Here is a 142687-nt window from a genome sequence, read left to right as displayed (position 1 = left end):
TGTACCAATGCAGGTCGTATTCTCCTTTCCTTATATGTTGATGATATGATCATTACTGGTGATGATTTAGATGGAATTGCAGTGTTAAAGTCTCAATTAGCTTCTCAGTTTGAGATGAAGGATTTGGGGCCTCTTCGGTATTTTCTTTTTTGAAAAGAGACAAGGTCAATCAATGATTGACCCCCAAATTCATTAGAAACCCTCACTTAAGGCGGAGGAAAACCATGGATCATTACATAGAAAAACCAATACCTAAAACATAAGTACAAGTTATACATCAGATACGATTCTAATCATGGTCACTATCGTAGGATAAAATACAACCCCAGTCTCTATTGAGATCTTGAAATGAAAGGTTTTTAAAGTATTTTGTCCTATAGACCCATGTTGCAACCCAAAATTTAACTTTATCCCACACCTCTACACTCTTCTTTTCTATATTGTCAAAAATTCTGCCATTCCTTTCTAACCATATTGCCCAAAGGATAGCCAATACAGTAGCTGTCCATAATCTAGCAGACCTCTTCCCCCCATCTATCTTGCAAGACAAGAGATCAACACATTTCTTTGGCATGCACCAGCTTAATCCAAATTCTCTCAGTAATCTATTCCATAGACCTTGGCTAAAAGGACACTGAAGAAATAGGTGTGACAAAGATTCATCAGCATTCTTGCAGCAGACACACCAGCCCGGAGACAACACCTGGAAAGGTCTTCTCTTTTGCATTATCTCCTGAACGTTTACTTTTTCCAAAGCCAACAGCCAACCAAAAACTTTGATTCTAGATGGAGCGCAACCTTTCCACACCAACTTAGCCCAATTTCCTTGTGAATTATACTCGTATGAGACTAAACTTTGAAAGGCACTTTTACAAGAGAAAATACCATTAATCCCAAGAGACCAAATTCTTGAGTCATCCACTACATCAAGAATTGGTTTCTGTTCAAGAAGCTGAAGCAGATCTACTAAATGGGGGGCCTCCCACTCTCTCAATTGTCTTCTGAACTGAAAATCCCATCCAGAGTTAGATCTTGAGAGGCCATCTCCCCCACCCGCCATTTCTTTTACACTCTTTTGTCTCCCATTAGAAATCTGCATTAGATCAGGAAATAGTCTCATAAAGGCTTCATCACCCACCCAAACATCCTCCCAGAATCTGATTCTATTCCCCTTACCAACCTTGAAGCGGACCCTAGTCAGGAATGCATCATACAATGCCGCAATACTCTTCCATGGTCCTCTAAACGACAGAGACTCCCCTCTTTTCGAATCCCAGAAGTTATCAGCTCTCCCATATCTACTTTTAATCACCTTATACCAAAGGGTCTTGTCTTCCAGCGGGAATCGCCACAGCCACTTCATCAAAAAATCCTTATTTCTTGCTTCCAACTGCCCAATACCTAGCCCTCCTAGAAAAAGAGGTTTACACACCTTTTCCCAAGCCACTAGATGCTCACCCCCACCCAGATCACCCCCTTCCCAAAGGAAATCCCTCATCATCTTTTCAAGGGCGATGATCACAGTTTTGGGTGCTCTAAACAATGAAAGGAAATAAGTTGGTAGGGATGATAACACAGATTGAATGATAGTTAGTCGACCCCCTCTAGACAAGTATGCACCCCTCCACCCATCTAATCTTTTCGCAAATTTTGCTACAACCGGTTCCCAGAACGCTTGTTTTTTAGGATTCCCCCCCAAAGGCAACCCTAAGTACTTCAAGGGCCACTGACCCACTTCACACCCTACCGACCTTGCCAAGGAATCAACCACCTCCTCCACCATGTTCAGCCCCAAGATTTGACTTTTACTCATGTTGATTTTCATCCCGGATGCAGAGCAAAACGTCTTTAGAATATCAAGTAACTTTTGGACTGAACCTTTATCTTTAATGAAGAATATCGTATCATCTGCAAATTGTAAATGACTTACCGAAACCTTTTCCCTCCCCACAAGAAAACCATTATACAAAGAGGAGTCAATAGCTTTGTCTACCATCCTACCAAGTACATCCACTAGCAAAATGAATAGAAGAGGTGATAACGGGTCCCTTTGCCTTAGCCCCCTTTCCCCACAGATCTTACCTCTCGGTCTTCCATTTATAAAAATAGAGTAGGATGCTGAGGATACACAGCCTTTTATCCACTTCCTCCATTTATGGCCAAATCCTTTCTTTGCTAGTACCATGTCTAGAAATTCCCAATCAACATAGTCATAAGCTTTCTCAAAGTCTATTTTGAAAACTATACCACTTAGTCCTTTGCTTCTATATTCCTCCACCGCCTCGTTTGCCACCAAGACCGAATCTAATATCTGTCTATTTTCCACAAAAGCAGACTGAGTTTCAGAAATAGTGTCATCCAATACCCCTCGAAGCCTGATAGCCAATACTTTGGAAATTATCTTGTACAAGCTTGTAGTTAGACTTATCGACCTATAATCCTTAATCTTACAACTATTCAGTTTTTTGGGAATAAGGCAAATGTATGTCTCGTTCAAATTCCTTTGGATAATACCATCTTCTGAAAAACTTGTAAACGCCCTCATCAGATCCCCTTTTAAAATATCCCAATTCCTCTGGTATACTGCCATTGAGAAGCCATCTGGACCTGGTGCTTTGTCCCCATCACATTCGAACACTGCCTTTTTCACTTCCTCTTCTTCAAACGGTCTTTCCAGATGTGCAACGAGGAAGTCCGGGACTGCCTTCCACTCAATACCCTCGATTCCGATCACTTCTCGGTGTCCTGATCTATACAGCTTTTTATAAAACGAAGTGATTTCATCTACTATCTCGTTCTCTTTTTCCAATAATACCCCATCCTCCCTTTCAATTCTGGATATGAAATTTTTTGCCTTTCTGGCATTAAGCAGCCGATGGAAAAACTTGGAGTTTGCATCCCCTTCTTTTGCCCACTTGCATTTAGCTTTCAGCCAATTTCCTCTCTCTTCTTCAAAAAGCAATTGTTGCCATTCTTTCTTAAGAGATCTCCTTTCTTCCATATATAGTAAGCTCCAGCAATCACTTCCTTCCATCCTATCCAACTCAGAGATTCTCCTTTCTATTGTTTGTTTTAAAATCTTTTTGCTTCCAAATTCCTTCATGCTCCACTCCTTCACCTTCTCTTTGATTATTTTGAGTCTTTCCATAAAGTTGTATTCTGTCCCAAACTTTTCTGTAGCATCCTTCCACCAAGTTGCAAATTCCTTCTTAAAAGAACTGTGTTCCAGCCACATATTGTCAAACCGGAAGGGACTTGGCCCCCACTTGGGTGGGTTGGAGTCCAAGACAACTGGATTATGATCTGAAACAATTCTAACATGTACATCTTGCCTAACAAAAGGGAATATCTCATTCCATTTGCTAGAAAACAGGAATCTGTCCAATCTACAACAAATTGGGAGCTGTCTAAAATTTGACCATGTAAATTGACCATTATTCAGCTTGGGATCAACGAGTCTCAGCTGTCTTATTAGATCATCAAACAACTTCATACTTTTGGTTACTGTCTTACTGTTTAACTTCTCTTCCAGCCTTCTAACTACATTAAAATCACCCCCTACACACCATTTATCCCCACATATGGCACTTAAGCCTGCTATCTCATCCCAAAACGCAGCTCTCTCGCCATATCTACTAGGTCCATAGACTCCTGAAAACCACCAAGGCTCCTTTCCCTCCGCTTCAATAAGTACCGATATAGAAAGCTCTCCTACTAAAGAGTCCAAAACTTTAATTTTCCTCGAATCCCAAACAATTAGAGTACCTCCTGATCTCCCCATGGCTGGAAGTAGAGACCATGCTTTAAATCTAGACCTCCAAATGCTTCCAACGAATTTTCTATTCACCAACTCCCTTTTGACTTCTTGTAACACAATAAAATCCGGATTAATCTTGCAAATCGTAGCCTTAATGTTCTTTCGTTTCTCAGCTGCCCCACTTCCCCTCACATTCCATGTCAAAATCTTCATTTATCTGTAGTCCCCTTCCCCCCTTTCTTCCTAGAGTTGTTATCATAATTTATGTTACATGCCAATTTTCTCAGTTCCCTACTCCTCCTTGAATTCTGAAATATCACCTTCATCCCCAACTCATGCAAAGATTCAGCTACCTTATTCCAATCATTCTCGGGACTCTGACTTGGCTCCATTCTTCCTTTCTCCGTACTTTCTTTCCTTGATTCCTCCCTCGTGAAACCGTTAGAGGATCTGTGCTCCAAGGATATATTATCCCCCATCTCTTCCATTACTCCATTACTCCATAGCTTTCTCATATCTGGTAAAATCTCTTCTACTCTCTCTGTAGAAATTACAGAGTAATCATCTTCCTCTTCTGAACTACCCCCCTCCGAGCTGTCATCATTCATAACAACCTCTTGAAAGTCTTCAATCCTTTCCATTTCTTCTATATTGCATTCCATATTATTTTTCATTATGTCTGGGTACATCCTATCCCCCTTAGGAGTACTTTTCTTTTTCCTTCTATAAACAATCAGCTGTCCTTCTACCTTTTCCTCCTCTTTTTCTAGCATTGTTCCATCTTTTATCAGGATTGAATTCCTTTTTTTCTTTGCTGTGTTGACAAACTCAGACCAATAACTTGTTGCTGCCTTTGAAAAAGCAAGCCTAACCTTCGGGCTCATTTTCCTGAAGCTGTTAATAAAAAAACCCCTCACTAAATCCATCTGCTCCCTTTCTTTTTGAGCCTTTCTTAACTGGGGAAAATTGGACCACTCTACATTTGACACCTCAGCAGTATGGAGCTGCCTTTCCTTGCTGCCACGTTGGCACCCCCATATCTCCCACCTTGGTTCTCTATTTATTTTATCTGAGTTCATTCCCGTAATGGTCCGATCCTCTATACTCCAACTCTCCTTTCTAGAGTCCAGAAAAGTGAATAAAGGCCCACCAAGCCCATAGTCCTTTTGGCCCCAATCTCTCTGGTTTATATTTAAATTTAAATAAAACCAAGGCTCCGGTTCCTTTAAACAGAGTGAGCAATAAATGCGATTGAAAACCCTTTGGAGACTAATCAGCTTCTCCCCCCTGAATTTCTCTGAAGTCGTGCAAAGCTGCAGCTCTTTGTTTGAAACCTCCTCGATTCCCCCACTCGCTTCTGCAGGGAATGGCCGCCGCCCCTTTATGCTTGATGATTGCATCTCAACATCCTGGGTCTCTCCTAGCCCACCCTCGACAGCTACGCCTACACCTACGATTTCTGCATTCCGAAGGCCTTCGGTCTTCTCCTCACCAGACTCATTGCCGCCGACAACAGCCGCTCCACCTACCAGTGGTACTGGAAGCTGTTTTCCGTCGACCGTTTCCCCTCCATAGTCGCCAGTCAAACCAGCTCCTAAAAAATCACCCTCTTCCTGCCATCTTGTGTTGAGAAATCCATGAAATCTATAACCCCAATCATTTAGTCTGAATAATTTTAAAGAAAATTTAGAACCCTCATACTGGAGTCGAATGTTTTTAGGTACAAAGCCCTCTTTATCCCCTTCCATCTTGAGTCTCAAATGATTCAAGTACGTTTTTTCTGCTGTATCCTTCTCCACATCTAGCAATCCTCCACACATGTCACCAATTTTCCTCATGATCTTAATATTCCATAAATTCAGAGACAGTCCTTCAACCCCAATCCAAGACCTCCTGCATTCTATTTTGATATTTCTGTTTTGCTCTTCAAATGACCATCTCCTAAAAGAGACCTCCGTGCCCCCTGTACCCGGTATTACAGTCTTGTGCAATTTCATCAAACTCTCCATCTCTTCTTCGTTCTTGCACCAGATTATGATTCGATCATCATACATTTGAAGTTGCCTTCTCCCCAAAAGGCTATCTTCTTTCTCAGTCAAAATACACTTCTGACATTATTGACCGTGCTCGTCTTACAGATACAAAAGTAGTTGCCACTCCTTTTGAGCTCAATGTTCAGTATTCTCCTTCTGATGGCACTCCCTTGCATGATCCTACTTTATATCGCACTATTGTTGGCAGTTTGGTTTATCTCACTATCACTCGCCCCGACATTGCATATGCTGTTCACATTGTTAGTCAATTTGTTGCCTCTCCTACTACTGTTCACTGGGCAGCTGTTCTTCGCATTTTGAGGTATCTTCGGGGTACTATCTTTCAAAGCCTTTTGTTTCCCTCCACTTCTTCCTTGGAGCTGCGTGCATACTCTGATGATGATCATGGTCGTGATCCCACGGATCGGAAGTCTGTTACTAGTTTCTGTATCTTTTTGGGTGATTATCTTATTTCTTGGAAAAGTAAGAAACAAACTGTTGTCTCCCAATCTTCCACTGAAGCAGAGTACCGCGCTATGTCATCTACTACCAAAGAAATTGTTTGGTTAAGATGGCTGCTTGTAGATATGGGTGTATGTCATTCTCAACCCACTCCTATGTATTGTGACAATCAGAGTGCCATCCAGATTGCTCACAACTCAGTTTTTCATGAACGCACCAAGCACATTGAGATTGATTGTCACTTCACTCGTCACCACCTGAAGCTTGGCACTATCACTTTGCCTTTTGTTCCTTCTTCTTTATAGATTGCTGACTTTTTTACTAAGTCTCATTCTATTTCTCGTTTTCAATTTCTAGTTGGCAAACTCTCGATGCTTATTGTTGCTGCATCGTGAGTTTGAGGGGGGGTGTTAGAGTTATTATTTGAGGGTATTTTAGTCTTTTCTTAATCATTGTTATTTTATATCTTTTGCCTTATATAAAAGGCTTGGCTTATAAGTTTTGTAACCTAGAATACATTCTCTCTATTTTTTTTGCAATACACTCTAGCCTCCTTTTTCTCTCTTCATCTTTTTGCTATCTCTCATTTGGGTTTTATGGATTGTATTTTTGCATAATTATCAGGTATATCATCGTGTTTGGTTACAAGTTAGTTTGGGTTGTTCATAGGTTAGCAGTCTACCTAATAAAGCAATTAGACAAAACCAACATCTTTAGTATTGCTGAAGTGAATTAGCTCTTAAATTGTATATGCTCTATACATGTTATTATAACATGATCCTTTGTATTATATTTCTTGTGTAATACTATTACTAATTTTATTTATATATGTTTTCTCATACGAAGCAGAAGTAGTTTATGGTCAACTTTCCTGTAAATTCAGTGTGGTGTGGACAATCAATTAAGTTGTTTTCAGAGCTAGATGTGGGCTTTGAATGCATATTTTGGTTTGGAAAACTACCATTTTGACATGCCGATCTCAGAACTCATTTCTCTCTGGCGACTAGGCTCCTTTGTTTTATAAGCCAAGAACAATGCTTTCTGTTGTAAATCCACAACACTGAACTCAACACAAAACAGAACACCATAAAGATAAGACAAAATCAAGAGAACTAAACTTATGAATCAAAACAGAAAGTAAAAACAAAAGGCGAGAAATTTTATCCTGGTTCGGCCTCAACAGTAATGGCCTACTTCCAGCTGCTCCCCTCAAGAGCTTTGTTTCATTAATCAGTAGAGAAGTACAAACACCAATGTTCAGATCACACAAGAGAACTCCACACAAATACCAACTCAAAATGAGTTCTCCAAGAACAAAAATCTTGGTCTCCAACTTGAGTATTACAGTCCCTTGCTTTCTCTCTCTCTCTCTCGCTCTACTCTGCTCTCTATTACATTCCTTAGATTTTGATTACTTTTATCCAAAGTGATACACGGCTATATATAGCCACTTGACAAAGCTAGGTGTACAACAAAATAACTGAAAACAGAAAAAACTAACTAATTTAACAGCTGTGATAAAAACACTGTTGTAACAGAGCGTGTTAGTTAATTGCTATTCTAGGTGTCTTGTCTCGTGACCAAGTTGGTTAGTGTTAGTTGCCCCTAGGGACGGTCAGCTAGACTGACCGTTTATTCTGCTATTCCAACAGAAGCACCAAGCCTATAAATAGGCATTGATCACTTTGTATATCCCTGGTTGTAACTATTACATTCATTACAATAAAGAGAGACATTATTCATTTTATTCAACTAAGTGTTTCTGAGTTTGAGTTATAGTCTTGTGTTCAGTGTTTATGTCAAAGTGTGATTAGTGTTCTGGCAAGTTCAGTGAAGAAGATTGAAGCCTTGAGACTCTACAGAGTGTTTTTCTCTTGAAGCTGATATCTCCTCAGCTATGTCTTTAGTATGTGAGCAGTCTATGAAATCCAAATCCAAAGACATATTGCATTCTATGATTCGTAAATAAAGTTGGCCTGTGTTTTAACATTATGATTTATGTTCTGTTTTTCTCTTTGGCCTAAGTCATTGTTTATTGAATTTTTACTAGTTTAGCATGTCCATGTTTAGTAGACTTGACTTTAAACTATTTAAATTAGATAGCACTTGATATAGAAAGCAGCAAACAGATATGAAAATCAATTTGAGTTGGAGTTAGAACACAGCTGAAAATTCTACGCTACTAACACTAAAGTAGTATACTATGTCATTTCAAATGGTTGAGCTAGTGATGTTTTGTGTTGCCTCAAAAAATTGGGATCAGATGAGTAAGTGTGTGATTACACAGATGAATTAGTTATTGGGAGTTGTCTTAATCAGTGTATGAAACAAGTAAAAGAGACTGTAAAAAATGAATGGTTTGTCATTAGAAAGTCCAAAGACATTTTCCATTCTATAATTTGTAAATTAAGTTGGCGTGTGTCTGAAATTCTAACTTCTGTTCCTTTTTTCTCTTTGGTTTTAGTCACTGAAATATATTTTATTTATTTATTTTCATTATTATTATAATCATTTCTCGTCAAAAACTTATTTAGTGATTTATGGTAACCATCTATAGGTAATAATCATCGAAAATGAGAAGTCTTCCGTATATATAATTATATGGTTTAGTATGATATGAACCATAGCATTAATATCCTTTGACTTTTGAGTTAAAATTGTTAGATTTCAGTCCAGCAAGCAATGTAGCACCATAATGAAAATTTATCAAAGCCAAATTCTTCTTCACTCTCATTTTACATTAATTATAAAAGTATGTCATGTATATTTGAAGCACACATCGATCCATTTGGGCTTTGAATGCATATTTTTTTGGTTTCTATCTTGGAACGACACAAAGTAACCTTCTTCAATCAAAGAGCTTGAGCGATGTCGTTTTATGTCTTGGAACTGATCATGAGCTGTGTTGGCATTTGGGACTACTTATTTATTAAGACAACAATGGAGATACACTCATTACAAGTCTTTAGTTTCAAATTAGGAAACTCGAAGATACAAAATACAACAACAAAACTCTCTTTCTAATACAATCGAATACAAAACAAAAACTTGACTTTAGTGAGTTGTTTAGACTGCAATATATAGCTGGGCCAGTATCACAAGTGTCAGCCAACTAACTTTTTTTTTTTTTGAAAAAAAAATGAGAAAGAGGTCGAAGAAACCTCCTCTCAATAACAATCTAAACCCTCACTTATGGCGGAGGAAAACCTTGGTAACAAGGGAAAAAAGAACACAAAGATTACAACCATAAATACACCCATTCCCTACGAAAGTCCAAAAAGAAAACATCCTCAAAATCTTTCGTTCTATACACCCATGTGGCTACCCAGAATCTTATCTTATCCCAAAGAGTATCTACTGAAGACGAGGACGCGTCAAAGATCCTACTATTCCTCTCCAACCAGATAGCCCAAAATGCAGCTAGAACGGTACACTGCCACAAGCGCAGCTGCCTCTTACCGCCCTCCATATGAGAGAGGAATAAGTGGGCGCAAGATGAGGGCATACACCAAGAGACTCCGAACTCATGTATAACTTTACTCCAAAGAGCACTGGCAAACGAGCAACGAAGAAACAAATGACCCACTGACTCGCTATTCTTTTTACAGTTAACACACCAATCAGGTGATAAATAATGGAAGGGTCTTCTCCTCTGCAAATTAACATGGACACTTAACTTGTCCAAGAATAATAACCATCCGAACACTTTAATTTTGGGAGGAACACCACATTTCCATAACCTCTTTGCCCACGGCCACTCTGGACCCAACTGATCATAAGCCAAACTATGAAAAGCCGACTGGCAACTAAAAACCCCGCTGCTATCTGGTTTCCAGATCCTTTTATCTTCCAAAATATCCGGCAATTGCACATCTTTAATCAAATCTAACAATTCAATCAAGTTAGGGACCTCCCTCAGGAATAAGTTTCTTCTGAATTTGAAGTCCCAACCTCCTCCTCCTAAACTACTACCATCTTCTACAACTCTCATGTCTCTGATCGAAGCATTCAATGCCTCGGACACTCTGAATAAATCAGTGAAGCGCGACCTCAAGGAACAGTCACCAATCCACGTATCCTCCCAGAATCGAAGCTTGTCACCCCTCCCCACTTTGAAGAAAACCCAGCGCCTGTACTCCTCATACAACGAAGATATGTCTTTCCACGGACCACGAACTGAAAATCTACCTCCACTATTTGTATCCCAGAAGCCTCCATCTTCACCATACCTACTTTTGACCACCCTATGCCATAGAGACAATTTCTCCAAGGGGAATCGCCACAACCACTTCATGAGGAAAGCCTTATTTCTCAAAACCAAATTTCCAATCCCCAAGCCCCCGTGATTACGAGACTTACAAACCTCGTTCCAAGAGACCAAATGATCGGCACAAGACTTGTCTGCACCTTCCCATAAAAAATCTCGCATCATCTTCTCCAATACCAAAGCCACATTCTTAGGAATACAAAAAGGCGACAAGTAGTAAACGGGAAGGGAAGACAAAACAGATTGAATCAGGGTCAACCTCCCACCTCTAGACAGAAAGGAGCTCTTCCAGGAGTCCAACCGGCTTGCACATTTAGAAATGTACATGGTTGGTGAGGACTTAACTAATTGAAGCTTTTTAATACAACAATACGCTGAGTTGGTGAGGACTTAACTAACTGAAACATTCTCCACAGACAATATACATGGTTGACCTGATAAATACAAGTCAAGATTCATAATAGCAGAAAGACTCAAATTTTGGTGGCACTGTCTGGTTCTGTGTTCTCAGAATCACCGTGCAAAAACTTAATGTTATTATTATTATTATTATTATTATTATTATTATACAGAGTCCTACATATTATTTTTAATTCAGCTTTCTGTACATATCACTCTTGAGAACAATGTACATAAGTATCTCTCTTCTTATATCTTGAACTCTGCTATTCTCTAATAATACTGTGCCTTTTTTTTCTGAAAAAATAATTTTAACAAATTCCATGCTTGTAGAGAAATATTGCTCTTTACTAGTCTTTGATATTGAGGTATGTTAAAATCAAACCACTTAAACTAGTGAGAATACATTCTAAGAATCAACCATGACTATGAATACTATAAGTTCGTTCAGATGTGAACATTTGAATACTTTCTATCACAATTCAATTTTTATCAATAAAAAGACTTCGTCTGCATGCATTCCTTTTTTAAGTCTCTCAAGGGCATCAGTATTTATGTTAGAAGGGCATAAATATTTTGCATAGATTAAAATTTGCAGGGCAAGGGCAAGCTAATCTGAGGGAGCTTGAAGAAGAATTTGAAGATAGCACTTTACCAAAGTAATGAAAAATCTGTTTACTTGAAATATCAATATATATTATATATGAAAAAAAAACAAAAAAAAAAGACTAGAATTGCATGTAACATAAGTAAGGTCAAATAATTTACCTTAACACAAACCAAAGAAAGAAAAAGCAGCACAAGAAAGAAATCAAGAAAGTCAGCAATCAATTAAAATGAAACAACTGAAAAATCCATCTGGGTATTGTCAAGCAACTTCCAAAACAAAACCAAAGCATAACACTCCAAGAAATATGAGAACTCAAAAGAGTTCATTACAACAAATGTCTACACATGATATTTGACATTACAGAATCTCAACATCAACTGTTCCTCTTCTGCATCTTCAGATTTTGCAAAAGTGTTCCAATCTTATCCACTTCCTTCTTGTATTCCTCAACACCATTCCAAACAACTTTTAGCACATCCTGTAAGGTGAGTCTCAAGAAAGACAGATTTGGATATCTCAAAATCGACCCCAAACACAGAACTTCCCTCAACAACATGTCAAACTCTTAATCAATTTCTTCTTTCTCATCATCATCATCATCAAAGGACTTGTGCCTCCGAATCATTATAAGTTCAATCAACAACTTGATTATGCCCCAACTGAGGTTGCTCGATGGCACACAAGCAATTTATGAGAAATATCTTGGAAGCTGCCTCACTATACTGTAACAAATTATGAGAATCAGACAATAAAAGTTAGATTTGGAACATAAGTACAACTTTTGAAACTGAAACTATATTTTTGTAGGTAATTATCTCCATTTACTTTTTTATTTTTTTTTAAAAAAGAATGAATTTATAATTGACACTAATATTATGAAAATTGATACTTCTTTAGTCTTAGAAAGAGGCACTAGTAGCCAACACAATGACACCACACGATGAACAGAAAATGATGAATGAATATTCATACTAAGTTGAGAACAAGAGCTACAAAGGCTCAAAAGAACATGAATCCAATTAATCAAATAAAAAGATAACTAGTTTTGTCAAATAGAATGTCATCTTTGTTCTTAGCACAATAGAATTGGAAAGTCCTTGAAAAACAAGATAACAGCCAAAATATAATGAAACCAACCTTGAAATTATATCATATTTTGGTCTATGAAGAAATTCACCTTCCACTTTTTTCACATCAAACCTAACTTCTACAAAAACATTTAGTAAGTACTCAACAATTATAGAGAGGTAAAAGTCCACTTCTCATTATGAACTCACATCTTTAATACCTATGTAAAATTAAAATAGTATCAATTATTTATTTTGATCAGCTCAATGCCTCTTTTAGCTCAAATTCAAGAATATCTATGTTATAGGAGGTGATATTAAATTTCAAAGGTTGAATATAAAAATCATAATAAATTTTTTTTTGAAAAAAGAGTAAGAGGTCGAAATGACCTCCTCTCAATAATATTGAAAACCCTCACTTATGGCGGAGGAATACCGTAGTAACATAGTGAAAAATAAAAAAACAAAAGTTAAGACCACAAATGCACCCACTCCCTACGAAGATCCAGAAAGAACACACCCTCAAACTCTTTCGTTCTATACACCCAAGTGGCAACACAGAACCTGATTTTATCCCAAAGGTTGTCCACGGAAAAAGATGAATCGTCAAAAGTCCTCGAATTTCTCTCCAACCAAATAGCCCAAAATGTAGCGAGGACGGTACACTGCCATAAACGCGTCACCCTCTTTCCTCCCTCCAAATGAGAGAGAAACAATTGCGCACAGGAGGAAGGCATACACCAACCGACCCCAAATTCTTGTAATACTTTATTCCAAACGATGCTGGCGAAAGAGCACCGAAGAAACAAATGTCCCACTGACTCGCTGTTGTTATTACAGTTAGCACACCGATTGGGCGACAAGGAATGGAAAGGTCTCCTCCTCTGCAAATTCTCATGGACACTCAATTTGTCAAGGAATAATAACCATCCAAACACTTTAATTTTGTATGGGACACCACTTTTCCATAACCTCCTTGCCCACGGCCACTCTGGCCCTAAATGATCATAGGCTAAGCTGCGAAAGGCCGAATGGCAACTGAAAACCCCGCTACTGTCTGGTTTCCAGATCCTTTTGTCTTCTAAAATTTCCGGCAGATGCACATCCTTAATCAAATCTAACATCTCAATCAAGCTAGGAATCTCCCTGTCGAATAAATTCCTTCTAAAACGGAAATCCCAGCCGAGACCTTCCGAGCTAATACCACCATCAGCCACCACCAAGTCTCTGATCGAAACAATCACTGCCTCGGACACCCTGACTAGATCAATGAACCGTGAGCTCAGGGAACAATCACCAATCCACTTATCCTCCCAGAAACGAATCCTGTCACCCCTCTCCACCTTGAAAAAGACCCTACGCTTGAACTCCTCGTACAACATAGAAATATCTCTCCACGGACCACGAACTGAAAATCTACTCCCCACGTTTGTATCCCAGAAGCCAGCATCTTCACCATACCTACTACTGATCACCCTATGCCATAAAGAATTCTTTTCCAATGGAAACCGCCACAACCACTTCATAAGAAAAGCCTTATTCCTCAAAACCAAACTCCCAACCCCCAAGCCTCCGTGACTACGAGAATTGCAAACATCGGCCCAGGAAACCAAATGATCGGCACCTGAATTGTCCGCACCTTCCCAAAAAAAGTCGCGCATCAGTTTCTCAATTGTCATCGCCACATTCTTAGGGATACAAAAAAGCGACAGGTAGTACACGGGAATGGAAGACAGAACAGATTGAATAAGAGTCAGCCTCCCTCCTCTAGACAGAAATGCACTCTTCCAGGAATCCAATCGAGTAGCACATTTAGATAACACCGGGTCCCAAAACCCTTTGGAGCGAGGAGAAGCCCCCAAAGGAAGCCCTAAATACTGAATAGGCCAATCACCCACTTCACACCCAATCTCACTAGCTTTCTGATCCACCATCTCTTTCTGCAAATTAATCCCCAGCAGCTGACATTTCTGCAAATTGATAGATAACCCCGAAACTCCACCGAAGACCTTTAGAATGTCCAAAAGATCTTCCAGCGACTCCTCATCATTTGCAAAGAAAATCGTGTCGTCTGCAAACTGAAGGTGGCTCACATCCACTTTATCCTTGCCCACCGAGAAACCTCTTAGAGCCGAGGCACTTTTAGCTTTATCTACCATTCTGCCTAAAACATCCGCTATCAAAGTGAACAAGAATGGAGACAAAGAGTCCCCCTGGCGAATACCCCTGTAACCCTTAAACTTTCCTCTCGGCCGCCCATTCACAAAGACGGAGTAAGAAGTGGAGGATAAACACCCACGCATCCACGTCCTCCAAACTTCACCAAAACCCTTCCTTTCCAAAACTAACTCCAAGAAATCCCAGTCCACACAATCATAAGCTTTGGTGAAGTCTATTTTGAACACCCAACCTTTTTTTCCTTTGCTTCTATATTCCTCCACTGCCTCATTTGCAATCAGAATTGTGTCCAAGATCTTCCTCCCCTCGACAAAAGCACCTTGATTTTCAGCAATTGTGTCTGAGAGAACTCATCGAAGCCTATAAGCCAACACCTTTGAAATAATTTTGTACAAACTAGTGACTAGACTGATAGGCCTGTAGTCCCTTACCCGACAGCTGTTCAATTTCTTCGGAATCAGGCAAATGAAAGTTTCATTGATCCTTTCGTGGATAACACCGTCCTTGAAAAAATCATGAAATACATCCATCAAATCCTTTTTCATTACCTCCCAATTGTTCTGATAAACAACCATGGAAAACCCATCTGGCCCCGGGGCTTTAGTGCCATCACACGAAAAAACCGCTTGTCTGATCTCGTCTTTAGCAAAAGGACGCTCAAGGAAAGAAGCCATAACCGACGAAATTGGAGACCAGGAAATCCCGTCCACACCCACCCAAACTCTTGGCATCGCCGAATACAAAGTTGAATAAAAGCCCACAATAGCCCTCTCAATATCGGGGTCTTTATCCCAAATAGTACCATCATCTTCCTCAATCCTAGAAATGAAATTCCTTGCTTTTCCGAGCACTAAGAATGCTATGGAAAAGTTTGGAGTTAGCATCCCCTTCCTTTGCCCATCGACACTTAACCTTAAACCACACACTTATTTCTTCTTCAAAAACAATTTGCTGCCAATCCTCCTTCACCTTTGATCGTTCCAAAAGGAGATTCTCATTCCAAGATCCCCCTTCCTCCAATCTATCCAACTCAAACAGTCTCTGTTCCAAGAAATGTTTCCGCATTTTCCTCTCCCCAAAGACATGACGACTCCACTTCCTAATATGACCACAAATAGAGTCTAGTTTTGACATAAATATCATGCCCGATTCCCTTTGCCCCTTAGCTGGGCCCCACCACTTCTGGAAAAGATGAGAGAAATCCTTGTGCTCCAACCAAGCATTATCAAATCTGAAAGGAGAAGGGCCCCAAGACGAAGGACTAGAGTCCAACACTACCGGACTATGATCAGAAACTACCCAAACCAAAACCTCCTGCCGAATGAAGGGATAATAATCCGACCACGAAGGAGAGTGAAAAAACCTGTCCAGCCTACAACAAATTGGCTTGTGTCTGAAATTTGACCATGTATAACGACCATTTTGAAGCTTTGGATCCACCAATTTTAATTCTCTAATCAAAGCGTCGAACATCTTCATGCTCCTAGTGTTAGAACTGCTATTCAACTTCTCCTCAATTCTTCTAACCACATTGAAATCTCCCCCAACACACCAGTAATCTCCACAAATAGCACTCAACCCAGCCAATTCATCCCAAAAACTGTCTCTCCTACCATAGACTACAGGACCATAAACACCTGAGAACCACCAGGGACCCTTCCCCTCAGCCTCCAAGCAAATTGAGACTGAGAAATCCCCAACTAAAGAATCAAGTACAAAAACACACCTCGTATCCCAAACTACCAATGTGCCTCCCGAACGGCCTAATGGATGCTGATAAATCCAAGCTTTAAACCTAGATCTCCAAATGCTTCCAATAAAACTCCTGTCAACGGAACTCCTTTTTACCTCTTGAAGAACAATAATGTCTGGGTTTACTTTACAGATCAATTCCTTAATTGCTTTCCATTTGCTCTTGTTGCCACAACCTCTAACATTCCAAGTAAGCATCCTCATAAATTGTAACTGTGCCCCAAGCCCCTTTTTTCCTGTTTCCATAGTTAACATCAAAGCTCAGCCTGCGTAATTCCCGGTAACTTTTCTCAGATAGGCTGACAGAGTCTCCTAAACTTTCCCCTCCCAAAGCAGAATGGATCACCGATATACCCAGAGAATCCATAGACTTAAGAAGTCTAGCGGACTCACTCAACTTCTCCTCTTCCTTGCTCCTAATATTGTCGATAGAGGCAGGCCTTCCCTGCGAAACACCTCCCTCTGACGACCCTTCTACGCACGCAGTCCCCTAATCTTCCTCAACCTGAGTGCATTCTTCATTCCTTCCTCCATCCCACAGGTATCTCACCTGCTCAACACAGTCCTCTTTGTCAATTATTTCGCCGTCTCCAATCTCATCCACAAATTCATCTTCTGAGCTGCCTGAATCAAGCTCCTCATCGATTGGGAAAACAAGATCCTCCTCTTCTCCTACAGTTTCCAAAGAAGGCTACCCCCTATCAAGATCTTCCATAAAATACTTACTGTCTATGCCACCGTAATTTTGCCGGCGAGAATACACTTCCAAACCACCCTTGTTATATTTAAACTCTGACTCCTCCTCAAACTTCTCCAGCAATACACTTTTCTTTGTATTGGGTTTCCTTCGCACTGAATCATCCCAAAAAAAGATAATCCCTTGTGAAAAACTGCCACGCTCCTTAGGAGAAATTCTTTTTGAGTTGGCCAGCTTATTTATTGATTCTGTATAACCCAAACCGTGGCCCAAAATATTTAAAAGATTTATTGGATTGAAGAGAGCCCATGGCATGATAATCATAAATAATTTTTCTCGTGATTGAATTTCAAAAATATAATTTACAAACCAGAGAATAAAATAATAAAACAAAAAAGCTCATTAGTTTTCAGAAGAAGAAGAATGAAACTTACATCTCTAAAGCCAATACCCATCATGTCCCGTTTCAATATTCCATTGGCCGATGAAAACATGTGGAATGTGCATTACTTTTGAGTAGTTATCATGTTGACTTCCATGATATACAGTTGTTGTCAATTCTGCAGCCATATTTATCAATTGAAGTTCTTGGAGGTTTCTTGGGCGTTCAATTCCTGATGGTATTTCCTTCAGTAATTTGCAATTCATCAAAAACATATCTTCGAGATGAGACAATGCTTTGTCTTCCACTGCCACCCTTCTTAAGTTCTCCAATCTTGAAATACGGAGATCTCTGAGCATTAAGAAACTCCCAGCTTTAAAACATAGTGACTCCCCATCATAAGCTCTTTCATCAAAACAGAGTGATACTAGATTGGGCAAATCTTGTAATGACTCTAGCGGATCTACCTGCAACCTACAACCACTCAGATATAATGTAGACAAGTTTGTAAGGTTTTGTATTCCTTCTAGTGACTTCTCCACAGGACCTCTCATGTCTAATCTCTGGAGCAAACGAAGAGATGAGAAGGATTCAAATTGGAAACTAAGGGCTTCATCCTCTGTTCTTGAAGCCAACCTTAATGAACGAAGGAGCTTTAATTCACGAATTGAAGAGAATAGTGCATCTCCGTGCTCAGTTCCAAGCTTTAGGATGCCTAACCTCGTCAGTTGTGTTAGCCTTCCTACAGATACCATAGGCTCAGTTTCACCCTGTTTTGCCTCGACATAGGAGAGTTTCCTCAAGGAAGAAAGGGATTCCATTCCTTTTAAAGCCTTAAAGCCATGCAATATCCAATCACTTCTAATATAATAAACTATTACATGTCGCAAACATTGTAATCGTAAAACCTCATTAGGTTGCTCTCGGACAAGAGTCCTTTTGAGGTCTAACGTTTCAAGGTGTCGAAGATTCGCAATAGAGGGTGGAATTGAACTTACAGCGGTATCTCTTAGACATAGGTATCGCAAATGGTATAGCTTTGTGATACTCTGTGGAAATGTAGTCGTAGGTGCACATGTAGAAGCCAACACCTTGACAAGTCTTGACCCCTGGTCAGAAAATGAAGACATGAATTTATTCCAGACATCTTTTTCTTCGGTGAATAAGAGCAAAGAGCGCAGTTGAGATAGTTGGTTGTCCCCAAACGCATCTATATTTGTTCCTGCATGCACAGATAGTCGTCGAACTCTTTCTGGAAGCCTTTTATTGTTCTCTTTATTAGTAATTGCTGCAAAGCCTTGATCTTTCGATTTTAGAAGCATAGTTTCCCTTAAAATATCGTGCACTCGACAACTTTGAACTCTTCCATCACTATATCTATCATTCACTTGGACCAAGCTTCTGTTAAGAAGTTCGTTGAAACAACCATTTGCCACTTCTTCTAATGTTCTTCCTTCAATTTCTTCTATGAAACCTTCAGCAATCCACAATCGAATCAGGACATGGCGTTTAATCGAGTAATCCTCAGGGAATAAACTTAGATACATGAAGCAATGCTTCAAGTGGCAAGGCAAATCATTGAAACTAAGTGAAAGTATGGCTTGCATGCTTTTCAGTTTTTTATTGCCTTATAATTTATCCCCCAGAGAACGGTGAACAGTCTCCCATTCATCTACTCTGTTGATGTCCTTTGTGGCCAACATGCTTCCTATTGCAACAATGGCAAGAGGCAATCCCTCACATCTTTTCAGGAAATCTCTTGAAATTTCCTCCAAATGAGCTGGACATGCCTTACCTTGAAAGGCTTTTGCACAAAATAGAGTCCAAGAATCTTCATAAGATAAAGGATCTAAGGTTATGATCTCACCTCCAACGTCTTTGGTAGAGGAAGAGGCCACATCTGCAATACGAGTAGTGATCATTACTCGGCTACCATTGTTGTTGTTCCGAAATGCAACTTTTACTGCTTCCCACGCGTGCACTTCCCATATGTCATCCTATACAACCAAATATCTTTTGTCACTAAGAATATCAATAGTGGCAGTCTTTAGGAAGTGGGTGTCTGTGGACTTCTCAACTTCATCAGGAAGTGGCAGATTCATAGCTTTGAAAAATTGCTGGATAATTTGTCTCAGAACTTCAACTGGCTTGAACGATTGTGAAACAGTGACCCAAGCTTGGATTTGATGAAAATGATTCTTTACTCGTGAATCATTATAAACTGTACTCACCAGAGTGGTTTTGCCCAGCCCTCCCATTCCATGCACTACAACCACTTGTAGTTGAGAGGTGTCCTCCATAAGAAAACTCAAAAGACCTTGCTTCATTGGTTCAATGCCCACTAGTTGAGCTTCTTCCAGCAACCGTGCGTCGCTTCTAACCTCAAAATAGTAGCAAGGTTTAGTTCCTGAACTCGACCCGATCTCCGTGCTACTCAGTTTGTATCTCTGGCGCCCCTCAGAAATATCAGTAACTCTGCGTTTGATACTCTGCAATTGGGAGGCAATTCGACGACGAGCTTTCAAGTTCTTGATCCCGCGAGCCATCTTCAACAAATAACCATAGAATCCATGTCGCTTGGTATGCTCAAATCTATACAAGAAATCATCGATGATGTCTTCTGCATCGTAAGCGACCTCTCTAACTTGCTTAACCCACTCTTTGATTTCTTCATCTTGATCTTCCTTAGCATCAGCAGATCGCAAGAATGCTCTTATGAGATCCAACTCATTTTTCACGAAAACAACTTCATCTCGAACCCCGCTCAAGAGCTTGGCCTCATCTTCCAACACGGACGAAAACTTCGGCAGTATAAATCTCACCACACTTTCTGCCATGACTAGCTTCGATCTCCTTCGCCTGTTCTGTGATCTCTCTCTATATTCTCTAGTAAAAAAGAAACCAAGACTTGGAGTCGTTGTTGAAAAGTTCCTTACCAACACCATACACGTTATATCGCAGCCATTGGATTAACTTATTTATTTATTTATTGAATCTAACGGATATGAAGTGGGTGTAAACATTGGATTCCTTTTTTCTTTTCTTTTCTTTTCTTTTCTTTTATAAAAAAAAAACATAAATCTTGGCAACCTATTATTTATTATTACTACTTTTTGCATAATTGTTTATTTTAATTATAAAGAAACTTTACCTTTTTTGCTTTATGAATATTAATTGTCTAATGTGTTGTTATAGGAAGCTGAGTCAAAAGTGGAGGGGAGATACATCAAGTTCACGTGGAATTTTGATGAAATTGCTTTTGAAATTTTGGTTTTATTATGAAAGTAAGTATATGCCTTATTAATTAAGGTTTATACATTTTTGTACATGTATTTTTTTCCATTATCTGTTTGGATTTTGTGTTTTGATAAATTATTTTTTGGACCTTGTATTTTGTAAAATTATTAAAATAGAACCCTAAACCCGATTTTGGTCAATGTTTTCTCAACTAAAATCACAAATAATTTATCAAACTAACAATTCAGAACAAAAATAAAATTATTCTGCTTAAAACTGTGTTGTTATATTCAATTTTTTCTTCATCAAAATTGAGTTTAGGGTTCTATTTTAACCATTTTACAAAACATAGAGTCCAAAAAGTAATTTATCAAAACATAAAATCCAAATAAATAATGGGAAAAAACACATGTCCAAAAAAGTATAAGCCCTATTAAATATATTTTTACATTGGAAATGAATGAGTAGATTTTAATTTTTGTGAATGTTGAATAGCTGTGAGGTGCTATTAGTGCAAGAGCACTGAGTAGAAAAATTGAAGAAAACCGAGGAAAAGAACTAAAGAAATCTCTTTATTAATCTGTGGAAATCTATCTACAAAAAGGGGCTGCCCATATATATATATATATATATATATATGCAGCTGGAATGGTACAAACAAATGAACCACTTAGGCTAAAACAGAAATTAGTTAACACTAACTAATCAATAACCTAATACAGTTATGCTAACTGACTTAATATTAGCCAGGTTGTCTTTAGTGTTAACATGTACTAATTTGAACGTGCCTTTGGTGATCTTTTCCCTAACGATATGGCAGTCGATATCAACGTGTTTTGTCCGCTCATGAAAGATTAGATTTTTCGAGATATAGATCACAGCGCTATTGTCACAATATAAAACGGCCGGTTGTGAGCGACAAAGGCCAAAATCCTTAAGTAATGCTAATATTCATGTTACTTCACATGTTGCATTGGTCGTTTCTCGGTATTCAGCTTCAGCAGAGGATCTGGAAACAGTTTTTTGCTTTTTGGACTTCCAAGAGACAAGGGAATCACCAATGAACACGCAAAAACCAGATATGGAACGACGAATGTCAAGACAAACACCCCAATCAGAGTCAGCGAATAGTTTGACTTGAATGTTTTGCGGACTGGAGCTGGTCTCGGCATATGCAGACACCTGAGAAGAAGAATTAGCAGAAAAGAAAAGGCCTTGGCCTGGGGTAGTTTTTAAGTATTGTAATATTCAGTTGGCAACTTGTTGATGAGGAATTCTAGAGGAACTAAGGAATTGACTTAGCCTATTGACATCAAAAGATATGTCAGGCCGAGTAATAGTGAGGTAAATGAGCTTCCCAATCAAGCTACGATAAGAAGTGAGATTTTCTAAGAGATCACCACCATCTGTGCTTAATTTCAGATTAGGTTCCATAGGAGTAGAAGCAAGTTTGGCTCCTAGGACTCCAGTATCCGAAAATAGTTGAAGAGTGAAAGGACGTTGAGATACTAAAATGCCCTTTGTAGTGCGGGCAATCTCAAGACCAAGGAAGAAACAAAGTGGTCCAATCCAAGGTCTTTGAGTTTAAATTTACTATCAAGGGCTGTTATGAATTGAGAAATGGCATTGGAATCATTACTAGCAACTAAGATGTCATCAACATAAACTAAACTAGTATTGCTAAAAAATTGCCATTTTCATTTTTGGTAAAAAAAGAATGATGACAGGGTGATTGTTGTTACGGATTTTTTGAAAGAAGGAATACCTCATCAAAACCAATCATATCTTATCTTCTTTTAATATTTTAGGTTTATTATATATATATATATATATATATATATTAGATTTACCAAAAAAGAAAGTGTCGTATATGTAAATAACAGAAATACCGAACGGTTATTTCTGTCCATATATATACACTTTCACTTTGTTATCAAACTAATGAAACATGCATGCATACAAATTAGATCAGATTTTTTTTTTAATAAAATATATATATATATATGATATAAAGTATTGTATACCAAATAACCACTAAATATCTTACATTTTAAAGTATTTTATACCTATATAGGTATATGTGTATCAGCCCTTCAGGTCTCAAAGCCAACTTTCTTGCTCTGCCAAGTTTTGACATATTCAATTCATGATATCGAGTTGAAAGATATCATTTCAGGTGAGAAAACTAGAAGGAAAAGAGGACTGCAGTAAGGTAAGTTACCGCCTGTGCACACTTGTCTTTTAATTAGAGCAAAATTGTATTGAAATGTCTGATTTTTTGTTTTTAGTATATATATAAGAATTTTTTTTATTGGGGCTTCACTTTAAGCCCTATCGGTAGGGTTCAGTGTTTACAACACGTAAATAGTTTTTGGCGCGATTTTTTTTTATGACCGTGTATATTGTAGCTATTTAGAGCATCTGCAAATTTTCAGAAAATTATGAATAGTTTACAGTACCGAAAACTAGGTTCAAACATGTTGTTGCACGCGTGACTAATTTTTTTTTATGCGCGTGGAAAATAACATGTTTGCACCTAGTTTTCGGTACTGTAAATTATTCGGAATTTTCTGAAAATTTGCAGGATACTCTAAATAGCTACAATATACACAATCATAAAAAAAAAATCGCTCCGAAAACTGTTCACAGGTCGAGAACACTGAGAGCCCCACCGGTAGGGCTTAAAGTGAAGCCCCTATAAGAGAATTCTTCTATAGGGACTTCACTTTAAGTCCTACCGGTAGGGCTTTCAGCGTTTCTCGACTCGTGAACAGTTTTCGGCGCGACTTTTTTTTATGACCGTGTATATTGTAGCTATTTAGGGCATCCTACAAATTTTCAGAAAATTCCGAATAGTTTACAATACTGAAAACTAGGTTCAAACATGTTGGTGCACGCGTAACTAATTTTTTTTATGCGCGTGGAAAACAACATATTTGAACCCATTTTTCGGTACTGTAAACTATTCAGAATTTTCTGAAAATTTGCATGATGCTCTAAATAGCTACAATATACATGGTTATAAAAAAAAAAGTCACGCCGAAAACTGTTCACGGATCGAGAAACACTGAGAGCCCTACCGGTAGGACTTAAAGTGAAGTCCCTGTAGGAGAATTCTCCTATATATATAGGGGAATTCTCCTACGGGAGCTTCACTTTAAGCCCTAACGGTGGGACTCTCAGTGTTCTCGACCTGTGAACAGTTTTCGGCGCGAATTTTTTTATGACCGTGTATATTGTAGCTATTTAGAGCATTCTGCAAATTTTCAGAAAATTCTGAATAATTTACAGTACCGAAAACTAAGTTCAAACATGTTGCACTCGTGACTAATTTTTTTCATGCACGTGGAAAACAACATGTTTAAACCTAGTTTTCGGTACTGTAAACTATTCGGAATTTTCTGAAAATTTGCAGGATGCTCTAAATAGCTACAATATACACGGTCATAAAAAAATCACGCCAAAAACTGTTCACGGGTCGAGAAATACTGAGAACCCCATCGATAAGGCTTAAAGTGAAGTCCCTGTAGGAGAATTGTCGTGTGTGTATATATATATATAATTGTGTACATAATTGTATTTCAAACATGTTTGAAAATAACTAAGATGTTCTTCATATATATAAAGTACAAGTTAATTTGGGTTGTTGATATAGCAGCCTATATTAAGATGCTCTTCTATGTTTTTTTCATTGTCCAGTGGTTTATAAGATCATTGGGTTTAGGTAACGTATCACAACATTATATTTATATGTATTATATTAATTAAAATAAATGGAGGAATTAATTAATGGTGTGTATTATTGTGTAACACAACTGTAAAGTGCATGACCATTACCATCTCCTTTTTATAAATAAAAATATTCTCGTCCTAGTGGAGTTGGAGTATTATATTTGAAGATATAATTTATTTAACTAGAGAAAGAACTATATAGCTTTATTATAAATTAAGATCACTTTATTATAGTGATGGTTGATTGGTGATTCAATCATGTTAGAAAAGTTTCTTGATCTTACTCTTTGATCCAAAGTCACTACTTATTTGGTTCTGTCTATTTATGGAGATTATTGCTTTAATTTATGTTCTCCAATAATGTTTTATGTAGGCAAATCTGCATGTAAGTGTGTATAAACAAGAAGAAGAAAGCAGAAAGAGAGATGATATATATATATATTGTAAATTACAAAAAAAAAAAATTCTTTACAAAAAAGGTAACCAAATTTTAAAAAAGAAAATTAATATTTTATATATAAGAATTAAAATAAAAGTCATATTTTGTATATGACCTAAAAATGGATTATCAACAAGCAGGACCCTATATTGTGGGTGTGAAAATTGATATCTACTCTAACACAAACAATAAAACATTGGGGGTTCTCTAGTAAAAGAGATGATTTTTTGGCGCAATTTTTTTTATTAATCTATATATTGTAGTCTTGTAAATTTTTAATAAATTCTGAATAATTTACAATATCGAAAATCAAGTTTAAATAAATTATTATCCAAGAGTATAAAATAAATTATCATGAGTGCAACAATTTTTTTTCTATTGCTTTTAATACTATAAATTATTCATATTCTTAAAAATATGCAGAATGCTCTAAATAACTACAATATACACAGCCACTATAAAAATTAATTTGAAAAACAAAATAAAGTAGAGGGGTGTACCTTGTATGCATAATTTCCCTCAAACATTTATCTTTGGACAGTTACTTTTTTTTTTCAAATGTTATATTTGTTTTTGTATGAACATTTTGAAATTTGTCCTCACACTCCATGTTATTTATGATTTTCATTTACATAGCAGAGAGGCTTATCTTTTTTGAAGATTTGCTTAAGTGTTTGAAGAGATGTGTGGATCTTAGAATTTGTTTGACCCAAAATGTGATAAATCATATGTCAGTGTTCTTCCATTTTAAGCGTCAAACATTGGAAAGATATGCAAATTATGTCAATAGAAGTGTCTACCACTTTTAATCTATAGTATTACAGCAACTATATATATACAAATATATATATATATATCCGAGTACTCATATTTTTCAATACATAATATATGTATAAAATAAATATGTTATGGTCAATGTATAATTTTCCTGAGCCAAGAACTGGGTGTACTCATGACCTTTGGCCTAATACTATTGCTGTTCATTTGTTGACGAATCAAGAAAAGTGGATTAGGACTCTTGACTATTTTAATGTTACTAGTAATTTAAAGCCTTCTAAACTTTATCATGTAACATAAGTAGCGTAATTTTTTTATTATTGATATATATTATATCTTATTTGATTAATATTTATGTACAAAATTTATTTTGGTGATTCATTGTTTTGCCAATTTGATGTTTTTTCTTTTTTTGTAATCTGTTGAGTTAAGAAAAAATGTGCGTGCTTGAGTTTATCTATTATCTCCATCTTCATCACTTGTGTCTTACTCTGTTAATAAATGAACAATTTTTCATTTAATTTATTACATTTTAAGGGAAATCTCTTGTGATTTTGTTTAGATAAAACACAGTTATTAATACTACCAATAACATTAGAAAAATATTTTTAAACTTGGAAAGCATAACAATTAGGTAGTATGTATAAAATGCCATGCAACAGGTTAGGAGGGATTTGTCTCAAATAACCATTCTAAGTTCACAACGCAAGAGAATAATAAGCTAGGAGTACAACTAAAGCTAATGGAAACTTGTCTGAAAAAAAGAAGAAAAAGGATGGAATTAGTTCATAATTGCAATTCTTCTTCCAGTTTTGGGTCTTTCTTAAGCCGAAATGAAGGCAGTTCTTAACTAAATAAATGCTTCTTCATCAATATCATCAGCCGAGAGAAACCGAATTAGGCTGCCCTGGTATCCAGTTAGTCATCTCAGCCACATCTGAACAATACAGTTTAAGAATTTATACTACAACTGACCAGATTTAGCCATTGAAAATGGTCATCATTTAGTACCCAACTCAAGATATCATATGCACCATTCCATCGGCAGCTATCATCACTCGGTTAGAATCTTGTAGTTTCTGCAATCACCAAATTTTACATTATAGGCAAGCTCAGGAAGAAATTGAAGATGCTAAAAAAATGTATGTATACTATACATGTACCTCTAATAGGACATTTATCTCTGCCCTTGTGTAGCGGACATCGGCCCTGGAGTTGACAGCCTCCTCTATTCCGTCAATGGATAATGTATCCAAGTGATTGGCCCGCATATGCTGGTCAAATAAAGAATTGAATGCTTCTATTCTGCAAGACGAAACAGAGAAAGACGTATTAGAATTCAGAATAAATAGAAAAACCTTTGCATAGGGGAAAAGAAGCAAATTCTTCCTCTACAGATACAGACCTCTCTGGAGAAAGTTCACCAGCAGATTGGGTTGGAGGGTCATCTACATCCATGGCATCGATTGTAGGGCTGTGAAAAGAAAAATATAGTCAGAACATTGTTATATAGCCATGAAGGAGGGTAATGAAAGATCTCCTGGTGTTGTGCAAATACTTCTATGTTGCTAATCCTATCAAAGGCAAATTAAAAAAGTAGTAGTAGTACTTCCTCACAGTTTGGCCAGGTAATTTCTCAATCAATAACTAGATGAGATTTAGCTATGAAGCAAGAGGATCAGCTCTGCGTTTGCTCTCTGTTTCTTTCTCCTTTTCATGCTCACGCTCCTCCATTTCAGTCAATTCTTTATGATATATGGCAAAATTTAAAACTTTCAGTGCAGCTTCGACATCTGACTGTAAAACCTGTTAAAGGCAGATTAATTATTCACTAGCAAGTAAGATGAACCAAGCTAAACTGGTGAAGATACAAAACTCAAATTTTTGGGAAAATTGAACAATCTTGTCAGATCCTTGCAAGTAAAAAAGCACTCATTACCTTTCTGCTCAACTTCAATTTGGCATGAGCAGTAGACAGACGAATTATGGTTTCTAAGGTTCTGGCAGTAATTGGAAGTGTCCCTCCAGTCTGTAGAATTGAAAAATCATATTGGCATAAAGGAAGAAATAACTATTGTATACTTCGGTTTTTAAAAAATTCAGACAGTAATCACCTTAGCATTTGAACCAGCATTTCTAAGTTCTGCATATGCAGTTGCAATTTGCTCAGATGCCTGCAAAATAGATGTTGTAGAAGCAATCACATACAAGCCAAAAGCACAGTAATTAGATTATTAAACAAAAGAAAGAATATTAAAGCATCAGGACCTCATCAGTAAGTTCTGGCTGAATCCTATGCTTTGCATAGTGAATGTACTTCTTCAGAAATTTGATAGTGAGTGTATCACGCTTACGACCTCTATCTGTTTTCTTTCCATGCAGCATTCGATTATACATCACAAACACAGATGAATCATTATCTGTTTCCTCTTCTCTACCATATCTTGAACCCCCACCAAGGGCTGCTTCACCTGAGGTTTCATGCTCATTTACTCAGAATTATGTAAGGAACACAACACTTGAGCAAATAAGTACTGATGAAATTACTTACCCCCATCAGTTGCAGAACGAAACCGATGCATACGCAACACATGCTCTGAGATGTACCGGTCAATATCAGCATCCATTTGATCAAGTACAATAAATAGTAAATCGAAACGAGAAAGTAAAGAGTCTGGAAGTCCAATATTTTTGGTTGGAGTAATTGAGCGGTCATACTGTGATAAATTTAATTCACATGATGAGTAAGATAAAAAACATGCCCTCAAAAAATCAAATCTCAAGCATGTAATTTCAAGTTTAAATACACTGGTGGCCATTATCTTGATACTTACAGTTCCGTATATGGGATTTGCAGCAGCAACCACACTGCAACGAGCATTGAGCGATGCATGGATACCAGCTTTAGCAATAGTTACAGTCTGCTGCTCCATAACCTCATGAATAGCAACACGATCTTGATCATTCATCTTGTCAAATTCATCAATGCAGACGACTCCATGATCAGCAAGCACCATTGCACCAGCTTCAAGCCTTCTCTCTCCTGATTGCAGACAAATAATATTTTCAGACAACTATCATTACATAAAGCAAACTTGACTTTAGTGAGCTGTTTAGACTGCAATATATAGCTGGGCCAGTATCACAAGATTCAGCCAACTAACTGAACTAATTGAAGCCTTTTAATATAACAATATGCTGAGTTGGTGAGGACTTAAGTAACTGAAACAATCTCCACAGACAATATACATGATTGACCTGATAAATACAAGTCAAGATTCATAATAGCAGAAAGACTCAAATTTTGGTGGCACTGTTTGGTTCTGTGTTCTCAGAATCAAGAACAAAAACTTAATGTTATTATTATTATTATACAGAGTCCTATATTTTATTTTTAATTCAGCTTTCTGTATATATCACTCTTGAGAACAATGTACATAAGTATCTCTCTTCTTATATCTTGAACTCTGTTATTTTCTAATACTACTGTGCCTTTTTTTTCTGCAAAAATAATTTTAACAAATTCCATGCTTGTTGAGAAATATTTGCTCTTTAATAGTCTTTGATATTGTGGGATGTTAAAATCAAACCACTTAAACTAGTGAGAATACATTCTAAGAAACAACCATAACTATGAATACTATAAGTTAGATCAGATGTGAACATTTGAATATGAAAAATACTTTCTGTGAAGTGTAATCCATATGAAAATCAGAAATAGAACTACTGTTACTATGTTTTGATAGTTAGTTAAAAAGGTTGTTATATGTTAGTTGTTAGTTGAAGTCATAAGTCGGTTGGCTAAGTTTTGTAAAGCTATATAAGCTGTGCTATTAAGACATTATATATAGAATGTGAGATAGAGAAATATCTGAGACTAGAGATTGATAGAAAGACAGAGAGAGAAGCAGACCAAGATTCAAGAAGAAAGGTGCTACTTAACCATGGCATTCATGGTGTATTGACAAGCTTGAAGAAAGTCAGATTAGTGGTGTTCAGTTGTAACATTGCATAGCTTGAATTGGTGTTTGTAATCAACCTTTTGACAGTGGAGAAACTTCTTGAGGGAGAGCTGGATTAGGACTCACATTGAGATCCGAACCAGGATAAATTTCTTTGTCTTGTCTCTTTAATTTTTTCTCTGTTTTATAATTGATTTCATTTCTCATTTAATCATATTGACTGTTTGAATTGCTGTGATATTGCTGTAGCATAATTGTGTCTGTGTTGTAAGAAATCACAACAGTGGTACCAGAGCCAGGTTCGAAGGATCCGAGACTCAAGTTGCAACACAACCAAGAATCAAGAAAGAGTTGATCAATGGCCTCATCATCAACCAGATTCGATTTAGAGAGGTTTGATGGATCGGGGGATTTCAGTCTTTGGAGAGAAAAGATGATGGCAATCCTAATCTACCAAAAGTTAGATTGTGCATTAGAGGAAAAGATTGAAAAGACAGAAAAGGAACTTGATGCAACAAAGAAAAGTGAAACAGAAACAATCATGAAGCAAGCAAGATCGGCCATAATAATGAATCTTGCAGATAATGTATTGAGGCAAGTCATTGGAGAGAAAACAGCTTTGGGGATATGGAACAAGTTGCAGCAATTGTACATGGCTAAGTCGACAGCCACCAAAATATTCCTAAAAGGAAAATTCTATGGTTTCAAGATGAATGCCACCATCTCATTAGAGAAGAATTTGGATGACCTCAACAAGATTGTTTTGTCGCTAACCAACATGGGAGAAACAATCAAAGAAGAAGACCAAGCTGTGATCATACTGAATGCACTACCAGATCAGTTCAAATAAATGAGAACTGTGATAATGTACAGCAGAGACACCCTCACCCTCGAAGATATCATGAGCACACTGAGATCAAGGGATGCAGAATTGAATTGGCAAAAGGCAGCAAGACAAGAAGCCAGAACTGAGGAGGCACTAACAATTCGAGGAAGACAACCAAGAAGAGGAAATTCAAGATTCAGAGACAACTCAAAACCAAGATACAATTCAAGAACAAGAGGGAACAGCAGATCAAAGTCTAGGCCAAGAGAAACTCGAAAATACCATCACTGTGGCAAAACAGGTCACCTAATTCGATACTGCTGGGAACTTAGAGACAAAAGAAAGCAGAATAAAGATGAGGAAAAAAAAGGAAGTGATTCTAATGCTGCAGTTGATGACAACTACAGCTCAGATGGTGATGTCTTTGTAGCCATAAAAGATCAGAAAGAACCGTCAGATCTTGGAGAGGCATGTACCAGTTCAGATTACAAAGACAATGAGGAATGGATTCTGGATAGTGGTTGTACTTACCACATGAGTCCAAACAAAGACTGGTTTAGTGATTATACCAAGATTAATGGTGGAAAGGTCATGATGGGAAATGACCATAAATGTCAGGTCATTGGTATTGGTTCGATGTCCATCAGAAGCTATGATGGCACCATTAAAACTCTTAGCAATGTTAGACACATTCCAGAGTTGAAAAGAAACTTAATATCACTTGGTACATTAGATGATGAAGGCTTAGAATACAGAACAGGAAAAGGCACAATGAGAATCACTAAGGGATCACTTCTGGTAATGAGGGGCATCAAAAGAAATGGTTTATATTTTCTAGATGGAAAAACCATAACTCCAGCACAAGCTGCAGCTGTTACTAAATGCAAAACAGACTCGAAAATGTGGCATGCAAGATTAGGCCACATAAGTGAGCAAGGACTGGTAGAGCTATCAAAACAAGGTTTGTTTCTAAACTATACACATGCTAACTTACCTTTTTGTGAGATCTGTGTGCAGGGCAAGCAACACAAGATTAAATTTTCCAGGAGCAACTATAGAGCTAAGCAAATTCTGGAATACCTACATGCTGACCTTTGGGGAGCTAGCAGGGTCAAAACTCCAGGTGGAAATCAATATTTTTTATTTGTTATAGATGACTATAGCAGAAAGGTATGGGTTTTCTTATTGAGACACAAAAATGAATGCCTTGAAAATTTTAGAAACTGGAAAATATTTGTTGAAAACCAAACTGACAGAAAAGTTAAAACTTTAAGAACTGATAATGGGCTTGAGTTTGTTAATGAAGAATTCGATAAGCTGTGTATAGAAACAGGTATCAGGAGACATAGAACTGTTGCAAAGAATCCACAACAGAATGGAGTTGCAGAAAGAATGAATCGAACACTGCTTAACAAGGTTAGATGCATTTTACTAAATTCTGGTTTGCCAAAAAGATATTGGGGTGAAGCTTTGTATACTTCCTGTTATTTAATAAACAGAAGCCCAAGTAGAGTAATTGATCTTAAAACACCAGAAGAATTATGGAATAATAAACCTCCTTCATTAATGCATCTAAGGACATTTGGTTGTGCTGCATATGCTCATGTTGTAGGAGATAAATTAGACAAAAGATCTGTTAAGTGTGTCTTACTAGGATACCAAATTGGTGTCAAGGGATATAGACTGTTATCAACTGAAAATTACAAAGTAATAGTCAGTAGAGATGTTGTGTTTAATGAAAATGATTTCCCTTTTAAAAGAAATGAGAAAGGTATCTTGTCTGATGTTTCAGGTACAAATTCTCAAAGTGGAGTTCAGATTGAGGTGGAACCACTGCAGCATGCAAATTTAGATTCAAATGATCACACTGATGTAGATCAAGAAATTGAAGAAGAAGGTCAATCTGAGGACTTAGAAGGCTACCAGTTAGCAAGAGACAGAACAAGAAGGGAAATAAGACCTCCTGCCAGATATGGTGAAGCTGACATTATTGCTTATGCTTTTGCTATAGCAAAGGAATCAAAAGAAGCTGTGCCAAACAACTATCAGGAAGCTTTAAAATGCAGACACTCAATGAAGTGGAAATCAGCTATGAATGAAGAAATTGCCTCATTAAAGAAGAATGAAACATGGTCATTAGTCTTGAAACCAGAAAGGCAAAAGATTATTGGATGCAGATGGCTTTTCAGAGTTAAAGATTGTATAACAGAAGCTGAACCAAAAATTTACAAGGCCAGACTAGTTGCAAAGGGATTTAACCAAGTTGAAGGGGTGGACTACCAAGAAATATTCTCACCAGTTGTTAAAATGAAGACCATCAGAATGATGATTGCACTAGTTGTTCAACTCGACTGGGATATACAACAAATGGATGTAAAAATAGCATTTCTAAATGGGAAACTTGAAGAAACAGTGTACATGGATCAGCCTGAAGGATTCAAGGTGGAATCAAAAGAAGGGGAACTTGTTTGCCTATTAAAGAGATCTCTATATGGTCTTATACAATCTCCTAGGCAATGGTACAAGAAAATCGATTCAGTGATCACCAAGTTTGGATATATTAGATCTGTTTTTGACACATGTTTATATTTCACAAATTTGAAGTCTCAAGCTGCTACTTTTCTGTTAATCTACGTTGATGATCTACTAATCATGGGGAAAGATCAAAATCAGATAAGGAAGCTCAAGTATGTTCTAAACAGTGAGTTCGAAATGAAAGATATGGGGGCAGCAAGGAAAATACTTGGTATTGAAATTCTGAGAAACAGGAAAGAAAAGAAACTGATGCTTACACAGAAAGCATACATCGAGAAAGTCATAAAGAAATTTAATATGGAAGGTGGAAAGGAGACCAAGATTCCTCTAGTTGGCCATTTTATTTTATCCTCTGAACAATCTCCAAAAGATGACATGTCAAAGAGAAAAATGGAAGAGATCCCTTATGCTAAAGCAATTGGCAGTGTGATGTATGCAATGATAAGCACAAGGCCGGACATTGCATATGCTGTTAGCACATTGAGCAGGTTTATGTCAAACCCTGGTGAAGATCATTGGAAAGGTTTGAAGTGGCTATTGAGATATCTGAAAACAACTTCAGATTATGGTTTGAAATTCGAAAAAGGAGGAGATGACTTGAAGTTAGAAGGATATGTAGATGCTGACTATGCCTCCAATAGAGATACCAGAAAATCAATGACCAGTTACTGTTTTATGCTGAATACATGCTGTATCAACTGGAAATCCCAGCAGCAACATGTTGTTGCATTATCCACCACTGAAGCAGAGTTCATGGCTGTTACAGAAGCCTTCAAAGAAGCAACATGGATCAAGGGTATTTTACAAGACATCAGTATGCTAAAAGGTAGAGTTTATGTATTCTCGGACAGTCAATCAGCAATTCACTTGAGCAAGAATCCAGTTTACCATGAAAGATCAAAACACATTGACATAAGGATGTTTTGGATCAGAGACAAGATAGAAGCTGGTGAAATCAATTTGGAAAAGGTGCCTACTGAAGAGAACCCTGCTGATGCAGGAACCAAAGTGCTGCCTGTGAGCAAGTTCAATCACTGTTTGGACTTGCTCAACCTTGGACCTGTTTGAGCAATCAGGTTCACTCCCTCAAGGACGAAGATACTTCTAATTTTCATGGATTAAGGTGGAATTTGTGAAGTGTAATCCATATGAAAATCAGAAATAGAACTACTGTTACTATGTTTTGATAGTTAGTTAAAAAGGTTGTTATATGTTAGTTGTTAGTTGAAGTCATAAGTCGGTTGGCTAAGTTTTGTAAAGCTATATAAGCTGTGCTATTAAGACATTATATATAGAATGTGAGATAGAGAAATATCTGAGACTAGAGATTGATAGAAAGACAGAGAGAGAAGCAGACCAAGATTCAAGAAGAAAGGTGCTACTTAACCATGGCATTCATGGTGTATTGACAAGCTTGAAGAAAGCCAGATTAGTGGTGTTCAGTTGTAACATTGCATAGCTTGAATTGGTGTTTGTAATCAACCTTTTGATAGTGGAGAAACTCCTTGAGGGAGAGCTGGATTAGGACTCACATTGAGATCCGAACCAGGATAAATTTCTTTGTCTTGTCTCTTTAATTTTTTCTCTGTTTTATAATTGATTTCATTTCTCATTTAATCATATTGACTGTTAGAATTGCTGTGATATTGCTGTAGCATAATTGTGTCTGTGTTGTAAGAAATCACAACACTTTCTATCACAATTCAATTTTTATCAATAAAAAAGAGACTTCGTCTGCATGCATTCCTTTTTTAAGTCTCTCAGGGGCATTAGAATCTCTTGAATATGTAATGTTATGTTAAAAGAGCATAAATATTTTGCATAGATTAAAATTTGCAGGGCAAGGGCAAGCTAATCTGAGGGAGCTTGAAGAAGAATTTGAAGATAGCACTTTACCAAAGTAATGAAAAATCTGTTTACTTGAAATATCAATATATATTATATATGAAAAAAACAAATAAAAAGACTAGAATTGCATGTAACATAAGTAAGGTCAAATAATTTACCTTAACACAAACCAAAGAAAGAAAAAGCAGAACAAGAAAGAAATCAAGAAACTCAGCAATCAATTAAAATGAAACAACTGAAAAATCCATCTGGGTATTGTCAAGCAACTTCCAAAACAAAACCAAAGCATAACACTCAAAGAAATACGAGAGCTCAAAAGAGTTCATTACAACAAAAGTCTACACATGATATTTGACATTGCAGAATCTCATCATCAATTGTTCCTCTTCTGCATCTTCAGATTGCAAAAGTGTTCCAATCTTATCTGCTTCCTTCTTGTACTCCTCAACACCATTCCAAACAACTTTGAGCACATCCTGTAAGGTGAGTCTCAAGAAAGACAGATTCGGATATCTCAAAATCGACCCCAAACACAGAACTTCGCTCAACAACATGTCAAACTCTTAATCAATTTATTCTTCCTCATCATCATCATCATCATCATCATCAAAGGACTTGTGCCTCCCAATCATTATAAGCTCAATCAACAACTTGATTATGCCCCAACAGTGGTTGCTGGATGGCACACAAACAATTTATGAGAAATATCTTGGAAGTTGCCTCACTATACTGTAACAAATTATGAGAATCAGACAATAAAAGTTAGATTTGGAACATAAGTACACAACTTTTGAAAATGAAACGATATTTTTGTTGCTAATATCTTCATTTACTTTTTTGTAATTTAAAAAAAAAAGAATGAATTTATAATTGACACTAATATTACTTTAGTCTTAGAAAGAGGCACTAGTAGCCAACGCAATGACACCACACGATGAACAAAAAATGATGAAAGAATATTCACATCTTTAAGAACTAAAGATGTGAATATAGAGAGGTAAAAGTCCACTTCTCATTAAGAACTCACATCTTTAATACCTATGTAAAATTAAAATAGTCTCAATTATTTATTTTGACCAGCTCAATGTCTCTTTTAGCTCAAATTCAATAATATCTATGTTATAGGAGGTGATATTAAATTTCAAAGGTTGAATATAAAAATCATAATAATCCAATATAAATATTTTTTCTCGTGATTGAATTTCAAAAATATAATTTACAAAACAAAGAATAAAATAATTTAATAAAAAAGCTCAATAGTTTTCAGAAAAAGAAGAATGAAACTTACATCTCTAAAGCCAATCACCAACAGCTCCGCTTTTAAGACTCCACTGGCCGATGTAAACACGTGGAATGTGCATTACTTTTGAGCAGTTATCATGTTGACTTCCACGATATACAGTTGTTGTCAATTCTGCAGCCATATTTACCAATTGAAGTAGTTGGAGGTTTCTTAGGTGTTCAATTCCTGATGGTATTTCCTTCAGTAATTTGCAATCGTTCAAAACCATAAGTTCGAGATGAGACAATGCTTTGTCTTCCACTGTCACCCTTCTTAAGTTCTCCAATTTTGAAATGTGGAGATCTCTGAGCATTAAGAAACTCCCAGCTTTAAAACATAGTGAATCCCCATCATAAGCTCTTTCATCAAACCAGAGTGATACTAGATTGGGCAAATCTTGTAATGACTCTAGCGGATCTACCTGCAACCTACAACGAGTCAGACATAATCTAGACAAGTTTGTAAGGTTTTGTAGTCCTTCTAGTGACTTCTCCACAGGACCTATTACATATATTCTCTGGAGCAATCGAAGAGATGAGAAGGATTTAAATTGGAAACTAAGGGCTTCATCCTCTGTTCGTGAAACCAAACTTAATGAACGAAGGAGCTTTAATTCATGAATTGAAGAGAATAGCGCATCTCCGTGCTCAGCTCCAAGCTGTAGGATGCCTAACCTCGTCAGTTGTGTTAGCCTTCCTACGGATACCATAGGCTCAGTTTCACCCAATTTTGCCTCAACATGACAGAGTTTTCTCAAAGATGAAAGGGATTCCATTCCTTTTAAAGCCTTAAAGCCATGCAATGTCGGAAAACTTCTAAAATCATAAACTAGTACATGTCGCAAACACTGTAATCGTAAAATCTCACTGGGTAGCTCTCGCACAAGAGTGCTTTTGAGGTCTAATGTTTCAAGATGTCGAAGATTCGCAATAGAGGGTGGAATTGAACTTACAGCGGTATCTCTTAAACGTAGGTATCGCAAATGGTATAGTTTTGTGATACTCTGTGGAAATATAGTCGTAGGTGCACAAGTACAATCCAACACCTTGACTAGTCTTGACCCCTGGTCAGAAAATGAAGACATGAATTTATTCCAGACATCTTTTTCTTCGGTGAGATAGTTGTTTTTCCCCAGATGCATCTATATTTGTTCCTTCATGCACAGATAGTCGTCGAACTCTCTCTGGAAGCCTTTTATTGCTCTCTTTATTAGTAATTGCTGCAAAGCCTTGATCTTTCAATTTTAGAAGCATAGTTTCCCTTAAAATATCGTGCACTCGAAAACTTTTGATTCTTCTATCATTATATCTTTCATTCACTTGGACCAAGCTTCTGTTAAGAAGTTCGTTGAAACAACCATTTGCCACTTCTTCTGAAGTTCTTCCTTCAATTTCTTCTATGAAACATTCAGCAATCCACAATCGAATCAGGACATTGAGTTTAATCGAATAATCCTCGGGGAATAAACTTAGATACATGAAGCAATGCTTCAAGTGGTAAGGCAAATCATTGAAACTAAGTGAAAGTATAGCTTGCATGCTTTTCAGTCTTGTATTGCCTTGTAATTCAACCCGCAGAGAACGGTGAACAATCTCCCATTCATCTACCCTATTGATGTCCTTTGTGGCCAACATGCTTCCTATTGCAACAATGGCAAGAGGCAATCCCTCACATCTTTTCAGGATGTTTCTTGAAATTTCCTCCAAATGAGCTGGACATGCCTTACCTTGAAAGGCTTTTGCACAAAATAGAGTCCAAGAATCTTCAGAAGATAAAGGATCTAAGGTTATGATCTCACCTCCAACATCTTTGGTTGAGGAAGAGGCCACATCTGCAAAACGAGTTGTGATCATTACTCGGCTACCATTGTTGTTGTTCCGAAATGCAACTTTTACTGCTTCCCATGCATCCTCATCCCATATGTCATCCAATACGACCAAATATCTTTTGTCACTAAGAAAATCAACAATGGTTGTCTTTAAGAAGTGTGTGTCTGTGGACTTGTCAACTTCAACAGGAAGTGGCAGCTTCATAGCTTTGAAAAATTGCTGGATAATTTGTCTCAGAACTTCATCTAGCTTGAACGATTGGGAAATATTGACCCAAGCTTGGAGTTGATGAAAATGATTCTTTACTCGTGAATCATTATAAACTGAACTCACCAGAGTGGTTTTGCCCAGCCCTCCCATTCCGTGCACTGCACCCACTTGTAGTTGAGAGGTACCCTCCACAAGAAAACTCAAAAGATCTTCCTTGTCTGACTCAATGCCCACTAGTTGAGCTTCTTCCAGCAACCGTGCGTCGCTTCTAACCTCATAATAGTAGCAAGGTGTAGTTCCCGAACTCGACCCGATCTCCGTACTACTCAGTTTGTAACCATGTCTCAGGCGCCCCTCAGAAGTATCAGTAACTCTGCGTTTGATACTCTGCAATTGGGAGGCAATTCGACGGCGAGCTTTCAAGTTCTTGATCCCGCGAGCCATCTTACACAGACAACCATAGAATCCATGTCGCTTGGTATGCTCAAATCTATACAAGAAATCATCGATGATGTCTTCTGCATCGTAAGCGACCTCTCTAACTTGCTTAACCCACACTTTGATTTCTTCATCTTGATCTTCCTTAGCATCAGCAGATCGCAAGAATGCTCTTATGCGATCCAACTCATTTTTCAGGAAAACAACTTCATCTCGAACCCCGCTCAAGAGGTTGGCCTCATCTTCCAACAAGGACGAAAACTTCTCCAGTAGAAAACTCACCACACTCTCTGCCATGACTAAACCTTCGCCTGCTCTGTGATCTCTCCTGTATTCTATATTTCTATAGGCAGAATGAAAGGAAGACTTTGAGTCAACAGAGAGACTTTGAGTCAACCAGATTTTTTTTTCTGAAAGAAACAAATACTTCATCAACACCAATCATATCTTATCTTCTTTTAATATTTTAGATTTATTACATATATATATATATAGTAACCAAAAAAGCGAGTGCCGTATATGTAAATAACAGAAATACTGAACTACTACTCCTGTCCATATATATACATTTTCTTATCAAGCTATTGAAACTTGCATGCATACAAATTAGATCAGATTTTTTTTAAGTAATATATATATATATATATATATGAAATGAAGTACTGTATTTTATACCTATATAGGTATATGTGTGTCAGCCCTTCATGTCTCAAAGCCAACTTTCTTACTCTGCCAAGTTTTTACATGTCTCAAAGGAAAAGAGGACTGCAGTAAGGTAAGTTTCTGATAAAAAAAAAAAAAATTGATCTATATTTGTTTTGTGATAATTGACCATGACTGTTACACTTGCATATTCTGTGTTTTAATTAGAGCAAAACTGTATTGAAATGTGTGATCTTCTGTCTTTAGTATATATATATACAATTGTGTACATAATTGTATATCAACATGTTTGGAAATAATTAAGGTGCTCTTCATATATATAAAGTACAAGTTAGTTTGGGTTGTTCATAGCCTATCTAATTAGCTCAGCTTCAGCCGATGCTTATTTGTTATACATATATATGTTTGTTATAAGTTATTACAAGATCCTCATTAGTATTAAAATATCTTTGTTATTATATACAACTTGAGAAAAAAAAAATACCATTCTTTTTTTTTTATATATATATATATATATATATAAGTTTTGTTTTTAACCGAATCTTTTTGCAAGAGTTTCTATAAGTATAGCTCTTTACTAAAAGGCTTTAACTTTAATTATAATATGCAAATTAACGTAAATCTAATTATTTGATACTTAGACCCAAACACTGCCTTTCATTTTAATAATTTACTTAATCAATGTAATTTCATAACAATTTGTAATTTATTATACAATCTTAGAACTCTCTACTCACAAACTTGCCATGAACAATGCTTTCTATAGTAATATGCAGCTACCATGCATGGTCTTGGTCATGAATCAGAAACCTTTTCTAAACAGTTGTATAGGATGTCTCAAATTTTTAATGCTCAGAGTTATATGTATAGAAAGAGAAGTGAGTTAAGTTGGGTATTTCTGTTGGTATACTTAGTTAGGTGTATTTGTTTCTCACTCTGATTCCTGGGATTTGTTTGCTCTTGCCATTTCAGGGTTACAGAATTGTTGTATTGTTTGAAAGGATGGCAAGTTGACTATGGAGAACAAAACACAGCAAGGTTTTTCTGATTTTGCTTTCTTACTATTTTAACTTTTACTTTGTCTCATTACTTTTTACTCTTACTTGAAATATTTACTTTGTTGGCTGAATAAATGTATCAACTCTCATCAACTCAGTCTGCTGTATTCACTTTATTCACCATGACTGTTACTGCCTTGATACACTATTATGTTGTATATGTTTGATTTTCTTGATCTTTTCAGAAGTCAATTATTCATCTACTAAAGATACAGGAGTATATAATTGTGTATCAACATGTTTGGAAATAATATGCTCTTCATAATCCGGTTGTCTTGGACTCCAACCCACCCAAGTGGGGGCCAAGTCCCTTCCGGTTTGACAATATGTGGCTGGAACACAGTTCTTTTAAGAAGGAATTTGCAATTTGGTGGAAGGATGCTGGAGAAAAGTTTGGGACAGAATACAACTTTATGGAAAGACTCAAAATAATCAAAGAGAAGGTGAAGGAGTGGAGCATGAAGGAATTTGGAAGCAAAAAGATTTTAAAACAAACAATAGAAAGGAGAATCTCTGAGTTGGATAGGATGGAAGGAAGTGATTGCTGGAGCTTACTATATATGGAAGAAAGGAGATCTCTTAAGAAAGAATGGCAACAATTGCTTTTTGAAGAAGAGAGAGGAAATTGGCTGAAAGCTAAATGCAAGTGGGCAAAAGAAGGGGATGCAAACTCCAAGTTTTTCCATCGGCTGCTTAATGCCAGAAAGGCAAGAAATTTCATATCCAGAATTGAAAGGGAGGATGGGGTATTATTGGAAAAAGAGAACGAGATAGTAGATGAAATCACTTCGTTTTATAAAAAGCTATATAGATCAGGACACCGAGAAGTGATCGGAATCGAGGGTATTGAGTGGAAGGCAGTCCCGGACTTCCTCGTTGCACATCTGGAAAGACCGTTTGAAGAAGAGGAAGTGAAAAAGGCAGTGTTTGAATGTGATGGGGACAAAGCACCAGGTCCAGATGGCTTCTCAATGGCAGTATACCAGAGGAATTGGGATATTTTAAAATGGGATCTGATGAGGGCGTTTACAAGTTTTTCAGAAGATGGTATTATCCAAAGGAATTTGAACGAGACATACATTTGCCTTATTCCCAAAAAACTGAATAGCTGTAAGATAAAGGATTATAGGCCGATAAGCCTAACTACAAGCTTGTACAAGATAATTTCCAAAGTATTGGCTATCAGACTTCGAGGGGTATTGGATGACACTATTTCTGAAACTCAGTCTGCTTTTGTGGAAAATAGACAGATATTAGACTCGGTCTTGGTGGCAAACGAGGCGGTGGAGGAATATAGAAGCAAAGGACTAAGTGGTATACTTTTCAAAATAGACTTTGAGAAAGCTTATGACTATGTTGATTGGGAATTTCTAGACATGGTACTAGCAAAGAAAGGATTTGGCCATAAATGGAGGAAGTGGATAAAAGGCTGTGTATCCTCAGCATCCTACTCTATATTTATAAATGGAAGACCGAGAGGAAAGATCTGTGGGGAAAGGGGGCTAAGGCAAGGGGACCCGTTATCACCTCTTCTATTCATTTTGCTAGTGGATGTACTTGGTAGGATGGTAGACAAAGCTATTGACTCCTCTTTGTATAATGGTTTTCTTGTGGGGAGGGAAAAGGTTTCGGTAAGTCATTTACAATTTGCAGATGATACGATATTCTTCATTAAAGATAAAGGTTCAGTCCAAAAGTTACTTGATATTCTAAAGACGTTTTGCTCTGCATCCGGGATGAAAATCAACATGAGTAAAAGTCAAATTTTGGGGCTGAACATGGTGGAGGAGGTGGTTGATTCTTTGGCAAGGTCGGTAGGGTGTGAAGTGGGTCAGTGGCCCTTGAAGTACTTAGGGTTGCCTTTGGGGGGGAATCCTAAAAAACAAGCGTTCTGGGAACCGGTTGTAGCAAAATTTGCGAAAAGATTACATGGGTGGAGGGGTGCTGTAACGACCTCCTTTCTTAACATACATATATAGTGTAAAAACAAATTTTAACCTAAATACGACAATACTGAAATTCTGAATTTACAAAAACTTTATTAAACAATACATAAATAATGTTCATAACCTCAAACCACACAATACTCACAACTAAATAAAAACTTTATCTTACATACAAATCTTAATACTTTTATAAATCATTTTCGTGGCGTTACTACACCTTAACGTAGAAATGAAAATGTATCCAACTGATAAATTGAAAAGCTTTATGTAAATTACAAAGTTCATGAAATACTTTTAAAGCTTTAAGTAAATGATAAAGTTCACAAAATACTTTTAATGAAATATAATAAAACCAAGTTTCTTGTTTATTTATAAATAGCATAGCAGAACTCCACTCCCTTCAAGTCAGCCCCATATGTACAGTCATGTTGGCTCCACGTATACTCATCAACGATTTATATTTGGGGCCTCTTACCTACAATACAAAACATTAACTGATGAGCTAAAGCTCAGTAAGCAGAATAACTACCTCATATGCATTAAAATAAACGTGCAACATGCTATGTATTCTCTTTCTTTCTTTCACTTTCCTTTCTTTTGGGCCCTAGAGGATGCTGCTGTCGGCATTACATAGGGAATCACATTCCCACCTGAACATAAACATGATAATAGGGAATTTCCCTCATAAACATTCATCATATAGGGACGTACATCTCCCTCCTTACATTTTTGGGACTTAGGTCTCCCAAGCAGCACCTCTACTTTAACGTTGTGAACATTATGCGTGCTTATGCATAATATAACATTCTTGAAAATAACTTATGCATAAGAACAATATGACAGATTAACATATAAAGCATATAAATGCACATAAGACACATAAAATACTTGTATTGTAGATGAGGATTCTACTTACCTTGCGTCTTGATAAAACAACCGAAATTGTTAGCTTTCTGATAAAAACACAAACTATTAACTTACATAAAATCTACATGATGTAATTTTAGTTTATAATTGTTGTTATTCTATTTTTCTTTTCTTCTTATTGTTTATTTTATGTCCAGGCGTATGGTCATACTATATTTGTCCATGGGATGGTCCTGGTCTAAAAGTCGTGGTCATGGTCATACGGAAATGTCCAGGTCATAGCATCAGTCCATAATAATAGGGAATAAGGTCATATAATAAAAGTCCAAATAGTCCAAAGTGTGACCATAGCCTATATAAATTTAGTATTATAAAGATACATAAAAAAAATAGTTTATATTTCAATTTTGGCATTTGTAAAATATGACGACATGGTAAAATAATCCATATATAAATTTTAGCATTTTAATGGCATAGTAAAGTAATCTATATAAATTTTGGCATTATAATGGCATGGTAACATAATCCATATATAAATTTGGCATTATAGTAAAATAATCTATATATAAAATTTTGGTATTATAACGGCATAGTAAAATAATCTATATATAACTTTTGGCATTATAACGTCATAGTAAAATAATCTATATATAACTTTTGGCATTATAACGGCATAGTAAAATAATCTATATATAAATTTTGGCATTATAATGGCATAGTAAATTAATCTATATATAAATTTTTGCATTATAACGGCATAGTAAAATAATCTATATATAACTTTTGGCATTATAACGGCATAGTAAAATAATCTATACATATATAATAACTAAATAACTGAAAAGAAAGGCTCGGGAAGAGCTTACCTAAAAGGTTTTCGTAGGTTAGCGTTACGGACAGAATTTCGCCTAGATCTCCGAGGTTTAGAACTTTAGAAGGATGTTAAGAAGATTTTTGGGTATAGTAAGAGAAAAAAAAATGAGGATTTTGTGATTTCAAGATGAGTTTTGGAAGGGCTATTTATAGGAAAAACTTGGGATACTATTCTAATAAAATATTAAAAATAATAAGCATAGTGGAATAATAACATATTCAAAATATCAAGCATAGTAATTTGCTTAAGTCATCAATGTGTCACTACTGCATCAACATGTGGAACCCATGGGGTGGACCCCGCTGTGGGACCCATGTGGACCCTACTGTGGGACCCTTGCGGACCCCACTGTGGGACCCACTATGAATAGTACCCGGTGAATAGTAAAAAAAATGAAAATTTCCCAATCTTCTTATATTACTTAGTCCAGCATTTTTGACTCACAAACTTTTCTGAAAAAGTTTCTCTAACACCCATAAATTAATTATTCCCACCTGTTGGTTACTTCAACAACTTAGAACTGTTAAAATCCCATAATAGAAAACAACTATACCCCCAACGGTCATGATCACTATTCACCAACGGTCATAAACGGCTAGTTTTTGTCCTATAAATACTTGTTCCTTCAACCATTTATTTGCACAACTTCTTCACCTCTTAACCTTCTATAAAAATTCATCATCAAATCATGAATTTCTCTTTATTTTTCATAACTTTAATGATTGTTTGCTTGTATTTAGCATCATTCTATGGGTATTATACTAATGAAATGCCCATGAATGTTATAGTTGCATATTCATTAGTTATTCTTCCACTTTACTTAATAGCTCTAACATTCGGTTAGCATTGTAATGCACTCAAAAATGAATAAAAATATCTTCTCTTATTTTTCATAATTGTTATAATGTATTTGTAAAAAGAAATGGGAGTTACAGGTGCATACTTGTCTAGAGGGGGTCGACTAACTATCATTCAATCTGTGTTATCATCCCTACCAACTTACTTCCTTTCATTGTTTAGAGCACCCAAAACTGTGATCATCGCCCTTGAAAAGATGATGAGGGATTTCCTTTGGGAAGGGGGTGATCTGGGTGGGGGTGAGCATCTAGTGGCTTGGGAAAAGGTGTGTAAACCTCTTTTTCTAGGAGGGCTAGGTATTGGGCAGTTGGAAGCAAGAAATAAGGCTTTTTTGATGAAGTGGCTGTGGCGATTCCCGCTGGAAGACAAGACCCTTTGGTATAAGGTGATTAAAAGTAGATATGGGAGAGCTGATAACTTCTGGGATTCGAAAAGAGGGGATTCTCTGTCGTTTAGAGGACCATGGAAGAGTATTGCGGCATTGTATGATGCATTCCTGACTAGGGTCCGCTTCAAGGTTGGCAAGGGGAATAGAATCAGATTCTGGGAGGATGTTTGGGTGGGTGATGAAGCCTTTATGAGACTATTTCCTGATCTAATGCAGATTTCTAATGCGAGACAAAAGAGTGTAAAAGAAATGGCGGGTGGGGGAGAAGGCCTCTCAAGACCTAACTCTGGATGGGATTTTCAGTTCAGAAGACAATTGAGAGAGTGGGAGGCCCCCCATTTAGTAGATCTGCTTCAGCTTCTTGAACAGAAACCAATTCTTGATGTAGTGGATGACTCAAGAATTTGGTCTCCTGGGATTAATGGTATTTTCTCTTGTAAAAGTGCCTTTCAAAGTTTAGTCTCATACGAGTATAATTCACAAGGAAATTGGGCTAAGTTGGTGTGGAAAGGTTGCGCTCCATCTAGAATCAAAGTTTTTGGTTGGCTGTTAGCTTTGGAAAAAGTAAACGTTCAGGAGATAATGCAAAAGAGAAGACCTTTCCAGGTGTTGTCTCCGGGCTGGTGTGTCTGCTGCAAGAATGCTGATGAATCTTTGTCACACCTATTTCTTCAGTGTCCTTTTAGCCAAGGCCTATGGAATAGATTACTGAGAGAATTTGGATTAAGCTGGTGCATGCCAAAGAAATGTGTTGATCTCTTGTCTTGCAAGATAGATGGGGGGAAGAGGTCTGCTAGATTATGGACAGCTACTGTATTGGCTATCCTTTGGGCAATATGGTTAGAAAGGAATGGCAGAATTTTTGACAATATAGCAAAGAAGAGTGTAGAGGTGTGGGATAAAGTTAAATTTTGGGTTGCAACATGGGTCTATAGGACAAAATACTTTAAAAACCTTTCATTTCAAGATCTCAATAGAGACTGGGGCTGTATTTTATCCTATGATAGTGACCATGATTAGAATCGTAGCTGATGTATAACTTGTACTTATGTTCTAGGTATTGGTTTTTCTATGTAATGATCCATGGTTTTCCTCCGCCTTAAGTGAGGGTTTCTAATGAAATTGGGGGTCAATCATTGATTGACCTTGTCTCAGAAATGATATTTTGCACACCTTATTTACTCTGCCATTATCCTATTATTTCTCACAGTTTCTAGAAGTTTGTCCTGCTGTCATTGTGGTCCCAATGTAACAAGTTTCTGTGTATGATTTTGTAATCATAATGATTCTGTTAGAATCTCTGTACCAATGAGGTTAAATAGAAGAGCAGCCAGCCTCATTCTTTGAGCTGAGCATTTTATCAATATTGTGCAATCTTTCAAATTTCTTTCTCAAGTTAGTTTGGTTGTTCATACTTCATAGCATAGCAGCACACCTAATAAAGCTTTCATAGCAGCTTATATATATATATATATATATATATATATATAAAACGAAATTAGACAAAGCAAACATCTTTCCATGCGCAAGATGGCAGAAAAAATCTCTATGCTTTAGTTCAATTTAAAATGATTAAGCTCTATAATAAGCTACAGAAATTAGCTTCAGCTGGTGTTATTCGTTATGTGTTGCTAAAGTGAATGAGCTCTTGACTGTAATATATGCTACTGGTTCATGTAGTTTAATTTGCTTAAAAGTGCATAAATATTTTGCAGGGCAAGTGAATTTTAGAGAGCTTGAGGAAGAATTTGAGAAAAAATGAAAATCCTATTCACTTGAAACATCTTTGAACGACTTGAGGCAAAGTCAAAGACACGATGATAGCCAGCAATGAAAAAGCTGAAATAGAAGCCTTGAAGTAAACTGTGCATGGAAGGATTCTAAAGTTTTGGATATGACAGAACATTTTGATGGTGGCCACTCAAACTAGAATTGATGCTGAGAATAGTAAGGTCAAAAGCAGAACAGAAAAGGATACAAGAAACTTAGTAGTCCATTTTGAATTCATTAGAATGAAACAACTAAAAGACTCATCTGGGTATAGTCAAAGTCAACTTTCATAAAGTAACAAAATCAAAGGAATAATATCAGAACTGAAAAGAGTTTATTACATCAGATGTCTACACATGATATTTGCCAACAAAACAGAACTACCTCCTTCTTGCACTCCTCAAAATCACTCCAAAGACAGATCTTCCTTCAAGAACATGTCAAACTCTTGTACAATTTCTTCTTCCTCCTCAGCATCAAAAGGTTTGTGCCTCCCAATTGTTATAAGCTCAATCAACAACTTCCCTATGCCTCAACAGTAGTTGCTGAAAAGAGTTTCTGAATGCATATTATTTGTTTCTATCTTGGAACGACACAGAGTAATCTAGAGTTTTGAGCTCTAGTCTTTATTTATCAAATTCAATGCTTTACAACTTCCCTATGCCTCAAATATTTGCTTGCAGTCTTTATTTATCAAATTCAATGCTTTACAACTTCCCTATGCCTCAAATATTTGCTTGCAGTCTTTATTTATCAAAGTCAATGCTTTACAACAATGGAGATACACTCATTACAAGTTTTTAGTTTCAAATTAGGAAACTCGAAGATACAAAATACAACAACAAAACTCTCTTTCTGATACAACCGAATACAAAACAAAAACTTGACTTTAGTGAGCTGTTTAGACTGCAATATATAGCTGGGCCAGTATCACAAGTGTCAGCCAACTAACTTAACTAATTGAAGCTTTTTAATATAACAATATGCTGAGTTGGTGAGGACTTAACTAACTGAAGCATTCTCCACAGACAATATACATGGTTGACTTGATAAATACAAGTCAAGATTCACAATTCAGAAAGACTCAAATTTTGGTGGCACTGTCTGGTTCTGTGTTCTCAGAATCAAGAACAAAAACTTAATGTTATTATTATTATTATACAGAGTCCTACATATTATTTTTAATTCAGCTTTCTGTAGATATCACTCTTGAGAACAATGTACATAAATATCTCTCTACTTATATCTTGAACTCTGTTATTCTCTAATACTACTGTGCCTTTTTTTTCTGAAAAAATAATTTTAACAAATTCCATGCTTGTAGAGAAATATATGCTCTTTAAGTCTTTGATATTGAGGTATGTTAAAATCAAACCACTTAAACTACTGAGAATACATTCTAAGAATCAACCATGACTATGAATACTATAAGTTAGATCAGATGTGAACATTTGAATATGAAAAATACTTTCTATCACAATTCAAAATTTATCAATAAAAAAGAGACTTCGTCTGCATGCATTCCTTTTTTAAGTCTCTCAAGGGCATCAGTATCTCTTGAATATGTAATGTTATGTTAAAAGAGCATAAATATTTTGCATAGATTAAAATTTGCATGGGCAAGGGCTAGCTAATCTGAGAGAGCTTGAAGAAGAATTTGAAGATAGCACTTTACCAAAGTAATGAAAAATCTGTTTACTTAGAATAGCAATATATATTATATATGAAAAAAAACAAAAGAGACTAGAATTGCATGTAACATAAGTAAGGTAAAATATTTTACCTTAACACAAACCAAAAAAAGAAAAAGCAGAACAGAAACGAAAACAAGAAACTCAGTAATCAATTAAAATGAAACAACTGAAAAATTCATCTGGGTATTGTCAAGCAACTTCCAAAACTAAACCAAAGCATAACACTAAAAGAAATATGAGAACTCAAAAGAGTTCATTACAACAAATATCTACACATGATATTTGACATTACAGAATCTCTCTCATCTAAGCAGAATCTCAACATCAACTGTTCCTCTTCTGCATCTTCAGAATGCAAAAGTGTTCCAATCTTATCCACTTCCTTCTTGTACTCCTCAACACCATTCCAAACAACTTTTAGCACATCCTGTAAGGTGAGTCTCAAGAAAGACAGATTCGGATATCTCAAAATCGACCCCAAACACAGAACTTCCCTCAACAACACGTCAAACTCTTAATCAATTCCTTTCTCATCATCATCAAAAGACTTGTGCCTCCCAATCATTATAAGCTCAATCAACAACTTGATTATGCCCCAACAGAGGTTGCTGGATGGCACACAAGCAATTTATGAGAAATATCTTGGAAGCTGCCTCACTATACTGTAACAAATTATGAGAATCAGACAATAAAAGTTAGATTTGGAACATAAGTACAACTTTTGAAACTGAAACTATATTTTTGTTGGTAATATCTCCATTTACTTTTTTATTTTAAAAAAGAAGAATGAATTTATAATTGACACTAATATTATGAAAATTGATACTTCTTTAGTCTTAGAAAGAGGCACTAGTAGCCAACACAATGACACCACGATGAACAGAAAATGATGAAAGAATATTCATACTCAGTTGAGAACAAGAGCTACAAAGGCTCAAAAGAACATGAATCCAATTAATCAAATAAAAAGATAACTAGTCTTGTCAAATAGAATGTCATCTTTGTTCTTAGCACAATAGAATTGGAAAGTCCTTGAAAAACAAGATAACAGCCAAAATATAATGAAACCCAACCATGATATTATATCATATTTTGGTCTATGAAGAAATTCACCTTCCACTTTTTTCACATCAAACCTAATTTCTTCAAAAACATTTAGTAAGTACTCAACAATTATAGAGAGGTAAAAGTTCACTTCTCATTACGAACTCACATCTTTAATACCAATGTAAAATTAAAATAGTCTCAATTATTTATTTTGAACAGCTCAATGTCTCTTTTAGCTCAAATTCAAGAATATCTATGTTATAGGAGGTGATATTAAATTTCAAAGGTTGAATATAAAAATCATAATAATCCAATATAAATAATTTTTCTCGTGATTGAATTTCAAAAATATAATTTACAAACCAGAGAATAAAATAATTAAATAAAAAAGCTCATTAGTTTTCAGAAGAAGAAGAATGAAACTTACATCTCTAAAGCCAATCACCAACAGTTCCGCTTTCAGGACTCCACCGGCCGATGAAAACATGTGGAATGTGCATTACTTTTGAGTAGTTATCATGTTGACTTCCACGATATACAGTTGTTGTCAATTCTGCAGCCATATTTACCAACTGAAGTTTTTGGAGGTTTCTTAGGCGTTCAATTCCTGATGGTATTTCCTCCAGTAATTTGCAATCGGCCAAATTCATAAATTTGAGATGAGACAATGCTTTGTCTTCCACTGTCACCCTTCTTAAGTTCTCCAATTCTGAAATACGGAGTTCTCTGAGCATTAAGAAACTCCCAGCTTTAAAACATAGTGACTCCCCATCATAAACTCTTTCATCAAACCAGAGTAATACTAGATTGGGCAAATCTTGTAATGACTCTAGCGGATCTACCTGCAACCTACTACCACTCAGATATAATGTAGACAAGTTTGTAAGGTTTTGTAGTCCTTCTAGTGACTTCTCCACAGGACCTCTTATATATAATCTCTGGAGCAATTGAAGAGATGAGAAGGATTTAAATTGGAAACTAAGGGCTTCATCCTCTGTTCTTGAAACCAAAGTTAATGAACGAAGGAGCTTTAATTCACGAATTGAAGAGAATAGTGCATCTCCGTGCTCAGCTCCAAGCTGTAGGATGCCTAACCTCGTCAGTTGTGTTAGCCTTCCTACGGTTACCATAGGCTCAGTTTCATCCTGTTTTGCCTCAACACAACTGAGTTTTCTCAAGGAAGAAAGGGATTCCATTCCTTTTAAAGCCTTACAGCCATGCAATATTCTAAAATCATAAACTATTACATGTCGCAAACACTGTAATCGTAAAATCTCACTGGGTAGCTCTCGTACAAGAGTCCTTTTGAGGTCTAACGTTTCAAGATGTCGAAGATTCGCAATAGACGGTGGAATTGAACTTACAGCGGTATCTCTTAAACATAGGTATCGCAAATGGTATAGCTTTGTGATACTTTGTGGAAATGTAGTCGCAGGTGCACGTGTACAATCCAACACCTTGACAAGTCTTGACCCCTGCTCAGAAAAAGAAGACATGAAATTATTCCAGACATCTTTTTCTTTGGTAAATAAGAGCAAAGAGCGCAGTTGAGATAGTTGTTTGTCCCCAGATGCATCTATATTTGTTCCTTCATGCACAGATAGTCGTCGAACTCTTTCGGGAAGCCTTTTACTGCTCTCTTTATTAGTTATTGCTGCAAAGCCTTGATCTTTCGATTTTAGAAGCATAGTTTCCCTTAAAATATCGTGCACTCGACAACTTTTGATTCTTCTATCAGTATATCTTTCATTCACTTGGACCAAGCTTCTGTTAAGAAGTTCGTTGAAACAACCATTTGCCACTTCTTCTAATGTTCTTCCTTCAATTCCTTCTATGAAACCTTCAGCAATCCACAATCGAATCAGGACATTGAGTTTAATCGAGTAATCCTCAGGGAATAAACTTAGATACATGAAGCAATGCTTCAAGTGGTAAGGCAAATCATTGAAACTAAGTGAAAGTATGGTTTGCATGCCTTTCAGTTTTGTATTGCCTTGTAATTCAACCCGCAGAGAACGGTGAACAATCTCCCATTCATCTACCCTATTGATGTCCTTTGTGGCCAACATGCTTCCTATTGCAACAATGGCAAGAGGCAATCCCTCACATCTTTTCAGGATGTCTCTTGAAATTTCCTCCAAATGAGTAGGACAAGCATTACCTTGAAAGGCTTTTGCATAAAATAGAGTCCAAGAATCTTCAGAAGATAAAGGATTTAAGGTTAAGATGTGACCTCCAACATCTTTGGTAGAGGTAGAGGCCACATCTGCAGTACGAGTAGTGATCATTACTCGGCTACCATTGTTGTTGTTCCGAAATGCAACTTTGACTGCTTCCCATGCATCCACATCCCATATGTCATCCAATACAACCAAATATCTTTTGTCACTAAGAAAATCAACAATGGTTGTCTTTAAGAAGTGTGTGTCTGTGGACTTCTCAACTTCATCAGGAAGTGGCAGATTGGTGGCTTTGAAAAATTGTTGGATAATTTGTCTCAAAACTTCATCTAGCTTGAACGATTGTGAAACAGTGACCCAAGCTTGGATTTGATGAAAATGATTCTTTACTCGTGAATCATTATAAACTGAACTCACCAGAGTGGTTTTGCCCAGCCCTCCCATTCCACGCACTGCAGCCACTCGTAGTTGAGAGGTATCCTTAACAAGAAAACTCAAAAGAGCTTGCTTCTTTGGTTCAATGCCCACTAGTTGAGCTTCTTCCAGCAACCGTGCGTCGCTTCTAACCTCAGAATAGTAGCAAGGTTTAGTTCCCGAACTCGACCCGATCTCCGTACTACTCAGTTTGTAACCATATCTCTGGCGCCCCTCAGAAATATCAGTAACTCTGAGTTTGATACTCTGCAATTGGGAGGCAATTCGACGGCGAGCTTTCAAGTTCTTGATTCCGCGAGCCATCTTACACAAATAACCATAGAATCCATGTCGCTTGGTATGCTCAAATCTATACAAGAAATCATCGATGGTGTCTTCTGCATCGTAAGCGACCTCTCTAACTTGCTTAACCCACACTTTGATTTCTTCATCTTGATCTTCCTTGGCATCAGCAGATCGCAAGAATGCTCTTATGCGATCCAACTCATTTTTCACGAAAACAACTTCATCTCGGACCCCGCTCAAGAGCTTCACCTCATCTTCCAACAAGGACGAAAACTTCTCCAGTAGAAAACTCACCACACTCTCTGCCATGACTAGTTTCGATCTCCTTCGTCTGCTCTGTGATCTCTCTCTATTTATTATTTTTTTTTTTTTTGTTGAGATAACCTCTGTATTTTTATAGGTAGAATGAAACGAAGACTTTGAGTCAACCAGAGTGACTTCGACTCAACCATATTTTTTTTCTGTCCATCAAAACCAATCATATCTTATCTTCTTATAATATATTAACCAAAAAAGCAAGTGCCGTATATGTAAATAACAGAATTACCGAACTGCTACTTCTGTCCATATATATATATATATATATACACTTTCACTTTGTTATCAAACTAATGAAACATGCATGCATACAAATTAGATCAGATTTTTTTTAAGTAATATATATATATATATGAAATGAAGTACTGTATGCCGAGTTCATGATATGCGGAGTTCAAAGATGTCCTTTCAGGTGAGAAAACTAGAAGGAAAAGAGGACTGCAGTAAGGTAAGTTTCTGATACAAAAAAAATTTGATCTTAATTTGTTTTGTGATAATTGACCATGACTGTTACTGCCTGTGATACACTTGCATATTCTGTGTGTCTTTAGTATATATATATACAATTGTGTACATAATTGTATATCAACATGTTTGGAAATAATTAAGATGCTCTTCATATATATAAAGTACAAGTTAGTTTGGGTTGTTCATAGCATAGCAGCATATCTAATTAGCTCAGCTTCAGCCGATGCTTATTTGTTATACACATATATCTTTGTTATAAGTTATTACAAGATCCTCATTAGTATTACAATACCTTTGTTATTATATATAACTTAAGAAAAAAATACCATTCTTTTTTTTTTTTATATATATATATATAATTTCATAACAATTTGTAATTTATTATACAATCTTTGAACTCTCTAGTCACAAACTTGCCATGAACAATGCTTTCTATAGTAATATGCAGCTACCATGCATGTTCTTGGTCATGAATCAAAAGCCTTTTCTAAACAGTGGTATAGCATGTCTCAAATTTTTAAAGCTCAGAGTTATATGTATTTGTTTCTCATACTGATTCCTGGGATTTGAATGCTCTTGTCATTTCAGGGTTACAGAATTGTTGTATTGTTTGAAAGGATGGCAAGTTGATTATGGAGAACAAAACACAGCACGGTTTTTCTGATTTTGCTTTCTTACTATTTTTACTTTTACTTTGTCTCATTACTTTTTACTCTTACTTGAAATATTCACTTTGTTGGTTGAATAAATGTATCAACTCTCATCAACTCAGTCTGCTGTATACCAATACATTACAGTACAGTACAGTACAGTGGTTCTCAATGCTAGCATGTTCAATTCATGACTTGCCCAGTTCAAATGTGTCATTTCGGGTGAGAAACTAGAAGGAAAATAGGAGTGCAATGAGGTAAGTTTATGATGCAAAATTTTATCTTTGTTTGTTTATTGACCATGACTGTTACTGCCTTGAAATGTTTGATTTTCTTGGTCTTTTCAGAAGTCAATTATTCATCTACTAAAGATACTATTAACAGGAGTATATAATAGTATACTCAGCATCAAAAGGTTTGTGCCTCCCAATTGTTATAAGCTCAATCAACAACCTCCCTATGCCTCAACAGTAGTTGCTGAAAAGAGTTTTTGAACCACTACTTTTCTCCCTGAAGAGTCTCTCTCTATTATGAAGGGATCGCAGCCATTGGATTCAATTATTTATTTATTTATTTATTGAATCTAACGGATATGAAGTGCGTGTAAACATTGGATTCCTTTTTTCTTTTCTTTTCTTTTCTTTTCTTTTTATAAAAAAAAAAAGATAAGTCTTGGCAACCTATTATTTTATTTTATTTTTTGATCAAGAAGGAAAAAAAAACTTCATTGAACAAACAAACATATACAAACAAGGCCAAAGCCCAAACCGAAACCAACTAACAGTCAAGAACCCACCCTCACATTACATACAATTGGAGCTTCTTCAAGAAAAGCTTGAAAAGAGGGGCATCTTTCCTAGTATGAACCATATACAATCTATTCTTCACTAAGGTAATAATTTCTTTAGCTTGAAAAACCATCATATAAGCACCTATTCCTATTCCTCCAAATACTATATACCACAGCAGCAAGAATCATGTTCAAAGTGAGACTAAAACTGTTATTAATCCCAGCACCTAAACTGACTGTCCAGGCCGAATACAAAGAAGACCAGGCAGCAACCTATTATTTATTATCACTACTTTTTGCATAATTTTTTTTTTTATATTATTTTAATTATAAAGAAACTTTACCTTTTTTGCTTTATGAATATTGGTCGTCTAAAAGTGGAGGGGAGACACATCACGTGGAATTTTGATGAAATTGCTTTTGAAATTTTGGTTTTATTATGAAAGTAAGTATAGGCCTTATTAAATATGTTTTTACATTGGAAATGAATGAGTAGATTTCAATTTATGTGAATGTTGAATAGCTGTGAGGTGACATTATACATTGATTTTTTTTTTTAAAAAAATAATAATATCAGAGCTCAAGAGACATAAAATTGACCGAGTGTTTTCTAAATCAATTTAGGATGAAAAAGTGACTGTTCATTTAGTATATTAAATTTCTCAGTTGTTACATGCTATTAGTTATACTTATACTGAACCACTAAGCAATATAAATCTGAATACATGTTACTGAGACACAAGTTTCTGAGCTGATCAGATAAATAATGAGTTCATGATCATAAGGATTTTAGACAAGAGTTCTGAGAGAGTTGATCATCATGGAAATAATGGAGACGATGATGAAACATAATTCAATAGAATTTTGGGCTTGTTTTTAAGGGAAGTATTTTTGTGTTTGGAGTCCATTTTGACTTGCCCAACTATTTCTCGTGCATGATTACTCTCAGAAGAATTAGTTGTTGGGAGGAGTCTTAATCAGTGTATGGAACAAGTGAGTGAGATTGTATCAAAAATGAATATTGGTTTGTCGTTATAAAATTGTTGGAATTATACCAAAACCAAACTTATATACTGGTTTGGCAAAAAGTTGTCTACATTCAGTTTGAGCTAGTCCATTACAATGGAAATCAGATTACAAGCCTTCTCATTCATACACCTCAACTTTCTCAACACATACATAAACAAGAACTCTCTACACTTGGATGTTATGCATCCAAGCGTCGATTGTCATGGATTTGGCATGAGCATTGCTCAACCTATCCAATCCGCTGCATCATTTGGTATATCAACGTGTTTGGTTACAAGTTAGTTTGGGTTGTTCATGGGTTAGCAGCATACCTAATAAAGCAATTAGACAAAACCAACATCTTTAGTATTGCTGAAGTGAATTAGCTCTTAAACTGTTATGCTCTATACATGTTATTATAACATGATCCTTTGTATTATATATCTTGTGTAATACTATCACTAATTTTATTTATATATGTTTTCTCATACGAAGCAGAAGTAGTTTATGGTCAACTTTCCTGTAAATTCAGTGTGGTGTGGACAATCAATTAAGCTGTTTTCAAAGCTAGATGTGGGCTTTGAATGCATATTTGGTTTGGAAAACTACCATTTTGACATGCCGATCTCAGAACTCATTTCTCTCTGGTGACTAGGCTCCTTTGTTTTATAAGCCAAGAACAATGCTTTCTGTTGTAAATCCACAACACTAAACTCAACACAAAACAGAACACCATAAAGATAAGACAAAATCAAGAGAACTAAACTTATGAATCAAAACAGAAAGTAAAAACAAAAGGCAAGAAATTTTATCCTGGTTTGGCCTCAACAGTAATGGCCTACTTCCAGCTCAAGAGCTTTGTTTCATTAATCAGTAGAGAAGTACAAACACCAATGTTCAGATCACACAAGAGAACTCCACAAAAATACCAACTCAAAATGAGTTCTCCAAGAACAAAAATCACTGAAAACAGAAAAGACTAACTAATTTAACAGCTGTGATAAAAACACTGTTGTAACAGTGTGTTTTTCCTGTTGTAACAGAGTGTTTTTCTCTTGAAGCTGATATCTCCTCAGCTATGTCTTTAGTATGTGAGCAGTCTATGAAATCCAAATCCAAAGACATTTTGTCATTATGATTTATGTTCTGCTTTTCTCTTTGGCCTAAGTCATTGTTTATTGAATTTTTACTAGTTTACCATGTCCATGTTTAGTAGACTTGACTTTAAACTATTTATATTAGATAGCACTTGATATAGAAAGCAGCAAACAGATATGAAAATCAATTTGAGTTGGAGTTAGAACACAGCTGCAAATTCTACGTTACTAACACTAAAGTAGTATATTATGTCATTTCGAAAAATATTAGTAACGTTGCTAACCTGATTATGAATATAAGTCAAGATTCATAATGGCACAAAGACTCAAAATGTTGTGTGTTCTCAGAATCTAGGACAAAAAGTTTAAAGGTTATTATTATACAAATAAGATTTATTTGGATTCATGCAGCTGTCACTATGATTTTTAAATGGTTGAGCTCGTGATGTTTTGTGTTGCCTCAAAACATTGGGATCAGATGAGTAATTGTATGATTACACAGATGAATTAGTTATTGGGAGTTGTCTTAATCAGTGTATGAAACAAGTAAAGGAGACTGTAAAAAATGAATGGTTTGTCATTATAAAGTGCAAAGACATTTTCCATTCTATGATTTGTAAATTAAGTTGGCCTGTGTCTGAAATTCTAACTTCTGTTCCCTTTTTCTCTTTGGTTTTAGTCACTGCTTAATAAACTTTTACTAATATAGCATGACATTGTTTGGTGGAGTTGACTAATCTGTGGACAGAAAATTAAACATGAAGAAATATAAGAATAATAGTTGTTAAGTTTAATATAATCTTAGATTGTATTATTTTTTATGGAAAGGCTCACCTAAATTTTGAAATTTTCATTTGTCAGATTCAATTGTTTTCTTCCTAAAATATTCCACCATCAGATCAAGTCATTAATTTCACCCTTTTCACCATTCTTGCCAAGTAAAGTCCTTCTCTTTATTAGCCATTTTGAGCTCCTTCTCTCCCATTTCATCACACCTTTTTTACCCTTATTTTTCTTTGGGTTGTTCTGCTAGATTCAAATTTGAGAATTGCAAAAGTCCAATCTGTGGTAAAATTTTGGTTAGACATGGCAGATCAAATATCAGTGGCTTGGGGACACCACAAGAGTAAAAAAAAGATCAAATATTATCATAACACAGAAACCACAACGAAGGAAAGCAATGAATAGAATCTCCAAACACCAATGTTACAAATCTTGACATGGAAATTAAAGGCATAACCGAAAAAAAAAAGGTTTAAAAAAGAAAGTTTACTACATGAAATGTTCTAATTACTATTCTAACTTAAAGACAACATTAAAGAGACAACATTCCTACGTTGAAAACTTAAAGAGACAATGTGGTGATTGTGAAGATTTGATGTTCTCTGCTGAGTCCTAGTCAACCGCTGGAGTATTCATCCACTATCCATGTCACACGTTTATAGCAAAGTGGTTGTTAGAAATGGTTTTTATTATATTAGTCTATTATTATTATTATTATTATTATTATTCCTATTGTTATGCCTTACGTGTATAGAGCATGCTTGCTCTAGAATTCTCTGTAACCAACTTATTTTAATTATAAATAGAACTGAATTTCTCAGCTTCAGACTTGAGCTGAGTTTTTACCAAATACTCTTATATTATACTGCTTTTCTTTCTGTGATTAGCCACAACAAACAAGAATACCAAATTAGGTAGATCACTGAACAAGAATAGAAAACAATGTACAGAAAAGTAAACGAACAATTAGAACTTACGTGGTTCAATCTAGAGTTTTGAGCTCTAGTCTACTCCACGGGGAACACCCAAATATTTGCTTGCAGTCTTTATTTATCAAAGTCAATGCTTTACAACAATGGAGATACAGTCATTAAAAGTCTTTAGTTTCAAATTAGGAAACTCGAAGATACAAAATACAACAACAAAACTCTCTTCTGATACAACCGAATACAAAACAAAAACTTGACTTTAGTGAGCTGTTTAGACTGCAATATATAGCTGGGCCAGTATCACAAGTGTCAGCCAACTAACTTAACTAATTGAAGCCTTTTAATATTACAATATGCTGAGTTGGTGAGGACTTAATGTTAGGTTCATTTTAGGTTTGTTTTAGAGATCGTTTTAGGTTGTGTTTTTAGTTATTTAGGATTGTTTAGTGCAGATTTACGCTTGTTTTCTTTTTGTTTCAGGTTTTAATGGTCAAATACATAATATGGAGTGAAATAAGAAGAAACATGTTAAATATGATGAATAAGATAGATTTAGTGTTGATTGTGGAGTTTCAAGACATTATGTGTGGAAGATACTACATTAAAGATGCTCAACACACGTTGTTTATGCTCTATAACGCAAGTCTGAGACTTTAAGCCATATTTTGACTATGATTTATTCACTTTCTGGAAACACTTCTAGAAATAGAAGTTGTATATATTTGTCTTAGCTTTCCATAGCTTTTTGAATCATTCAATTTGGAGTTATATTGAAGGGGTTATGATTAAAATACGATGAGATGACGTTGTAGGTTGTTTGAAATGAGTTCAGTGTTTTACTGTGCAAAGTAGCGCCCCAGCGCTAAAAACCAGCGCCCCAGCACTACCGAGAAACAGAGAGCATATTTTGATGCGGGTTATTGCACCTAGGCGCTATATTTCAGCGCCCTAGCGCCATCAATTTTCCAGAAACATGATTTGAGACTTATTTTCAGCGCCTCAGCGCTATCCCGTGGCGCCCCAGCGCTAGGGTCCGTACGGAAACACAATTTAAGGGAATTTTAAGGGATAATCTTTTCTTTTCATGCAAAAATGAATTAGGGTCTATAAAAGCTTCTTTAATGACGTTTTTAGGGGGGGATCATATTAAGCAAGGAGGCTAGAGAAGAAACAAAAACCTAGAGTTCTTTTCTTTATCTTTTGATTTAGATTATGTTAAATTCTATGTTTATGTTTGATTTAGTTATGTTCGTGTCATGATTATGTTTATGTTAAATTCTATGAACTAAATTTTATGTTTATTGTGTATGTAATTGACTGTGCACCTTTTACATATGATTTATGAATTTGAATCAAAATCTGAAAATTAAGATTTGAATATGCTAAAATTGAATAGACATAGATTTCAATTTAGAACGAGAGTATCAAATTGGTTTATGTGATTTAGGGCTGTATTCATTGCTTCCTATTGTTTGAATTGACCATAGAAATATAGGGAATTCATATTAGGTCGAGTTTGCTATTTCTTAACTCGAATAGTTAACACTTTTGCATGCCTATCATTTCAGTGAGAAGAGTTTTAGTAGTAATTGAATTAAAGATTAATAGAGTGGATAGTAGAGAAGATTAGGATTCCTAATTGCTTTACGGTGAATTTAATCCTTGTGTTCTTGTTATTATTTGATTTCTGCAATTTTTATTTATTTCTGTTTTCTTGTTTTCAAAATTCACAAATCCAATTTTCATTAGTCAAATAGAAACTAAAAATTAATTATTTGGTAATTGATAAATTAGTCTCCGTGGGAACGATATCGGTCTTACCGAAATAAACTACAAAAGCGATTACGTATACTTGCTTAGCTTTAATTATCGCAACAAGTTTTTGGCGCCGTTGCGGGGGACTGTTTTTATTAATATCAATAAAGTTAATTTTTGTTCTAATTTGATTTGATTTGTTATTTTATTTTATTTAATTTCTGTTTAACATTTATTTGGATCAAGGTTCTATTGTGTTTCAGGACTTGTTGGTATATGCAAAGCAATAGACAAAAGGATATTATACCAATAGATCTGGAAATTGAAAGAACGTGCAGACAGAACCGGAAAACAAAGAGGAGATTGGAGTTTACCATGGCTGATAATTTGGGAAACAGTGCTAATAATGGTTAAGGGGCTGCAGAGGTTCCAAGGGAGCAAGGACCAAGAACTTTGAGAGATTATGTACTTCTTACTATTACAGGAGTGCATTCATGCATCAGACCTCCAACCATTGCTGCAAACAATTTTGAGATCAAGCCTGCTATCTTACAGATGGTCCAAACTGCAGTTCAATTTGGTGGCCTCCCCACCGAAGACCCTAATATGCACATAGCAAATTTCCTAGAGTTGTGTGCCATTTTCAAGATGAATGGGGTGAGTGATGATGTTGTTGGAAATGTGCCCTGAAAGCATATGTAGTAGACATTGTCTTTATGAAATAAATAAATAAATTGAATTTGTTATGCATATATTTTATGGACTTTATTATTCTATGATAATATTATGTAAATATCAGAAAAATTCCTAAGTTCATGTATGTGATCTCAAACACGTATTAGTACGGGAGGATTGTGTTTGAAATAAATGAACTTGAATAGTTCGCAGTAAAATAAAGTTATGAAATCTTTAGATTAATTACTGCAAGTACAGTCCACTAGTATTATGAATACATGTGATCTAGATCTGGATCACTAGTGTGGTAAGACACTTTAGTGGAGGTGCTTTATATATTAGAGAATATATAGAACTGGACCAGATATGTTTATTAATACTTAGTTAAATACCGTTTCGAAGTATTAATTAAATATATCAACTGATGATCATATACAAATTGATCTTAATCCTGAAGTTACTATGAACTCCTGTTTATATTATATGAGTTCTTTGATTCACTTGTTAGGTTCTGTCAGAATGATCAGGCTAGAAACTTTTGTTTTGGGAACTCATTAATGTAGATGGCTGGGGACATAGTGTAATGCCCTAAATTTCCTAATAAGGTTTAGGACCTTGATTAGGAGGCCGGGAGGGCCATAATTGATTTATTATGGTATTTAATGATTATATGCATGTTTATGTGAATTATATTATTATATGATGGTGAATGCATGCATATGGGCTCATATTTTAATTGCAAGGGCATTTTGGTAATTTGGTCGTTGGGGGCGTGATTGTGTAATTTCATGCATATGGGTGAATTATAATTTTACCACATTATATGTGGATTGGTTCGAGCCATTCGACATGAGACAATCACGGGAATGCAAGTTTTCGGTCTAGTCATAACGGGATTAAGTTCGGGGCTCGGGGTGAGTCTCGGGATGTTTAAATGATTAGAATGTTGCCGGGAATTAAAAGGGTAACGGGATAAGAATTAATGGCATTTGAGAATATTAGGAATAACGGGAAATGGAGGGTGTTAATTATAATTAACGAGATAGGCGGGAAATGACGTTTTTACCCTTGGGATGACTTTAGAAACCTTAAGTGACCTAGGGGCATTTAGGTCATTTGGCAAAGGATATGTATCATTTAGGTGGCTGTAGAAAACAGAAAAAATAGAGCATCTTCATCCTCATCCTTATCCTTCTCTCTCTGTCGTACACCATTTCTCCTTCAACTTCCTTTCAATTTTTGAGAGCCATCTTGAGGTATCAAACTAGGAGATCAAAGGTGGGGGGCTTAGGACTTTGGTTCAATCATTGAAGGGGATTTAAATCAAGCTTGAGGTAAGGAAATTCAATCATGAAAATCTTATATACCCTGTTTTTCTATTAAGTTTTCAGTTGAGGATTTTGATGTGTTAATTGAGAATTAATGGAAGTTCTTGAGTTTGGTAACTTGGGTTTTGATAGGATGATTTGTTGATGATGTTTAGGGGTTAAATTGGGTGTTAGGTTGGTGTTTTGGGTTGGTTTGAAGGCTTGGTTTCGAGGGAAACGCAGGGGAAGAAAATCTGACTGTTGCTGGTTTGCGTAATGTGTCGCGGCCTGAGTGTGCTTCTGGGCAAGTTTTTGCCTCTGTCTGAGGGTGAGCCGCAGCATGGCTATGGTGAGTCGCGACCCATTAGGGCGTTTTTGGCCAGAAATGGGTTTTGACTTGGGGATGCTAGCTTAAGGCCTCGGGGTCGATCCTACTACTCGGTTAAGTGTGGATGGATGTCCCAGAGGCTAGATATTGGTTTGAAAACCTTTGCTTTCATTTTCATTGATGGTATCCTATATTTTTGGTTATGACTAGGTGACTATTAAAGGACCAAAGGACTGATCGTTCTCAAAGGTCGTTTCTTTTGTTAATTCTTGCTCGAACCCAAGGTAAGAAAACTGCACCCCATATGTGACATGCATGGCTGTGATTGATGCATGTTGGATATTGAATGTAAACATTGATAGCATAATGAATGCTTGGCAATCTTGCCCATTTGCATATGGTTATTATTGAGGCATGCTGGATGATTAAGTGTGATGCATGTGATGCACGAGAAACATGTGATTAAGGCATGCCATGAACGATGAATATGAGATTGGTCAGAGCTTGAGTCTCTGTGTTTGTGCATGATCATAATTATGCTAGCAATTGTTTAGTAAGCATGCTAAATTCCCTATTCTTGGATAATTGGCATATGATATACATTGATAGCATTGCTTACCTGTGCATGGTACTGACTAATTAGTCAGATTTGGCAAAGGTGCTAGTATCAATTGTGAAGCTGTGACTCATTATTCAGGTTCGGCAGTGGTATTGGGCACTGGTCACGTTGCACTGACTCATCAGTCAGAATTGGCAAAGGTGTTGGTATCAACTGTGAAGCTGTGACTCATTAGTCAGGTTCGGCAGTGGTACTGGACACTGGTCACATAGTGCTGACTCATTAGTCAGAACGGCCTTAGCGTGTATCACGCAAGCCAACAGAGATTAGATCTGATCGACTATCAGCATTGAATGACTCAAAGAGCATTAATGCCAAACCGACCTCAAGGTCGATGAACATTATAAGCGCTTGAAGGCTAGAGGCTTACCCAACAGCCACCCTTCCATTTGAATTAGTGACTTGCTTGTCAGTCACTCAGTATGGTTTACCAGAACCTATTGAAGGCTAGAGGCTTACACAACAGCCACCCTTCCATTTGGATTAGTGACTCGCTTGTCGATCACTCAGCATGGTTTATCGGAACCTCAAGTGCTGCGACACCCATCTGATTAGGATTGACATGATGGTCCTCCAATCAGAAGGCCAGGATTTCTTATCCTAGATACCCCAGCATCTGTTGAATTCATTTGCACGCTGAATAGAGCTATGAATGCTAGGCATGCCAGATATGACTTGATATCATGATATGACTGTTTATGAGCATATGAGTTTTCTTGCTGGGCTTCGGCTCACGGGTGCTTTGTGGTGCAGGGTAAAGGAAAAACGAAGCTGGACCATCCTTGAGTTGGAGAGCTTAGGTGATGACGTGTACATATGCAGCTGCTCGACCAATACTTGGGCGAGGTTTGAAAGTGGAACTAGGGCTGAATCCTGTTTTGCCGCTTAGAACGGCCTGTTGTAAACACTTTCTTGTAATAAACTCTGAAACTATATTTTGGGATCCCAATGTATACAGTAAACGTTCTAGTGAAACGTTATATCTTAACCAAAGTTTTTAACCGCTAATCATGCTTAGTTACGCGTTTATGGCCAAACGACTCGATTAGCGAGTTTAGAATTGTTTGCAATGTGCACTGTAGCGGTCCCTGGAGTTGGGGCGTTACACATAGTATACAGATATGGAATCTATGTCTTCTTGCAAGAGATTGAATGATGGTTCTCTTAAGGGTTGACTTTTGGGACTGAAAGGTTATTGAGCTCAAATTCATAATTTATTATGAATTAACCTTCACTAGTAGAGTCAATGGTACTTAAGGAAACAAGAGATAATTAAAAGGGTAAAATGGTAATTTTATTCCCGATTAATTATGAGCCATTATTAGAGGGTCAAGTTGTATGCAATGATTATATCAATGGATGCTTTATGATTATAAAGTATTTAGTAAATGAAATGTCTATAATTACAAGAGTGCAGTCTCATATTTATAGTGGAATAATCATGAGATTAATAAATTAAGATTATTTAATTAAAGAGTTTAATTAATAATCTCAAATTTATTGGAGCTTGGAATTATAGGTCCATAGGTCCCCATAGCGGCTTTATCAACACTGTTCAAGGTAAGAGTTGATATGAAGGGAAAATAGTTTAAAGACATATTTAAGAAGAAACTTGTTCTGCAGGCCAAATATGCAATTATATGATAATAGTGATTAATTAATTAATTACAAATTAGTTGTAGTTAACAAAATTAATTAATATTTAATTATTGCATAATTTTTGAAATTATATTAAATAATTAAATAAATTTCGAAATTTATTTAAATAATTAATTAATTGTAATTTTTGAAATTATGATAAATTAAATATTTATTTTCAAAAATTTTGGATTTAATTAATTGGTAGAATTAATTAAATATCTTTATTTGAGTGGGAGAAAATATTCTGATAAGTTCAAATTGGATTTGAATTTAAAAGATTGATATTTATTCAAATAATTAATTATATTTGATAATTAATTAAAAAGATAATTAATTTGAATTCAAATTTGAATTAGTTATCAAGTTGTTAGATCTTATCTGACAAAGTAATTTGAATAAATAATTAAATAAAATTTGAAAAACCAATGTCCCTAGAAATTAGGAAGCTACACGTTCACACACAGTCCATGGACTGTGTGTGGCGTGTAGGGGCAGCATTTTCAGGGTTGGGATTTTCAATTTTATTTATTTAATTAATTAATTAATGGATAATTCAAAAATTAGTTTTTGGATTTTTTCATTAATAGAATAATTAATTAATTAAAAAGTAAATTGTAAAATGATTACAGGTTTATTTTTAAATTTTGAATATTTTCTTTTGACAACTCTGTACATTCACTCTGTGAAAAATAGAACGATAGTTTTCTCTCCCTGAAAATAAAGAACCAATTCTCAGGCCTATTCTCTTGATCTCATGAGTTGAGTACATCAAGTAGAATCACAAATAAACTATCCTTCATTCTCTAAGTGCCCACACATTTCTTGAGGTGTAGAGAACGCTTTGGAAGATCTTGGTGTGAGTATGTGGGAGCGGCTTGGATAGGAAGATCGTTCTAAATACGAAAAGATAGCAAGGACACTTGATAGGCTTCAAGAGGTATGAATTCTATCCTTATCTTGTTTATGATTAATGTATGTATATTAATGTATCCGCATATTTAAAGGTAGTTTAAATATGTTACAAAAATTTTGTTGTACACTGGGCCAACCACACCACCATTCCGATGCGTATTAGGAAACTCGTTCCTAACAGATGCCATTAGATTGCGCTTGTTCCCAGTCTCACTAAGGGAGGGAGCGAAAAGTTGGCTGAATTCACTTGAGGCCAATACTATCACCAATTGGGATGCTCTAGCTCAGAAGTTCTTAGCGAAGTTCTTTCCACCTGCTAAGGTTGCTAAACTGAGAGGGGAGATCAATAACTTCTCTCAACTTGAGGGAGAATCTTTGTATGATGTTTGGGAGAGATTCAAGGACTTGATCAGAAAATGTCCCCACCACGGTATTGAGAAGTGGATGTTGGTCCACAACTTTTACAATGGTTTGTGTGGTACCACTCGCACAATCATTGATGCAGCAGCGGGATGAGCGTTTATGAGCAAAAGTGCTAATGAAGCTTATGAACTCTTAGAGGAAATGGCCACTAATAATTACCAATGGCCAAGTGAACGAGTGGGCAATAATAAAAAGGTTGCAGGGGTTCATGAACTAGATGCAATCACAGCCCTAACTGCTCAAGCTGCGTCTCTACCTAAGCAGCTGCAACAAAATACCATGTCTGCCCAGGTTGTGCAAGCCCAAGTAATGTGTGAATTGTGTGGGGGCCTCATCCTTTTGACCAGTGCCAAGCTGCTTTAGATCCCAACAATGTCCCATTAGATCAAGCTCAAGTCCAGGCAGTGGGTAATTTTCAGAGGCCCTACAACAACCCCTACTCCAACTCGTATAATCCAGGGTGGAGAAACCATCCTAACTTTTCTTGGAGAAATAATCAGGACCAACAACAACTGTTTCAACCACAGTATCAGCGGCCTATGACTCAAACTCCACCACAAGCATCAACCTCTCAGCAACCTAGGCCATCAGCTCCTACAGAACAACCTAGTGAATTGTAGGCTGCCCTATTGACCTTCACCAACACTCAAACTCAGTTTATGACTGAGACTAGATCCGCCATCAGAAATTTGGAGATGCAAGTGGGGCAGCTGGCCAATATGTTGAATACTAGGCCTCAAGGGAATTTTCCTAGCAATATTGTGGTAAATCCTAAGGAGCAATGCCAAGCTATCACTCTGAGGAACGGGAAAGAAATTGAGGGTCCTTCTTTAAAAGGGACTCAAGAAAAAAATGCAGAAGAAGAGGAGAGTTATGAAAAAGTTGAGTCCCAAGTGGAGGAAAAGGTTACTGAAGATCTTGCAACCCAAGAGAAGATTCAACCGGTAGTTGTTAATTCTAATGTCAAAATCCCATATCCACAACGACTCTGGAAGAATTCTCTTGACAAACAATTCTCAAAGTTTCTTGAGGTGTTTAAAAAGCTTCACATTAACATCCCATTTGCTGAGGCTTTGGAGAAAATGCCGAGTTATGTGAAATTCATGAAGGAGATTCTGTCCAAGAAGAGGAAGATGGAGGATTATGAGACGGTGGCGCTCACTGAAGAGTGTAGCGCCATTCTGCAAAGGAAGCTTCCTCAGAAACTGAGAGATCCTGGGAGTTTCACAATACCCTGCACTATTGGGAATTTTGAGAGCATGAATGCTCTATGTGATTTGGGGGCGAGCATTAATCTAATGCTACTTTCTGTGTTCAGAAGATTGAAGCTTGGGGAAGCAAGACCTACAACAGTGACTCTTCAGTTGGCAGACAGATCAATAGCACATCCTCGGGGTATTATTGAAGATGTTCTGGTAAAAGTGGACAAGTTCATCTTCCCAGCAGACTTTATTGTACTGGATATGGAGGAGGATGCCAACGTCCCAATCATTCTTGGAAGGCCATTCTTTGCCACAGGACAAGCTTTAATTGACGTACAAAAGGGGGAGTTAAGGTTGCGAGTCCAAAATGAGGAAATAAGCTTTAATGTCTTTGCAGCAACTGAAATTCCTACTTGTTATAGAGTTGATGTGGTGAATGATTGTCAAGAATCAATTGGTAAAAAGAATAAGAAGACCAAAGAACGATTTCGAACAGTTCGACGTCGTATGAAAAGATTATTGTGTGGCAAGTTTGAAGGTTTCGATGACATTGGGGATAATTTCAATATTCTCAACAGTAGACGGGAATTCTCCTCGTATGACAAGATGGATCTCAAGGATGCAAGGGGTGAACTTGACCCAAGTTGAAGGTGTAGAGAGTTCAGCGTCCAGCTAAATGATGTTAACGACAGCGCTTTTGGGATGCATCCCATTCTTTTAGTTGTTTTGCTTTAGTTTTGAACAATTTTAAGTGTTGTTTTGGTTTTTTTTTTATTTTGGACAATTTTTGTAAGTTAAACCGTGAAAAGCATGAAAAAAAAAGAAGAGAAAAGAAAAGAAAAGAAGGAAACAAATAAAATAAATAAATAAATAAAAAAGAGGTTTTGATTCAGGGAACAGCGCCTAGGCGCCACAAACCAGCGCCCCAACGCTGCTCAAGTCAGAGAGTGCCCAGGAACAGATTCCCAGACAGCGCCTAGGCGCCCAAAGGCAGTGCCCCAGTGCTGAGATGAACCCAAGAGCCCAGATAAAAATTTCCAGACAGCGCCTAGGCGCCATAACCCAGCGCCCTAGCGCTACCTCGGCCCCAAATTTTAAAAACCCCCAATTTTTTGAATTTTACCCCAAATTCCTTTCTTCTTCTTCTTCTTCTTCTTCTTCACCTCCGATTCTTTCTCTTTCTCTACCTCCATAACCACCCACTCTACCTTAGATCTCACTCAAATCCTTCCCTAAACACCTCTTTATTCCACAAATTCAACATACCCAACCACTCAATCATCCTCTTTTTCTCTAAAAATCTACACCATTTATTCTACATTCAAGCCCTAATTTCAAATTTGAAAATTCCTGCTATTCTCATGGGGTTTTGGTTTGTGGACTCATCATCACAGCTTTTTGCTTATGGATTATCATCAAGTAAGGTCCCTTCCTTTATTTTTCAATTTTAATCTCTATTAAGCAAAATTTGGGGTGAATTTGAAAATTGTGGAAGGGAACTTTATGATTTTGGTGTATCATTGTGATTATATTTTCTAGTGGAGTATATTCTGCATTACTATTGTTTTGGGAAAGGAAGTAAAATAAGGGGAGGTGCTGCTGAAATTTGGGTAGAATTGTTGTGAAATTTTTTTTGTGGGTTGCTGGTGTGTTGGATGGTTGTTGTTTGACTGAAAAGGCTATGATTAGTGTGCAATGGGACCTAAAACAAGGAATACTGGAGCTTCATCATCTAGGCGTCGTAGGGACCCTTCGCCTCCACCGAAATATGATAATGATCGTTTTGTTAGTAAAGATGCGGCAGACTGATATGAAAAATTGTGTCGTAAGATAGTGATTCCTGAAAGAGGTTTGGAGTTTCAACGTGAGCCATATGAGGATCCGATTTATGAGCCTATACGGGCTAACATAACGCGTAGAGGATGTGCTACTTTTGTGAAGGGGAATTTGACTGATGTTAACAAGTCCCTGGTCTATGAGTTTGATGCTAATTTTCCGCAAGATTCGCAAAATGAAGTCTTTGTTAGAGGAGTTACAGTAAAAGTAAATTGTTGTTCGGTTAATGCTATTTTTGGAACTACTCCTTTACAAGATGCTGACGATCAATATTATAATTTTCTGAAAAATGACATTGATTATGATGAGGTGGCTGCTACAGTGTGTTTCCCAAGGGCTCAATGGACTATGAAGAATGGGGTGCCTCAAACTATGCCATTGTGTCAAATGACTCGGGAGGCTCGTGGTTGGACATATTTTGTTTGTTGTCGTCTCCTTTCGGTGAGTCATTTTTCCACCATTCCTGTGCAGTGTGCTCTTATGGTTTATGCGATAATGAAAGGGTTTTCTTTGGATCTTGGGCGTGCTATTCCTACAAGTATAAAACATATATCTCGGGGCACTACAACGGGAGGTCTTGGGCATGGCTCTTTTAATACTGATTTATGTCGAGCTCATAATGTGCCTAAGTATACCACTGATATTCCAGAGGAGCCTACTGCTCCTATTACTCGTGCTATTGTGGCAGAATATCCTCTTCCCACTGTTGCACCAGCTCCACGGCCTCGGGTAGCAAGGCAACATCGACCAGACATCCCAGCCCAAGATGAGCATAGGAGCCTCCACCAGCTGATCCTATGCATGTTGATCCGCTATTGGTTGCTATCGGGAATCCCATCGACTCTGGACCGCAAGGAACTTCTAATCGGTTGGACTACATTATGCAACTAAATCAATATCTCATCCAGTCTCACTAGAACATGCACATGCACATGAATCAGCGACATGCTTATGAGCTTACTCATGTGGATCATTTGAATGGCTTAGTTTAGCGTTGGTCAATGAATGAGGCAGACATCCATTATTTTTCTTATCCTCCACCATATCCTCCATCTCCGACTCATCCACCGCCTCCTCCCTTTTGATGCTCGTGCTGTCATCCTGGTAAGTTTCTTCTCTTTTACTATATTTGTACATTGGGGACAATGTATTACATAAGTTTGGGGGAAGAGTTTTGTTGCGTTTATATTGCGTATGTTTTCTGTAATAGTCTTTGTGTTTCTTTATTATGTAGTTTTTTTTTTAGGTTATGTTGTGTCTAGGGTGTTTAGAATGTTTGATTAGTCAAGTTGATAATTATTAGCTGATGATAATGAATGAATGAATGAATTGCTCATATAGTTTGATGAAATGAAAGCCATAAAAATTGAACCAAATCTGTGTGCTTGGTTGAATATTTCCTTGAGTTGCTTTGGTCCATGTAAATATGTGAGAGCTTGGTCATGATTTTTAGATAAATTTTGTGCATTTGATGATATTTATGCTTGCTAAATTTGGGTTTAAGGAAAGATTGATGATTATGCTTAGAACTTGCTTGCTTGCTACTTGAGACGAAATCCTAGATAATGCATGTTTAGGAAGGTGATTTAGGCCATTTTTGGAACGATTGAGCCTTTCAAGCCAGCCTTGATTAATTTAATCCCTAGTTTCCTTCTTTTTGAGCCTTACGTTAAATTCTTTGTTGTGACACCTATTTTGAGCCTACTTGAAAGATGTTATAATGTTTCTTTCCCATGAATAAGTACCATGAGCATATAAGTGAATGATGATTGGGGAGTGGTTTTGTAATGGTATGTATTTTGGATTGGGTGTTATCAATAGAAGAAAAAAAAATAGATTGAGAAATATTCTGAAAATAAATAAATAAATATATACATTGAAAGTAGATTACACTCTTTTTGAACTTTCAGTGAAAAAAAAAAAGTTTGGGGGAGTGTAATTTTGAAAGAAAATGAAATGGAAGTGTGAATTTTCTCAATCTAAGAAGAAAAAAAATATATTGGGATTGTCTTTGTGCTGTAATGTGGATATCAAGTTTGGCTCGTATGGTTTGTATGCTTAAGGTAATTTTGAGCTTATATGACATTTCATCTACCCATGCCTAAGCCTATCGTTATAAGCTATAAAAGTCTTATTGATTCTTGGGCATGTGTTATCTATATTAGTGGAAAGTAGTAAGTGAAGCAAGCATATGTGATAATAAGATTTGATGGTTTGTGGTGAGAAATTTGGTAAGTTTAAATGGATTCAAATGCATGTTATTTATTTATCATGATTAGGAGAGCATATATTTGTTTTTATTTGAGTGAGTTGAAGAAATATTTTGATCAACATTCTAGATTATCATTATGGTCGTATTCTTTTTCTGAAAACTATAAGAGCAAGACAGACATAGTTTGGAGGCTTAATTTGTTGTTGTCAACTTGATTTGTTTTTGTTTGGTTCTTTTTAGTTTTTTAGGATTGTTTGGAGTTCTTTACTCGAGGGTGAGTAAATGTTAAGTTTGGGGGAATTTTGTTAGGGTCATTTTAGGTTTGTTTTAGAGATCGTTTTAGGTTAAGTTTTTAGTTATTTAGGATTGTTTAGTGCAGATTTACGCTTGTTTTCTTTTTGTTTCAGGTTTTAATGGTCAAATACATAATATGGAGTGAAATGAGAAGAAACATGTTAAATATGATGAATAAGATAGATTTAGTGTTGATTGTGGAGTTTCAAAACATTATGTGTGGAAGATACTACATTAAAGATGCTCAACACACGTTGTTTATGCTCTATAACGCAAGTCTGAGACTTTAAGCCATATTTTGACTATGATTTATTCACTTTCTGGAAACACTTCTAGAAATAGAAGTTGTAGATATTTGTCTTATCTTTCCATATCTTTTTAAATCATTCAATTTGGAGTTATATTGAAGGAGTTATGATCAAAATACTATGAGATGACGTTGTAGGTTGTTTGAAATGAGTTCAGTGTTTTTCTGTGCAAAGTAGCGCCCCAGCGCTAAAAACCAGTGCCCCAGTGCTGCCGAGAAACAGAGAGCATATTTTGATGCGGGTTATAGCGCCTAGGCGCTACATTTCAGCACCCCAGCGCCATCAATTTTCCAGATACGTGATATGAGACTTATTTTCAGCGCCTCAGCGCTATCCCGTGGCGCCCCAGCACTAGGGTCCGTACATAAATGCAATTTAAGGGAATTTTAAGGGATAATCTTGTCTTTTCATGCAAAAATGAATTAGGGTCTATACAAGCTTCTTTAATGACGTTTTTAGGGGGGGAGATCAGATTAAGCAAGGAGGCTAGAGAAGAAACAAAAATCTAGAGTTCTTTTCTTTATCTTTTGATTTAGATTATGTTAAATTCTATGTTTATGTTTGATTTAGTCATGTTTATGAACTAAATTTCTGTTTAGGTTTTCTAATTGACTCTCTTGAAACTCTATTATGATTTAGTGCATTTATCTATTTCTTGTTCAACTGAAATCTATTCAATTTGTGTTTATTGTGTATGTAATTGACTGTGCACCTTTTACATATGATTTATGAACTTGAATCAAAATCTGAATAGTGAGATTTGAATATGCTAAAATTGAATAGACATAGATTTCAATTTAGAACGAGAGTACCAAATTGGTTTATGTGATATAGGGCTGTATTCATTGCTTCCAATTGTTTGAATTGACCATAGAAATATAGGGAATTCACATTAGGTCGAGTTTGCTATTTCTTAATTCGAATAGTTAACACTTTTGCATGCCTATCATTTTAGTGAGAAGAGTTTCAATAGTAATTGAATTAAAGATTAATAGAGTGGATAGTAGAGAAGATTAGGATTCCTAATTGTTTTACGGTGAATTTAATCCTTGTGTTCTTGTTATTATTTGATTTCTGCAATTTTTATTTACTTCTGTTTTCTTGTTTTCAAAATTCACAAATCCAGTTTTCATTAGTCAAATAGAAACTAAAAGTTAATTATTTGGTAATTGATAAATTAGTCTCCGTGGGAACGATATCGGTCTTACCGAAATAAACTACAAAAGCGATTACGTATACTTGCGTAGCTTTAATTCTCGCAACACTTAACTAACTTAAACAATCTCCACGGACAATATACATGATAGACCTGATAAATACAAGTCAAGATTCATAATAGCAGAAAGACTCAAATTTTGGTGGCACTGTCTGGTTCTGTGTTCTCAGAATCAAGAACAAAAACTTAATGTTATTATTATTATTATACAGAGTCCTATATATTATTTCCAATTCAGCTTTCTGTATATATTACTCTTGAGAACAATGTACATAAGTATCTCTCTTCTTATATCTTGAACTCTGTTATTTTCTAATACTACTGTGCTTTTTTTTTCTGAAACAATAATTTTAACAAATTCCATGCTTGTAGAGAAATATATGCTCTTTAATAGTCTTTGATATTGAGGGATGTTAAAATCAAACCACTTAAACTAGTGAGAATACATTCTAAGAATCAACCATGACTATGAATACTATAAGTTAGATCAGATGTGAACATTTGAATATGAAAAATACTTTCTATCACAATTCAATTTTTATCAATAAAAAAACTTGGTATGCATGCATTCCTTTTTTAAGTCTCTCAAGGGCATCGGTATCTCTTGAATATGTAATGTTATGTTAAAAGAGCATAAATATTTTGCATAGATTAAAATTTGCAGGGCAAGGGCAAGCTAATCTGAGAGAGCTTGAAGAAGAATTTGAAGATAGCACTTTACCAATGTAATGAAAAATATGTTTACTTAAAATATCAATATATATTATATATGAAAAAAAAAAAAGACCAGAATTGCATGTAACATAAGTAAGGTCAAATAATTTACCATAACACAAACCAAAGAAAGAAAAAGCAGAACAAGAAAGAAGTCAAGAAACTCAGCAATCAATTAAAATGAAACAACTGAAAAATCCATTTGGGTATTGTCAAGCAACTTCCAAAACTAAACCAAAGCATAACACTCAAAGAAATATCAGAACTCAAAAGAGTTCATTACAACAAATGTCTACACATGATATTTGACATTACAGAATCTCTCTCAACTAAGCAGAATTATCTCTTGAAACTTCAGATACCAAAAGTGTCTTCCAATCTTATCCACTTCCTTCTTGTACTCCTCAACACCATTCCAAACAACTTTTAGCACATCCTGTAAGGTGAGTCTCAAAAAAGACAGATTCGGATATCTCAAAATCGACCCCAAAAATAGAACTTCCCTCAACAACATGTCAAACTCTTAATCAATTCCTTTATCATCATCATCATCATCAAAAGACTTGTGCCTCCCAATCATTATAAGCTCAATCAACAACTTGATTATGCCCCAACAGAGGTTGCTGGATGGCACACAAGCAATTTATGAGAAATATCTTGAAAGCTGCCTCACTATACTGTAACAAATTATGAGAATCAGACAATAAAAGTTAGATTTGGAACATAAGTACAACTTTTGAAACTGAAACTATATTTTTAGGTAATATCTCCATTTACTTTTTTTTTTTTTTTTTTTAAAAAGAATGAATTTATAACTGACACTAATATTATGAAAATTGATACTTCTTTAGTCTTAGAAAGAGGCACTAGTATTAGTATAAAATAGCAAACATAGTAATAGACACAAACTGAAGCACACCAGTAGCCAACATAATGACACCACACGATTAATAATATTGAAAAGTAAAAGTAGAAAATTGTTGTGTAAATTCGATACGCAAGTGCACGTAATCATAACAAGTAGTAATGAGTAAGTAAGATCGTTCCCACGAGGACTGTATACTAAGTACCAAAACTTAGTTCCTATTTCTATTTGGCTTACGATAAATAAGTCTCAATAATTAACTAAAATTGTAAAACAAAATTCTAAAATTAACTTCAATAACTGAAAATAAATAACGTTAAGAAAATTCAATGGATTAAGAACTAGGGCAATTAATTTCATCAACCATCCTCTTTAATTCTCCTTAACACAAATCTTACTATTCAATTCCTCTCTTGTGATAGTAGGTCAACAATAATAACTTATATTCGTATTAGGATATATAAGTCTCAATCTTATGCAAATTTTCTACATCTCTGTGATAAATAAACATAAGATAGGCATTAAGATTAACAACCCTAAAACTACACAGACCACACAGGTACTCTCGTCCTAATATGAAATCTATGTTTATCCAATTACAGCATATTCAATTCTCACTTCTCAGATTTCGAATCAAAATCATATATTTCATGTTAATGGTGATCAATCATTCACAAGCATTAGGTTCGAATTGAATAAATCACAAGATAAAATTGAAATCATAAAACTTGCATTAATTTAAAATAAAGGTTCAGGAGAATCCATTAACACCCTAGAAAAATAGTTTAGTTCATGATCAAATCCATAATAACCATAGAAGAAATAAAAGGCATCCAAAATATAGAAATTCAAAGTAGAAAAGAAGAAAACTGTGATGAATTCTTCGATTCCGCTTGCAATCCTCTACAATGTGCCTTCAGCCGTCTCCTCGGGTTAATCTATTTTTAAAAACGTCATTAAGAAAGCTTTTATAATCCCTAATTAATTATGTGCGAAATGACAAAGTTGCCCTTGAAAAATGCCCTAACTTCAGGTACCGTACGGACTGGCGCCGCGGCTCTGTTGATTAGAACCGCGGCTCTAATGCAATTCACGATCCAGGATTCCTCTCTGACTCTTTGTAGTGCCGCGGCCCCACTTGATAGAGCCGCAGCTCTAATGACAACTTTATTTTTGCCTTCTCTGTAACTCTTAGGGCCACGGCTCTACACCATAGAGCAGCGGCTCTAATTCCATTTTTTTGCCAAGTCTTCAATTTGACCCCCGGTTCACCTAGCTTCCATTCCTTAGCCCGTTTAACATCGTTTCTTCAAGAATTAAGCGCTTTTCCTTCAATTTCAAACTATTTCCTTCATAACCCCACTTAATCCTGAAAACACAATAAACACCGGCATAATATCGCACAAAACCAAATAAAAGATTAAAATTGCATCTTAAAACACGCCATAAAACATACCAAAACTAGTCCTAACAAATTCCCCCAAACTTATCCTTTACTCGCCCTCGAGTAAAGAACACAACTAAGACACTATAAACCTAAACAAACCAAATTGACAACCATTAAAACAGCCTCAAAAATCATGAATACCATATGCATATAATTCTAAAGAAAAGTAACGTGCCACTTCAAAAATTAATCCAGAATTTCAATTAAAATACTTCACTTATTCACTGTAATTCATCGATACTCATGCTCATTCACCCATAACCAATAAATGTAAAGAATTGAACCAATCTATGCATGCCAAATTCTCACATTCAATCCACTCAACATGATTATTCCATATGCTTGCTATACTTACTATTCTCCACTAATGTAAACAAATACACACTAAAAAATCAATAGGACTTTACAAAGCTTGTAATAGATGGCTTAGGTCAAGGTAGATAAGAAGACATTTTAAGCTCAAATATACCATAAGCATTCAAACCAAACAACTTATCCCTTTAACTCAACTTCACATCCCATTGTTACTCTTTTTTTTTTTCAAGATTGAGAAGAGTTGACTGTTTATTCATCACTTTTTTTTTTCAAACTACATTCCCCCAAACTTAGATTTTTCAGTAATTAACTTAAGGAATGTAGTTTATTCTGAATTCGTAAATTTTTTTCTCCTTTTGTTTCTCTCTTCTTCAATCTTTTATTTACTTTTTTTTTCTTCTTTTGAATTGCACTGAGTAACCACATATTCTACATATGTCCCTTAAACATTCACTCCCCCTTCAAACAACAGATATGTTTTATGCTCATGGTATAGGACAAAGGGAATAATGAATATACGGATACAAGTATAGGCTCAACACATGTGTTAAACAATGAAAAAGGTCAATTTTTAAAGCTCAAATATGGTAACTAGGGATAAAAATATATAAGGGTTAGCTTGAAAGGCTCAAACGTTCCAAAGATGGCCTATATCCTCTTCTTAAGTGTGTATTGTTTAGGATTTCGTCTCAAATAGCAAGCAAGCAAGTTCTAGAAAAATTTCAACTTGTACAATCCACAATCCAAATTCAACATGCATATACAAAGTTCAATTCCCACATTTACAACTATGAGCAATAGTTCAAACAAGTATCCAATTAACCACAATGAAGTGACAAAGTATTTCAATCAAGCACACAGATTTTTTTTTATATGCACAACTCTTCCTTCAGATTATACAACATAGCAATCATTCAATCTCATCGGCAAACAATTATCAACTTGGTTTACACTCTAACAACACCGTGAAAACTAGACTCAAACAACTAATACTGAACTAAAAAAAAACTAACAACAAAACTAAAAATAAATCCCTTCCCCCAAACTTAAGACTAACATTGTACCCAATGTTAAACTCAAATAGAAAGAAAAAACTTACCTGAGACTCCACAGCAAAATATTTAAAAAGGAGGAGGTGGTGGAGGTGGATACCATGGTGGATAAGGCGGGTACAAAGGTGGAGGTGGAAAGTAGTCTTGCCCCGCATCATTCAAAGACCATCGATTGACCAGAGTATTCAAACGATCCACATGAGCTACATCATAATCATATCGCTGACCCATGTATTGATGTGGCATAAAAAGATAACTAGTTTTGTCAAATAGAATGTCATCTTTGTTCTTAGCACAATAGAATTGGAAAGTCCTTGAAAAACAAGATAACAACCAAAATATAATGAAACCAACCTTGAAATTATATCATATTTTGGTCTATGAAGAAATTCACCTTCCACTTTTTTTCACATCAAACCTATTTTCTTCAAAAACATTTAGTAAGTACTCAACAATTATAGAGAGGTAAAAGTCCACTTCTCATTACGAGCTCACATCTTTAATACCTATGTAAAATTAAAATAGTCTCAATTATTTATTTTGACCAGCTCAATGTCTATTTTAGCTCAAATTCAAGAATATCTATGTTATAGGAGGTGATATTAAATTTCAAAGGTTGAATATAAAAATCATAATAATCCAATATAAATAATTTTTCTCGTGATTGAATATCAAAAATATAATTTACAAACCAGAGAATAAAATAATTAAATAAAAAAGCTCATTAGTTTTCAGAAGAAGAAGAGTGAAACTTACATCTTTAAAGCCAATAACCATCATGTCCCATTTCAATATTCCATTGGCCGATGAAAACACGTGGAATGTGCATTATTTTTTAGTAGTTATCATGTTGACTTCCACGATATACAGTTGTTGTCAATTCTGCAGCCATATTTACCAATTCAAGTTGTTGGAGGTTTCTTAGGCGTTCAATTCCTGATGGTATTTCCTTCAGTAATTTGCAATTGTCCAAATGCATAAGTTCGAGATGAGACAATGCTTTGTCTTCCACTGTCACCCTTCTTAAGTTCTCCAATCTTGAAATACGGAGATCTTTGAGCATTAAGAAACTCCCAGCTTTAAAACATAGTGACTCCCCGAAGGCTTTGAGGACAAGGAGAGACCAGATTTTGTATGCAAGTTAAACAAGTCTTTGTATGGTTTGAAGTAAGCGCTGAGGGCTTCGTTTGAGAAGCTCATGTGGGGGTTCAAAAACTCCAAAGCAGATTCATCCTTGTTTTTCTACAAAACAAACGATTGTGTAATGTTGGTACTTATATATGTTGACGACATTATTGTTACTGGGAATAATAGAGAAAAGTTATATGGTTTTATAGCTAAGTTGAACAATAAGTTCACATTGAAGGATCTCGGGCCACTAAACTTTTTCTTGGGAATAGAAGTGCATAGAGATGATACTAGTTTGTTTTTTACTCAAGGCAAGTATATTGGGGAGATCTTAGAAAGATATAACATGAAGAATGTGAAACCAGTCCCTAGACCAATGATCACTGGAAAGCATATGTCACTGCATGATGGAGAGTTAATGCATAATCCTACAATCTATAGAAGTCTTAGGGGCTCTCCAATACCTCTACCATACTCGCCCATATATATCTTTCGCAGTGAATAAGTTGAGCCAATTCCTTCAAGCACCTAGAACAGTTCACGGGAGTGGAGCTAAAAGAGTTCTGAGGTACCTACAAGAAACACAACAAACCGACTTGCATATAGGTAGTTATGATCAGCTAAACAGTATTGGGTACTCAGATGCAGATTGGGCTTGCTGCCCGGATGATCGACGATGAGTAGCTAGGTATTGTGTATATCTAGGTGATACCTTGGTTTCATGGTCATCTAGAAACATGCAGTAGTGTCTCGGTCAAGTACGGAGTCAGAATATAGGGCCCTAGCAAACTTGGCTACTGAGATATCATGGGTTGAAACCTTACTGAAGGAGCTGTAATTTCCTCAATCTTGAAAGGCAATTGCTTGGTGCCACAACCTAAGTGCAGGAGCACTTGCTTCAAACCCGGTCTATCACGTGAGGACAAAACACATCGAGATATACATCCATTTTATTCGTGACAAGGTGTTGAAGAAAGAACTTGAGGTCAGATATATACCATCGGCAGATCAAATAGCAGACTGCCTCACTAAAAGCCTTTCTCATTCTCAGTTTCAAATGCTTGTCGACAAACTCGGAGTGAAGATGACACCCTCTCATTTGAGGGGAAGAGTGAAGATTTGATGTTCTCTGCTGAGTCCTAGTCAACCGCTGGAGTATTCATCCACTGTCCATGTCACACGATTATAGCAAAGTGGTTGTTAGAAATGTTTTTTTATTATATTAGTCTATTACTACTATTCCTATTGTTATGCCTTACGTGTATAGAGCATGCTTGCTCTAGAATTCTCTGAAACCAACTTATTTTAATTATAAATAAAACTAAATTTCTCAGCTTCAGACTTGAGCTGAGTTTTTACCAAATACTCTTATATATTATACTGCTTTTCTTTCTGTGATTAGCCACAACAAATAAGAACACCAAATTAGGAAGATCACTGAACAAGAATAGAAAACAATGTACAGAAAAGTAAATGAACAATTAGAACTTACATGGTTCAATCTAGAGTTTTGAGCTCTAGTCTACTCCACGGGGAACAGCCAAGTATTTGCTTGCAGTCTTTATTTATCAAAGTCAATGCTTTACAACAATGGAGATACACTCATTACAAGTCTTTAGTTTCAAATTAGGAAACTCGAAGATACAAAATACAACAACAAAACTCTCTTTCTGATACAACCGAATACAAAACAAAAACTTGACTTTAGTGAGCTGTTTAGACTGCAATATATAGCTGGGCCAGTATCACAAGTATCAGCCAACTAACTTAACTAATTGAAGCCTTTTAATATTACAATATGCTGAGTTGGTGAGGACTTAACTAACTGAAACAATCTCCACAGACAATATACATGATTGACCTGATAAATACAAGTCAAGATTCATAATAGCAGAAAGACTCAAATTTTGGTGGCACTGTTTGGTTTTGTGTTCTCAGAATCAAGAAAAAAACTTAATGTTATTATTATTATTATTATACAGAGTCCTATATATTATTTCCAATTCAGCTTTCTGTATATATCACTCTTGAGAATAATGTACATAAATCCCTCTTCTTATATCTTGAACTCTGTTATTTTCTAATACTACTGTGCCTTTTTTTCTGAAAAAATAATTTTAACAAATTCCATGCTTGTAGAGAAATATATGCTCTTTACTAGTCTTTGATATTGAGGTATGTTAAAATCAAACCACTTAAACTAGTGAGAATACATTCTAAGAATCAACCATGACTATGAATACTATAAGTTAGATCAGAAGTGAACATTTGTCATTTATTTCGTTTTTCTTTCATTTAGTGCGGGTTTCTGCTTTGTTTGTCTATCTTTGTAAATATCAGGAAGAATTGAGCACTTGGAAGAAAATGTCAAAGAAAGGGAAGAAATAACCAAGTTTTTCAACATATTTTGAGAAATAATGGATCTCAGCATAATTTGGAAGTGTTGGTGAATTTTTGGGATGCAAACTTGAAAATTTGAGAAATCCCTTAAGAGCCACGCCATGAGCAAAGTAGAGCCGCGGCTAGGTGGTGAAACAGAACCACTGTTTTGAAGGAGATCCTCGGGACGCGGCATGGCTGACTAATGCCGCGGCATGGAAAGAGCATTTCGCCCAGAAATTTTGACACGGGCCGCGGCATGGTGCATGTAGAGCCGCGGCCTGCCTCTTTTAAAAATTCAATCCTAGGTTTTAATATGGCGAAAAACACAAAAGAGGGGACGTACAGACTGTGGAGGAGTTCTGGTTTTGAAGGCTGAAGGCTTGGAGTATTTTTACATGTTTTTCTTCTTCTTCCTGATGTTATTTTAATTTTTGTTGTGATTAGCATTATGATTATGAACTAATTTTCTGTTTAGGATGTTTAATTGAATCACTTGAACCCCTATTATGAACTAATGCAATTTCAATTCTCTTTTTCTTCAATCTTATTCAATTCCATATAACCTGTTCTTATAGACTGATTATTGATTGGCCATCTATAGTCAGATACATGTTTTTAAGTCAAAATCTGAGAAGTGAGATTTAAATCTGCTGTGGATACATTGGATATAATTCTAATTTAGAACGAAAGTATCTGAATTAATTGTGTAACTGTTTATTAAGTTGTCAAGATTAATGCTACCTTTGTGGTTCAATTTACCATAGAAATATAGGAAATTGTCACCTAGGTTGAGTTTATAATTCATAATATGATTATAGGCTGCTGTGTCAACTTGTTAATTGAATTAGGTAAAAAGAAGAAGAACTCATACTTTGCATTAGGGAATAATAGGGAGGATAGTTGATGAGATTAAATATCCTAATTGTTTCTTCAGTGGTTAAATTAAAAGTTTTACTATTAGTTGTTATTCCATTTAATTTTCAATTATTGTTTCTGCACTTTATAGTTTCTTTTGCTGTGTTTACAAAAATCAAGAATTTTAATTTATCAAATAGAACAAGAAATTAATTGACTGGTAATTGATAAATCAGTCCTTGAGGACGATACTTGGTTTCTACCATTTTATTACAAATTGCGACTGTGTGCACTTGCATAGCAAAAATATCGCAACAAGAATTATGAGAATCAGACAATAACAGCCAAAATATAATGAAACCAACCATGAAATTATATTCACCTTCCACTTTTTTCACATCAAACCTAACTTCTTCAAAAATATTTAGTAAGTATCGTTGAATTAAACATTCATCAATTAAAAGTCAACTTACTCTGTTTTGATCCTTGTCCACTTCTCATCACGAACTCACATCTTTAATACCTATGTAAAATTAAAATGGTCTCAGTTATTTATTTTGATTAGCTCAATGTTTCTTTGAGCTCAAATTCAAGAATATCTATGTTATAGGAGGTGATATTCAATTTCAAAGGTTGAATATAAAAATCATAATAATCCAATATAAATAATTTTTCTCATGATTGAATTTCAAAAATATAATTTACAAACTAGAGAATAAAATAATTAAATAAAAAAGCTCATTAGTTTTCAGATGATGAAGAATGAAACTTACATCTCTAAAGCCAATCACCAACTTTTCCGATTCCAGGACTCCACTTGCCGATGAAAACACGTGGAATGTGCATTACTTTTGAGTAGTTATCATGTTCACTTCCACGATATACAGTTGTTGTCAATTCTGCAGCCATATTTACCAATTGAAGTTGTTGGAGGTTTCTTAGGCGTTCAATTCCTGATGGTATTTCCTTCAGTAATTTGCAATCGATCAAAAACATATCTTCGAGAAGAGACAATGCTTTGTCTTCCACTGTCACCCTTCTTAAGTTCTCCAATTCTGAAATACGAAGATCTCTGAGCATTAAGAAACTCCCAGCTTTAAAACATAGTGACTCCCCATCATAAGCTCTTTCATCAAAAAAGAGTGATACTAGATTGGGCAAATCTTGTAATGACTCCAGTGGATCTACCTGCAACCTACTACCAACCAAACGTAATCTAGACAAGTTTGTAAAGTTTTGTAGTCCTTCTAGTGACTTCTCCACAGGACCTGTTATATATAATCTCTGGAGCAATCGAAGAGATGAGAAGGATTTAAATTGGAAACTAAGGGCTTCATCCTCTGTTCTTGAATCCAAACTTAATGAACGAAGGAGCTTTAATTCACGAATTGAAGAGAATAGTGCATCTTCGTGCTCAGCTCCAAGTTGTAGGATGCCTAACCTCGTCAGTTGTGTTAGCCTTCCTACGGATACCATAGGCTCAGTTTCACCTTTTTTTGCCTCAACACACATGAGTTTTCTCATGGAAGAGAGGGATTCCATTCCTTTTAAAGCCTTAAAGCCATGCAATGTCCGATCATAAACTATTACATGTCGCAAACACTGTAATCGTAAAATCTCACTGGGTAGCTCTCGCACAAGAGTCCTTTTGAGGTCTAATGTTTCAAGATGTCGAAGATTCGCAATAGACGGTGGAATTGAACTTACAGCGGTATCTCTTAAACATAGGTATCGCAAATGGTATAGCTTTGTGATACTTTGTGGAAATGTAGTCGCAGGTGCACGTGTACAATCCAACACCTTGACAAGTCTTGACCCCTGCTCAGAAAATGAAGACATGAATTTATTCCAGACATCTTTTTCTTCGGTGAATAAGAGCAAAGAGCGCAGTTGAGATAGTTGTTTTTCCCCAGATGCATCTATATTTGTTCCTTCATGCATAGATAGTCGTCGAACTCTTTCTGGAAGCCTTTTACTGCTCTCTTTATTAGTTATTGCTGCAAAGCCTTGATCTTTCGATTTTAGAAGCATAGTTTCCCTTAAAATATCGTGCACTCGACAACTTCTGATTCTTCTATCATTATATCTTTCATTCACTTGGACCAAGCTTCTGTTAAGAAGTTCGTTGAAACAACCATTTACCACTTCTTCTAATGTTCTTCCTTCAATTTCTTCTATGAAACCTTCAGCAATCCACAATTGAATCAGGACATTGAGTTTAATCGAATAATCCTCGGGGAATAAACTTAGATACATGAAGCAATGCTTCAAGTAGTAAGGCAAATCATTGAAACTAAGTGAAAGTATGGCTTGCATGCTTTTCAGTCTTGTATTGCCTTGTAATTCAACCCGCAGAGAACGGCGAACAATCTCCCATTCATCTACCCTATTGATGTCCTTCGTGGCCAACATGCTTCCTATTGCAACAATGGCAAGAGGCAATCCCTCACATCTTTTCAGGATTTCTCTTGAAATTTTCTTCAAATTTGAAGGACATGCCTTACCTTGAAAGGCTTTCGCACAAAATAGAGTCCAAGAATCTTCAGAAGATAAAGGATCTAAGGTTATGATCTCACCTCCAACATCTTTGGTAGAGGAAGAGGCCGCATCTGCAATACGAGTTGTGATCATTACTCGGCTACCATTGTTGTTGTTCCGAAATGCAACTTTCACTGCTTCCCATGCATTCACATCCCATATGTCATCAAATACAACCAAATATCTTTTGTCACTAAGAAAATCAGCCATGGTTGTCTTTAAGAAGTGTGTGTCTGTGGACTTCTCAGCTTCAACAGGAAGTGGCAGATTGGTGGCTTTGAAAAATTGCTAGATAATTTGTCTCAGAACTTCATCTAGCTTGAACGATTGTGAAACAGTGACCCAAGCTTGGATTTGATGAAAATGATTCTTTACTCGTGAATCATTATAAACTGAACTCACCAGAGTGGTTTTGCCCAGCCCTCCCATTCCATGCACTGCAGCCACTTGTAGTTGAGAGGTATCCTTAACAAGAAAACTCAAAAGACCTTCCTTCTTTGGTTCAATGCCCACTAGTTGAGCTTCTTCCAGCAACCGTGCGTCGCTTCTAACCTCAGAATAGTAGCAAGGTGTAGTTCCCGAACTCGAGCCGATCTCCGTACTACTCAGTTTGTAATCATATCTCTGGCGCCCCTCAGAGATATCAGTAACTCTGCGTTTGATAAGCTTCAATTGGGAGGCAATTCGAAGGCGAGCTTTCAAGTTCTTGATCCCGCGAGCCATCTTACACAAATAACCATAGAATCCATGTCGCTTGGTATGCTCAAATCTATACAAGAAATCATCGATGATGTCTTCTGCATCGTAAGCGACCTCTCTAACTTGCTTAACCCACACTTTGATTTCTTCATCTTGATCTTCCTTAGCATCAGCAGATCGCAAGAATGCTCTTATGCGATCCAACTCATTTTTCACGAAAACAACTTCATCTCGGACCCCGCTCAAGAGCTTCACCTCATCTTCCAACAAGGACGAAAACTTCTGCAGTAGAAATCTCACCACACTCTCTGACATGACTAGTTTCGATCTATTAATCGGTTTTTTTGCCTTTTACTTTGGAACCTCAATCTCCTTGCCTGTTCTCTGATCTTTCTATAGGCATAAACAAACAAAGACTTTTGAGTCTACGAGAGACGACGTTGGTTCTTCTTGTTTTTTTCATTGTCCAGTGGTTTGTATGAGATAATATATATATATATATATATATATATATATAATATAAGATCATTGGGTTTAGGTAACGTATCACAACATTATATTTTTATATAAATATGTATATATATATAAATATATTAATGGTGTGTATTATTGGGTAAGACAACTGTAAATTGCATGACCATTGCCAACTCCATTTTATAAATAAAAATATTCTCGTCCTAGTGGAGTTGGAGTATTATATTTGAAGATATAATTTATTTAACTAGAGAAAGAAAATTAAGCAAGTGCCATATATAGCTTTATTATAAATTAAGATCACTTTATTATAGTGATGGTTGGTTGGTGATTCAATCATGTTAGACAAGTTTCTTGATCTTACTCTCTGATTGAAAGTCACTATTTATTTGGTTCTGTCTATATATGGAGATTATTGCTTTAATTTATGTTCTCCAATAATGTTTTCTGTAGGCAAATCTGCATATAAATGTGTATAAACAAGAAGAAGAAAGCAGAAAGAGAGAGAGAGAGAAAGAAACGTTTATAAAGCTATGAGATATATATATATATATATTGTAAGAGAAGGAAGTTAAGTTAGGTAATTCTGTTATGCCAAGCAAGGTTAACTTTGTTTAAGTAAAATATGACAAATTTTTTTGATATGAGACTCTTGTATCAATATATACTATGTATGCAACTCAAACATTAATTGTATGCGCAACTCAAATATTTTACCTTACAAAAACCAAAGAAAGAATTGGTCTATATTGCATCAGTTAGAATGAAACAGCAACAAGATTCATCAAAAGAGTCTATAAAACTCAAAGGGATATCAGAACTCAAAAGAGTTTACTTCATCAAAAGAGTCTATACTCAGTAGCACCAATTGTCCTATTAAATCTTTCTGACACTGGTTGGTTCCTGGGACTTGCATGCTCTTGCCACTTGGCTCAATGGTCTGAGCCAAAGCTTCTGTTTGGCTTGGAAGAAGAAATGAAGTAGCGAGAGAGAGACTTGTTTACAAAGTTGTTTAAGCTCAGAGTTATATGTATTGTAAGAGAAGTTTGTTAAGTTGGGTTTTTCTGTTGGTATACTTAGTTAGGTGTATTTGTTTCTAATGCTGATTCCTGGGATTTCAATGCTCTTGCCATTTTGACAAAGATGTTTGATTTGGAAGACTACAATCTTGACAGCCCATCTTTTGCTTGTTCTGCTTTTGAAGTTGAGATCTCAGCTTTGTCTTTAGTATGTGAAAACCACATGTCTTTCTTTCTTCTTTACTGACCAAATACTGAAAATATTCCATGCATGGATTCTCTTCTTTCCATAATATGCAGTATGCACTTGCTTGCTACCTAAGCAATCAGACAAAGCCAACATCTTGCCAATCGGGTCCTGTCCTTTACATATAAGTTAAGCTATCATACAAAATAGCGCTATTAGATTTCAGGGTTACAGAATTGTTGTATTATTTCAAAGGAGGGCAAGTTGAGGCAAGTTGATTATGGAGAACAAAACACAGCAAGATTTTTCTGATTTTGCTGTCTTACCATTTTTACTTTTACTTTGTCCCATTACTTTTTCCTCTTACTTGAAATATTCACTTTGTTGGTTGAATAAATGTATCAACTCTCATTAACTCTGCTGTATACCAATACATTACATTACAGTACAGTGGTTCTCAATGCTTGCTTTAGTGCTCTGCCAAGTTTTTAACATGTTCAATTCATAACTTGCCCAGTTCAAATGTGTCATTTCGGGTGAGAAACTAGAAGGAAAATAGGACTGCAATGACGTAAGTTTATGATGCAAAATTTTATCTGAATTTGTTTTTTCACCATGACTGTTACTGCCTTGAAATGTTTGATTTTCTTGGTCTTTTCAGAAGTCAATTATTCATCTACTAAAGATACCATTAACAGGATTATATAATTCTCAATTAAAAAAAAAAAGCAGGATTATATAATTGTGTATCAACATGTTTGGAAATAATATGCTCTTCATACAAAGTACAAATTAGTTTGGTTTTTCATACTTCACGGCATAGCAGCACACCTAATAAAGCTTTCATAGCAAACATCTTTCCATGCACAAGATGGCAAAAAAATCTCTATGCTTTAGTTCAATTTAAAATGATTAAGCTCTATAATAAGCTACAGAAATTAGCTTCAGCTGGTGTTATCTGTTATGTGTTGCTGAAGTGAATGAGCTCTTAACTGTAATATATGCTACTGGTTCATGTAGTTTAATTTGCTTAAAAGTACATAAATATTTTGCAGGGCAAGTGAATTTTAGAGAGCTTGAGGAAGAATTTGAACGACTTGAGGCCAGCAATGAAAAAGATGAAATAGATGCCTTGAAGTAAAAATGAAAATCCTATTCACTTGAAACATCTTTGAACGACTTGAGGCAAAGTCCAAGACACGATGATAGCCAGCAATGAAAAAGCTGAAATAGAAGCCTTGAAGTAAACTGTGCATGGAAGGATTCTAAAGTTTTGGATATGACAGAACATTTTGATGGTGGCCCTTGTATCATTATATGTGCCAATCAAACTAGAGTTGATGCTGAGAATAGTAAGGTCAAAAGCAGAACAGAAAAGGATACAAGAAACTTAGTAGTTGCTGAAACAACTAAAAAACTCATCTGGGTATAAAGTAGTTGCTGAAAAGAGTTTTTGAATGAAACAGAGTAACCTTCTTCATTATGAACTTGAGTTGAACTTGTTTATTGAACTTGTACTAATATATATAGCATGTCATTATGAAGAACTATGAGAATCAATTTGAGTTGGAGTTAGAACAGCAGGATGTTAAGACAACATTCCTACATTGAAAACTTAGAGAGACAATGTGGTGATTGTGAAGATTTGATGTTCTCTGCTGAGTCCTAGTCAACCGCTGGAGTATTCATCCACTATCCATGTCACACGTTTATAGCAAAGTGGTTGTTAGAAATGGTTTTTATTATATTAGTCTATTATTATTATTATTATTATTCCTATTGTTATGCCTTACGTGTATAGAGCATGCTTGCTCTAGACTTGAGCTGAGTTTTTACCAAATACTCTTACATATTATACTGCTTTTCTTTCTTGGTACCAGAGCCAACACTCCTCCACCTGCTACAACAACAGCACAGGCCACCAACACCTCAGCTCCAGCCAATACTCCAGTAGCTTCCCTGTCTTTTGTCCTCTTGAATACTTTATTATTTTGCTGCAAATTTCCACTTTTAGATACATTTTCTTTTCTAAGGTACTAAACTCTTAACTGATCTAGATTTTGGCATCTAAGGTCAAAAGATATTGCAACCGAAGCCAAAGAAGTTCTAACAGTGACAAGGAACCTGGATTTGAAAGTGAGAAAGCTGGAAAACTACTGAAATATGTGGCTGCATATGATATGATGGTATGTTTCTATGAAAACATGAGTTCATACTTCAACATATAAAAAAATTGTTATGTGTTCCCTACCTTAAAAAGCATGGTCATTTCATGTTGTATTTTGTATTGAACAGTAGGTATGAGTAGATTCTAGTATTACGTTTACTCTATTCTTGTACAATTATGGAATATTACTTTTATCATTTGTTAAAATGCAAGGATAAATGGTAACTTACTTTTCAAGTTACCATTTAAGCCATTTCAAGTTAACTTGATTCTGCCCTTGGTGAAGCCATTGCAGCTTCTTTTGCTATTGATGCCTTATTGTTATAGCATCTTTGAAATATTTCATCTTGTATTATGAAAGCTTGCTCTGCCCTTGGCAAGGCCATAGCAACTTTTATTTCTTGGGCTAAGAATTATTTTCTTTCAAGACCCAGGATTATGCAAAAATCTGTTGTGTATTATACTGTTTGACAAATTCTAATTCGAGGTTGCAATTGTATTTCTGGAATCAAATTATTATGATATATAAATCATATTCAATTGTCGTCTATACTCCTTCCAGGCTTTATTAGTTTAAATGGTTCATACTAAACTTGATCTAACAAGCCAGCAGTAATTGGAACAAGTGTGGCGACTTGTGTTATTTTGTAGTACCATATGGAACAAGCGAAAGATAATATTGTATCAAAAATGAATATTGGTTTGTCATTATAAAGTTGGCCTTTTCTCAAATTCTTATTTCTGTTCAATTTTTTCTCTTTGGTTTCCCGTCATTGTTTATTGAACTTGTACTAATATATATCGCATGTCGTTATGAATATGTAATGTTGTGTTAAAAGAGCATAAATATTTTGCATGGGCAAGGGCAAGCTAATCTGACAGAGCTTGTAGAAGAATTTGAAGATAGCACTTTACCAAAGTAATGAAAAATCTGTTCACTTAGAATATCAATTTATATATTATATATGAAAAAAAAAACAAAAAAAGACTAGAATTGCATGTAACATAAGTAAGGTCAAATATTTTACCGTAACACAAACCAAAGAAAGAAAAAGCAGAACAAGAAAGAAATCAAGAAAGTCAGCAATCAATTAAAATAAAACAACTGAAAAATCCATCTGGGTATTGTCAAGCAACTTCCAAAACTAAACCAAAGCATAACACTCAAAGAAATATCAGAACTCAAAAGAGTTCATTACAACAAATGTCTACACATGATATTTGACATTACAGAATCTCTCTCAACTAAGCAGAATCTCAACATCAACTGTTCCTCTTCTGCATCTTCAGATTGCAAAAGTGTCTTCCAATCTTGTCCACTTTCTTCTTGTACTCCTCAACACCATTCCAAACAACTTTTAGCACATCCTGTAAGGTGAGTCTCCCAATCAACAACTTGATTATGCTCCAACAATAGAACATGAATCCAATTAGTTAAATAAAAAGATAACTTGTTTTGTCAAATAGAATGTCATATTTGTTCTTAGCACAATAGAATTGGAAAGTCCTTGAAAAACAAGATAACAGCCAAAATATAATGAAACGAACCATGAAATTATATCATATTTTGGTCCATGAAGAAATTCACCTTCCACTTTTTTCACATCAAAATATAAATAATTTTTCTCGTGATTGAATTTCAAAATATAATTTACAAACCAGAGAATAAAATAAATAAATAAAAAAGCTCATTAGTTTTTGAAAGAAGAAGAATGAAACTTACATCTCTAAAGCCAATCACCAACAGTTCCGCTTTCAGGACTCCACTGGCCGATGAAAACACGTGGAATGTGCATTACTTTTGAGTAGTTATCATGTTGACTTCCACGATATACAGTTGTTGTCAATTCTGCAGTCATATTAAACAATTGAAGTTCTTGGAGGTTTCTTAGGCGTTCAATTCCTGATGGTATTTCCTTCAGTAATTTGCAATTGTCCAAAAGCATAAATTCGAGATGAGACAATGCTTTGTCTTCCACTGTCACCCTTCTTAAGTTCTCCAATTTTAACATACGGAGATGTCTGAGCATTAAGAAACTCCCAGCTTTAAAACATAGTGACTCCCCATCATAAGCTCCTTTATAAAAGGAGAGTGATACTAGATTGGGCAAATCTTGTAATGACTCTAGCGGATCTACCTGCAACCTACTACCAATCAGAAATAATTTAGACAAGTTTGTAAGGTTTTGTAGTCCTTCTAGTGACTTCTCCACGCGACCACATATAGATAATCTCTGGAGCAATCGAAGAGACGAGAAGGATTTAAATTGGAAACTAAGGGCTTCACCCTCTGTTCTTGAAATCAACCTTAATGAACGAAGGAGCTTTAATTCATGAATTGAAGAGAATAGTGCATCTCCGTGCTCAGCTCCAAGCTGTAGGATGCCTAACCTCGTCAGTTGTGTTAGCCTTCCTATGGATACCATAGGCTCAGTTTCACCCTGTTTTGCCTCAACAAAATTGAGTTTTCTCAAGGAAGAAAGGGATTCCATTCCTTTTAAAGCCTTAAAGCCATGCCATGTCCAATAACTTCTAAAATCATAAACTATTACATGTCGCAAACACTGTAATCGTAAAATCTCACTAGGCAGCTCTCGCACAAGAGTCCTTTTGAGGTCTAACGTTTCAAGATGTCGAAGATTCGCAATTGAGGGTGGAATTGAACTTACATCAGTATCTCTTAAACATAGGTATCGCAAATGGTATAGCTTTGTGATACTCTGTGGAAATGTAGTCGCAGGTGCACATGTACAATCCCACACCTTGACAAGTCTTGACCCCTGGTCAGAAAATGTAGACATGAATTTGTTCCAGACATCTTTTTCTTTCGTGAATAAGAGCAAAGAGCGCAATTGGGATAGTTGGTTGTCCCCAGATGTATCTATATTTGTTCCTTCATGCACAAATAGTCGTCGAACTCTTTCTGGAAGCCTTTTATTGCTCTCTTTATTAGTTATTGCTGCAAAGCCTTGATCTTTCGATTTTAGAAGCATAGTCTCCCTTAAAATATCGTGCACTCGACAACTTTTAACTCTTCCATCACTATATCTATCATTTACTTGGGCCAAGTTTCTGTTAAGAAGTTCGTTGAAACAACCATTTGCCACTTCTTCTAATGTTCTTCCTTCAATCTCTTCTATGAAACCTTCAGCAATCCACAATCGAATCAGGACATTGGGTTTAATTGAGTAATCCTCGGGGAATAAACTTAGATACATGAAGCAATGCTTCAAGTGGTAAGGCAAATCATTGAAACTAAGTGAAAGTATGGCTTGGATGCCTTTCAGTTTTGTATTGCCTTGTAATTCAGCCCGCAGAGAATGGTGAACAATCTCCCAATCATCCACCCTATTGATGTCCTTTGTGGCCAACATGCTTCCTATAGCCACAATGGCAAGAGGCAACCCCTCACATCTTCTTAGGATGTCTCTTGAAATTTCCTTCAAATGAGAAGGACATGCCTTACCTTGAAAGGCTTTCGCACAAAATAGAATCCAAGAATTTTCAGAAGATAAAGGATCTAAGGTTAAGATCTCACCCCCAAGATCACTGGTAGAGGAAGAGGCGACATCTGCGCTACGAGTTGTGATCATTACTCGGCTACCATTGTTGTTGTTCCGAAATGCAACTTTGACTGCTTCCCATGCTTCCACATCCCATATGTCATCCAATACAACCAAATATCTTTTGTCACTAAGAAAATCAACAATGGCAGTCTTTAGGAAGTGGGTGTCTGTGGACTTCTCAACTTCATCAGGAAGTGGCAGATTCATAGCTTTGAAAAATTGCTGGATAATTTGTCTCAGAACTTCATCTAGCCTGAACCATTGTGAAACAGTGACCCAAGCTTGGATTTGATGAAAATGTTTCTTTACTCGTGAATCATTATAAACTGAACTCACCAGAGTGGTTTTGCCCAGCCCTCCCATTCCGACCACTGCAGCCACTCGTAGTTGAGAGGTATCCTCCATAAGAAAACTCAAAAGATGTTGCTTGTCTGACTCAATGCCCACTAGTTGAGCTTCTTCCAGCAACCGTGCGTCGCTTCTAACCTCAGAATAATAGCAAGGCTTAGTTCCCGAACTCGACCCGACCTCTCTGCTACTCAGTTTGTAACCATATCTCTGGCGCCCCTCAGAAATATCAGTAACTCTGCGTTTGATACTCTGCAATTGAGAGGCAATTCGACGGCGAGCTTTCAAGTTCTTGATCCCGCGAGCCATCTTACACAAATAACCATAGAATCCATGTCGCTTGGTATGCTCAAATCTGTACAAGAAATCATCGATGATGTCTTCTGCATCGTAAGCGACCTCTCTAACTTGCTTAACCCACACTTTGATTTCTTCATCTTGATCTTCCATAGCATCAGCAGATCGCAAGAAGGCTCTTATGCGATCCAACTCATTTTTCACGAAAACAACTTCATCTCGAACCCCGCTTAAGAGCTTGGCCTCATCTTCCAACAAGGACGAAAACTTCTCCAGTAGAAAACTCACCACACTCTCTGCCATGACTAGCTTCGATCTCCTTCGCCTGTTCTGTGTGATCTCTCTCTAAATTCTCTAGTAAGAAAGAAAGCAAGACTTGGAGTCGTTGTTGAAAAGTTCCTTACCAACACCAACGATATATCTCTCTCTATATTCTCTCGTGAATACCCTTTTATATTTATATATATATATAAATATATATATATATAAATATATATATATAATATACTTAAGTGCCATGCACGTGAGAGAAATACCCTTTTGAAATTCTCATATCTTTTTTAATTTAATTATTTTAAATTAACAAATTATGAAGGGATTGCAGCCATTTGATTCAATTATTTATTTATTGAATCCAACGGATACGAAGTGGGTGTAAGTAAACATTGGATTCCTTTTTTCTTTTCTTTTCTTTTTTTTTTAAAAAAAAAAGATAAATCTTGGCAACCTATTATTATTATTATTACTTTATGCATAATTTTTTATTTTATATTATTTTAATTATAAAGAAACTTTACCTTTTTTGCTTTATGAATATTAATTGTCTAAGGTGTTGTTATAGGAAGCTGAGTCAAAAAAAAGTGGAGGGGAGTCACTTCAAGTTCACGTGGTTGTACTCAAGAACTTGATTCTGAGCATCTATTATCGCTCTCCCCATTGTTTTCGGTGCAATTTTGAACTGTAATTGTTAGCATATTTATTGATGAGTTAAGTGTAATCAATGCTGTGCCAAACTTAATATGAGTCTCCACTGCTGATCTACACTAAGATTCTCAAACCAGCTGCTATGCCAAATTTGTATGCCTTGTTCATTTGGAGTTCTTGCTCTTTTGGAATTCCTTCAACTCGGTGGATGGCTGGTTTAGTCTTTATCTTTTGTGTAAAGGAATTAAAGAAACAAGAGCTATTTAGAAAGAATTTGAGTAAAATTCCTCGTAAGGTTGTTTCGGAATACAACCATAAAAATGGGGACTGCCTTTATTTAAAGCTGAGTACTTACAAGAATTGATTAAACGAAGACAATTAACTAATCTTCAGCTGTAATAACAACTTTACAACTAATCAACCACTTCTGTTATGGTTATCACTGTGCAGGCTTCACCTGACAATGGTTGTGACAGCACAGCAGTAGTGTGCTGCTGAATGATGTAAGTTATTGCATTTTTCTTTGTTTATTTGAGTTTCTTTTTATCTTTTTTGCAAACTTCATTAATTTGAGTGTGCATTAGCTGCTACCACTTGGTTGTTTAACAATGACACCAAGCTCAGACTTCAGGGTAATGAAGTCAAAAATTCAATTTCTATACATGTATTCGACAAGCATTTCGTGCATTATTGTTGATTATGATTCAGCCACTTAAGAGAGCTGGCTTATGTGACATAACTAGCGGCCATGACAGTTAAGTTAGTTGTAAGCCTTTGCAAGGGATTCGGAAGCTGAGAGTTTTAGACACTTTTGAGAGAGAGTTTTGTAACAGAGAGATTGTGAGGAGTGATTTGGTGTAATCAAAGTTTGTATTGAGACTAGTCTCATTGTTGTAAGATCTCTATTGATCAATAAAGTAAGCCATCATTGTGGCAGTTCGGACCCTTGGATGTAGGCTCTTAGTTGAGCTGAACCAAGTAAATTCCTGTGCATTGTTTTACTGTTTTATCTAGTTCGATTGTTTGTTGTTTCACAACAATTATGCATACCATCTAACTGTGAGTGATAATTTTTTATCCTTGCTTTACCAGCACGGCGATGATACTGTACATTAAATCCCCTAATAGAAAAAGAAAAGGTAAAAAAATTTGCTAAGGTGGTGTGTAATAAAGTTATTTCATATTTTTCATTGCCAGGTAAATTTTATACTTCTTATTGCAAATGTTTCTGGATCGACCCTATTTTAGTCGAAAGCATTAGATTTATTGTAAATCTCTGGATGCTGTGTATTAACTCATTGGTTCTCTCATTTCCTCACGCATTCTTTTCCCAAACTAGATTTTTACCAAGTAATTTTTGCTTTTTCATATCACTGTTAGGTGGGCAAATTGTTTACCTCCCACAGATGAAACCAGTGAAGGAGAGTAAGTTGAATAATGAAGTGTAGACAAATCTCAAGATTATGTATGATCAAGATGAAACTACTGGTCTGATCAGATCAGATCAGATCAAAGCTTTATTGTTTAGGAGCAAAAGAGAGAATGAAATCCCATCATTCTCATTGAGTACAATTTTGCAAGGAACTGATCTGAAAACAGCCTTCTTGTTTATGACTTTTTACATTTTCGTTATACTAATGTAGACTAAAATTTAGACCATCTATAGCCCTCTTTTTATATTATGTTCTCTTTTTTTTTTCGAAAGCACAACCCCAAAACACTTCTCGGAACCTTAAGAATAATAACATTGACAAAGTTCAACAAACAAAATCATGTTTAACATGACAGCATATGTCTAGGTTAACAAATATCCCATAATTCTATTTCAAGATCCATAAAAACAAAAATGACATAGTAACACAAATTTAAAAGAGAGAAGTTCCCTTTCCCTTTTTGTCTCCTCCTATCTCGAAATGCTTGCATCGCTTGATTGCGTGCTGAGAGACATGCTTGCAACCTTGGCACTGCAGCCTAAGAACAATCTTCTTGGTGGTTTTGGCCTTCTTGTGAAAGACTGGCTTAGTCTGACCTCCATAACCAGACTGTTTCCTGTCATACCGACGCTTTCCCTGAGCAGCAAGACTATCCTTGCCCTTCTTGTATTGAGTCACCTTGTGAAGGGTGTGCTTCTTGCACTCCTTATTCTTGCAGTAAGTTTTTTTGGTCTTAGGAACGTTCACCATGTCTGCTAGTAGAGCTGCCCGCCGAGTTGAGATGTACAAGCCTGAGGGAAACCTCGGTGAGCAGTGGGGCCAAATGAAAAATAAGAGAGAAATGTTTTCTTTGTTTGAGTTTAAGAATGGCATTTCTTATAGGAAAAAAACAAAAAAAAATATCAAGTAAAAATACTTCACACTATCAAATTTTGGATGTTTTCAAAGAAAAAGGAGAACATTTGCTGAAGCGAGAGAGAATATCAAGTAGTCACAAACATATAATAATATCAATAAATAAATTCAAAACTTCAACAAGATCCAGAATCCTAGTGATGGGAGAAAAAAAAATCAACACAGCCAGCCACCCTGCAACAGATGTATGGTTCTATAAATTACTTAGTTTAGCCTCTTCAGTTCAGGTCTCCAATATTTTTCCGCATGAGATATCTCGGAAGAACGAAAGTTATTAGTTTGATCATCCTCAGAGGCAATACAAAAAATTTGCAAAACGTATGAAAGCAGTAAAAGTAAATGGAGACTATTCAACCTAGTAATGGAAACACCTTCAGGACTAAGTGCCCAAAATATATAATGTAGATTTGCTTCAATATCATTTCAGAATAAAAAATAGCAGCACAACCACGCCTTAGAAGTCCAGTCGCCAACACCCTAATTTTCTAACTGTAGTTCTACAAATATCCTAGCTTAGCCTCTTCAGTTCAGGTCTCCAATTATTTTCCGCATGGGGTATCTCGGAAGAACGAAAGTTATTAGTTTGATCATCCTCAGAGGCAATACAAAAAATTAAAGAACATCTGAAAACATCAACATTTTTCAAAATTTCAGTAACTTCCATGCAGTAAAGCAAGCACCTTCCCAAAAAAACAAAATAGTTTGCTTCAATATTACTTAAGAGAGCATGAAACATATAAATAAACATGGACATCTTAGCTCCATCGTCAAATCCACATAACTCAAAATCTACAGTATAAAACAGAACCCCACTGTATAAAGTACTCTGAATATTCCTAGCTCAATCGTCCTTCTCAAATTCATGTTACTTCCTAATCCTAGAAGAGAGGTTGTACATTATTAAACTCGACTTCTTCAGTTCAGGTCTCCAATTTTTTTCCGCATAGAATATCTCAGAAGAACGAAAGTTTAGAGTTTCATCATCATCAGAGGCACTACTACCGTAAAAACCCTACCACAACTGACTCCCAAATAAAATTTAAATTTGAAAGGCGTTTAATTCGAGCTCAAGAATCCAATTGCAAACAAAATCAGGTGACTAACGAAAAACACTTCAAATCAAAAGAAGGCACAGATTTCAAGTTGTTTCTTTTATCTTTTTTCCTGGAATCCAAACATTACAGTGAAATTCTTAAAAGAACTGCAATGAAAATCGAAGAAACATTCAGCAACGAATTAAAATGTCTCTTCTCTTCAGTTCAGGTCTACATAACATTCCTCACAAATTTTATCAGAAAAACGAAAGTTACTTAACTTAGATCATCACTAAAGACCACACAACTCAAACAAACAAAATAAACCCTAAATCATGATAGCATACATGAATAAATCGAAATACAACACAGATTTGCATACCTTTCAGCACTTCCTAGAGTCCGAGTGAGCCTATCTACTATTGGAAATTAATCGAGAAGGAAGACTACTTGGTTTTATAGTGTTAGAACGACAAAACCCTAACCTTGCGAGAATCGGCCGACCGATAAGATTTTGGGCCGAAAACCTGGAAAAAGTTGGATCTATTCTCTTCAATTTAAATGGGCCTTTTATTGGGCCTACAATATGGACTTTCACACATTTTAACGAATTTTACATTGTTATTTTTTCTAAAATACACTCTCTTTTTTTTTTTACCGTTTCTACTTTTTTCTTTAAAAAAATATGCTATCATGTTTTCAAAAATACTATTTTCAAAATTTCATAAATACAAAAATACGACATAGTTACATAGGACAATTCTCCTATAGGGGCTTCACTTTAAACCTTACTGATGGGGCTCTTCAGTGTTCTTGACTTGTGAACAATTTTCGGCGCGATTTTTTTTATGACCATGTATATTATAGTTGTTTAGAGCATCCGCAAATTTCCAGAAAATTCTGAATAGTTTACAGTACCGAAAACTAGGTTCAAACATGTTGCTTTCCACGCGCATAAAAAAAAAATTAATCACGATGCAACAACATGTTTGAGCCTAGTTTTCGGTACTGTAAGCTATTCAGAATTTTTTAAAAATCACGTCGATTCTCTAAATAGCTACAATATACACGATCATAAAAAAAAATCGCGCCGAAAATTGTTCAAATATCAAGAACACTGAGAGTCCTACCAATAGAGTTTAAAGTGAAATCATTTTTTTTTTGTATTATATTTTAAAAGGAATAAATATATAAATAATAGAAATATATAAATAAAGTGAAGTATTATTATAATTATTATAATTCTAATAAAAAAAAATTCTAATGTATTTCGGAGTTTTCGAGTTGTAAATTCAAAATTAGACTGATTTTTTTTTTCGAGTCAGAACAATAAAGATGATTCCAATTTTGGATTATTTATTTGGCGTATAAAAAAAACTTTTTGAATTTCTTGTAGAAAGAGATTTACCTAAAGAAAAAGCTTTTAATGCTGCCCAATATCCGATCTTTTTCCAAATATTTTTAGGAATCCGTTTTTTTGATATATGAGAAATTATCAATTTATATATATATATATATATATAATTTAGCCCAATTAAGTCCCCTATTTAACTAGCCTTTACTATTAGATGAAACTAATCACAGAACACCCCATAGTGAACATAGAATAAGTGTTATTATAATCAAATACTAAAATTAGTGAACATAATGAGTAACAGAAACAAAGCCCCCTTTTACATCCCTCAAATTAGTTGACATTATTTACATGTTATATTTATTTATTTTTGAAATAGCAAGGGAGAAGTCTTTTTGACATAACAGAAAAACTTTTTGATGAATCTGATTGATTGATGAGCAAGACTTTCGGTGTTGGTTTAGATTTTTGAAAAATCATAGTGCCACCAACTTAAATTCCATGTATTATACAACTAACAAGTACTCAGCTAAACTATCAAGCTAAGTAACATATAAATTGGTTTGTTCTCATAGAATATGTAAAAGAAACCAAGACATTTCTAAGGTTTGAAATAGAATATTCAACTATAACAACTTCACCTACTACTGCAGAGGAAAATGACCAAACAATCTCTTCATTTCTTATTAAATGACTGCAAACCAGAAATAACTTAGCCAGTTATAATTCAAAAGATCTAAAGTATTGATAAATTTATCACTGTTTGTCAATTTTAGAAAAAAAAAACAGATATAAGAATTTATGGCATGTAAGAATCTTCTCAACTCTTTCTCTAGTCTTCCAACTGCAGCCTTGAAAATCTTTAGATCTTCTCTGACTAATATATTCTTATCCAGGTTCTTGACAATATTGATGTAGTTCAACGTCTTCAACTTCAACTTTATTTGAAGAAGACTACTAGTGTTTTGACCGTTTTGGACCGCCATTGATTCAGTTCTTGGAAGCTCTAGCTTTTCCCACATCTCCTCGATTTCAGAATTTGCATTGACTTCATTGATCTTTTGAAGTATTTCATCAAGTGCTATGATTTGTAAAAACATCATTGGATATAGACTTGGATTACAGTAAATAACATTTAAGACTCAAAATTTCATTCAAGATCAGACCAAGTAATTGACCAGTTTCTGTATTCTGATATGATATCATCTTCTTATCTCTTACTGCATCTGAATCCACATTCTCCACTCCTTTAACAGATTCCTACCTATAAAGAACTTAGCAAAATATAGTATTCATTCTTAAGTTATAATTAGGCATTTGAAAATTGACTGCTTAAGTATGTCCAAATTACAATTAGTATATGAAATTGTAATTTGGTCATGATCCAATTTTGAGGTGTTTGACCAGGAAGTTCAAATTGATCAATCGATACTACATTGTGAATTAACTGTGTGTGGACAAAACTAGTAACTGAGCCATGCATAGCAGAATATATGTATAGTTTCTCTGCTTCTACTTCTGTTTAATTGCCATGTACTAGCTTTGATTTTGTCATGTTTATTTCTAGACAGACACTAATTATGATGATGTACTTACTAGTCAATAATAGTAATTAGTGTGTCATTATTTTAGACTAATCTTTCAAACCATATATAGAAATAGAATTGTCTTACTTAGATATATGTAAGTTCTTCATAGTAGAGACCAACATGAATTAAGTTGATCTACTAGTGCGAACAGTGTAAACACTGACAATCCGAACTAAAAAAAATTAAGTTTTAAGACAGCTAACTAGAATCAATTCTAAACATAAACCACAAATCTTTGGAACCCTTTTGAGAAAGGAGATAGATATTGTTTTATTCTAGACTCAAAAGAAGTCATTTGGTTCCTCGAAACAAGGCTCTGGAAACTTCACTTAACAGTATTTATCACACTACATATTCTAAAAACAGCAAAGGTAACACACAAAGCTAGAAACAATACAAATACTTCGATCCAACCAGGTTTACCACGTAAGTGAATCTGAAATACTAAGGCACCTTAATTAAAAAACTATTTTTTGTTTTTAAAAGCTAAAAACTATTTTTTGAAAACAAGTTCGGAGTGTTTGGCGTTGTTTTCAGAAAACAATTTTTAAAAACAAAGTTACAAAAAACATAAAATTTTGAGAACAACAAAAAATTATTTTTTGTTGTTCTTAAAAAAAATTTATCTATTTTTTTTTCTCACATTATTTATTTATTTATTATTATCTAATCACATAATTTCCTCTCTCATTAGTTTCTCTTTCTTCACTTTCTCTCTCATCACTTAATATATCATCACTTTCTCTCTCATCATTTTTTCTCTCTCGTCATTTCCTCTCTCATCACTTTCTCTCTTTTCACTTTCTTTCTCATCAATTTCTCTCTACTCACTTCTCTCTCTTCTCTCTCATTTTTTCTTGGATCAATTTCTCTCTTCTCAATTTCTATTTTTTCAAAATTTCTCTCCTTACTTTCTCACTTCTTATTTTTCATCATTTTTTTCAAATTATTTTATCTCATTATTTATTACAAACTTTTAAAATATTTTTCTCTTTGTAAATATATTTGTTAATATTTTATTTAAGATTTTAAAAAAATAAAACTAGAAAATTGTTTTTAGAAAATATTAACCAAACAGCTCTTGTTTTTTGAAAACTACAAAAATAGTTTTCTATTCTCAATTTTTAGAACAAAAAACAAAAAACAATGCCAAACAGACCCTAAGTTTTACACCTGCAAAAAACAAATCCCATCTCGAATAGATAGATCCCAAGTACCCCTCAAAAGAAAATTCGAAAACGACTACACAATGTTAGGAAAAAGGTCCAAAACTCTAGAGAGAAAAAAAAGCCAATTATATTCAAAACCCAAACCAATCTGTTCGAATACAAGAAAATGGCAGAATATATAGACCCAACAGAAACCAGGAGGTTACAACCAACTCAAGACTAAAAAATAACAATAATAAAGAAAACATTCAACTTTGTAATTGATAATTAATAAAAAAAACAAATTAATAATTTTCTCGCACTAACTGAAACAAATGAAGAACCGAAAAAGATGTTTTAGTTGATTATAGATCTCTCACTATAAACAAAAAAATTAATTGGGGTAACAAGCAAAATAGCCCCAAAACAACTAAATGGCCCAGTTTTAAAATAAATCAACAAACGGTAGTGTAATTCCACAATTACTCTTACTCTCTTTAACTTTTTTAGTTTAATATTTACTTGAAGCTTGGTGCAAAATGATAACTTAGGTAATCAATAATATAAAATTGTTATTTTTCTACGATTTAAAAAATGAAGAAATTATTATTATAATAAATTGTGTTTTATAACATATTTTTTATATAGTAATATATTTGGTATTGAATTTTACTGAAATAATATATATTTATATGTAAATACTACCCTACATAGATTTTATGACTACCTGGTTTTAAAAGATGAAAATGTTTGAGGAAATATATGGATTATAACTCATTTTGATGCTGAAAGAAATAATGAAATTACTGTCTCATACAATATACTCTAAAATAAACTGAAAATTAAAAAAAAATATATAAAATGTAAACAAAGAGAATCAATCTAACAAACCCTGAACACGCTCATCTCTAGCCTAGCCTAACAAATCCAAAAGATGAGATAATGAATAAAATCAATTTCAGTAACAGAACTAAAAGAAGTAAAAACCCCAAAGCCCCACTAGATAGAAAATATCATTCAAAAGCCCACTGGCTCTCCTTGCGAATCTGTTCCTCTTCTTGGGGAGTGAAATCACTCTTGATGTTGAAAGTGCTCCTGATCTCCTCTGGGGTCTTTCCTTCGATCATATCAGCCACAGTCTGGCATGTCAAGTCAACCAAATCCTTGATGTTGAGGTAGTTTGCAGACTGATCAAAACACCACAAAACATATATATAGTAAACAACCATAAAAATCATCACTACTTGTTAATTTCACTCTCAAAAAACACCAAACCAAAGTAGGTAATTATGTTTCATTTCGAGAAAGAAAAGCAAGCGTACCAGCATAAGGCCAAAGAGCGTGGCCTGGTCGACATTGACAAACTCAGCATCCCAAGACTTGAGATCCTCGGCGGCGACGCCCTCATCAACGTGCTTCCTACAGTAATCGATGACCATAGCAAGATTTTTGCTGCTCACGTTAGGCAGAGGGATGCTAGTGCCTGCGCAACCGTCCTCGATCATATCCTTGATCGTCTGGGAGTGCTGCGCAACCACCTCTTCCACCTCAAACGACTCACCGTCTGAGCTCGTGAGGATGATCTTCTTCGAGGATGACGACGACGACGACGACATGGCTAAGAGAAGAAGACAACGACCAAGGTCAAGGGAAGCCAAGCCAAGCCGAGAGAGGGTTTCAACCAAATCAGAAGATACTGATGACTCTGAAGTAACAAGCCTATGCCTAAGCCTTATTTATAGGAGTGTTCGTCTCCTAGTTTCTTTGGGAATAAGATTCTCCCTATGTACACGTGGCGTTTTTTATTTTTCTAAATTTAAATTAAAATTTCAAAAAAGATATTTTTTTTAAAAAAAAAGATAGATATATTTTACATTCCCATCAATTGTATTTTACAAATACAATCTTGTTGGTGCTGCTTTTAATTATTTAAATTGATAATAAATTTCGTTTATGTATAAATACTATAAATTTTTCTAGTATTTATGTTAATATTGTGTGTAAATTTTTCTAGTATTTATGTAAATATTGTGTGTAATTTTAATAAAGACTGATTTATTATTATTATTTTTTTAAATATATATATATATATAATAAAATAAATTATAATTTTATAGTATATATAAATATTTATATCAATAACCTTTGTATATATATATATTACATCTAAACATAATATTAATATATATATATTTATATGGTTGTATAATATATATATATAAATTATAATAATATTTAAAAATAAATTAATAATTAAATGAAATAAGAATAGAAAAAGTCATAGTGTAGAGTAGTATACATGCATCAACTATATTTTTAGTTTCTAATATAACTCGCAATGTCATTTGGTAAATTTGATAAAGAAAAAGAGTTTCAATCACTTGATAAAAAATAAACTATCACACAAATTTATAAGATAAAAAATTATATGTATGGATTTATTGTTTTTAAATAAATATGATTTAATTATTTAAATTATCATAAAATATCTTAAAAATATATTGTTTTTTAATTAATTAATTCTTTTCTATTTAAGTTTATGTTTGTTTTAGATTTTGAATTTGACACTGACAACAAAAAAATATATATTATATGTTTTAATATAATATTAATATTATACATTGAATTTAAATTTAAGTTTGTTGCTAGTTTTTTTTTTAAAGAAGTTTGTTTCTAGTTGATAGTAGATTATATTATTATATATATGTTTAATATGATTATTCTATTACGTAAAGATTAAGTTTAAGTTTAATTAAAAAAAATTTAGGTTATAAAACATATGTTTTTATTATTTTTAAATAATTGTCATTGTAAAATATCTTATTTTAATTTATTTAATTGTTTATTTATTTAATTTGATTTAAGTTTAAATCATGTTTACCATTAAACATAATAATATTATGTTATATATAAGAATATTCCGTTAAAGTTAACGAAAAAAATAAAAATCGTTAAGACCAATAATTTCCGTTAAAGATGTGAATTTCCAGATTTATTCCCCGCAGACTTGCCAAGGTTGCCACCACATCGAGAGATCGAGTTTGTTATAGAGTTGGCGCCAAGGGTGGAGCCGGTATCTGGGACACCTTATAGAATGGTTCCGGCAGAGTTGAAGGAACTGAAGATTCATTTGCAAGAGTTATTGGATTTGAGGTTCTCAGACCGAGTTTTTCACCATTGGGTGCTCTAGTATTGTTTGTCAAGAAGAAGGATGAATCGTTAAGGATGTGTATTGACTACAGAGAGTTGAACAAGCTAACCATTAAGAACAGGTACCCACTACCTAGGATTGACAACTTGTTTGACCAGCTACAGGGGAAGACAGTGTTTTCTAAGATTGACCTTTGGTCAAGCTACCACCAGTTAAAGATTAAAAAGAAGGACATACCAAAGACCACTTTCGAAATGAGGTATGGACACTATGAATTCCTGGTTATGTACTTTGGATTAACCAACGCCCCAGCAGCCTTTATGGACATGATGAATAGGGTCTTCAAGGATTATTTGGACAAGTTTGTGATCGTATTCATTGATGACATACTGGTATACTCCCAGTCAGAGACAGAGCACGAGCAACATCTACGATTGGTATTACAGCGGTTGAGGGAACATAGGTTATATGCTAAGTTCAGCAAGTGTGAGTTTTGGCTACCGCAAGTAACATTTCTGGGTCACATTGTCAGTAAAGAGGGGATTCTGTTTGACCCAAGCAAGATTGAGGCAGTGAGAGATTGCCTAGGCCGGGCAGTGTACCAAAAGTTAGGAGCTTCTTGGGATTGGCAAGGTACTACTGGCGATTCATCAAGGGGTTCTTCAGGATAGCCACGCGAGGAACTTTGTTGGATCAATGTAACCACTTTGAAGGCTACTTCTTCTTCAGGTCCTTAGTGGATGGTTCTTGTTGATAACCTATTGGGCATGTTATCCAATTGTAATAGGAATAACACCCACAGATTTGGCTCTAGGTTATGAGGAGGACTAAACGACATGATTCATTAAGATACCTCATTTCCTATCTCCTCCATGTCCCACCAATTAGTTTAAGACACCTCATTTATTTATTTAATATATATTTAAATTATTTACAATTTTCTCTCTTTCCAATTATATTAAGACTATAAATATATGATGTGTCTTCAAATAATTGGTGAGACATAGAGGGGATAGGAAATTGGGGACAATATATTTTTTTTCCTAAGTATTAGTAGTAAAATTTAAAAACAATGACATGGATTTAAAAAGAAAAAAAAAACATTTATATCATTATCATAATTATGATAACTTGAAAATAATCAAAATCTTGTTCAACTATTAAATGACACAATCTAAGATTTTAATATTAACTTACTGATAACTTTGGAAATAATTAAAATTTAATTCAACGATTAATTGATGATTCAATTCGAGCTAGTGCATCTCACATTTTCAAAAGGGAAATCTGGGGATCGAACGGTAGAGCATAAGAGGCACGTGCCACATGGTGTTTGATAAGGACGCTAATCTCGATCAACTTCTTCTTCTTCTTTTACAAGTATTTGCGAACTGTGCGGTTCTTAATTATATAAAGGTAGATAACATTTTGCAGAAAACGACACTCCACGCTAACTCTCTTTCTCTCTCCTCTGTCTTCTTCTCTACTCTTTGGGTCTCTCACTCTCATAAAGAAATGGCACTCAATGTCACTATGCTCACTCGTCCTCTTACTTTGCAGATCTTACGCTGTAAGTTCGGTCTCTCTTCTTACTCTTCATTTACACATATTTATTGGGTATTTTCTTTTTCATATTTTGCTTTTATTAATTCATCTCTCAATTTTGTATGATTCAGTTTTATTACAGCGAGTCTCTTTTTCGTTTGCCGTTGAAGCATTTGAATTTGCTAAATTTTAAGCATTATGCATATGAGATCAAGTATTGATTTTGGCAAAAACCGAGTATTGATTTTTCTTGTTTGGTTAATTCATTATCAATTTTCCAATAATGTCAGTAATCATATTGATTTTTGGGATTAGTACATTGTGTCTTCTTTGTCACTTCAGTACCACTTTGCAATCATATTTTGACATAGAGCATCTCTGCTGCATTATTCTATTATAGGAAGTTTTTGCTCTAATTTTTATTTACTTTATGATTAATAGAACATTTTAATTTTATCAAGTATCAAAATTTGGTAAATATGACAATTATTTATTTATTGTTTTTCTTTTGGAAACAGACACTCTTTGAGCTACAAGGGTCTTGTTCTGAAACCAGTTTAAGATTATCTGCTTTTGTCACAGCTCAAAGAATGAAGTTGAAGAACTAGATAAGGTATCATCTTATCTCTTCAGGGCAGAAATTGGTGCGATGGTGAAAGTTCTTGTCAAAAAGAAAGGTGTTAATTGTGCTGTGCAGATTGAAGTTTCGTCCTTACAATTGTCTAATAGTGATGATAGCCTGATTCTATATTGGGGCATATATAGAGGTGATTCATCAAATTTCATGCCTATAGAATTTAGTACTTCGCCCCTGATAACAGAACTATTGAAACTCCATTTTTCAAGACTTATTTTGGCAGGTTTGTGATAGAGATGGAATTTGAGGTTGAAAATACCCCCTGCTATCTCTCATTTCTTTTGAGATCTCCAATTGGTAATGATTCAAGTGACTTAGAAATAAGAAGTCATAGGAAGACAAATTTTTGTGTTCCCCTTGGTTTTGATTCAGGCTACCCAACTCCTTTGGGTCTCTCCTTTTTACGCGACGGTTCCATGAATTTTTCCATTTTTTCCAGAAATGCAGAAAGTGTGGTTTTATGCTTCTATGATCACACCAAGGCTGATGATCCTTCGTTGGAGCTTGATATAGACCCATATGTAAATCGATCAGGTGATGTTTGGCATGCTTCCTTCAATAGTGTTTGGAATTTTGTGAGCTATGGTTATCGATTGAAGGGGACAAATATAGAGGGAAGGAAAGATATATTGGAATCTTCACGTGTAATTTTGGATCCATATGCCAAGATCATTAGGAGTTCTACTTCTGATGATCATGGAACTGGGCCAAAGTATCTTGGACAGTTGTCCAAGGAACCTGGTTTTGACTGGACTGATATATTCATCCTAACTTACCATTGGAGAAACTAATGGTGTATCGATTAAATGTGAAACGATTTACTGATCACAAGTCTAGTCAGCTACTTCACGACGTAGCAGGTACCTTCTCTGGTTTGACTAAAAAGTTGGGGCATTTTAAAGATCTGGGTGTTAATGCAATTTTGTTAGAGCCTGTTTTCCCATTTGACAAGCAAAGGGGGCCATATTTTCCCTATCATTTCTTCTCACCTATGAATATTTATGGACCTTCTGGTGGCACTATATCTGCTATAAATTCTATGAAGGAGATGGTTAAGAAATTGCACGCTGATCGGATTGTGGTCCTACTGGAAGTGGTTTTCACTCATACTACTGAAAATGGAGCACTTCAAGGAATTGATGATTCATCCTATTATTTGAATGGGGTTGAGGATCGGGAACCATTAACTGCTTTGAATTGTAATTTTCCCATTGTGCAACAAATTATATTGGACAGTCTTCGGCATTGGTGACAGAGTTTCATATTGATGGTTTTTGTTTCATAAATGCATCTTCTCTGGTGCAAGGGTCTCGTGGAGAGCACTTATCCCGCCCTCCTTTGGTTGAAGCAATTGCTTTTGATCCTCTACTCTCAAAGACAAAGATCATAGCAGACTGCTGGGAACCCCATGATATGGTGCCAAGAGAAACAGCACCTTTTCCCCATTGGACGAGGTGGGCAGAAATGAATATGAAATTCTGTTTTGATGTTAGGAACTTTCTGCGAGGTGAGGAACTTCTTAGCAGCCTTGCTACACGACTTTGTTCAGAAGGGCGGGGTCCAGCATTCTCTTTCAATTTTGTTACCAGAAATTCTGGACTTCATCTTGTGGACCTTGTCAGCTTCAGTGGTGATGAGTTAGCTTATGAATTAAGTTGGAATTGTGGGGAAGAAGGTCCTACAACCAATACCCTTGTCCTTGAAAAACGGCTTAAACAAATCTGTAATTTCCTATTTGTCTTGTATGTTTCCTTAGGTGTTCCTGTTCTGAATATGGGAGATGAGTATGGACAAACCACTGGTGGTTCTATTGCCTGTAGTGATAGAAAATCATTTGATTGGAATGCATTGAAAACAGATTTTGGCTGTCAAGTTACGCAGTTTATCTCATTTCTGTGCTCTTTGAGGCAACGGAGAAGTGACCTTCTTTAGAAGAGGAAGTTCTTAAAAGAAGAAAACATTGAATGGCACGGATGTGATCAGTCTCCGCCAAAATGGGAAGAACCAACCTGCAAATTCCTTGCCATGCGTTTAAAAGCTGATGAAGAAAAAGTGGAGAACCAAACAACAGCTGAACCTGAATCTGAATCTGAATCTGAATCTTCAAAGGGTGATTTGTTCATAGCCTTCAATGCAGATGACCATTCAGAGAGTGTTTTTCTACCTACGCCAGCAGAAGGAACAGTATGGCACAGATTGGTTGACACAGCTCTTCCATTCCCGGGGTTTTTCTCAGCAGATGGTGAGCCTGTCATTACGCAGAAGGCAGGATTATTTGCTTATGAAATGAAGTCCCTCAGTTGTACTCTTTTTGAAGCCATAAGTGAGTAGTGGAAGTGGAGTACGCTTGGCTCTGGCGCATTAGTTTGTTATTTCTTTGATGCCATCCAAATTTGATCATTTTCATATAGATTATACTTAAGAATGCTGAAATAAGCATGCAAGTGTAGTAGAGTATTTGAGTTAATAGCACATTGTTCAAATCTCAGTTTGTAAATCTTATATAAAGTTCATTTTTTTAGTAAAGATTATTGTTTATTTTATCAATAAACAATGAATTTAAAGAAAATTACATTTCAGAGTGTTTTTTCTCTTACTTTTATGGGTGTTCTACTTTGCAATACACAGTTTGGATTGGACAATTCCTATGCACCATCTTGAAAACGAATACAAATGTGTTGTATTACTACTCTTGTCCAACTCTTATCTTTTTAAATCAAATTTTAAAAAACACTTAATTATTATAAGTATAAATATTCTTAAATTCTATTTTTCTTTTCCCACACCTCTTCTATCTTTTTCGTTTTGTGTCGCAATCCTTTTCAACTCAACAAAACAGATTTCTTCTATCATTTTTATTGTATATTTAATATTACAGATAGAATGAGTTGTGCTTCACTCTTTTTTTTATTTTCTTTAGAGTGGTTCGGTATTAAAATGATCTAAGAACGACATATATACAGAAGATGCAAATAATACGCTTCATTAATTTGTTGCCAAACCAAAACATAGTTATATATGAACATTAACAAGATGCAAATAATACGCTTCATTAATTTTGTTGCCAAACCAAAACAAAGTTATATATGAACATCATTAACAATAAAATTAAATAACCTTGCCCAACGACAATCAATCATATACACTAATTAATCAAAAAGAATAATTAATACAAAAATGTGATATCTTCAAAGTCATCGACAGATTAGGGAAAGTTGATTTCCAAAGCTTCTGTAGGCTCTATGAACATCTGACTGTGAAACTGATCATCTAGTGTATAATATCCAGTAGCAGCAAGGGAATGCAACATTGCTGGGTCAATTCTTCCTTCATTAGTATTAATCAACTGAGAGGGAAAAATCAAGCATATCAAATCAGTCAATTTTAGTGAAAGATTGCTCTATTTAAATATTATATACATATATAATGAAAAGACAAACAAATCTAATAATATACCTTTTTTTTTAGAAAAAAGGACAAACCTGTTGATGTGCATTATCTGAATAAATGACAGAAGAATATTCCGAGTCATTGCTGATTCCATAAAATTGATCAGAAGGATGTTGTAAAACATGATGTTCTTGATCATAAAGCTCTTGAGTTTGACCATCAAAATAACCTATGTATTCATCCAAGGAAGAATGTCCCGAGTCATCATTGATTCCATAAAGTTGTTCAAAGGGAGGTGAAGCATGATATTCTTGATCATGGAACTCTTGAGTTTGACAATTAAACTGACTTTGGTTTTTAGCCATATAAGAATCTTTCAAGTCATTGTTGATTCCGTAAAGCTGGTCAAAAGGTTTTAGATTATGATATTCTTGATCATAATAAAACTCTTGACTCTGACCATCAAACTGACTTTGGTTGTCAGAAACTAGTAACTGGTTTTCAGTACTTAACAACTCCATGGCATTATAAGGATCTTCAGACAAGAGTGGTACACATTTCTGAGGCGGCAGTGGTGGAAGAGTATGATAATGCTCTTCTTCAACTTCAAACTGATCATTCTGGAGTTGGGTTTGGGTTTGCAAAAGCAGTTGCTCTTTCCCCTTGACTATGTCAAGTATCTCATCCAATGCCTGAATCTTAACCTCCAAGATCTATGCCAAACCCATCAAAGAATTTTCGGATAAAATAGTCAGTTTTTCATCCCAAATCAAGGACAATGAAATCCCATTGACGCTATCGGTGGTATTTTTGGATTGATCAGTTACTTGCTCTTCAAGTTTCTTCATCTTCTTCTCCAACACATGAGATAGATTGACTTCACTAGCCTTTCTCTTCTTATCATTGCAAGACTCCAGTCTAGAATAGTACTTTGTGATAATGGAATGAGCCTTTGCTGGATCCTCTGGCCACACTTCCACGTTACTATTGGGATCATAACATACCAAGCAAACCTCTGAGTTGCACAACTCAGTAAGCTCATTGGCTTTCTTCTTCAATGTAAATTTTCTCCTCTCGAAAACTTCTTTAGTGTCCATGTTTTCAGAGAAAGTAATTGCAAAGGCTATCAAAAAGGAAATTTGAGAAGTGAGGGAAGAAAAAAGAATGAGAGTGATGAGACTGGTAAATAGCATATTATATAAATACTAGATACCATTAACTTGCAAGACAAGTTTACTTAGTTTTATTTATAAAATTTATTAATTATTTTTATTAAATTTATATTAATGTCATATAAATTTTAAATAGATATTTTATATTAATTAAATAATTTATTTATTTTTGTTTAAGTTTATGTTTGTTATAGTTTTTTGAATTTGGGAGTGATAACAAGAGATTGTTTAATGTAATATTAAATGTTATATGTGGATTTTAAATTTAAGTTTTTTGCTAGTTTTTTTTAAAAAGTAATTTGTTGCTAATTGACAGCAGATTATATTATATGTTTAATATGATATTATTCTATTAAGTAAGTTTAAGTTTAATTAAATTTTATTTAAGTTATAAAACGTATACTTTTATTATTTTTAAATAATTATCATTGTAAAATATCTAAAAAATATTCTATTTTAATTTATTTAATTATTTATTATTTTTAAATAATTATCATTGTAAAATATCATAAAAATGTCATATTTTAATTTGTTTAATTATTTATTATTTTTAAATAATTGTCATTGTAAAATATCTCAAAATTGTCTTATTTTAAATTTTCTAATTATTTAGTTTATTTTATTTAAATTTAAGTGTTTACAAACTACCGTTAAGTATAAGAATATTCTGTTAAATATAAGAATATTCCGTTAAAGTTAACATTAAAAAAATAAAAAACCGTTAAAACAAGAATTTTCCGTTATCTACACACTTATTATATAGAAGAGATATGTTTAATATGATTATTCTATTACGTGAAGATTAAGTTTAAGTTTAATTAAATTTTGTTTAGGTTATAAAACATATGTTTTTAATATTTTTAAATAATTGTCATTGTAAAATATCTCAAAATATCTTATTTTAATTTATTTAATTGTTTATTTATTTAATTTGATTTAAGTTTAAATCATGTTTACCATTAAACATAATAATATTATGTTATATATAAGAATATTCCGTTAAAGTTAACGAAAAAAAATAAAAATCGTTAAGACCAAGAATTTCCGTTATCTATACACTTATTATATATCTAGATATTTTTCAATTATGATGAGCATGGTTAGATATAATGCTAGGGAATACATAATATATAGGGTAGAGTTAAAAACGAAGTTCTGTTTGGACTAAAAGATGGTTATTTTATTTATTTTTACATGAAAAAAGAGAGAGAAAATTAATAAAAAGAAGTGATATATTCACCAAAATCAATTTTTGTGTACATTAATATACCTATAATATAATCTTCAGTTAGTGAGGACAATACCATTGCCAAGAAGTACACAAAATAGATTAGGCTCTATAAGTTGATGTTTTTGTTACTGTTTTAGTATATTGTTTCATCTAAACAAATACTTTGTTTAGACATAGATTAGGTTTATATATTGCCTTATAATATAAACCTATAATTATTGTCTCTAATAATATAAGTACTCTGATGATACAATTATCATTTACTTCACATTTTCAATTTATGTTATAGTTTGTTAGAGAGAAATATCACACACGAAAAGTGTGTGAGTATATTCAACAATTTATAAGAGTATGAGTTACTTCACTCATCACCAATTAGTTTTGAGATGGAACCCCATGCTTCTTACCATGCACTCTATTCTACTTCTAGACCACTTTTGGCATTCTAACATGGTATCAGAGCTAAAGAAAACTCTAACGAGTATGTATCTGATCCACATCCAAAATCGGTCCAAAAAGAGAGCCAAAAAGAGCCCTTTGTGATTCGGGGATAGTGAGCCAAAAAGAACCAACGAGCCACTTGCGATCGAGCCGTCCAAGATTGGTGAACAAAAATAGTCACCATCTTGAGGGGGGATGTTAGAGAAAATATCTCACATGGAAAGTCTGTGAGTATATTCAACAATTTATAAAAGTATGAGTTACTCTACTTATCACCAATTGATTTTTAGATGGAACTCTATACTTCTTACCATACACTCTATTCTACTTCTAGACCACTTTTTACATTCTAACATAATTCTATTAAATATTACTTAATTTTTAGAATTTGCGAACATTTGATTTTATATTATGTGTTTATCAAAGGACTACATCAATAAATATATACAATTATATCTTATTTAAAATTTAAACTTCACAGATTTTACAATTAATGGATTAGATTCTATAATTGGCACTTTAAAAACTTGAATATCGATTTATCAATTGTTTTGGTTCACATTTTTTAGTAACAATTATCTGGATAAATTCTAATTTCTCTTTTCTATGATTAAATGTATATTCTACGTTTCAATGTTTTCAGTGATTTATAACATCATATAATTAGTTGTTTTCAAACTCAAAGGGTGTTAGGTAAAAATAAAATTATAATATAAGAATAAATATAGGGTAAATACTTATTTGGTGTTATGTTTTATCGAAATATAAATTTAGTATTTTTTTCTAATAATTATCAATTGATATTCTCTATTTGTAAAAACTAAATAGTTTGTTACCCTCCGTGTGTTTAAAAATTTCATAATCCTAGGTTACTCCTCATTTTAGTGATTTATTTGATTTTTAATTATTTTATTATTTTTAAATGATTGAAATATATTTTCAAAATTCATAATATAAATAAATGTTTAATTAAAAATTTAAAATAATTTTAATAAACAATTTTTTTTTAATGGAGTGTGTGTGATCTTACCTTAGATTTCTTAGTCTCTAACCTCAGGGCTTGACTTTCTTCTTAGCTTCTTGTGTTCTTGAAAGAGAGACCTTCGTTAAGGCTAAATCAAACGTGGTGTAGTCTAGGGGTGAGCATCGGTCGGTTTGGGCGGTTTTTTCACAAAAAAAAATCCAAAATTCGATTTTCGGTTCAGATTGGTGCAATCCAAAAACCGACCGAACCAAACCAGTTTAAAAAAAAACCGACTGTTTTGGACCGCGGTTTGGTCGGTTAAACCGACCAAACCGAATATGATTATTTTATTTTTTATTTTTTATTTTTTTTGAAAGTTTTAGTTAAAAAATTAAAAATTTTGGATTGTTAGAATCCATTTTTGTGTGTTTTTACAACATAAATATATAGAACATAATTACATTTACAAGTGCCCTAAGTTTTTTTTTTTTTTTATTAAAATTTTTAATAATTAATAATTATATAATATTATATTATTATTTTATTGTGTTCGGTCGGTTTCGGTTTTATTGGTCGGTTCACCCAAAATTTCCAAACCGACCGAACAGTGGCGGTTTGCACCGTCGGCGGTTTTTTCGGTTTTCGGTTTAAACGGTTTCGATTTTTTCGGTGTTCGGTAGGTCGGTGTACACGGTTTTTTCGATTTTTCGGAGTTTATGCTCAGCCCTAGTGTAGTCTTTAATTACAGTGCATGGGTTTTCTTCAATTATTGGTCCTAACATAAATGATTACTAAATCTTTCCATATATATATAATATAACCCTAAGTCCCTTGCCACAAAACTTGAGAATATTACCAAAGTTTCAACCATAGTATTTTTTTTTTTTTTTGGTAGGACAACCATAGTATATACTTAACTTTATATCCAAAAATCATTTGATATAGAACTCAAAGTAACATAGAACATGTGCTATATATCGTAGTTATACTAAATTCATTGGCATATTCTTTCTTTGATTAACACACACACACATATTATAATTATGTTTATATATATATGATTTGAGTTATTCTGGTTACTCTCATACAATTGCCTCCAATTATGTCTAGTCTTGACTTTTCATCAAACTACATATCCTTCTAATAATACATTTAACCCTACAATCACACATTTAACCCCACAATCACTGGGATATTCCTTTCAACTCATTTCTATCTAATTATTCTTCCTTAGATTCATCACTTTCTTCTTGTTGCTAAACGAGCGCTTAATGTTCATCACGATTTATCCTAGAAGAAAGGGTCTCTTTGCAATTTTTTTAAGTCATTTGTATTTTATCTTAATTTTGATAATTATTTGCAAAATACTCACTTTAAACAAGTAATCAAAATATTTAGACGACCAGTCGAAAACTAGTTGAAAAACTTAAAATAGTAGTATAACAACTTTGTCCCACATTGTGTAAAGAGAAATTTGTCTCTCTAGTCTTTCCTATATAAGCCCAACCCAAATTCTGTAACCTCTAGATTTTTTAAGTCTTGTTTATTTTTTCAAGTTCCTTCTCCTCCTTCCCAATTTGACTAGAAGATTCATCTTAATTAAAGACTTGGTATTAAAACTTTTGGTCATTGAACATAAACTTTGCATTTGCAACTATAGCAACTACATTTGCAACCACTAAATTCTTATATGCTTTGTTTACTATCGAAAGAAATTTAGTAATGACTTGAGAATAATACGAATTTAGTAATGAATTGAGAATATTACTTGCATTCTACTTGCTCAAGCATACATTCCACCATTTCAATCAGTAAAGCGTCTCAGTCATCATCGCCCTCGTTTTCTTCAACTTCCTTCTCCTCCTCCCAATCTCGAACATTATCATTAACCACAACAATTGGACCAGAAGATGGGACAGTTCTATCTCGCATTGTTGCAGCCAATTCTAAATATTTTTTTGTTTTCTCTCAGCTTTTTTCAATCAATTTCATCTTTTTAAGATGAAACTTATGATGAGAGTGTATTTCAAATTTATTCTTCCTAAAATAATATTTTCTTTCATCATCATCATCTAATGCTTTGGACTTTATGCCCTCGTACCAAGAAAATAAATGTTTCAAGCATTTGGTTTGAAAATCAGAAGACATGGCTAAGAGTAATACGACAATGTTTCGCTTCTTCTCTGACGCGACCAAGGCCAGGTCAAGCCAAGGGTTTCCTTTTCTCTTCAACCAAATAAGAAGACACGGAATCTGAAAGCCTAAGCCTAAACCTTGGGCTTATTTATAGGAGTTTTCGCGCCATCTCGTCTCCTAGTTCCTTTGGGAATACGATTCATAGGGTTTTTAAATTTTCTAAATTAAAAATAGATTTACCTTTTTTTTTTGACAAATTTAAAATGAGATATTTTTAACTTTATACAAAATTATTAAAAAAAAAGATATTTTTTTGAAGTTTGTTTTGTATATTTTAGCACAAAAACATTCTTGTTGGAGCTGCTATTATTTATTTAAATGGATAGTAAAGTTCGTCTCAAATGTTATTTATGTATATATATATACATATTGTTTAGTTTTAATTATAGAATTTATTAATTATTTTTATAAAATTTGTATCATTGTAATATAAATTTTAAATAAATAAATAATATTAATATAAACATATTCAATGAAAAATTAAACTGATTTTATATATTTTTTAAATATATATAATATGATAAAAATTTTAATAAAAATTAAGATTATGTATTATATATTATTATAATGATATTTTATAATATTTAAATTTATATTAATATAAGTAAATATCTATGTTAGTTTGTTTTAAAAAAATATTATGTTAAATATTTAGAATATTTTTTTACCATTAATAAAAATATATCATTAAAATTAATAATTTTTATTATCTACACACTTTTTTATATTGAAGATAAATATATATAATAAATTTATCTTTATTATTTTTAATTTAGATTTTTAGCGACTAGACGTAGGTAGGTTGTATTACTATTTTAGCATTTGGATAAATTATAATATTAATTTTTATATCACACTATACGCTGTAGTTTGAGGAGCATCTCATATACCTTTGAAAAATCCTAAATAATAAAATGTGTCAAAATTAGGATTCAGACCATCTATTTCATGCTTGTACATGTGTGCAACACTTTATTTGAACCCTAATTTCGACGTAGTTAATTATTCAAAATATCTTAAAAATATATCCCTTTAATATATACCATCGTAATGATTAGTTAAAAAAAATAGATTTTGAATAGTTGGTCTCAATGATTTTATATTTAGCCCTCACTTTTAAGTGCATACGTGGTCATTGCAAGGTATTTCACACTTAATATATGTTAGATATATCTCAATATAAAATGACAATAATTCAAAAAAAAAATTAATTTTTTTATATTTAAATATATCACTTATCTAACATACATTAAATTTAATTTTGATTGAATAAAATTAAACAAATTTAAATTATTAATTGTATGTCCTAACTTTTTTTAGGAGGAATTAAATGGTCAATTATTACTTTTTGGGTGACAAAAGTTCCCAATGTCATATTCAATTAAATAAACCCTAAAAATTAACTATGCTCTTTTTTTTTGTCTTATGGAGAAAATGATTTCATTGGTTTTTTTTTGACTAAATTACAACTGCTACGAGTCATTTTGAGTCCAATTACAGTAAGTTTCATTATGAAATGGGTTTGACTAAACTTTTACTCTACCATTAAATTTAATTATAAATATCTCTTTCTTTTTTTTTAATTTGTATACCAGCAATTAAGAATCCAAATAATATCATATAATTAATTGTTTTCAATAAATATATACATATAGCTAAATGGTGAGAAACTTCAGTACATTCATGATTTATTTGTTTGATTTTTTCAACTTAAAGGGTGTTATGTAAAAATAAAATTATAATATAAGAATAAATATATGGTAAATACTTATTTTGTACCCGGTGTTTTATCAAAATATAAACTCAGTATCCTCTATTTTTTATAATTATCAATCGATATCATCTATATCTATTTATAAAAACTACATAGTTTGTTATCTTTTGTATGTTTAAAATTTTAATATTTCTAAATTACCCTTTATTTTAGTAATTTATTTTATTTTCAATTATTTTATTATTTTTAAATGATTGAAATACAATTTCAGAATTCATATAATAAAATATAATGTTTAATTAAATTTTTTAAATAATTTTAATAAACAAAATTAATTTTAATGGAGTGTGTGTGATCTTACCTTAGATTTCTTAGTGTCTAACCTCAGTGCTTGACTTTCTTCTTAGCTTCTTGTGTTCTTGAAAGAGAGAACTTGGTGCAATAAGAACTTATTACAAGAGTGATAGTTAAGACTAAAACAAACTTCATATAGAATAAGTGTTATCATAATCAAACACTAATTAATTCGTTAACATAATCTTTCTCTAAAGCAACTGCTCTTTTCTCTAAAGCCATAGCAGTAGTCGTTATGAAAAACGACACGTATTACGTAAAACGACAATATTTATGAAAAACGACAATATTTGTGTAAAGGGATAATAATTGTACAAAACGACTACATTTACTAAAAACGCGACACAATTTAAGAAGATGGCAATATTCATGTAAAACGACAACATTTATTAAAATGAGAATAATATTAAAAACGACAGTAATTATAAAAATATAGTTATACTAATTTCCTATAACAAACAGAAATACCGAACATAACTACCTTTTATGTATGTCTTTATATATCGATCACTCTTACATTATAAACTTCAAATCATAATCATAATCTTCTCCTTCTATACTAAAAGCTTCTGATCAACAATGGCGGACTTGGAAACAAAACCAGAGGAGTTAGCAGCAAAGTCTGAAACATTGGTTTCAGAACTGGGAGATTTGATCCAGAAAGTGGACAAGAAGATTGAAGAGCTGGTGCTTAGAAAAGAGTCTGCATTTTCTTCTGATGTCAACATACACAAGCAATTTCAAGAAATTCTCAAAGAACGAGTGAAACAGTTACGACGTGGATACTTTTGTTCAGAAGAATCAGAAGATGGGAATGGCAACCATACGACCAATCTCAAGGTTTCGCCAAAGATTAAGAGCAACAAGATGATACTCATCCTCTTGAAGAGAAAGATTGAAAAGTTCAAGAAAGAACAAGCGGATCTGATCGATGAGTTGAGTTCTTTGGAATCTATTTAAGTTGGGACATTTATTGGCTATGTAATAAACTCTCCCAATCTTAATTATTAGCTTTGTTATGCCTTTGAATTCAATTCAGGCCAAGAATTTTCCATGTCATGATCTGTGAAGTTGATTTTTGGATATTCAGTTCATCACTTTTCTTCTTTCTGGTTTCTGTTTAGCTTATACTTGATCTTTTCAACTCTTACTGTGTTCCCAAGACTGATATTTCTTCATTTGATATAAATATATAATATATACATATATATATTCATACTTAATGTATTTTGAATCTTGGGTCAAATACGAAGTAATCCATTCACTTCAATTGACACAATTTCGTATGCTGGTGTATGGGGTCGGTATTCTCAAATCGGTTGTTCAAGTTCGTCGTTTTTTTTTGTCTTTATTATAGTATACTGTGGCTTACTAAAACGCTTGTCGTTTGTCTAAAAACATATGTTTTTCGAAATTTGTATGGTCGTTTTTTAAAATTTTCTTCTCGTTTTTCAAGTTTAATGTCGTTTTATCAAATAATGCCGTTTGTCGAGTTTGATGTCAGTTTTTGTTAAAGGTCGTCTTCCTTATTTATGTCGTTTTCCAAGTTTTACGTCGTTTTATATGTTTTTTTTTTAAATATTAATAATATATTATATTTATAGTTCATTAATGATTATAGTTTATTTTTTTCTTTCTATAAAATGTGAGAGGGCGAGAGAGAGAGAGAAAATGAATACAAAATACTGAAATAAGAACAACACAATTGAAAAAATTATATAAAAATAAAGTTAATCGATGTACTAATAGATATTTATTATATGTATGAATGAAAGGCTGCGTTAAGTGCGTGGAAGCAAAACTGGCACAGCAGACACGTAATTATTATTACACATTTAAGTATTAAATCTCTATGTATTATGAAAAGATATTTACAATTAGTAGATTTTTTTATAGGCTATATAATTATGGGAAATTTTAATATGTATGCTTGATAAAAGTTATAATTACAAAAAAAATACTAGGCATATTAAAATTTACAAAATAATGCTAATTTTTTGCACATTACCCAAAATGCCCTTTTCACTTCTTCCTCATTCTCATTTCTCTCTTCTCTCTTCTCTCTTCCCTCTCTCTCTCTCTCACCTCACAACACCACCACCACACTAAATATTATATTTCGAACAGATTTTGACATGATTTTTAGGTTTTTTTTGCGATTTTTTTTCAGATCTGAAACTCTGAAATCTGCAAAAAATCGACATTGCTCGATGGTGGTTCGATGGTGCTCGATGCCAGCTCGATGAGACCTTCAAAATCATGATTTTTCATGAAAAAATGACTTTGCTCGATGGTGGTTCGATAGTAGTTCGATAGTGGCTCGATGCCAGCTCGATGAGACCTTCAAAATCATGATTTTTCATGAAAAAATGACTTAGCTCGATGGTAGCTCGATAGTGGTTCGATAGTGCTCGATGGTGCTCGATGCAATTCTTGTAAGAGACATAATTTTTCACTCGGGTGTCCGTTTGGGGTGATTTTTTTTTTAATTTTGGGTATTTTTTCAAGATCTACACGTTTGACATGTTAATATGCACATTTGGGAAGTGTAACACTTGTAAAAAATAGAAAAGTGCAAACATACCTCATGTTTAAGACATCTTTTGGTATATTTTTAAGTTTTAAACTTCCCAAATGTGCATATTAACATGTCAAACGTGTAGATCTTGAAAAAATACCCAAAATCAAAAAAAAAATCACCCCAAACGGATACCCGAGTGAAAAATTATGTCTCTTACAAAAATTGCATTGAGCACCATCGAGCCATTATCGAGCTACCATCGAACCACCATCGAGCTAAGTCATTTTTTCATGAAAATCTTGATCTTGAAGGCCCCAGCGAATGGTGGCTCGATGCCAGCTCGATGAGACCTTCAAAATCATGATTTTTCATGAAAAAATGACTTAGCTCGATGATGGTTCAATGGTAGCTCGATAGTGGTTCGATAGTGCTCGATGGTGCTCGATGCAATTCTTGTAAGAGACATAATTTTTCACTCGGGTGTCCGTTTGGGGTGATTTTTTTTTGATTTTGAGTATTTTTTCAAGATCTACACGTTTGACATGTTAATATGCACATTTATGAAGTTTAAAACTTAAAAATATACCAAAAGATGTCTTAACCATGAGGTATGTTTGCACTTTTCTATTTTTTACAAGTGTTACACTTCACAAATGTGCATATTAACATGTCAAACGTGTAGATCTTGAAAAAATACCCAAAATAAAAAAAAAATCACCCCAAACGGACACCCGAGTGAAAAATTATGTCTCTTACAAGAATTGCATCGAGCACCATCGAGCACTATCGAACCACTATCGAGCTACCATCGAACCATCATCGAGCTAAGTCATTTTTTCATGAAAAATCATGATTTTGAAGGTCTCATCGAGCTGGCATCGAGTACCATCGAGCCACTATCGAACCACCATCGAGCAAAGTCATTTTTTCATGAAAAATCATGATTTTGAAGGTCTCATCGAGCTGGCATCGAGCACCATCGAACCACCATCGAGCAATGTCGATTTTTTGCAGATTTCAGAGTTTCAGATCTGAAAAAAAAATCGCAAAAAAAACCCAAAAATCATGTCCAAATCTGTTCGAAATATAATATTTAGTGTGGTGGTGGTGTTGTGAGGTGAGAGAGAGTGAAATAAGAGAGAGAGAGAGGGAAGAGAGAAGAGAGAAGAGAGAAGAGAGAAATGAGAAATGAGAAATGAGAATGAGGAAGAAGTGAAAAGGGCATTTTGGGTAATGTGCAAAAAATTAGCATTATTTTGTAAATTTTAATATGCCTAGTATTTTTTTGTAATTATAACTCTTATCAAGCATACATATTAAAATTTCCCTATAATTATTTGCTATACTATATTTTATCATCGAAATATAAATTTAGTACTTTATATTTTTAATAATGTTCATTTTGTATTTTGTAATTTAAAATCATACATTTTTTGTATCGTGTAATAAAATTTAAATAATAAAATTTTATCAACCAAACTTTTATCAATTATATGTAATTAAGTAATTAAAATTAAATTTGAAATATATATAATTAAGAATAATTTGATTATATTGATAAAATTTTATTAATTAAATTTGAGTCCACTGTATTAAATATGTACGATTTCAAATTACATGTTACTAGAATAGCATTATTGAAAATATAAATACCATGTATATATTTTGTTAATAGTAACAAAATAAGTATTTACTCTTTTTTATTCTTTATATTTTTATAATAAATGTTATTATATACCGAATTAGGAAAAAAAAAAAAAAATAGACATTATTTTTATACAAAGTAATCTTATATAAATGTTATATTGTCCCTTTTTATAATGTTATGTGTTATTCCCTTTTGTGATGATGTATCCGGACAGAGTTGTTCGACACTATTTTTTTTTTTTTTTTTGAGATGTACAAAGGATTTAATACAATAAAGAAGTATACAAAATCAAATATGCAGTCTAGAATATGTTCAACATAATATAATATGTTCTGCCCTAAAGTGTAATGTATCTCAATTGTAAATATTGCTAAAATAAAATAAATGTATTGCATCCTCATTTTCTTCCATACAATATTATAATAAATTTCTTTTCTATATATACTTTCACTTGTAATCTTTTTTATTTATTTATTTTTTTTAATTGGGCAATCTTCATTTTTATAACAGCTAAACCCATCTCTATCGGTCCAAATAAAAAATAAAAAAGGTAAGCATATATGCGTTTTTGTTATTTTTTGTTTTGTAATTTAGGAGAAATTAAATGAAAGTGGTAAATCAAATCAGCTACTATTACTAAATTTAAAGTATACTCTATTTATTTTTATTTTAAATTTAACCTTAATTTTAAACAAAAACAAAAAGTAAACTATAATTATTTTATTTATAGCAACACTTACCTTATATTATATTATCTCATTTATTTATTGTTTAGATAGACCGGTATCCATAAAATTATAATTATATTATTAAGAGAAAATTACATAAATTTTTTTTTTTCAATGTTATGATTTTAAGAACATTTTTACATTTTTATGATTTTGTCTTTTATTTTTTTTTATATTTAGTTAATTTACTAAGTTGTTTTTTCTAAAAAAATCTTATATTTATAATTATGAAACTTTAAAAATTATATTTCATAAAAACTTGAATGCTTCCTTTTAAAAAAAATAATAATTACACTAAAATAGTAAAAAAAAAAAAAAAAAGTGTATTTAAGATTTTTTTTTCCAATCCTCAAATTTATTGAGATGAGATGAGAGAGAAACCCACGTGCCTAATTTCTAGCTTCTATAAAACTCTCGAGACATTTCCTTTTATTACATTATTCAACGCACCTTGATACAATATACCAGCGAATCCCTCTGCAACCATGGAAGGGAATGGCCATGGCTTTACTGACAAGGCTTTAGGCAAGAGGCATATTCCTTACGATGGTTTTGGTATGTCAGTTTCACTTAGTTTTCTGCATATGTATTATTAGTTTTAGGGTTTTCCTAAATTTTTTTTTTCTTCCTTGTAAAAGAAGGGTTTGAAGGGGAAGAAGATCATGGTCCAACTTACGAGGGCATGGAATACTCTGGTGCAGGTGTGTCTCTTTGGGTATTTGTTCAAACACCGTTTCTATCTTTAGTTTTAGTTTAGGGTTTCTCTATAAAAAAAATCTTCATAGCATGGAGTTAAGATATATATGTTCAATGTTATGATTAGTTTTGAATTCTATTTATGATATATATGTTTAATGTATGATTATTAGATTTATGGCTGATTTTTTTTTCTTTCTTTCTGGGATTGAAGGTCCAAGCAATCGGCCAGAATCAACGTACGACCATGGTTTGGAATATTGGGACAACCTTTATAGCCAAGATGATATCTTTTCGGAGGTGGAGCGTTGGGAGCAACAATCATCTCTGCATCCACCATGGTGGTGGTCTGAGATGCAGACTTTTGTGTCAACATCTCAGGCCACCACTTCCATCGATCCTAACTTCCCTTTTCCCTCTGGTTCAACATCTCAGGCCACCTTCACCGGCCAAGGTTTTCCATCTCAGCCATCTTTGCCGTCTCAGCTGTCTTTACCAATCACACCCCACCCTCTGCTCGCTTCATCATTGCGGACGTCTTATGCATCTCAAGGTGTCAGTAGCCGAGGTTTACCAAGCACCAGCGGATCTGTGCATAAGAGGTCTTACGTGCCTCGTGCTAAGAAATATGTATCAAAAGAACGACACTACTTTCCTGTCTATGATAGTTTTCAATGGGTGGAAGACCGTGCCATTATTAATATTAAGGGTGGGCAGAAAACTACAAGGTAAAGTATAAGTTATTTTATGTGTTTCTATGGTATAGTCTAACACTAATATATTTACATACATTACTTGCATTTGCAGGAAGGTGTATTATTGTGCAGCAAATGAATGCACTGGTGTGAAAGAGATAACAGTCAAGAATAAGAATGACCATATTTTATCGTGGTGAGTTACAATATATAGGATGTAGACTGATTTATTCAATTCAAATTGAAATTCTTTGAGTTAATATTTCCGTTTTTCTTCTTTAGTGTTGTGCACAACATTATTTGACTGCAATGGTGCCAAAATATATCAGTGGAGCAAAAGAAGGACCATATTTTGTCATGGCGAGCTACAATATAGATAGATTGAGTATATAAATTTTTTGTTAGGATTGCATTCAATTCAAATGTATACAAATTACAAATTCAAATTCAATTTCTTTGTTTTTAGTCTTTTGATTGTGGTTGCTTCAATGTGGTGTGGGCCACTGATTTTCTTTGTTGATGGTATTTTGCCTGCGTTTTAGCTGTGCTAAGCTCTATATGACATGGCCCATTGTTCCCCATTAGGATGTCTATCAACTCCTCAGAGAGATAGACATTGAAAACTGTTGGAGAATTAGCTCACAAAACAGATGGACATGTCAGCAACTTACTTTTCAGTCATTTAATTGGTTAGTTAGTTACTCTCTCAGCTCAACTAACTCCAATGTCTATAAATAGACATCAGCACACCAACTCGAGTGATTATCTCAGCACCAAGAATTGTCTCTTTCTCTCTGTTTTTAGCATTTTTCTCTCTTCTTCTCAAAGTATAATTTTCTGTGAGTGAAAGGAGGGTTGTCCAGGTTCCTTGTGTATCTGATCAAGGGTACCTCAGGTGAGGCTTTTATAATTGGTGTAATGCACCATTGATGAGTGTAATTAAGTTCCAAGAACTCTGATTGTAATGTGCTGATGATCAATAAAGAATTCATTCTTGCTGCCATTTGAATTTCGAGCTAAGTTCCATTTCTCTGATATTTTCTGGTTTTAAGTTTAATCCAATTCATGTTTGAATGTTTGGTTCTTATGATCTGTTATTGATCATAACAGCAGGTTAAATGTGAATCAAATTCACATCAAAAACTATATAATCTTTTTATTATGTTAGAAGACAAATTTCAAATCTGCACCATAAGTACAAGCAAAAATAGCAAGAGAGATGAGTAGATTAAACTAACAATATAATATTTACAAATTAACTTACTGTTTTTATTTTTATTTAGATCAGATCATCATATCAAAATATGTTGGAGATTATTATTAGTTACGGATGAATAATGATAATAATAATAATGAACAATGCAAATGTCATTGTTGTTTAACTAACTTACCACCACTGATATTTTAGAAGATGAAGAGTAGAGTTGAGCAGAATAATAAAAGTGGCAAAGTTTTACTTTCTCTTTCATATATTATATGATGTGAGTTGTTGTTTGGTGTTTGTTATGATATTACAGAAATGAACAAAATCTTGTTGATGAGCTGTTTGATTGATATAATAAGAGATTGGATTGTGTTATTGTTGTCCATTCTTTTCTTTTCTTTTCTGTGATGTTAATAATGTGATGTTATTAATAAAACAAGCTGCTGCTGCTGCTCTTATTAGACTGAAAACTAACTGTGTTTGAAAAACCAGACTAGTCTTTTTTGTCATTCTATTATTCTATTTTGGCCGATCGATGAATTAGTAACAATTTTAGATCAAGTTGGAATCTTTACATAGAGCACAATCATTTTAAGTTAGCTAAAGCCAAAGGGTTCATGATACATGCACTTGTTCATCGTCTAACTTCTTATATTTTTCCAAAATCAACAGAGAGCCATCAAAAGCAACAAAGAACACTACACTTGTTCTTTCTCTCTCTGTTAAATTAGATAATACATATTTATCAACATAATTTGTTAATAAAACCGTTGTGTACAAAAAAACATATACAAGTTATAAACATAATTTGTTAAATCAACACTAGTTTTACTAATTAAGGTCCTTGTAGCATATATTGGACCATGTTCAGTCCCCATAACTCATGAATCACTGCCAAATGGAATAGCATACTTTTGCACACATCTGTTACATCTGCAATTCTTGAAAACATTATCATTAAGCTGATCACCACCTTTAAGGCTTTAATTTCATTGTGTTCCATATATAAGCAAGGGTCCTCCCAACTCCAATCCATCTATGATGAATAGAATTCCTCTTCTCCTCGATCAATTACTTGATGAACAAGCTAGCTAGGTTTGAGACCTTAATCATGCCATATCTCAATCTCTCTTTCTGTTACTGAACCACAGTGTTTGAACTGATCGATCCAGTTCTTGCAGCTTTTGTGGTCATGAACTGTACAGTACAGTACAGTACTCTGCTCTACTTTTTCTTCTTTGTTGGCATCTATTTCATATGTTAACAATATTGTATGGGAATGAAGATATCATGATCATAAATATAAGTAACTGCTTAGGTATCAGTTGTTTGTACTTCTTTCATTGGGACAGTTTGCTTAATTTGTCAAAAGTAAATACAACTTATTGTAACCGCTACTTTTAAGATTCAATAGAGATAAGATCAACATATATATATATATATATATATATAATAAAGATTTTTCAGCCAGTTTTGCTTAACAAACTCTAAAACACAAGAATATGAAGAAGAAAAGAGCTAGTCCTCCGAACTAATGATTATGGATTTTCTTGTAAGCGACGGTGATTTCTTTGACGGCAGGACAGTGAGGTGTTGAGCACACGTATCTCTTCTTCCTGCAAAATTAATCAATTAACTCACTCATAACCATAACCATAAATTAATCATATCATAATTAAGAGATAGCAAAATAATCTTTTTTACCTTTTAACTGCATTCAAAGTACGCCAAGTACGGCAAGAGACTTCAACCCAAGAACAACCAAAACCATCACTGACTGGAAACAGGTGTTGGCCAAGAAGGTGTTTGTTTGCAAAACTAGGGTTATTAATCAGATGAAACCAACCCCTACAAACTTCCATACAGCTTCTTAGAGACTTTGCATCCAAACTCAATAGAATCTTCTCCACCACCTCCTCTGGCACCTCCCAAAACTTATTGCTTTTTATTTCTTCACATTTAATAATCACTACTAATTAGTATTCACTAAAAAACAAAAAATAAACGATAATTTTCAGCACTGAAATATGCATACAGTCACAACCTAATAACCCTAAAACTAGTATTATTGGTCGATTTGAAGCAAAGAAATTCTCAACAAATTTGCACAGTTATTACTTAATATACATATATATATATATATGTGTGTGTGTGTGTGTATAGATAGAGACACACCTTCATTCTCATATGAGAGACGCTTGGCCCTGTGAGTTTGATGATCACCTTCGAATTCCATGGATGCAAAAAGATGATTTTCGAGTGGGATTGGATTTGGCTGAATTGGGTTTATATATAGAGAGAGAGCTGTTACCAAAAGAAAAATAAATAAATTATGATTATAAAATAAAATAATAAGAAAGGAAATGTACTCATTGTATTATTATTATTATGTTTCCTAATTAATTCAACCGTGAGAATTTATTTGGAAACGTTTTTTTATGTAATTTATTTAAAGAGAGAAGTAAATGACGCGACAGAGGTAAATATTGAGATTTTTACATTAGACTTTTAGCAGTGTTTTAAGGATGATATAGGAAATGTGCTTAAAAAAATGGGTAATATTCAACTAAATATTATTAGTAGTTATTTTTAGTTAACTAATCCTAAAATTGGGAATTTTTCAAATTATCTCTTTATTTTTTTACTAAAAAATCAATATATGTGAGTTTTGGGAAACTACATAAATGGAGGGAGAGATCGAGCATTCAATTCAATCAATTGTGTACCTTTAATATTTCAAATATAATTTTTAACATTATATACTATTTTATATCATTTTGACAGCTATTGCGAGTAAATAATAAACAAAATTTTAAACAATATAATTTTAATAAAATAACGTATTTAAATAGTTACTACTTACTAGATATATGATAGAACTTTTTTATATTCACATGTGTTAAAATGTCCAAACGAATGAGAATTAAAAAACATTAAATAGAAAATAGTTAGTCATGTGAATTAGGAAAGTAATAGACAATTGGTAGCTATTTATTAGAGGGATAGTGGGGCCTAATAATAATAAAATATTTATAATTTGATTAATAGTATTTTATTATATATAAAAAAATATTATTTATTTAGGTAAAACAATATAACTTTACAATCACACATTATTTGACTATTTTATCTGTATTATAAAGAATAAAATTTTTTACCAGAAGAGTTATCTTACGTGGCTTTTTGGAAATGTTATATGTGTTTGACGTTAGAAAAAGTTAAACAAAGAAAATAAAAGAAAAGAAAATGATGGCCAAATTAAATTTGATATTATTTCAGTCTTCTAAGTTCACCGGCCCATTCCTTCCCCCTCTCTCACAGTCGACTCGCCTCTCGCTCTCTCTCCCCATCTCCACCGTCCACGGCGGCAAGTTTCTCTCTCGGAGACGGGGACTGCAACAGCAAAGGAGTTTCTCTCCCATCTCATTCACGGCTTGTGACTTCTCTCCTGTGATTCAGAAAATGGAAATGGACGATAGAGAAAGCTCGGCAGTACCATACTCGGTAACGGATTCAGTAAAGAGAAGTTTGGCCCACGTAGAAGATGTTCGAACCCACTTTCTCGATTTCTTGTCTCTCTCAGACCCAGATGTCCTCGCCCAAATGCCGCCTCTGCAACGCGCCCAATCGCTGCTCTTGCTAGCAAAAGCCACTACAACCCTTTTCACTTTGAAGTTGAGGTGTAATGGGGTTGACCCAGATGAGCATCCAGTCAAATCCGAGCTTGAGAGGTTAAGTTTGTATCAAAACAAACTAGAACGGTTCATAGGTTTGAGCAATGCGCCTCTTCGACCTTCCACCACCTTAAACTTTCAGGCAGCAACTCGTTTCATTCAGCATTCTTTGCCTGACCTTACCCCGGAACAGAGGAAAAGTATGAGAGCTGTTGGAAAAGAGAAAAAGGCCCAACTAAACAAGAGAAAGTATGAATCAACAGAGAAAAAGTCTGTTAAAACAGCTGCCAAGGAGTTTCTTGAAAAAGCAGCCTTGGAGCTTCTTGGTGGTGGTGACAATGAAGGCCGCCTCAAGGGGCCTTTACAGTTCGAGGAGGCTTCTGAAGATGAAGAGAATTCATGAGTATATCTTGGTAAAGTTTTACTTTTTATGAATCGTTGTTTGTTTGATGTTTGTTGTGATATTACAGAAATGAGACAAAAAAAAAACATTGTTGATGAGTTGTTTTGTTTGATATGAGAGATGGTTGTTAATTTTCTTGGTTCGATCTTCCATAGGGTAGGGTCTTGTATTTGGATGTTGGTTTATGTTTATTTGATATGCAAATGCGTACTGTGATTTTGGTGAGATATGACTGATGATCTCAACTTCAAGTATAGCTTTGAGGAGTGAGGAAATATGTAACAGTTTCATTATTTTGCCACTAAAGTTTTAATCTGAGAACTCTTTTTATGTATGTGCTTGCTTACTTTGATGTATTAGCTACTAATCTTAGATTGAACTCTATGTTTGAAAAACCTTGATTTCATTTGGTACAACAATACAATATAGTTGAACAAATAACTAGTCTTAGTAGAGAAAGTTAATAATGAGTACTCTTATTTGGATTAGGAACTATTTTTTATCAAGTTGAATCCTTTTGGGCATTAATAAAATTAATTTGTGTCAAAAAAAGTTCACTCTGTTTTTAGTATTTTAAATAGACCCACAAACATTTATAATGCTCAAGAAAAATGCAAACCTCGAACTCAAAACTTCTACTTTAGTTCACCCTACCCGCATTACTAGGCTAACTCTGGTAGCTTACTATATTGTTTTGTGTGTAAGTTACTGATTAGTACTCTTTTGGTTTTCTTCTTATATATTGGTTTAGTAAGGCAAAAGAAAGAAGGCCGCCTTGATTACCTTACTATGAATCAACAGAGAAAAAATCTGTTCAAACAGCTGCCAAAGAGTTTCTTCAAAAAGCAGCCTTGGAGCTTCGTGGTGGTGGTGACAATGAAGGTCGCCTCAAGGGGCCTTTACAGTTCGAGGAGGCTTCTAATGATGAAGAGAATTCATGAGCATATCTTGGTAAAGTTTTACTTTTTAAGAATTGTTTTTTGTTTGATGTTTGTTATGATATTACAGAAATGAGACAACAAAAAAATTGTTGATGCGTTGTATGATATGAGAGATTGTTGTTAATTTTCTTGGTTTGATCTTCCATAGGCTAGGGTCTTGTATTTGTATATTAGTTTATGCTCATTTGATATGCAAATGCGTACTGTGATTTTGGTGATATGACTGATGACCTCAGTATAGCTTTTTATATATATGTTTGCTTACTTTGATGTATTAGCTACTAATCTTAGACTGAACACTATGTTTGAAACACCGGATTAAACGAATAACTAGCCTTAGTAGAGAAAGTTAATAATGACTACTCCATTTTGTTACAGTTTTGGATTAGTAGTTTATTTTTTTTTATCGAGTTGAATCCTTTTGGGCTTTATTAAAATTAATTTGTGTCAAAAAAGTTCACTCTGTTAATAATGACCCACAAACATTCATAATGCTCAAGAAAAATGCAAAGATCAAACCTCAAAAAGATTCATGATACTTTTTCATTGCCTAAAATGATCACAATGGTTTGCTCAATGTTTCCATGACAGAGTTGAACTACTTCATTTTCCAAAATCAATAGATAGCAATTAAAGCAACAGAGAACACTACACTTCTTTTTTCTCTGTTAAATTAGAGAAAGAGTGGTTGGATGCTAGAAGAATTGCTAATATCTCTCAAGAAAGTTAAGGAAATAGGAACTCAGAGTAGAATTTAAACTATGTTTTGACAACATCTAGTAGTGAGTTATTATATATTTTTGTACTTGTATTTTGAAAGGATTCATGTATGAGATACTTGTTAAGTGATTTGAAATAATGATCTAAAATTATAGATTAAGTATTATTAGGGTAACGTACTTACTAACTAAACACAAAAGAGCTAGCAGATAGTTCATTTATCTTCAACTGGTTTGAAGTTTTGTTTGAAGATGCTCCACTACTTAGGGTATCTCATAATCATCTTGGAATACATAAATGTTTCCAGGATCTTCAATTTTTTGGTGGGTTCAATCATAGAATGAAAAGAGGCTTACAAGCTCGCTTTTATTTGCATCTGTTCGCCTTCATTAATCCAGTTCTGGGATAGACTAGCTTTTCCCATATTTTGTTAATTTGTAAGCTCAGTTTATCATCATCCGAGTCCAATGATAATGATGATATTTTCCAAATCCAATATTCATCATATTATTCATCTTCTCTCTGATGAGATCAAGTACTTGACTTTTTGAATATATATTATGATCATAATGTCATGGATGATGGAAACTTTTTCAACATATTTTGTTAACTTTTCTCGGCATTAATAAACATTAAACAAAACAAAACAAAACAAAAAATGGAATTCAACTCTAATTAAACACAAACAACACAAATGACTCCAATTCTCTCTTATATCAACCCCAACTCACATCCTCTAACCTTATAGTATTTGCCCCATCAATTAAATGTGCACATTCCATCAATCCTTTCATGCTCCACTTAATAACCTGCTTATAGTGTATAGTCACATCATCTCACATTGAAACAAAATATTTTCTAATCTTTTTGTACTTGCTTTGGTTACTTATGTGTTAGCTAGAAAATTATGTTTTGGCTTAATTAGTGACAATTTTGGATCAAAAGTGGGAAATACACAATAAATTTATGTGATATATGAGATAATTGTTGAGGGAGATGGAAAAAAAGATTTCGATGATGTATGCTTATATTAATGGTTTGAAATAATAATGATCTAAAATTAATATTATAGTGTAAAGAAGATTTCGATGATGTATGCTTATATTAATGGTTTGAAATAATAATGATCTAATTAAACACAAAAGGAAAACAAACAAACAAATACTATTATATAAAAAAAAAAAAAGCTAAAATAAAAAGCTGCTTCTTAAGATGTTCTGTTTGAAGCAAACAAATACTAAAAAAAAAAAGTTAAAAAGAAAAAACTGCTTCTTCTCATGTTGAAGATGTTCTTGTTTGAAGATAGTCCACCAGTTGATTGTCTAGTTTGTGAGTTGTGCAGCCTCAATGTCATGTTGGAATAGTGTAGGCCTTCGCAGCAGAATCTTCAATTCTTTGGTGGCCTCGGTCATAGAATGGAAAAGGCTATCCAACTTATTCATTAATATTGGAGGAGTTGTGGGATAGTCTAACTCCTTCCATATTTGTTTAATATGAAAACTCATTACATCTGGAATTGGAATTGGAATTTGAAGACCAGGCTCAAACTCCTCCTCCGATGATGATAGTTTTCCAAATTCAATTATATTCATCATCAAATCATTCATCTTATCTCTTATGAGATCATGTGTTGCTTGACTTTTTGAATAGATATTATTAATATTATAGATCCATTGATGGTAGGAAACATCATGGAGACGAGTAATTTCATCCATGATCAGATTAAGTATTTCATCTGCAACTGCATTTGCTGCATTTGCAACTGTAGCAGTCGATGATACGAGTGCAGTAACAGGAGGAGGAGAAATCACTAAATTCTCATATGCTATATTGACCAACGAAAGGAATTTAGTAATGATGGAAGAAAAACACCAGCATTCTACTTGCTCAAGCCTACATTCCACCCTTTTATCAGTAAAGCCTCCCAGTCATCATCCCAGCCATCATCATCATCATCATTGTCCTCGTTTTCGTCCACTTCTTTTTCCTTCTCCTCCTTCCCAATTTCGAAGGCTATCATTAACCACAACATTTGCACCAAGAGATGAGACAGTTCTACTCCACCATGTTGCAGCCAATTTTGAATATTTATTTGTTTTCTCTCAGCTTTTTCAATCAATTCCATCTTCTTAATATAGAAGAGTGTAATTCAGATTTATTCTTCCTTAAATATTCTTTTCTGTCATCATCATCATCATCATCATCTAATGATTTAGGCTTTATGTCTTCGAACCAAGAAAATAAGAGTTTCAAACATTTTGTTTGAAAATCACAAAGAAGCTCTTCTTCTATTTCTTCCCTAAGATAAACTTTCAGATCAGTCATCTCCTCCTCCATTCTTTCCACCAAAGACTTCAACCTTTCTTTTGCATCACAATTAATGTAGCAAACAATGGGTAACTTCTCCATCTCCAAAGATCTCTATCTCTAATCTAATAATAACAATGTAACTCATCATAATGTTTATAGATAACTCATATTTTTGAAATCTAAAATATCTACAATATAAATATATTTATATATTCATACGGATTTTTAAATTCTACTATTACTATTTTTAAATATAATAATTAAAACAAATATTTATTTCATTGTTCCATTTTCAAATTTGAATTCAAATTTCCTTAATTTAACTCTATCCCACACTAAAAAAAATATCTACAAAATACTATCAGATTAATTTTTTAAAGAAAAAAAATATTCTACCACCATAAGATATTATGTGTAACTAATTATTATTATTATTATTGTTTCAAATATGAGTATGAGCAAAAATGTCAAATTCTCAGTTTGATTAGTATAACTTACAAGATTATTTATTATTATTATTATTATTATTATTATTATGTTTGATTAAATAAAACATGACAAATAAATTAGAGAGTGACAAATGAGTAAGTATTCTAGTTTTTAATATCTATTTATACAAATTAATTAATAAATGTGTTAATTGTTCCAAGTCTAACGAAATATTTTTTAATTATTGTTTTGTATATTTAGTTAGGTATAATATTTTATTAATGACTAGAGTAGTTCTTTTAGTTATAAAATTTATAAATTAATAATGTTTTTAAAATAGCTTATCTAATTTTAATTTAATAGTGAATTATTATTAATTAGTTTTATTTATTATTTAATTTACTCAACTAACTCTACTACAATTTCAACAGCATAACTACTATAATCTATCTTATCATAAATTTTAAAACCCTACAAAAGACACTAAAAAAATCACATAACATTCACAAATATCACGAATACTATTTGTAAATAATCAAATAACACTAATTTATTCCAAAATTCAGATTAATTTTATATACAAACACAACTGTTTTTCAAAATGTGTAAGATTATATATTATTTAATAGTTTTCGTTGGATTTATTAAGTATGTTATTCTAGCTATAATATTAATATTAATCATTTGATTTATTATATAATTAAATATGTTATCAATGTTGATTATTTATTAGAATAATTAATATTTTTGCTCCCAAACTTATGACCCTACTAGATTATTACTCCTAAAATATAGCACCTGTTAATTAAATTTTATTAAAGTTATAAAATAATTATCATTAAAAACTGTCAATTAAAGTTATATAGAAGATATATATATATATTTCGTCTATAGAAAATTCAAATATATTTATATATTCATGCGGATTTTTAAATTCTACTACTACTATTATTAGGATTAGAAACTATTTTGAACAAAATATATCTGCTACATTTTTAATTCAAAATTGAAAAGTAAAGAGAAACTTTTTTCTTCTTTTTCTACCTTCATCATTAATTTCAATAATTATTATTTTACCTTTTTTTTTTTATATTTGAACAAAAACTAATATTTTTTTCATTGTTCCATTTTCAAAATTGAATTAAAATTTACCTCTATCCCACACTAAAAAAATATCTACAAAATACTATTAGATTTATTTTTTAAAAAGAATATATTTATATAGTTTCGAAGATGTTTAGATACGGGAAATTTTTGATGAGTATTAATATTTATTATAAGAGTGCAAAATAATTTTAGTAAAAAAATAGAGAAATTTTGGAAAAAGTCCGAACCAGAAATCCATAGAATCGGAGAACATCTAATAGATTTAAAAATTATGGCAAATTATGATTGGACATTGAAAATGTGAATAATATGAGAAATTAATATATAAGTGAAAATCTTTAAAAATGAGAACTTTACTATGCAAAATTACTATATTGGGTACCTAACATTTAATATGTACAAAGTGGAAATATTTTGTGTAAAACGAAAATACCACTAACATAGATTTGGAACTTTAATGTATTCCAAATACATTTAATATAAATAATGTCACAATGCATTCACTTTCACCAATTTATTAGAGAGATTGTTTCAAAAATATATATTTTTTTTGTATTTTTTTACTTTTTTTACGGTCGCTCATTTTTTTTTCTTCAAAAATACTACCTTAAGTTTTTAAAAATACGTTATTTAAAATTTTATATTTACAAAAATATGGTGTCAATGAAACAACTAAAAAACAACAATAAGACAACAACTAAACATTAACCCACTGCATACTAACATGTTTTTTTTAAAAAAAAATCAAAAAATATATGTAAACAACTAAACAACAAATAGACATCAACATAACAACTATAAATAAACTTAAACAACTAAAAATCAACATGAAAAAAACTATACATAAAATCTAAACAACACAAAAACAACAACCTCACAACAACACAGTGCAACCCATTACATTTTTAAAAAGCAACACACTGCAATACAATATCGAAAAAACAACTAGAAAATAACAATTAGATAACAACTAGACATCAACTCACTGCATTAAAAAATAACTAAAAAACAACAATTGAACAACTAGAAGTCAACCCATTACATACTAACACATTTTTTTTATAAAAAAATTCAAAATATATTGGAAAACAATTAAACATAAATTAGACATCAACACATCAATTATATTTAAACTTAAACAACCAAAAAACACAACATGAAAACAACTATATAGAAAACCTAAACAATCAAAAAATAACACAAAAACAAAATGATATTAGACAACTATACATAAACATAAGCCTAAACAATATAGTGTTAAAAAAACAACTTAAAATCAATTAGACATTAACACCACAATAATACAATCAATACATTGCATCAACCCAACATAAGCTAAAAAACAACAAAACAATAAAAAAAAATTGAGAAACAAGAAATATATAAATATATATATATAGGGTAATTCTTTGGTAGGGCTTTCAAAAAGAGCCCTACCGTAGGGTTTTTTTTGTGTTTTTCAACCTGTGAACAGTTTTCGGCGCTATTTTTTTTTATGATCATGTATATTGTAGTTATTTAGAGCATCCTGCAAATTTTTAGAAAATTCCGAATAATTTACAGTGCCGAAAACAGATTATTGCATGCCGAAACACAAAAGAGCCCTACTGTAGGACTTTTTTGTGTTTCGGCACTGTAAATTATTCAGAATTTTTTGAAAATTTGCAGGATGCTCTAAATAACTACAATATATACGGTCATAAAAAAAAATCGCGCCAAAAACTGTTCAAAGGTGGAGAAACACAAAAGAGCCCTACGGTAGGGCTCTTTTTGAAAGCCCTACCAAAGAAACCCCCTATATATATATACTCATGTACAACATAATTACATAATATATATATATATATATACAAAGAAACAAATTAAATATTTAATAACTTAGTATTTATAGTTGTTGATAAGTGCATAAAAATAAAAGTTATGTCTGCATCAAAGAAGTGGTGCATCAAAGAAGTGGTACTGTGGGCCAAACTAATTAATTAGTCATTTTCATTCAAATCAAGGTTTTTTTTATATATAATAAAATAAAATAAATGAGTAAGTTTGTGATGTATAAAGATAAATGATTGAAAATCTACTGAGACATACAGACCCATTTGAGTTTCAAGCAATTGGACAAAGACACGCATATATATATATATATATATATTAGGTAGAAGTAACGTGCAATGCACGTTTGTATAGTTTAAAGTCGTAAACGTTCTCTATAATTTTAATAAAAATTGGTTCATTATTTTTGTTAATATATATATATATAATAGAATGAATTATATTTCTATAGTATATATAAATATTTATATCAATAATCTCTACATGTATGATATTTAAACACAACATTGACATAGATATATATATATATATTTACATGACTACATGACACATATATAAAATACAATAATATTTAAAAAAAAATTAATAATAGAAATAAATAAGAATAAAAAAAGTCAGAGTGTAGATAGTAGTATACATGCATCAACTATTTTTAGTTTCTAATGTATCTCTCAATGTACTTTGATGAATTTGATGAAGAAAAAGAGCTCCAATCACTTGATAAAAAACAAACTATCACACAATTTATAAGATAAAAAAATTATATGTATGCCTTTATAATTTTTAATAAATATGATTTAATTATTTAAATTATCATAAAATATCTTAACAATATCATATTTTAATTAATTTTTTTGTCATTTAAGTTTATGTTTGTTCTAATTTTTGAATTTGGTAGAATGACAACAAAATATTATATATTATATGTTTAATATAATATTAAATTTAAATTTAATTAAATTTTATTTAAGTTATAAAATATATAATTTTATTATTTTTAAATAATTATTATTGTAAAATATCTCAAAAATATCATATTTTAATTTTTTTTAATTATTCATTTATTTAATTTTATTTAAGTTTAAGTCATGTTTACAATCTACCGTAAAATATAAGAATATTCTATTAAATATAATAATATTCCGTTAAAGTTAATGAGAAAAAAAAAATCGTTAAAACAAAAAAATTTCGTTATCTACACACTTATTATATAGAAGAGATATATACATATATAACGTGGTTAGCTTATTAGTTAACACATTTTATTACATTTTGCTTGATCATCATAGATATATAAATTTATGTTTGTGATTTTTTCTTCCAACCAAAGACATATATATATATATATATATGTATACATATATAACTCATGTGCAATTTGGAAGAAGAGAAAATAAAATTTTAATTGGTATACATACTACAACAATGGTAGAATAAAATTGGAACAAAACTCTTGTACAAAAATGTTTTGAGCTCCATCAATGGTGTCAACCCCTTGCACTTTAATAAAAAAAAATGTCATCCTTCCTCCCACACAAAATGAGTTGATTATGGGCAAGGGGAAGAGCTAGAGGACAATAGCATCACCATCAATCAAAGATTGCCCATGCACATCACCATCGTCTTTACCGTTGACGAACAACTACATCGCCAAAGACCTGTCGTCGATGCTCCAATCTCCACCGCGAGCAACACCACAAAATTTCCACCTCCACCTGGTACAAGAGAAAGGACTTCGAACACTTGGGTCAAATTGATGGCCTGAATTAGGTGTTGCCGGACATGTACCGTAAAAGAGAAAAAAAAAACATATTTCAATCGTATAAATGTAAAAATCTTCGTGTGATCGTATATATGTTAATTTTTGGGTTATTGTAGTGTTTAGTGTAATAATCTCTTTATTAAATTAGTGAAGATGAAATTAAGGAAATGGAAAGATAAAACCATTTTTTTTTAAATTATTAAAAAAAATATGTAAGATATGTAAGTGAGTTAGATATGTAAGATTAAGTATGAAAGGATTTACCTTGCCACTTAATGCACCTTCATCGTATAAGTTAGCAAGTTGGAGTTGTTTGACATGGCCTGTGGTGTTGTCACAAACAATTCCAGTCCATTTGCAGCAGTCATCTTCGTTGGAACCCCAAGAAGTTAGCCTATTGACAGGATCAACAAGGTCTTGCTTGAAACTCAAAAGAGCTTGCCTCTCACTTTCGATACAGTGTACATCGTGGTTTCTTTTGGGAGAGGTAACAGTGGTAGTTGCTTCTATACAAGGAAGATGAAAATGAGAATGAGGAGAAGAATAGCAATAGGTTTAAGTAAATGTAAAGCCATGTTTATGGATATAGAATGGTAGGTCATAAGGAGACTGAAAAATATATGAGAATAAGAAGTGATTGCATTTTCCAGTTTTATATTATATATATAGCACTGCATGCCGTGTATGCAAGTCTCAAGTCAACCATATCATTAATTAGAGACCAAAGATTTTGAGTTACACAGCGCTGGACCTGGTCAAGTTTCCAGCAAACTTGTTTGGTGTATATATATTGATATATACTTAATGGTCTAAAAAATTCACATTTTTATGTCCTTTGAGTACGTTCAATATAAATTGATGTATATTCACGTATGGTATATATACATATCACCTATAATGTTGATTCAGTAAATATGGTCTTATTATCACATATAGTATATATATATATATATATATATATATATATGTAACACCTTTCACAAAGATATGTCTGGAACATGAAGAAAATGATCATTTTCTAATATCCAATTATAATTCTTTTTGAAGATTAATTACCAGACTTCGATCGATTTGAATAATTAAATCGATATATGGTTGTTATTATCTCCAATTAATTGTTTACAGCACGCCATGTGTTATAATAAATGGATTAATTGACTAAAACAAGTCACTTGTCGAGTCTATTATTTATGATTTAAGTTGTACAGATTAATAGTATTGCTTTCAAAACTGTTGAAACCTCCTTATTTTCTGCACTTAAAGAAGCCTTTGAAAAATCAGCATACTTCATGTTTTAATTACGTGCTTAAATCTCGTAAGATTTCCAATTAGACTTGGTCAAGTTTCCAGCAAAGTTGTATGATGTAAAATTTGATTTATACTAATTGGAGTAAAAAGAATAAATATCACATTTTTAATGTCGTTTGAATTCAAAATATAGTTAATATATAATTGATATTTCAAGTAAATTGTTATTTTATTTATTATTTGTTCATATGTAAATATATTTCACTTACGTATACAGTTATGCTGATCCAATAAAATTGCATAAATGAAAATATTTGATATATGAGTTTATATATTACATTCGGTCGATGTTATTTTGATTAGATTTGTATATATATATGAGAAAAAATATGGTCTTATTAGCACATATGATTCTAGCCATGCATGGTGAGATTTGATATTTGTAGACTAATTATAAAAGGAATGGTGGTTATTATTAATTAAATAAAACTAAGAGGCGTTTGAAATATCGAACTACATATTATTACATGTGTTAAGGGATGTAGTATAAAATATGATTTCAATAGATAAACTCACAAAATTATGTATTGAACTAATTTTTAAACAAGTATATATATATATATATATATATACACTAGATACAATCAGAGATGCACGATATTTGCATAGTTTTATTTGTAAAAAATTTCAATTATATTTATTAAATTTGTATCATTTTCATATAAATTTTAAATAAATAAATAATATTATACATAAAAGAATGATATAAACATATTATATGAAAAATTAAACCAAAACAATTTTTTTAAATATATATAATATAGTAATTGTTTTAAACATAAATGATATTTTTTAATAAAAATTAAGATTATGTATTATATATTATTATAATGATATTTTATAATATTTAAATTTATATTAATATAAGTATTAAATATATAGTATTGTATTAAATATTATTATAATATTTGAATTCATATTAAATAATGTATGTGGGGTCATGATCCCTGCAGAGATAATGTCTCCATATTTTCAAGGAAAAAACTACAGCAGCCAACTCCAAGTCATGTGTTGGGTATCTCTGTTCATATTCTTTTAGTTGTCTAGACGCGTAAGCCACCACTTTTCCTGTTTGCATCAGCACACATCCCACCCCATCTTGGACGCATCACAGTAGACTAGCAAACCTCGATGACTCAGTTATATGTTTTCAGTATGTTATGCAATACTTTGACATATGTGGATATGCTAGACGCGTTGCTCATCAGTTTACAGTTTCCAGTTGTGCATTACTGTTATGCAAAGTTTGTTTTGGATAGTAGAATCATAAGGTGTAGCTAGCTTCCTTACTGGGTGTTATAGCTCATCAGTTACTTTGTGTGTGTAGGTAAGGGAAAAGCTTAAGGAGCAGTGCAATGAGCTGGAGGGGATTCTGTCTGAAGTATGCATACTGTGAAACAACTGACCTGTAGGGTTGTTAGTGTTCTCTTAAGTCTTCCGCTGAGTCCAGTAACAGTTTTATCAATTTCATGTTTACTAGTTTTATTTAAAGAAGGCCCTGTGGCCACAGACTATTTCTTAAGTTACGTTTAACTACACTTTGTTTTTAAAACTATGGGATCCCATCCAAATACTATTTTATTTTCAAAGTACTCCAATGTAAAATTTTCTAAGGTTTACTTTAAAGTTTATCTAGTTCTTAACGTTCGATTTTTACTAAAGTTGACCGTAAGGGTCCAGTTGACCCTGGATAGTCATAGTTGTATTTCGATGGGTCTCTAGTTAAGAAAAGTCGTGTCGTTACAAGGTAAGCATAATTTTTGTGTTCTTGCGAATTTGAGGGTATTGCTTGATTTTCGTAAATTGAAGACTCTAGGTTGTTGGGTTATGTATATTGATGATAGAAACATGTTTATGAATGTATTTGAGGTTTAGATTACAACTGAAAACTATTGAATTAGGTGGATTTCA

General features: G+C 34.0%; 16 protein-coding genes, 5 non-coding genes and 2 pseudogenes across 29 annotated transcripts; 4 read left to right on the top strand and 19 right to left on the bottom strand.

Moving 5' to 3' along the window:
* The first annotated feature begins 5593 nt into the window (after positions 1-5593).
* Positions 5594-6557, top strand: LOC133799354 (uncharacterized mitochondrial protein AtMg00810-like). Its single transcript, XM_062237377.1, has 2 exons — positions 5594-5729; positions 5818-6557. The coding sequence occupies exons 1-2, from the start codon at positions 5594-5596 to the stop codon at positions 6555-6557; spliced, it is 876 nt and encodes a 291-aa protein (XP_062093361.1).
* A 5344-nt stretch (positions 6558-11901) lies between these two features.
* Positions 11902-15504, bottom strand: LOC133799353 (uncharacterized). The gene is made up of 3 exons (XM_062237376.1): positions 15171-15504; positions 13084-15113; positions 11902-12006 (listed from the first exon to the last, which is right to left on the bottom strand). The coding sequence occupies exons 1-3, from the start codon at positions 15502-15504 to the stop codon at positions 11902-11904; spliced, it is 2469 nt and encodes an 822-aa protein (XP_062093360.1).
* A 2156-nt stretch (positions 15505-17660) lies between these two features.
* Positions 17661-19211, bottom strand: LOC133799352 (disease resistance protein RPM1-like). The gene has a single exon (XM_062237375.1). The coding sequence runs from the start codon at positions 19209-19211 to the stop codon at positions 17661-17663; it is 1551 nt and encodes a 516-aa protein (XP_062093359.1).
* Positions 19212-19232: 21 nt separating this feature from the next.
* On the bottom strand, positions 19233-20441 carry LOC133799351 (putative disease resistance RPP13-like protein 3). Its single transcript, XM_062237373.1, has 2 exons — positions 19683-20441; positions 19233-19601 (listed from the first exon to the last, which is right to left on the bottom strand). The coding sequence occupies exons 1-2, from the start codon at positions 20439-20441 to the stop codon at positions 19233-19235; spliced, it is 1128 nt and encodes a 375-aa protein (XP_062093357.1).
* A 1351-nt stretch (positions 20442-21792) lies between these two features.
* On the bottom strand, positions 21793-22275 carry LOC133799350 (uncharacterized mitochondrial protein AtMg00810-like). The gene is made up of 2 exons (XM_062237372.1): positions 22153-22275; positions 21793-22023 (listed from the first exon to the last, which is right to left on the bottom strand). The coding sequence occupies exons 1-2, from the start codon at positions 22273-22275 to the stop codon at positions 21793-21795; spliced, it is 354 nt and encodes a 117-aa protein (XP_062093356.1).
* A 4515-nt stretch (positions 22276-26790) lies between these two features.
* On the bottom strand, positions 26791-29958 carry LOC133799349 (DNA replication licensing factor MCM3-like). Its single transcript, XM_062237371.1, has 10 exons — positions 29829-29958; positions 28624-28832; positions 28341-28506; positions 28058-28260; positions 27904-27963; positions 27729-27818; positions 27453-27595; positions 27195-27272; positions 26953-27094; positions 26791-26868 (listed from the first exon to the last, which is right to left on the bottom strand). The coding sequence occupies exons 1-10, from the start codon at positions 29956-29958 to the stop codon at positions 26806-26808; spliced, it is 1284 nt and encodes a 427-aa protein (XP_062093355.1). The 3' UTR covers positions 26791-26805.
* Positions 29959-35161: 5203 nt separating this feature from the next.
* LOC133801606 (disease resistance protein RPM1-like) lies at positions 35162-39108 on the bottom strand (annotated as a pseudogene).
* A 9857-nt stretch (positions 39109-48965) lies between these two features.
* Positions 48966-53237, bottom strand: LOC133801604 (disease resistance protein RPM1-like). 2 transcript variants are annotated; one of them, XM_062239850.1, is made up of 2 exons: positions 50312-53237; positions 48966-49499 (listed from the first exon to the last, which is right to left on the bottom strand). In XM_062239850.1, the coding sequence occupies exon 1, from the start codon at positions 53091-53093 to the stop codon at positions 50316-50318; it is 2778 nt and encodes a 925-aa protein (XP_062095834.1). In that variant the 5' UTR covers positions 53094-53237; the 3' UTR covers positions 48966-49499; positions 50312-50315. The 2 variants fall into 2 exon arrangements, with proteins under 2 accessions (XP_062095834.1, XP_062095835.1); XM_062239851.1 differs by having other exon boundaries at positions 48966-49494.
* On the bottom strand, positions 48966-94030 carry LOC133801603 (disease resistance protein RPM1-like). 5 transcript variants are annotated; one of them, XR_009876899.1, is made up of 3 exons: positions 91121-94030; positions 82787-82836; positions 48966-49445 (listed from the first exon to the last, which is right to left on the bottom strand). XR_009876899.1 is itself a non-coding variant. In XM_062239849.1 (2 exons), exon 1 carries the CDS (start codon positions 93909-93911, stop codon positions 91125-91127), a length of 2787 nt encoding a protein of 928 aa, XP_062095833.1. In that variant the 5' UTR covers positions 93912-94030; the 3' UTR covers positions 90469-90792; positions 91121-91124. The 5 variants fall into 5 exon arrangements, 3 of the variants coding, with proteins under 3 accessions (XP_062095833.1, XP_062095832.1, XP_062095831.1); XR_009876898.1 differs by lacking the exon at positions 48966-49445 and adding an exon at positions 74432-74892; XM_062239849.1 differs by lacking the exons at positions 48966-49445; positions 82787-82836 and adding an exon at positions 90469-90792.
* LOC133802728 (small nucleolar RNA R71) lies at positions 66392-66498 on the bottom strand. Its single transcript, XR_009877473.1, has one exon. It is a non-coding gene; the product is annotated as a small nucleolar RNA R71 (small nucleolar RNA).
* Positions 83091-85061, bottom strand: LOC133799348 (disease resistance protein RPM1-like). The gene has a single exon (XM_062237370.1). The coding sequence runs from the start codon at positions 85059-85061 to the stop codon at positions 83091-83093; it is 1971 nt and encodes a 656-aa protein (XP_062093354.1).
* Positions 85140-85865, bottom strand: LOC133799347 (putative disease resistance protein At1g50180). The gene has a single exon (XM_062237369.1). It carries the CDS (start codon positions 85863-85865, stop codon positions 85140-85142), a length of 726 nt encoding a protein of 241 aa, XP_062093353.1.
* A 2223-nt stretch (positions 94031-96253) lies between the features above and the next one.
* LOC133802564 (large ribosomal subunit protein eL42) lies at positions 96254-98433 on the bottom strand. Of its 2 annotated transcripts, none has more exons than XM_062240900.1 (2): positions 98297-98433; positions 96254-96756 (listed from the first exon to the last, which is right to left on the bottom strand). In XM_062240900.1, exon 2 carries the CDS (start codon positions 96713-96715, stop codon positions 96398-96400), a length of 318 nt encoding a protein of 105 aa, XP_062096884.1. In that variant the 5' UTR covers positions 96716-96756; positions 98297-98433; the 3' UTR covers positions 96254-96397. The 2 variants fall into 2 exon arrangements, with proteins under 2 accessions (XP_062096884.1, XP_062096885.1); XM_062240901.1 differs by lacking the exon at positions 98297-98433 and adding an exon at positions 97252-98197.
* LOC133803053 (small nucleolar RNA Z159/U59) lies at positions 97093-97177 on the bottom strand. The gene has a single exon (XR_009877784.1). It is a non-coding gene; the product is annotated as a small nucleolar RNA Z159/U59 (small nucleolar RNA).
* On the bottom strand, positions 97397-97481 carry LOC133803052 (small nucleolar RNA Z159/U59). Its single transcript, XR_009877783.1, has one exon. It is a non-coding gene; the product is annotated as a small nucleolar RNA Z159/U59 (small nucleolar RNA).
* On the bottom strand, positions 97790-97874 carry LOC133803048 (small nucleolar RNA Z159/U59). Its single transcript, XR_009877779.1, has one exon. It is a non-coding gene; the product is annotated as a small nucleolar RNA Z159/U59 (small nucleolar RNA).
* LOC133803055 (small nucleolar RNA Z159/U59) lies at positions 98129-98214 on the bottom strand. The gene has a single exon (XR_009877786.1). It is a non-coding gene; the product is annotated as a small nucleolar RNA Z159/U59 (small nucleolar RNA).
* A 4335-nt stretch (positions 98434-102768) lies between the features above and the next one.
* Positions 102769-103668, bottom strand: LOC133800669 (SKP1-like protein 1A). Its single transcript, XM_062238702.1, has 2 exons — positions 103328-103668; positions 102769-103192 (listed from the first exon to the last, which is right to left on the bottom strand). Exons 1-2 carry the CDS (start codon positions 103619-103621, stop codon positions 103019-103021), a joined length of 468 nt encoding a protein of 155 aa, XP_062094686.1. The 5' UTR covers positions 103622-103668; the 3' UTR covers positions 102769-103018.
* Positions 103669-107251: 3583 nt separating this feature from the next.
* LOC133799346 (isoamylase 2, chloroplastic-like) lies at positions 107252-110031 on the top strand (annotated as a pseudogene).
* Positions 110032-110543: 512 nt separating this feature from the next.
* On the bottom strand, positions 110544-111825 carry LOC133799345 (agamous-like MADS-box protein AGL53). The gene is made up of 3 exons (XM_062237367.1): positions 111556-111825; positions 110821-111441; positions 110544-110684 (listed from the first exon to the last, which is right to left on the bottom strand). The coding sequence occupies exons 1-3, from the start codon at positions 111823-111825 to the stop codon at positions 110544-110546; spliced, it is 1032 nt and encodes a 343-aa protein (XP_062093351.1).
* A 12328-nt stretch (positions 111826-124153) lies between these two features.
* LOC133800600 (uncharacterized) lies at positions 124154-126091 on the top strand. 2 transcript variants are annotated; one of them, XM_062238599.1, is made up of 5 exons: positions 124154-124252; positions 124339-124398; positions 124608-125121; positions 125201-125284; positions 125371-126091. In XM_062238599.1, exons 1-5 carry the CDS (start codon positions 124183-124185, stop codon positions 125390-125392), a joined length of 750 nt encoding a protein of 249 aa, XP_062094583.1. In that variant the 5' UTR covers positions 124154-124182; the 3' UTR covers positions 125393-126091. The 2 variants fall into 2 exon arrangements, with proteins under 2 accessions (XP_062094583.1, XP_062094581.1); XM_062238597.1 differs by having other exon boundaries at positions 124336-124398.
* Positions 126092-127589: 1498 nt separating this feature from the next.
* On the bottom strand, positions 127590-128593 carry LOC133800940 (uncharacterized). The gene is made up of 3 exons (XM_062239056.1): positions 128468-128593; positions 127997-128243; positions 127590-127908 (listed from the first exon to the last, which is right to left on the bottom strand). Exons 1-3 carry the CDS (start codon positions 128526-128528, stop codon positions 127824-127826), a joined length of 393 nt encoding a protein of 130 aa, XP_062095040.1. The 5' UTR covers positions 128529-128593; the 3' UTR covers positions 127590-127823.
* Positions 128594-129526: 933 nt separating this feature from the next.
* On the top strand, positions 129527-131672 carry LOC133801410 (uncharacterized). Of its 2 annotated transcripts, none has more exons than XM_062239613.1 (2): positions 129527-130379; positions 131125-131672. In XM_062239613.1, the coding sequence occupies exon 1, from the start codon at positions 129539-129541 to the stop codon at positions 130367-130369; it is 831 nt and encodes a 276-aa protein (XP_062095597.1). In that variant the 5' UTR covers positions 129527-129538; the 3' UTR covers positions 130370-130379; positions 131125-131672. The 2 variants fall into 2 exon arrangements, with proteins under 2 accessions (XP_062095597.1, XP_062095596.1); XM_062239612.1 differs by having other exon boundaries at positions 131121-131672.
* The last annotated feature ends 11015 nt before the right edge of the window (positions 131673-142687 follow it).

Source organism: Humulus lupulus, chromosome 9, assembly GCF_963169125.1.
Source record: "Humulus lupulus chromosome 9, drHumLupu1.1, whole genome shotgun sequence".
Lineage (NCBI taxonomy): Eukaryota > Viridiplantae > Streptophyta > Magnoliopsida > Rosales > Cannabaceae > Humulus > Humulus lupulus.
Note: the sequence above shows the minus strand (reverse complement) of the source record. Positions and strands in the feature narration are given on the sequence as shown.

Excerpts from the sequence above, each read along its gene's own strand:
- LOC133800600 (XM_062238597.1), top strand. The coding sequence starts at position 124,183 with ATGGAAGGGAATGGCCATGGCTTTACTGACAAGGCTTTAGGCAAGAGG. Across the intron at positions 124,399-124,607 it reads CATGGAATACTCTGGTGCAG|GTCCAAGCAATCGGCCAGAA; the intron begins GTGTGTCTCTTT and ends CTGGGATTGAAG. Across the intron at positions 125,122-125,200 it reads GGTGGGCAGAAAACTACAAG|GAAGGTGTATTATTGTGCAG; the intron begins GTAAAGTATAAG and ends TTGCATTTGCAG.
- LOC133799347 (XM_062237369.1), bottom strand. The coding sequence starts at position 85,865 with ATGTCAGAGAGTGTGGTGAGATTTCTACTGCAGAAGTTTTCGTCCTTG.
- LOC133800669 (XM_062238702.1), bottom strand. The coding sequence starts at position 103,621 with ATGTCGTCGTCGTCGTCGTCATCCTCGAAGAAGATCATCCTCACGAGC. Across the intron at positions 103,193-103,327 it reads CGCTCTTTGGCCTTATGCTG|TCTGCAAACTACCTCAACAT; the intron begins GTACGCTTGCTT and ends TGTTTTGATCAG.
- LOC133799353 (XM_062237376.1), bottom strand. The coding sequence starts at position 15,504 with ATGCCAAGAGTTTGGGTGGGTGTGGACGGGATTTCCTGGTCTCCAATT. Across the intron at positions 15,114-15,170 it reads GCCTATCAGTCTAGTCACTA|ACACAATTGCTGAAAATCAA; the intron begins GTTTGTACAAAA and ends GAGTTCTCTCAG. Across the intron at positions 12,007-13,083 it reads TGGATCTTCGTAGGGAGTGG|GATGTGCTAAAAGTTGTTTG; the intron begins GTGCATTTGTGG and ends CTCACCTTACAG.
- LOC133799354 (XM_062237377.1), top strand. The coding sequence starts at position 5,594 with ATGATCTTAATATTCCATAAATTCAGAGACAGTCCTTCAACCCCAATC. Across the intron at positions 5,730-5,817 it reads CTCCGTGCCCCCTGTACCCG|TTGCCTTCTCCCCAAAAGGC; the intron begins GTATTACAGTCT and ends ATACATTTGAAG.
- LOC133799345 (XM_062237367.1), bottom strand. The coding sequence starts at position 111,825 with ATGGACACTAAAGAAGTTTTCGAGAGGAGAAAATTTACATTGAAGAAG. Across the intron at positions 111,442-111,555 it reads TGAAGAAACTTGAAGAGCAA|ATCTTGGAGGTTAAGATTCA; the intron begins GTAACTGATCAA and ends GGTTTGGCATAG. Across the intron at positions 110,685-110,820 it reads CAGATAATGCACATCAACAG|TTGATTAATACTAATGAAGG; the intron begins GTTTGTCCTTTT and ends TTTCCCTCTCAG.
- LOC133799350 (XM_062237372.1), bottom strand. The coding sequence starts at position 22,275 with ATGGAACCTAATCTGAAATTAAGCACAGATGGTGGTGATCTCTTAGAA. Across the intron at positions 22,024-22,152 it reads GGCCTGACATATCTTTTGAT|GTGTCTGCATATGCCGAGAC; the intron begins GTCAATAGGCTA and ends TCTTCTTCTCAG.
- LOC133802564 (XM_062240900.1), bottom strand. The coding sequence starts at position 96,715 with ATGGTGAACGTTCCTAAGACCAAAAAAACTTACTGCAAGAATAAGGAG.
- LOC133799352 (XM_062237375.1), bottom strand. The coding sequence starts at position 19,211 with ATGCAAGCCATACTTTCACTTAGTTTCAATGATTTGCCTTGCCACTTG.
- LOC133801603 (XM_062239849.1), bottom strand. The coding sequence starts at position 93,911 with ATGGCAGAGAGTGTGGTGAGTTTTCTACTGGAGAAGTTTTCGTCCTTG.
- LOC133801604 (XM_062239850.1), bottom strand. The coding sequence starts at position 53,093 with ATGGCAGAGAGTGTGGTGAGTTTTCTACTGGAGAAGTTTTCGTCCTTG.
- LOC133799349 (XM_062237371.1), bottom strand. The coding sequence starts at position 29,958 with ATGAGAAATGAAATCAATTATAAAACAGAGAAAAAATTAAAGAGACAA. Across the intron at positions 28,261-28,340 it reads TCGTTCTGCAACTGATGGGG|GTGAAGCAGCCCTTGGTGGG; the intron begins GTAAGTAATTTC and ends ATGAAACCTCAG. Across the intron at positions 27,095-27,194 it reads GGTGAACTTTCTCCAGAGAG|AATAGAAGCATTCAATTCTT; the intron begins GTCTGTATCTGT and ends TTCGTCTTGCAG.
- LOC133799348 (XM_062237370.1), bottom strand. The coding sequence starts at position 85,061 with ATGGCTGATTTTCTTAGTGACAAAAGATATTTGGTTGTATTTGATGAC.
- LOC133800940 (XM_062239056.1), bottom strand. The coding sequence starts at position 128,528 with ATGGAATTCGAAGGTGATCATCAAACTCACAGGGCCAAGCGTCTCTCA. Across the intron at positions 128,244-128,467 it reads TCTCTCATATGAGAATGAAG|AAATAAAAAGCAATAAGTTT; the intron begins GTGTGTCTCTAT and ends TTAAATGTGAAG. Across the intron at positions 127,909-127,996 it reads ACTTTGAATGCAGTTAAAAG|GAAGAAGAGATACGTGTGCT; the intron begins GTAAAAAAGATT and ends TTAATTTTGCAG.
- LOC133801410 (XM_062239613.1), top strand. The coding sequence starts at position 129,539 with ATGATGGCCAAATTAAATTTGATATTATTTCAGTCTTCTAAGTTCACC.
- LOC133799351 (XM_062237373.1), bottom strand. The coding sequence starts at position 20,441 with ATGGCAGAAAGTGTGGTGAGATTTATACTGCCGAAGTTTTCGTCCGTG. Across the intron at positions 19,602-19,682 it reads ATCTGCCACTTCCTGATGAA|GATGACATATGGGAAGTGCA; the intron begins GTTGAGAAGTCC and ends TTGGTTGTATAG.